Source organism: Rhamphochromis longiceps, linkage group LG16 (genome assembly GCF_057381845.1).
Source record: "Rhamphochromis longiceps isolate RC_006_pf linkage group LG16, R_longiceps_female_GT1.1, whole genome shotgun sequence".
NCBI lineage: Eukaryota > Metazoa > Chordata > Actinopteri > Cichliformes > Cichlidae > Rhamphochromis > Rhamphochromis longiceps.
The window spans coordinates 29766386-29910564 of record NC_140572.1 but is presented as its reverse complement, the minus strand read 5'-3'; the positions used below and the strand labels follow the sequence as shown (position 1 = coordinate 29910564).

General features: G+C 39.6%; 6 protein-coding genes and 2 long non-coding RNA genes across 10 annotated transcripts; 6 read left to right on the top strand and 2 right to left on the bottom strand.

The window, feature by feature from the left end:
• Positions 1-30591: 30591 nt before the first annotated feature.
• Positions 30592-32503, top strand: cxcr4b (chemokine (C-X-C motif), receptor 4b). The gene is made up of 2 exons (XM_085385056.1): positions 30592-30747; positions 31122-32503. The coding sequence occupies exons 1-2, from the start codon at positions 30730-30732 to the stop codon at positions 32250-32252; spliced, it is 1149 nt and encodes a 382-aa protein (XP_085241182.1). The 5' UTR covers positions 30592-30729; the 3' UTR covers positions 32253-32503.
• Positions 32504-35535: 3032 nt separating this feature from the next.
• On the top strand, positions 35536-66903 carry dars1 (aspartyl-tRNA synthetase 1). The gene is made up of 18 exons (XM_085383621.1): positions 35536-35693; positions 42360-42462; positions 45608-45637; positions 45992-46049; positions 47251-47343; positions 48559-48661; positions 53186-53288; positions 53975-54055; positions 55751-55810; positions 58473-58584; positions 60382-60516; positions 62085-62232; positions 64409-64555; positions 64872-64914; positions 65294-65374; positions 65797-65908; positions 66286-66357; positions 66448-66903. The coding sequence occupies exons 1-18, from the start codon at positions 35671-35673 to the stop codon at positions 66537-66539; spliced, it is 1596 nt and encodes a 531-aa protein (XP_085239747.1). The 5' UTR covers positions 35536-35670; the 3' UTR covers positions 66540-66903.
• LOC146651398 (protein lifeguard 3) lies at positions 66706-117633 on the bottom strand. Its single transcript, XM_085383622.1, has 13 exons — positions 117445-117633; positions 72854-73020; positions 70786-71055; positions 70615-70682; positions 70457-70521; positions 70301-70354; positions 70126-70176; positions 69976-70015; positions 69743-69780; positions 69541-69628; positions 69086-69181; positions 68898-68951; positions 66706-67495 (listed from the first exon to the last, which is right to left on the bottom strand). The coding sequence occupies exons 3-13, from the start codon at positions 71039-71041 to the stop codon at positions 67346-67348; spliced, it is 960 nt and encodes a 319-aa protein (XP_085239748.1). The 5' UTR covers positions 71042-71055; positions 72854-73020; positions 117445-117633; the 3' UTR covers positions 66706-67345.
• Positions 73617-81174, top strand: pnkd (PNKD metallo-beta-lactamase domain containing). Its single transcript, XM_085385106.1, has 9 exons — positions 73617-73809; positions 74189-74304; positions 74510-74622; positions 75401-75459; positions 76401-76493; positions 76888-77051; positions 78295-78381; positions 78613-78728; positions 80170-81174. Exons 1-9 carry the CDS (start codon positions 73655-73657, stop codon positions 80341-80343), a joined length of 1077 nt encoding a protein of 358 aa, XP_085241232.1. The 5' UTR covers positions 73617-73654; the 3' UTR covers positions 80344-81174.
• Positions 85294-95883, top strand: gmppaa (GDP-mannose pyrophosphorylase Aa). 2 transcript variants are annotated; one of them, XM_085384864.1, is made up of 13 exons: positions 85294-85448; positions 87420-87517; positions 87740-87843; positions 88128-88320; positions 88493-88552; positions 88639-88769; positions 88916-88930; positions 92039-92173; positions 92497-92594; positions 92687-92733; positions 92933-93025; positions 94772-94940; positions 95296-95883. In XM_085384864.1, the coding sequence occupies exons 1-13, from the start codon at positions 85382-85384 to the stop codon at positions 95394-95396; spliced, it is 1311 nt and encodes a 436-aa protein (XP_085240990.1). In that variant the 5' UTR covers positions 85294-85381; the 3' UTR covers positions 95397-95883. The 2 variants fall into 2 exon arrangements, with proteins under 2 accessions (XP_085240990.1, XP_085240991.1); XM_085384865.1 differs by lacking the exon at positions 88916-88930.
• A 10692-nt stretch (positions 117634-128325) lies between the features above and the next one.
• On the bottom strand, positions 128326-129960 carry LOC146651397 (uncharacterized). Its single transcript, XR_014907933.1, has 2 exons — positions 129485-129960; positions 128326-128857 (listed from the first exon to the last, which is right to left on the bottom strand). It is a non-coding gene; the product is annotated as an uncharacterized LOC146651397 (long non-coding RNA).
• A 219-nt stretch (positions 129961-130179) lies between these two features.
• On the top strand, positions 130180-133528 carry LOC146651396 (uncharacterized). 2 transcript variants are annotated; one of them, XR_014907935.1, is made up of 8 exons: positions 130180-130351; positions 130828-130867; positions 131013-131059; positions 131372-131416; positions 132269-132298; positions 132760-132828; positions 133035-133109; positions 133505-133528. It is a non-coding gene; the product is annotated as an uncharacterized LOC146651396 (long non-coding RNA). The 2 variants fall into 2 exon arrangements; XR_014907934.1 differs by lacking the exon at positions 133505-133528 and having other exon boundaries at positions 133035-133375.
• A 6598-nt stretch (positions 133529-140126) lies between these two features.
• Positions 140127-143204, top strand: LOC146651395 (serine/threonine-protein kinase pim-1-like). Its single transcript, XM_085384520.1, has 8 exons — positions 140127-140193; positions 140668-140853; positions 140975-141069; positions 141195-141242; positions 141346-141564; positions 142579-142759; positions 142846-143016; positions 143106-143204. The coding sequence occupies exons 1-8, from the start codon at positions 140127-140129 to the stop codon at positions 143195-143197; spliced, it is 1059 nt and encodes a 352-aa protein (XP_085240646.1). The 3' UTR covers positions 143198-143204.
• Positions 143205-144179: the final 975 nt, after the last annotated feature.

The following is a 144179-nucleotide window of genomic DNA, read 5'->3' as shown; positions in this document are numbered from 1 at the left end:
TGAGAAGGGGGGGGAAGAGAGAGAAAAAAAAAAAAAAAAGAACTCCTGGGTCACCTGTATGGAGAAAAAAAACAAACAAACAGAGGAGACAGCAAACAACAAAGAGCAACATAATAATAGAGAAAACAAAGCACCATCACAATAAACTAGCTAGCCATAGATATCAATATTTACTAAATAATAAACGATATTGTGCAGCACGCAAGATAGACAGCGCACAGTGTGCTTTGAGGTAGCAGCCAAGAAAGCTTTAGTCCGCGTCTGTGAATACCCATGTGTGCATACCTGTGTGGATCAGCATGCTTGCATTCCAAAGGTTTCTCCATGTAATGATCTGCTAGGGAGTGTGGGGGGGCCACAGCCCCGTCCTCCAGGGTGTGAAGCGGGTATGGAGGAGATCAAAACTCCAGATATCCAGAGGCCCCCAGAACACAAGAGACCATGGAAGACCAACAGAGGGGCAGCCGCGCCACTATTCCAGTAAGAGCTGAGGAGAGTCCCAGATGAGGGCTCGCCCAGCAGCCGCGGAGCAGAAGTCAGGGGGAGTTGCAGTGACGCGCCCGTGAGCTCCGCCGGCCCCCAGCTGCGCCTGAGTGACCGAGCCCCAGGCCGAGAGGCCGGGGGCACCCCACCTCCAAAGGGGGCCCGAGCGAGCCCCAGGCCCCAGGCCCCGACAAACGGCCGCCAAGGAGTGAGCCGGTGTGTACCCGGACGCCCACCCCCAGACACAAAGAACCACCAACACACCGACACCTGAGGGAGTCCGCCACCGGCAGGGGAAGTGGTGGTGGGTGGAGATAGGCCTCCAAACCTTGGAGGGCCTGAGGTGTCCCCAGAGAGGTGGCGTCTGATACCCAACCTGACATATAGACACAGACATACAGGCACACACAGACACAAACATCCATTCCCACCCTCATGCTCTCATATGCACTCACTCCACACTCAACCAACGTGGAGACAGACATAAAGAGACGCTGTACACACAATCACACTCCCCAAGCGTACTCTACAAACCGGGTCTAGGTACCCTTGCCCCTGGAGGGGGGAATTGCACCCAGACCCAGGTGGTGTTACCCTTTTCCCTGCGGTGGGGAGAGGCAGACCACCCCGACTCCGCAGCAGCAGGGAGGCCCCACACCCCAGACCGCAGTCGGACGGCCAACTCCTCCTACTAGCCCTCCCGCTCCAGCAGGCCGCAGAGAATGGGGGTGGGAGAAGACTCCAAACCTCCCTCCACCCGCTCATTGTAGTGTTGATGCATATGTGTTCTAAGGTGCAATTAAAACCCAGGAGGGCATGGAGCTACCTGCCATGGAGCAGCAGGTAAGCGCATAGTCCCTCCTGCTAGCCCTCAATGACTAAGTGTATTTAAAATTGAGAGGTGGGCAACGACGTCAGGGGTGAGGTATACACCCTGATGGTAAATTGGACTCCGTGATTGTGCCCACCCCCAAGATCCTATATGTATGTGTAATGAGAGTGTGAATAATGTGAATGTCTAAGTTGTGGGATAAAATTGAGACAGGGTGCAGCCTCCTCTGCACCCTGGTGACATACCCCCACTCCAAGGCCCTGCATGTGTGGGTGGTTGTGGAGGAGCGGGAAGAGGGAGGCAGCTGGAGATGGGGAGGGAAGGAAGGGAGGGGCAGGTAACCCCTCCCTGGGGCCAGCTCCCCCGCTGACCCCAGTAGGCACTCCCACCCTCCGCGACCCGCCAGGGAAGGGGGGCCCAGGCCCATCAGACCGGGGCCCAGTGCAGTAGCGCCCTCCGGCTCCACAGAGCCCTGGACAGTCCACCCAACCCCACCACAGAGAAAACTGCACCCACCCCACCATCCACACATCTTCCAGACTACATAAGACGGTAAACGCCCAGGCTGAGATCTTCCTCCACCTCTCCTGTATCTCCCCCTCCCGCAGAGAGTTCCTGAAGAGAAGAAAGCTCCTGCAAGATGTGACCATCCCCCCCACCAGATGAAGAGCCCCCCAGGCGGCTCGACGCACCGGCGGCACCCTGCTCCAGGGCCGGGCCCCCATGCACCCACCCGCCCACAACCCCGGCAACACACCAACCAGGACCCAAGCCCCCAAGGCCCGGCCCGGGCCCCAGCCCAGAGACGGAGCGCCCCCAGAACCTCACGCCCATCCCGGACCCACCCAGGGGCAGCCAGGCTGCCAGGTCAGTAACCCACGTCCGTCAGCACAGACCCTCCCCTAGCCCCGCTGCACGCAGCCGCGAGGAAACAGTCACCTGAGAGCCAACAGAGCCCCCAACCGGACGTGACCGCTACCCCGGGTTGAGCCCCCCAAGGAAGATGCCTCCGGGGAACCCCCCGACGCCCTAAGCCTGTCCCTACCCCCTCACCAATCACAACAGTGAAGGCGGGACCAAACTATGACCCCCCACCCCTACTAGGTGATGGAGCTGATAAAAGGGGCCCAGAGCAATTGATCTAATGTGGTGGCAGAGGCTGTGTCAAGACTAATGTAATCTAATAGATAATTTCTATATTGGTTAGAATTAAGATTATTTTTATTTTTCCAGTTCATGAGGACTGTTTTCTTGGCTATGCATAGGGCAGTGAAGATCATATGGGCTATATTCTTTTCTGAAGTGACATTATCTAAGCTGCCCAGTAGACACACTAAGGGGGAAGTTGGAATGTTACATTTCAGACACTTTGATAAGTCTTCACATATCTCGTGCCAAAACTTTTGCACTGGTGGACAGAACCAAAGAGCGTGGATGTAATTGTCTGGTGTATTGCCTTGACAGTGTGAGCAGTTGTTGGAAGATGTAAAGCCCATCTTGAACATCCGATGACCTGTATAGTGCACTCTATGAAGTATTTTGTATTGTATTAATTGCAGACTGGGATTTTTAATTAATTTGAAAGTTTTTAAGCAAATCTGAGACCAGAAGTTTTGGTCTAAGCTGACTGATAAATCTGCTTCCCACTTTGCAGTAGGAAGGGATATTGATTCATCTAATTTAGAAAGTGTTCTGTATATTTTAGATAATAATTTGGGGGATTTAAGAGTAAAAAAATGTGCCGCACTTAGTGGTGTTTGTAATTCAACTTGACTGAGGTTAAATTTCTTTTTTACTATGGATTTAATTTGTTGATATTCTAAAAACCTTGTCTTGTTGATCCCATATTGTTCAACTAGTCTGTCAAATGGAATAAATTCTGTTCCCTCTAATATATGTTCTAAGTATTTAATTCCTTTACAACTCCATTCTGGGAAATTAATCATATTATTGTTTTGTAATATGTCAGGGTTATTCCAGATAGGTGTACGTTTGCATGGGATTAATGAAGACTCCGTTATTTTTAGAAACTCCCACCATGCTGTTAGAGAAAAGCTGATGTTGATACTTTTAAAGCATTCATGTCTTTTGATGTTTGAGCTAATAAATGGTAGGTCTGAAATCTCTAGATCCTTGCATAGTGCCTGTTCAACATCTAGCCAGGGCTCAACTAAGAAGGTATGTTTTAACCATTCTGAGATGAACTGAAGCCTGTTGGCTAAGAAGTATTGGTGAAAATTAGGCAGATCTAATCCTCCTCTATCCTTGGTTCTTTGTAGCGTTTTTAAGCTAATACGCGGGGGTTTATCTTTCCAAAGGAATTTGGAAATATATGAATGCCCCCCTTTGTTTTAAAAAGGGGGGCACAAACACATCCTCCAACCACACACACACCCATATTTTGCTCCATTGCGTTTTTTTTCACACCTCAAACATTTAGTAAACAATTAAGCAAATACAAGTAATCTGCAATAAATTACAGGTAGTAAGAAAATAAACTACTAACTCTTTTACACTCCGTCCACACCTACACGGGTATTTTTGAAAACGCAGCAGTTTCGTCCACACGTAAACGGCGTTTCGAATCCCCGAAAACTGAGATTTTTTAAAACTCCTTTTTTGCGTTTACTGGTGGACGAGGAATACAGAGTTCGTCACGCAACGTCAAAGGTATGTGCCTTTTTTCACGTCATGCTGTGCGCCACGTTATTGTTTACATGAGATGAATTGCAGAATGGCAGATAGAGACAAAATACTGTTTCTGTTAATCTGACTATCTTCAGATTTTAAACGCTTACATACACACACGCAGTTACTGTCCCTCCATTTAGAAAGGCAGAGGTGTCACGGTGTGATTATTTTACATGTAGTTTTCTTTCCTGTGTAATAATATTCAACATTGCTATCAATACATTTTTCAAAAAATGCCTGTCTGTGCAAAATGGGTTTAAAAACATAAACAGCTGTGGGATACTGTTTGTCCGTGATTTAGACAGGGGAACAAATCGTGGCAGGATCAGCCTGATATTATTTGTATCCCACTGTAACTTTACTTTATAAAGAGCTAACATCTCCAAAATGTCAGGAGTAGTTAGTCATTACAACAAATGTTTGTGAACTAAAAATCAAGAATGTGGGATACTGTTTGTCCGTGATTTGGAGAGCCCAGCGTGTGCTCCCGACGCAGGGAAAACCAATTCTGGAGGGGAGACCTACCTTGGCACTTGTGCAGGTGAAACCAAAGGGAAGATATGCTTCACCATATTTTCTAGTCTTTGGCTTAGAATGAAGTTGGTTTGGAAACATATTCAGCTATGCTTCATCTCCTGCTTTGCGTTTGTGTGGGAGCCCCGTGCTAGCAGTGTCCAAGCATTTTTTCCCCCTTTTCATACCTGGCTTTTGCCTGTATGACAGGAAACATTGTATGACTGGACCTGTGGCTCTTTTGCCTTTTTTAACTTAGATGATACTCTGACTGAATGTTATTTGGCTTTTTTGCTTTTTCAAGCAGCGGCTTCCAGGGATGGAGATATTGGTCAGTCAGCAGCTTAATTTGTGTTGTAGTCCATTTCTCCATCCATCTAATAGATTTTGTTGTGATATTTTGATACCATGGTAGCATTTACAGGATATTGTTTTATTGTGATATTATACAGAAAACTGTTACTCAATAAGGCCCATTTAATAGTTGTTTTTCTCTTTCTCTGTGACCCAAGAATTAATGTGTAAGACTCACAGGCTGGTACCCCAAGGTCGAAAATACCACAGAGACGAGACCACTTCCTTACTCCCATCCTCCCTTTTTCTTTATCTCTTAGAAAAAGGCTCGTTAAAGGCCAGGTGGTTTGCTTCAGAATTCACTAATGAAAGAACTCTGTATTCTATGTCTAGGAGTGTATTTTGCTGGGATGATCATAAATTGTAGCTGAACTGATAAACTACACACAGGATACTTCTTTGCTCACAAGGCAGGAAGACGTTTCCTTATTTGGTCTGTACCGGTTTGAACTGAGAACTTGCTGACACACGAACCTTTTTTTCCTCTATATAAGCTGTTATGTACTAAATAAACCTTTGAGTCGATTTGGGAAGACAACCTGAAGCAGTCTGTGTTTCCTTGTTCTCCCAAGCTGCTCCCGACGTCGTAACTAACCCAGCTGAATGGCATACCTGAGTGTTACTTTAAATAATTAGGAATCTTAGAAGGAAAGGACAGAACTCTGCTTATCGCTCGTGCCTTGGAGGGAAAACCGGGATGGACATTTTTTCCTTCAGATTTGATCACAGAGACTCCATTGACTTTTCCTTTTTCTTTTCAGTTCCTAGCTAAAATGTTATATGTGTGCCACTTTCAGACTCTTAACAGGCCAATCAATTACATTTAAGCCAAAACACTGCTGACATTAAAGGCGTCGATTTACCTCTCCATTTTCTGCAATGCTTTCACACAAATAAAGAGAAATATTTTATCTTGAAGGAACTTTTTTTTCCTGAGCACTGCATCTTCCTACCTCTTCTGGAAATTGTTTAAACACGTCACATTTGTTTCACTTAGCAAGGTGTTGTGTATGCGGTGCACATTTGGCAAAGGTAATGAGGCTCACTATGTTTGAGTTCATTTAGCTGCACTGGAGTTTCTACATAAATTTTAGATGTGACTGAAAAGTTACATGGACCAGAAGGAGTCCCCGGTTGCCAGATATTTATAAGTGCTGGAAAAGAAAAGCAAAGAAAAAAAAACCCAACAGAAACAAAAGAGTCATTTTTAAGAATCATCCATCAGTGAGTCTGCAGTGCTTCATTCTGCCTACAGTGAGTTCATCCTCTAACTCCAAGTCCCACAGCAGCTCTTTTCAGCTACCTTCCTTCTATTCAGACAAGCAAGTATAGCTCTCTCTGTCGCTCTCTCTCTCTGTTAGTGCAGAGACAAATGGCTCCTGTAAATTACCTAAACACACACTGCCAATAATGGCAGTGTAAGCATTGCAAGAATGATTCACTGTGAGCTAAATCAATCTACACAACGCTGTTAGTGTGGAAAACTTTCCTGCAGTAAGCAGCATAAGTTCTGAAATCTATTGTTCCCTCAGTGCTTGTCATTCACTCCTGGATTTGACACACAGCAGCAGCACTAAGAGGCAAAAACATATCACAATCTAGTAATTTTTGTATTTCAACTTGCAAATCTACATATCCTGTGTTCAGATTTCTAGCAGTTACGTTCCACTAAATGTCAACAAATATTTTGTCTTGCATAAAAAGCAACATAAAAACTATAATTTAGTTGTCAGAAGCAGATACTGTAATTAAAGAATGCTATAAAAAAGGAAAAATCAAGCATCCCCTGCCTAACAAAATGTAGCATGCTATTTTATTTGCGTGTATTAAACTGTAATTTATAGGATACCGAGTCACAAAATGAACGATGGTGAACGGTAAAGGTAAAGCCATGAAAAAAAAGGGAAGGTTCTCTCATTACATCTCAGGATGTCCTCTGGAGTCGTTTCAACAGGAACCTCCCCCACACTCTCATCTTCTCCGAGATAAATTGGCTGCCAGCCAGCTGGTCTGGATCATTCTGGCCTAAATGAAGAGTGAGACAGAATAGACGGCCTTGTCAATTTGTTCCCAATATCCTGCCTCACAGTGCTCCCCGACCTGCCCACTTCAATCCTCAACGCGATCAAGAGAATCTCAATCCATGCAGAAAGGAGAGGAGCTATTAAAGCGATGTCCTGTCCCGACGTCCAGCTTTAATTATTAGCATATAAAAATTAAAACCCTCATATCTTGTACCAGTGATGTCAGGTAAGAGTCATTTATTAGATGCGAGAGAGTGACTTTATTATACAGCAAACGTTCATGCGTGGTTTACTACACAGTCGCATACCTGTCACTTTTCCATTTCATTCAAATAAATGCTGCTGGGGCTCCTCCAACACCGTGTCTTCATTGCTTTACGCTCCTTTAGGAGACTTTATGGGGGTTTAGCAAATAGTGGCAGTGCCCAGACAGCGTTTAGAGCAGAAGAAATGAGTGCTATTTCACCACCAACAGCTGTTATAAATGCTGACAATGTAATTTAAAGGCTTGTGTAACCTTTGACAAACCAGTTTGGTAAGACAACATCTTCCCCAATAGCTTTGCTGACATTAGGGGGAAAAAAACTATCTGCATTTACCTTGATTTGTGTAAAGCCATTTTTTGGACAAACTGCCTGTACCAAAAGATTAATGAGCTAATGCAAGCTGTTCTCTTGTCCTCTCAGTGAATAAAGCAAGTAAATAATCATGAATGTGGGGGTCATTATGTTCTTAGCGTCTTCAGTCCCGTAGATGCTGAGTTAAATGAGAGAATTTTATCTCAATTGCAGCTGATAAACATGAAGCTATTTGGGGAAACAGGAAAAAATACCTAAATGAATCAAAACAGAAAACCGTCTGGGATTACAGCAAGCATCAGCGCCATTTACAGTAGCCGCTTAGGGTTTGTTGATGTTTCCAGAGGAGTTGTGTAATGCTTCATCATCATGTGTTGTAAAGCTTGTCTGCTTTTATACCTTAGAAGGATTTCCCCTCACTGCCTTCATTGTCCAAGTGACAGATGTGATCTGCAGGACGAGTAATCTAAAAATGAAGATCAACAATTGCGTTTTGTTTTCATGTGCCCGCTAAGTGATATCTCATTATATAAAATGAAAACCATTTTCCCGTCATCGTTAATACAACCCAGCCAACAATATACCTCAATATTTTAGTTTATCATCCTAATTGCGCGTTAGTGTGATGAAAAGGAAATAGGAATTAAAATAGTCTGTTAACATCTGATTTGAATGCTCTTTGTTTCATAAGCTATTCAATAATCTAATTCAGCCTAATTTACATGATTACTTTTGCATGGCTTTCATCTTCCCAGCCAAAATTCAAATACAAAGAAACTCTTCCTTTGCATTTCCATTTTTAAACAGGCTTGTCAATCAAACTGTGTAGGCGGGGATGGTAAGAGACCCAGCGTTCAGTTCTTCTTTAAGCTGGTTAACTGAGCCTGGTAAGTAAGTGTTTTGATGCTGGATGCCAAAAAAAACCCGAAAGATCAGCCTGAGGGGAAAATACAAAAAAAAAGACGAGAACAGAGAGTAACAAGCGGTGTTAATTTTGGGATTTAAGGGTTTTTCTGCAACAAAGATGAAAAGACAAAATCTCTCATCACTGTTGTTTAGTCAGCGTATTTAGCCACAGCTTAAGTCCTCTCATAATTCACTGCACATTCACTAAACACACTGTACAGTTTGATGAACTAATCCTGCCGAGTGAAACAATTCAAAGACGAAACGAGAACTAAATCAGAAATTCACACTTCAACAATATGCTGTTATTTTGCAACAGTCAATGGCAAAAGAAAGAGTTTGATAATACAGTGCAGGGCATTGTGGGCTTGAGACAGTTGGTTACAGCTAACAGCTCGAAGGCTCTTGCTTCAAATCGCCCGTTCTGCGTGGACTTTGCAATGTTGTTCATGCGCCTGCAGAGGTTTCCACTGGGGGCTCTGGCTTCCTCGCACAGCTCAGAGACATGCGATGTAGCTTCATTGATAATTCAAAAATGGAGATCAGTGTTCATGCAAGTTAGATAAAGTGCTTAAGTGCTGTATGAGTATGTGTGAAAAAGGCTTGTAGCGGTAAAGTGACTTGACTGGCCAGTCAGACTAGATAAAATGCTATGCAAATCAAAGTCCATCCCAGGTGATAAAGCAGCTGTTATCTGTGATGTTATCTGCTTTCCAAAACGACTTTGCTATGTGAAAAATTGCAGCCAGTGTTGCTAGGAGATGTAGAACATCTGGCAATTTAAGCTAATGGTAATCACAGGAGGGCAATATGTTCCCTGAGCTCAGATTTATATGCTGAATTTTTCAGCATTTGGGGTTAGCGCTCCGACATTGGCGCTCACAGGTTTCCTCCATGAATCACTTCTGGTTTTAAAGAAGTGAGTTTCATTTAGCGCTGCGTTCGTCCTTCATGAATTTCTATCAATACAACTTAATGATAAAAACATTATTAATTTTTCAGAAAAGCAATGAATTAAAATGATTTCCTAATAATGCAAAAATGAACTCATTGTCATTCTCATAAACCAGCTGTAGACCGCAGGAGAGAGCTGTAGCTCGCAGAGAAGAATATTTTGATGCAGGTAGCATCGAGCCTGAGATCATCTCTTGTTAAAACCCACTTGTACTCTGATCTTTTATGCTAAAGGATAATTTCAGCCATACTAAAATAAAAAATATATGAACTTTCCCTCCTGCTATCCAGCTATGAATATGATTCTGCTCAGGTTCTAAGATATTACTCTCGGAGATTTGTTTTTACCCTACGGCAATAGAGGTAAATGAAATTTAATTTGTGGTGTTCCTGAATAATTAAACGGTTACTTTTCTTTGCAGAACCAGCATCCCGGTAAGGTTGGAGAATTCACAGAACACACAGTCAACAATTTTCATGGTAGAGTCTGTTTTGTGAATAATTTGGAGGAAACCATTAGAATATGCTTACTGCGTTTTTGTACAGCCCAACATTGAAGAAACAGTATTTCACTATAACTGCATAAACTTGGAATTGGCAATAGAGTTTCTGAACCTGAGCTGGAAATAAAGGTGAAAAATGCTTCTCAAAGTGAAATGATGGAAAATTAAAATACACTGTGTCTTGGATGAGTGACTCATTTGCTGAATCTTTTTTAAAACTGAACTTCACTGCATCATTTATAGTGAATTCATTTCATTTTAAAATACCTCCATCCACAAGCAGTCCAAACAATGAACACTTTTGTATTATTGAAAGGCAGTTTCTCCATCGGATACAATTCTCCATGCAGCCTGCACAGCACGTCACCGAGGTGTTTTTAGGTCTTTAGACGTTTTAGCCTTTCTAAAAAGAATCACAGCTCCTAAAAGTGGCACATATCCTTAACTGCACTGTGATTGTGTGTTTTAGACTGCGATCCCTTGTCCAACTGTGCGTTACAGTCAAACTGATTCATCCAAGAACAGCCAGATTTCCTCATTTACTTGCTTGCACTAGTTTCCCAAATTTTATTACTAACAGTTTGACATCATTTGTGTCTCCTAGTTCATGAGTCGCCTTCCTACAAAGGAGTGGAAATTATTGAACCCAACAGAAAACAGTGGACTCTATCACGATCCTCGGTGATAGTGACAGATGATCATAATAACTGCTTTACAAATGGCGTGCCATAATAAATGACTACATTTGAATGCTATCCACGTGGATCTGTGCATATAAATTTGAAACGCTTTGACTGTGATCAGTAATATGTGGGACAATCCATCTGTGTAATGGCATACATGTTTCCACTAGATGGCCCTTGCACCCAGCTGTGCTGCCTCTTTAGGATTCCTGTTCATTAGCGCTTGATCTCATTACTGCTCAATTCTTGCCTCAGTGAAGGAAAGCAACAGCCACTAACATGCAATGTTTCTACAGAGTTCATATTTGAACTCAAAGGCTGATGGCCAATTAGAAAATTAATTAGAAAATTAATTAGAAACCCCAGAACTTAGAGCCCAATTGTTAGTTTTGTTAAAAAATTAATTTATTGGATTTTTTTTCTTCTGCAGTGTTTTTTCATGACTTGTGTGCACTGTAATGTACTCATTGGATTGTCCCTTCAAAGGCATTGATTAATTATTCAGTTTAAATTATTTAATTTATGTAAAATTATCCACGAGTAAAATGTTTGGAGGGGAAAAAAAGTTCAAAATGTGCCCCCATAAACACCACAAAGACGTAGTAAGTCAAAAATAGCCTCCCTCATTGAAAACAACAAGTGATATGCAGAGTACAGTGTGTTCTCCTCATTTGAGGAAGTGGTTTGCTCACCAGACTGTGTCACACGCAATTCTATATTGAAATCATTTTGCTTAGCAACGTGAAGCAAAACAAACTGCTGTAGTTTTCTGCCCGAATGACCGTTGGCTTGTGCAGTGGACGACGAATTTGACGCACCAAAATCTAAGAAGAACTATGCGTGATGGGAGATGTCAGTCCCTTTCTTGTGCTGGATAGAAACTGTTCTCTCTGCAATGATGGATTCCCCTCCCAAGGCCTTTCATAAACATCTCAGAGCTAAATGCCTTTTTTTCCACCTCGCATGACACCCCAGCTCCTGCTCACAATATTACAAGGTTTCTTTCCTTTCTTCTGGAAGCATGGTACTCTGAGATTCTTCCACACTGGCCCACAAGGGGATACTGGGTGTCAGAGGACTGCTCAGCCTTGACATGGCTTCAAGGCACAAGCTAAGCAGCACTGGTAGAGCTGGTACCATTTCTCTTAGTGATTTATGGTCCAGAAACAATGAAAAACATAACAAAAAAATAAGATAAAGGCTGAATGCTCTTCAAAAGGAAACAGTAGACAGCTCAGTGACTGAGAGGAGGAGGATAGTTGGGTGGGGGTAATTTGTCCAAAGCCAAAAAGTCACTGACCAGAGGGCAGGGTGGGAACGGGAGTGTCTGCAGGTGGTATGTGTAGGCTGTCCGGCCTTCATCTTTGCTGGGTCAGTTTACCTCTCAGTCCCCACACGCTGACCCTTTAATATGGGCTGTATCTCCTCTCCTTTCACCCTGGCTTTTATGGCCCCATGTAAATCTCTCTGCGGTAACACAAGCTTGTCAGGCCTCCTCTAGCCCCTTTCTTTTCAACACATTTATCCTCATGGAGAATTCAAAGAGGCACTGCAGCAGGGAGCTGGTATGTGGGCCTATTTGACTTGAAATAGATTGAAAAAGACTGGGGGATGATCAAAAAGGAGAAAGTCCGAAGCGAAACCTTAGACATGGGAACGGCTGGACACTCAAGTGGGCAAGAAAGCCCCGCTCAGATGAAAGGCAGTCGTCCATCAATAAGTCATTAAAGCAGACATGTACACCCATAAAAAAAGAACACTGACAATCACAGTCGTCTCCGACTCGAGTGCGAGTGCACACGGATGGGGATTGGAAGGTGAGCCTGATGTTTGCATTAAAATTCATAAAGGATTAGATGAAAATTGAGGAAAAAGTCAAATGAGGAAGTAGTGAGCACCATCTGGTGGATTTTGTTTTGATGGCCCTGGCTGCTCTTAATTCACTCTGCGTGCGATGAGGAAAACACCTAACAACTTGTGGACTTTCTATTTGTAATAAGGCTCTGTTGCAGCAGGGGAAAGTAGGTGCACAGAGGTCACTAACTGCTGAGGCAGGATTCTCTTTTACAACATAATGTTTGGCTGTAAAGTACCACCCAGGGCGGTCTGTCGACTTTATGTCTTTAGAGCTGTTTATGCTCTATTTATAGAAAAAAAAGAAGAACATGGATGAATTAACAAACAAAACTCACTGAAATTGTGACATTTTTCTCCAGCTGCTCTATGTGTGTGTCTTTGAGCATGACCCTCTGAGGGAAAAGTGAGGCAGCCACCTTTAAAGGCCTATAATTTTATCACTTGTGGTCCAAACAGGCGTCTGTGACCGTGATCTGTCTTAGTTAACCAATAAGAGATATAATAGCCTGACAGGGGTCACACCAGCACTCACTCATGTTGCTAATGTCACACGTTGAAACCAGGAAGCTTCTGGGGGCGAAGCATATAACAAAATTTACTGGGCAATAAATTCTGCTGCTTTGGAGAGTATAGTGGCAGCACCGTGTTACGTTTTATGTCATAAAATCTGTGCGCTGGGAGAGTAAAACCCGCTGCAAAGGTTAGGAGGTTGCAACCATAAAAACACATTTCCCGATGTTTCATACCTGATATAATTGCATTTTTGCAGCTATTTCAGTAATAATGTGCGATATCAACCTCGGGACGCCTTAATAATTTAAATAGGGCTGTAGCTGCGGAGCTGTTGTTCGTATCACCTTTCCAAATTGCTTTGTATTTTCCCAGTGCAACTGCCACAAGGTGTTATGCATCACCTCAAAATTACAGAGGAATAAGTACTCAATAAGTCTGTGGATTGAATCCTAATCATCTAGACTTTAGCTCTAAGCCAAGTAACGATTTGGAAATAGCTTTGTTGCAATTATTGTGTGAAATACTCAGCCCCAAACAAAGTCATTTACAAAGGCTTTCCCCTTTAAGCCATTAGGTGCGGGTCACTTTAACTGCATACTCTGAGGTCTTCGTGGATCTGTGCTTGTTAGGGCTTTGATTAGTTGGAATTCCCTGAACAAACACTGGGAAGAGCTCTCCTTTCCGTCTTTCACCGCGGGGTCAGTTTTCTTTGTTTGTTTGAAGGGTCCTTAACACAAAATTTGACACAGCAGCCTAATTCTAATTTAGGGGTCTCAATTAACCCAAAGGCCCCAAAATGTATTGCTATTACTTTTAAAGCTTCGAAAGTCTCTATTGTCAACTGTGTTTTGGAAAAAAGTGGAACAGTTAATACAAAAACCAGCTTACAGAATGTGATCAATAACAGTGTGACTGTGCAAAACTATATGAATGTATTGCTTTTAACACTAATCTGTTCATTAAAGGTGTTTTAACTTAGTTTGAGGGTTATGCATCTTACTGAAAGTGCATTCAAATTTATTCGACATATAGTCAGTGTTTGCAAATGCACCAGCTAGCCAAATGTGCAGCATCTTTGATTCGGCAGCATCTTTGATTCGAGACAACGTGACTCTGTTCAGTATTATCGAATGTGGTGTACTGGAAGGACACTAATGAAAGTATCTGAAGTGAGGCAGGGAGACATTAGAGTTGGTTGCAGTCTGGATGGTAAAAGAAGCATTTTGTTGTTGTTGTTGTTGAATTTGGGCTGCATATCACTCTTCTCTGCTCTCTGGGGTTGTGATTATCTAATTACAGTTTCTGTTTAGGCGATAACTGTTTCACGTGACTGCCTCAGCTCGAGCTTCTGTACGCATGCACAATTTGATCTCTGATCTCAGGGTTTTTGGTCTAAATAAAACTGAACTAAAATAGAAGTGCTCTTGAAGAACAGGTGGAACATGCAGCTCCTTCAGGAGGCAGAGTGGGAATTTCTGTGGTTTTGACATTTTCACTGCTATCAGCTGCGAGAATGAAATGCTAACTCTGGATACATGAATGCAGAAGGATGGGCACAGCTCTAGTGTGAGCATGGGATGAGTGTGTTAAGTGAATGCATCGTGGATGAGTGACAGTAGTAGAGCACATGTAGCTGGTCTTTTCCTGCCTTGCGAGCATCTAATGGTGCGGAGAGCATATCCCGGTGGGGGAGACAAACACTATGGCTCTGCTGCCAGGTGTGCTGTCAGGTCTGTATTGTCAGCAGCAACAAAGCACACACCAGGCTCAATGGTCGTAGGGTATTCACATTCAGAGTGAGATGTGCTACCATTTACATTTATGCTGCTTGCGCCTGCCTGCCCACGCTGAGCAATATAACAGGGCCGTTTGTTCTCATATTCAGTATTTAAGATGTATTTTTCTCAAAACAAGAAAGCTTTTTCTCGTACACTTCCCCTCATTTGAGAAATTTATAAGAAAATGGTATAACAGCCTCGATAGAATTCAGCAAAAGGCTGCATGAGAAGCTAGAAAATTACTTTTAATTTTCTCAGATAAGTTAATTTGTACATGAACTGGTAGAAAGAGCCCTCTACACTGGTTTCATTTTTGCTGTGAAATGCAATTACCCACCCAGAAATAACAAGAATGAATTGAGACGTGTTCTACAACATACAGCCAGAGAAACGTGAACACACCATATACACACAGACATGACACGCCCAAGGGCACGTTCATAGACAGGCACACAAAGAAACATAAATACTAACACACACACACTCTGCCCCATTACTGCAGAAGGATCGGCCATCTGCCCCCAGCAGCAGCAACACAATGACCAGATCAGTGGAGTCCACTAATGAGCAAGCCTTTTCTGCTGTTAAAAATTCATTCACTGCCTCTTGCTGTCAAACAGCCAACAGGCTCTACAACCAGAAGCCAGAGTTCATCTGAGGAGGCTGCTCTGCCTGTTTCCAAAGCAGCAGCTCAGTTGCTTTAGTGCTGATGACTTAATCACCTGTGGCGGGGGTTGTTGTTTTTTGTTGTTGTTTTTGAGCAACACATCCAAAAGTTTGACTTTTCTCTGACTAAGATATAAAACCGTTTATTGCGTAAAGATTCATGGCACAATGCTCTGCACCCGTGTCAACAAGACGGAGCTGGTGTTTTGACACAGTCTGACGCCAGAATAGCAGAGCGAAGAGGCGAAAACAAGACTCACTCATATTTTCAAACCTCTCACGCAATCTGAGATGAGGGAAGTGCGACTCTAGCAGACTGGGGCTACTGCAGTGTCTCGTGATCTGTGGCGGTGTAGGGGTGGGAGGTGCGGGGAGGTTATTGATCTCTCTGTGGACATCTGTGGCATCTATCAGGAGAACTGTCAGTGTGAGAGAGAGGAAGTGAGGGCACAGTGGAGTGGTTTTATGTGTGTACGTGTGATACAGCGGGCAGGCAAACAATAGCAAGACAAACAGGTTCACTAAAAGTTCGCCCTGTTTCTCTGCATGTCTCACATAAGCAACTTGTTTTTGTTTCGCTTGGTCCTCTTTCTGTTTATTTCTCTTTCTCTCCCTATGGAGCCCTGCCTTGCTTCCTCCCACTCGCTGCACAGAACACTGAAAGTTAAAGGGTTTACTTACGCACGAGGTGCTCTGAAAAAAAGAAAAAGAAAAAGCAGCAAAAGAGATAAGCTGTGCATCTGTAGCTATCATTTAATTATCAAGGCAGTGAAAAATGGCCATGCACTGGCCACAAATAATAAATGATGCTGAGAAAACTGGCTTCAAATTCTTTTGCAAGCTAAGCTGCTGGCTGGCAAAAACATTTTATCCAGACGTTTGCTTGAAGCTTCAAGATAATCTGTTGCAGGAGAAAAAGCAACATGAGTAAACTGCGATACTGACTTTCTCACCACACATCAGTTCGATAAGTTTCCTCTGTGGATGAGTTTGGGTTGGATATACAATTTCACAGGACAGAAGAGAGACAAGTCGAAGATGGATCAGAGGAGCCGTGAGAATTATGCATTACATAAGCAAACATAAAATAGATTCTTTAAAAAACTTGATTTATGACATCTTGTTGCCTGAAGTGTTACAAAGCTGATGTACTATCATTATCTATGTAGGAGAAATAGAAAAGCCCGGCAGAGGATTTAGAAGCCTGATGATGGAAAAAAAGAAAAGAAAAGATCTTTCTTAGTGTATTATGAAAGTCTGCCGCCGGGCTTTAAAACGCAGTAAATGTTATGAATCATGGGGAATGAGAAATAAGAAAAAGTTGGTGTGCTCGGCATGCCAGGAAGGGAAAAAAGGTTAAAAAAAAATAAAAAATAAAAAACAGTAGGTGTTGCATGAGTCACCATTACTGGAGCGCTGTTGGAGGCCTCATACATGGTGAGTAAGACTAATAATAAGTCTGAAGAAGGGAAAGATGAGTAAGATCAACTTACAGGTGCAAGAGAAAGTCTGATTACCTTTGCATTTCACACCATCAGAGGCAGGGATTATAACACAACATAAGCCCCTTTAAGAGATCAATGGGTTACATGTTAACGTTGGATTAAATTCCAATGCTGACCTGAATAAAGCCAGCTAATAATCCTCAGATGTAACCAAAACACCAGCTTAATAACAGTGAAATAGCAAATATATCAGCGTTATATATTGGGGACACCCTAACTCCACAAAAAGAGGGTTCGAACCCTCTGTGTGGTGTTTGCATCTTCTCCCTTTACCTGCATGGGTTGTAGCGTCCTCCCTTGTCTTGTGCATGTCTGTGGACAGGCTGGGTCTGTCCACAAACATGCATGTTAGGTTTACTGGGGTGGATATGATTTTGTGATGGTCTGTCTGTCAGTCTAGGTTGGCCCTGCGACAGCCGGTGACCCACACAATGACAGCTAGAACGAGCTCCATCACTACTTCCACCATGAACTTGATAAGCGATTAAGGAACTAAATGGATGGCTGGGTTGACACATGGTAGAACGACAGGACGGACAGACGAATGTTAAGGTTGTTTCCACATATGATAGCAGTAAAGACGGAACTACTGATACGATTACTACAAGAAATGAAGAAGTCATTTGGTTACCAAACAGCCGTAAATAGACATCCACACAACACCCACTCCGAATTCACAGATCAGAGTAATATCAGTCTGGTTTTCTTAATATCAACAACACTTTGAAGTTGTGTCAGTCTAAGTGTAAATTCTGTGTCATTTGCTGCATGAAACCTGTGATGTGAGCTCTTTATTGTGTTGTCAGATAACTCAGCGGTGTCAGTTAACACATGTCCGATGTCGGCACAACTTACTACCTTTCAGGCAGCTTTTTCAGGCAGCTGACGGTTATTCAACCTGAAAATGTTTGCTGGGTTAATTACATAGCTGCACCTAAAGGGCAATTAGCTTAGGTTAGCCTGACTACTGGAGGCAGTGGGAAAAGTCTAGCCAGGCTCTGTGCAGTGATTAGAATAAATAAAAACCTACCACTACCATTAAAGCTGAATCACTGACACATCAAACACCGTTAGAGTGAAACAACTGTGGGGCAGGCAACTCGTTATAAAGGTCAGTTAGCTGAGGGGGGCTGAAGATTGAGGTGATTATTCTCTATAGGTCACTAAGAGCAATCCTTTTCACATGGATTCCATTCAGTTCTTACTTCCAGCTGTATATTTAAAATGCGTGCACCAATACTTAACGCTTCAGGGATTTGTCAAGATTTTGCTTTTGCTCTGCGAACAAATTTAAAGCTGTCATGTCGGTGGTTTAACCCCATTTCTTGGCAGTTTGGTATAAAAGAGCAGCTCCCTGTCCCCCCACCTGCTTTTGTATTTGTCTTTTACTCTGTAATCGCTTCTGTTAGTGTGTTTGTTTTGCGTCATTTTAATGTGATACTTTTATCTTGAACCACAGGACATAAAACTCACTGTCTTGTTTATTAAAAGCCAAGCTTTATTACACTTTTATGCCATCGCCATGGAAGGAAGCACTTCAGAAAAACATGATTCTGGCTTCCAAATCAGACACGTTTATGAACTTCAACTTTTAGGGTTTGGTCCACAAAGCAAAAAAATATTATTAAAAAAGTCCCATTGTCGTCACGCTGTCATATGTACCCGTTTGACACATGGTTGCCACAAAAAACAATATCTATTTTAACCACTTGAGTATGTGAAAGCAGACAGAAAATATTTCTGTCTGCTTTGTGACTGGGTGATTGTCAGTCGTGTGAGCTGTGCGGCTAGTCAAAAGGAGAAGTCCCAAATAAACACGCCCTCTCTTTCTATCTCCTTTAACCAGACAACATAAAACATCCTTTAAGGTGAGAAATGGAAGGATATTGCCCTCCCAAAATTTGATGGTACATCATCAGCTTTGTCAAACGAGTTTTGTGTCACTCTCATGTGTAAACCTATAAATTGTTTAAACAAAATGTGTTTCTTTAAAATTTCCATGTCTTGTGTGGTAGGTTTAAAAATCCAAAATGCATTATCTTTATGGTTCTTGATAGAACGTCTTTCATATTTTTTTGTAATGACTGTCACATGTAATCTTATCTTGTGACATTTTCCGAAATTGGACATGGAAAAGTTTTTTTTAAAGAAAAAGGAAGTGATGTTTTTGTTTATCCACATCAAATGCTTGAGACTTGGGTGAAATTGAAATGTCACTTCTGCAGTTTTGTTTTTTGTTTTTTCCCAATAAATTTAAGCCGAAAACCCAGAGTCATATACATGAGGCATATTTCAAATAAATGATATACTCATCTCTGGTTTAGAAGTAACTCCTCAGTGTGAAACCTCACAGCTATACTCAAAAGCACCTTCTTTTCTCCAGCACGTTGTCTCAACATCTGCTAATATATGTGTCAAAGTCACCTAATTTTGTCAGATAACATATAGAACCAGATGGAAGGCTCCCTAGAGGGAGAGGGGCCCTCATTAATTCTATTTTGCTGTGTACACACACACACACATGCATCAGCCTAAGACATAAGCAGCTTGTTGATACCACAGAGAGTAGTTCTTACAGATCCAAAGCTGCCCTGAAGGAAAGAGGCCCATGATGGATCACGCATTGATTTGATTTAAAGTGAGGGTGAAAGCCGACGTCCATGCCCTCTGCCAGAGAGGTGAACCGTGATTGAGCAATGGCTGTCCAGAGGGTTCACTCAGGAAACTGTAAGTGGACAGGCTGGACCTGCTGCTAACAATCACCTTTTGTACAAATCAGCTGGAAATGAATTGTTGATTCACAGAGTGGAACAATAAGAGAATTCCAGCTGCAAGCTATTTCACCACACCATGTCTGAGCTGTCGCGTCTTGGAGACAAACACAGAAATTATTTGATTTTTTTCAATTGGCAGTCATTAAATATTCAATGTTTCGCATGCAATGAACGTGCCCAAGCCTTACCTGAGATTCTTCTGTTTACACATAATAATATTTCTGGTGCCGGCTGGGTTACTTGTCTCACGTCTTCCCCACCTACACACATGGTTTTGAAATCCAAATCGGAGTCCTTATCAGCACCGAGGAGCAAAAAGAAAGTGCCCGCCACACAGAGAGATGTTTTTTTGTTCTTTTTTTATTATTATTTTTTTCATAAAATAGATAAGATGTATTGTTTACACTGTTGGAAGAAGAATTCAAATAATTCACTTAAACACTTAACATATTATTTGATATTAATACACTGGTTATAACAGTGTGCCAAATTAACAAATGCTGTAAATATGGGAAGGTTTGCAGAGTTTGTGCATGCATTAGGTGTTTATGTGACTGTAAAATGAGCAATTTAATGCTTTAATGCTATAGGGACAATACATGTTGGTGTTTCAGTACGAGTAGCTATAACTCATGAGTACTACAGGTACAGATACGCTTGCCAGCCTTGACTACAGTTCTGTTTGCATAACAGAATTTAAAATCCTAAAAGTAAAGAAATGTGGTGGCTACAAAGCACAAAAATTCCCCCTCTCTTTGTAGTGACGTAGACGTATACAGCAAAACATCAGTAAATGGAAATGATGTAGTTCCTTAGAAATGTATGAGACATTATCGTAGCTGAGCATATTTTCATTTTACCGCTGGCTGTTTGTATGCGTTTCATTTCTGAAAATCACTATGTTGCTACTCTCGTTTCTACCGCTTGTAAAAGCCTTTACTGTGTGATACACGTCAGGAAAACCCCTGTGATACACAGGAACTGATGTGATTTGCAGCTGCAACGTGTCTAAAACAAACAGAAAATAAAACAAGCGCTAGAAGAAAACAAAACAAAAAAATTGTCAGTACTTTCCATACAGTTTGACTGAAAGATGAGCCACTAAAGGGTTCTTTAGCAGTCTAATCTAATAGACTAGCACATGGTCCAGTGTGAAGGTTGCCAGTAGTGTCCAATAAACACTTCAAAACACACAAGGTTTATCTAAGATACAAGACCAAAGTAAACAGTGAATCACAGCAAGACATGATACCAACCGAAACACACATCCTGCTCTTACTGTCATACAGATGTTATTGATGATAACCCAGAAGCTTTGTTGACACTCCTGATAATGACACATTCTGCCACCTGCCTAGGGGCAGTCCTTTCTGGCCACCACAGCTCAAAGCAAATATCTAAGTGTCTCACTGCTTGACAGATAATAATCAGTCTAAACAATATGAGTTCAGAGGAACTTGCTTCCACCTGGGGCCTGAAAAACCTCTGTCTGTCTCCAGAAAAGCAACATTTTATCACACCCTGCTCTTCAAACTCATGTGCGGTGTTGACCTGCTGCTAATAATTCATGGTTTGTCAGAAGGGAATGTACTTTGAGCAAATGGACCCTCGAATGCTGAGGGGATACCGGATTATCATTTTCAGAAGAACAAAGAGAACAAGCGCTAAAACAAACAGCATCTGTCGTATCCTGATCAATGCCCTTCCTGTGGGAATGCCGTGCTATTGGTATGCTGATAGAGTGACCAGTGCCCATCCTATATCCTGTCATAAACAAGTCTGAAGCATGCTCCAGCTAAATAATCAAAATCCGAAGACCGGATGCTGATCTAGGCACAGCAAACCCACATGTATTATTTACTCCTTACTTTTGTTTACACAAAAACACAATAATCCTCATAGATTTGGGGCACTAGGGGGTAGGGAAGGCCCAGTATCAGCGGCGGGATCTATGGTCTTTGCAGTTTTTAGAAAAGAAAAGAATTCAATTGTGCTGAGAAAATAAACCCAAAGGCAGCTGAGTACAAAGGGCCTTGACTCCCAAGCGAGCACCTTCAGGAATCAACCAAAGAGTTGGTTTGAGGGGGAAACTCTATCATAAGGCCGAGGGAGTACTGACGGTCAGTTTGTTTAGCTCTAAATCCTCCTATTTTTTATTCACAAGGGGCGCTCCTGGTCTGCCTTGATACAAACATGAGTAGAAACAGTGTTGTGACTCCCTCCAGTAGCATTAGGATGCTTCTTTCTTAAATAATGCACATTTCAGTATAAGTGCTTCCTTTGTTTCCGTATCAGAAGCTTTGACATTGCCAGAGCGAAGAAAACACTCAGCAAGTTCACCTGTGTTTATTCCAGGTGAAATAGAAAATTGGCACATGGTTGGAATTGCTTCACAAGAGGCTCCAGTGTAATCGGTAGACGATGATTAACTCATGTGACTCATAAAGTGAGAACCATAGCAGAAAAACAAAAATTTTGTTGTTTTACAACCCGCTGCCCTTTCCTGGAGACGGTAGGAAAAAGAACATAAAACAATTATTTGCTTTGTGTTCGCTTCAGGCAGTTAGTGTAGACAGTGTCATTTTTAAGACAGGACGGCACCACGTGGGCGGTGAAGCATCCCTCTGGCCGAGGCTGATATATATATATATTCCTCCTGTGGTGCTTTGTTCTGGTCTGGTGCTGGACACTCGCTCTGGATCGGAGAGTAATGTCACTCATCACAGGAACCTCTGTCCATCGATACACAAATCCACCTTGTCAGTTTTCCATCAGTGGGTTTAAATAATGAATGAAGCCTGTCTCCTTGTGCTGAGTGGAGCTATAAATCAGCACTAAAAGCAAACTGCCCAAGGCAATACAATAGCTTTTACAAAGACACGCACACTCCCTCTATGGAAAGCTTAAAATGCTATGTTTTTGCAGAATAATCTGACGCTTGGTAATGCTTATACCTCGCTATGTTTGGTCTGGTGCTGACCGGCAAAATAAAATAACATCACTTACGCTTCATTTTGCAAATGCACTTTTTGTGCTCCAGTTTTTTTCTGAAATATTTCAGCATGTTGACTAAAAGCCAGCAATTCCCAGAAAAATATGCCATCAAGTATTTGTTTGTTTTTTACAGCTACAAATTTGGTTTAAAACTATAAATTAGAAAATTTGTTATGTTGTGTGGCCTAATTAGTTGCAAATTGAAATAAACAGTTTAAAAATGCATTTGTGTGCTGGTTAGTTTTTTCTGAGAAAAACTGCTGCTAAAAAAAATCCTGCAAAACTTTTGAAGTTAGGAGCAGCGGTTGAAAAGACAGCATGGCATCAGGTTTATTCCCTCTGTCCCTTCTGTGGTTACTCGACCCTGGAAAGCTTATCTACTGTCATCTGGTCTATTGTTTCTGCTATCTGAGGTGATCAGTGCTGAGCTGAGCCTCTGTTCACATTTGAGTCCCCCCCTCCTCCACATCCACACGGGCCAGATGGAGGACCTTCACCTGCGGGGACCCTGAAAGAACACTCGCTGTGATCTTCTGTCGTATACAAATGCAGGAGAGGGATCTCCCTCAGTGTCTGTAAAAAAAGTAACTCAGGGAACTCTTTCAGAAAATGATTTACATTCCTTCTACGGCAGGTCTCTGATGTGCAGAGGCAGTGGAAGTTATATAACCTTGTTTCTTTGAGAAAACTTGAAAAGAAAAGATTTTCAAATAAACATCTAAACTGCCATGCAAATGAACCTGGTTTAATCATCCACACAAGCAAATGTGTGCTTGTTTTTTGGGGGTTTTTCCATAACGTACTTCCACTCATGACTGATAAACTCCACTAGGCACTGGAGGCTGTTTTGATAGTATTTTAACACTGTTGCAAGGCAAAACCACAGTGGAGACGTTGCTGAAAAAGGAAAAGGAACCCTGGTTGCATTTATCATGGACTCATAGAAAACACCCTTCCTATGTAAAAACTGGCTGCATTTCTCAAGCGGCTGTAACTTGCCTTGGATCTGCGCCATGTGTGGATAAATTTCTCTCCTAACTGCTTGAGGGCAGTGTCAACCATTTCACTTTTTATTGGTTCATGCCCTTGTGTCTAATTCTGCAGGGACTCCATGTCAGGACAGGCAGCAGCAGGATTCGGGGTAATCAGCGTGAAAATGTGCTGGAGTAAAAATTGCCTGCTTCCAGTTGTCGCCCACCAACGTTGTCAGACCAGTGGCTGAGGAGTAAGCTTGTTAGTATCATGTAGGAAATACGAAAATAAATCACTTGGGCCTCATGTTGAAGGCATAACGCGTGTGTGTTGCTGTCCTACTGTGACCCCAAATTGACTTCATCGCTGCAGTCAGAATGATTAACATATTTTAAACTCACTTTAACCCCTCAGAAACGGATACTTAAAGGTTCGTTTCAAACCCACTGGGCTAAATGTTGCAAACTCTTTCTCTAATTGCACACAGACACTCAAACACATCATTGTGCAGATAAGATTTGGGGGCACAAAGCGATGAAAAAGACAGAAGTCAAAAGACCGCAGATTAGAAGTTAATTTCTCTCCAGAGTATCAAACTCACGCTTCCTTCCAATTAATCAACATGGACATGAATTTGCAGTGTAAAGACTCCCTGCACAGCCTTGCATTTAACACTGATTTCACCAAGTTATCGTGACCTTGACTGAGGTCGAGTTCTTTAAAAGGGTCGGCAACACATGCAACCCAAGAGCAAAGTAGGAAGTTTAAGAGGGTGCTTTCCAAAGATAAGGAGCAAGCTTTGTCTTTAAAGTGGCTCTATTGTTCAAACTCGATCCCTTTCCTCAAATACAAACACAGATACCAAGCAAGCCGGATACTTTTACAACATTTTTGAGGAAATATAATCATTAATAAGTCTTTGTGCCAACCAAACTATATTCCTCTGACAATGACAGCCACTGCGTACCATTCAAATAACGGAGAAAAAAAGGAGTGGGGTTATGGTCGTTTCTGTAAAATACCCGCTTTTATAATTAAAGTCATGTGATAAGTTTTAAGAGTATCAGTTCCCCGCTGTCATGTTTTACACACTGAGGCTTGATGCGTCTTGTCTCGACACAAGACAAAACCCAAACAAAGGCGCAGAGAGAAAGAAGGATGAGTCTCTGGCGTTGGACAAGAGCCTCCAACCACCCAACCCCGACAAGCAACCTTGTCCCTTGTACAAACCTTCACGATTAAGAAAACAAAGCGTACCCTTACGGAGCACTGACTGATAGACAGATAAAGACGTTTTGCATTCCAGGGTACATAATGCATTGAAATATGTGCAAACATGAGGGAATGAATTCAGATGATATTAAGTCATTTAAAAACACAAAGCTTTAGTCCTTGTACATTACAGAGCCCCCCATGACCTGCTTTCCACAAAACAGATGTAATACTTACTATACATGATTCATATGGCTCTGACAGTGTGAATAAGGTCAGGGTAAAAATATCTGATCCAGCAAAAGCACTGTAATAACTCAAGGATGTTTCTGAAGCACCAAATTCAACTGCCAGTGAAACCCTGCTAGTACATTTGTAAGCACACACAGTTCTTTGCATGTACAGGGAGACTCTACACACACACCACATTTAATTCCTCAGACAAGAGATTAAAGGTATTTGAGTTACCAAAACCTTTGGTATATTTACAGGCAACACCCAAAGTCAGCTTCAATAACAAAGGGTGGATGTTATTTTCTATGTGGTGATTTTAAAAAACGTGCGGGAGATATTTGAGCAGAGCTATCATTATGAAAAATTATCCCATGTCGACTTGCCGAGGGGGGCCGGGATGAGTTGGAACTGGAGGGCTGGCGTTGACTGAATCGCACCGCTCATTCTTTTCTTTATCTCACTGGCATTCTTCTGCCTCATTTCAATAGCCATTCTTTACTGAAGAGCCCCCTTTGCTGCTGTTCACACTTCTAGTGATTTGTATTCTAAGTAGCTCAGAGATCTTTTGTATTCTGGGCCGATAGCAATCTGAATCCTCATGCTGACATGGGAGGCTGGAGATATCCTCCTGGAGCCAGAAAGGGTCTTATTTATTTTGAGTAGTGAGATCTGTTTTGTTTAAATCCTAAAAAAAAAAAAAAGCACTGTGTGCACACATTCTAAAAATGATGAGAAGGGTGAGCTCTAAAACAGGATAGATTGCTCTGAATGGTTAATGCCTAGGAATTTAATTTTCTTATTTACATTTTATAAAAGAGATATGAATAAAAATTAATTAAAAACCCAAAAGCACCCAACTAAATGCCAACTAACAAAGAAGACAAGCAAAAAGTTTTGTGTCGTCCACCGAATATAAAAGATGGATGAGGACGAGGAGGTAAGCCAGCATCAGCTCGTATTACCTTCTCAGCTTAGCTAGAAGACGCATCTGTTATTAACTGTGACGTTGGTCATATTAACTGGGAAGCTAATAGAAAATAGGTGCCTGCTCCACAGACCTGTGCAGATGTTTTGAGCCACCACTTATTTCTTTATATTTTCCTAGGTAAATGAGAAATAGGTGCAAATACTCGATATAAGCCAAAGTTTGGACTATTTTAACATGCTTGAAAATTAACATTTGGTGAGACCCTTTTCTTCCTGTTTCCCTTGCTTAAAAATGGCTTCTTCACAGCCACCAGGTGGTAACCTCATGCATCTCTCAGGTTCTGTGTCAGGTCCTTGCTGGATTTTCTTTATATTTCTTAAGAACACAACTTCCACATACTGTTTATCTGCTGGAGATATTTTTTAGGCCTTTGACTTCTTCATTTATTTTCTACAGTGCTTTTTCAGTTTCCTCTATTTGTAAAGGACTGCCAAGTTAATACATTTTTGGGAATCACCTACTGCTGCATAAACACTTTTTAACGTCAAACTGAGTCATCTTTGGCATTTTCACAGATAATACAAAAGAAATACGCACAGATTACATGTTTTGTGACAGGCTGCTAGCAACAAAGTACCTGAAGATACAATAATGTTTGGGGGTTTTTATTTTTCTTCTTGTTAAGTTGATGATTACATGTAGAAATAACACTGGTTCATGTCTTGATTTAGGTTCTTTTTCTTTTGCGTGAATGATTTATAGGTCACTGTTGGGTGGCTAGACTAAAAAAATTCCTCTGAAGATGGTCAGTCAAAAGGACTCGACTGAAAATGAGCGAAAAGGCAACTAATTCCTATAGAAAAGGGCCGTGGCTCAAGACTTGATGCAGAATATTCGGCAGTTAAGAAAATGAATGGAACTGATGAATGAAAGTTTAAAGCAAACTTTGCTTAACACTTATCTTTTATTTTGACAGGGCCACACTGTTTAATTGAGCTAAGAGGATTTGAAAGTAGAAACTGAGACGTAAACCTTTTAATGAGGTCACAGATCAAGGGAATATTTTCTATTCCCTTCTAAACAATGTGACTTATTTTTGGAATTCAAGGAGTCACACTTCCCACATTGGTCATTAGAAAAAAAAATGTATGCATTTCCACAAGCCTCACTTTTTCAGCAAGATTTTCAAAACGTGAGAGTTATGAGAGAAGCTACGTCACCTGGCTTCCCTCATGACCACACCACAATGGTTTATGCCAGTCAGCACTCATCACCCATTTCATCATTGAATGGTTGTTATCAGTTGAAAGAACTCCTGTAGATGTCATTAGTGCCTGCCTATTGAGCCACCTAGCAGGCTCAATAGGCAGGTATCACCTAATTTGATGGTGGTTGTTCTGCCTTGCTGCACAACAATAACGGGTTGGGTATTGCCACTTTCAAGCAGTATAGTGCTTAAAACTAAACTCTTCATGAGGGTGGAGGAGGGGTGGGTGTGCCATAATTAATGACACTTACATGCGAGACTTCAGTTTGAGACAACAGATATAAAACACAGGGATTTTGACTGTGGTGTTGCTCATTTTTTTTAGGCTCCACATTTTGAAGCCTCATTCTTAGCATCTTGGCCTCCATCGCATTTGGTTTGTACTAGTCAGATAAATCTACAAAAATGCAAAGACCACAAACATGATAAAGTCGGACAGTTCAATGTGTCAAATTAGCAGAAGTGAGGGCAAACAGAAAGCTATCTGCTACACTCCTTGTGTAAGGACATTTTGCAATCAAAGCAACTATGTCTTTAACTTCAATGTCAAGTTTGAAATCCACCCACTGTATAGTTGTTTTTGAAAAGGTACTAGGCTGTAAACTTGGGCTTTAATGCTGCTAATTGGGTATTTTAACATAGTCGTCTATAGGGTGGTTGGAGAAAACCTCACATGGCCGTTAGAGGAACTGCAGTTCTTTGTTTTTCTGCTTTGGCTTAATTTTTCAGCACCAAAAAAGAAGATTAAGACTCATTATTTGATTATATTTAGGCACCAAAAACTACTCAGTGGTGAGAGTTTACAAGGAATGCCACTCTAGGTCTCCTACATGATCTGGGTTGTTTTCTGCTTATCACCTATTAGAACATAATAAGGCACTTTCTGGACTACAAGGCCAAGCCTATAAGAGTGATTACTATTTATAAAGACCTTTCAAGTGTGGGGTGACATTTGAAACCAGCATGGGCAAGACTTACATCAGACGCTGTATGAGCTACTACAACACAAGTATTTCTTAATTTTTGCTCCACTTTCAGCTGGTTTCATTAATAATTGGATTTGCCAACTTGCTCCCTCCACTGACCTGACTGAAAATAGCCCGTAACAGATTATAATAGCTTGATGCTTTATCCAATAGCCTGCTAAGTCTTTTTTTTAAGTGTCCCTCAAAAAGCATAGTTTAGACTGCTGCAGCTGTATGTTTCTCAGCTGTGTAATTTCAAAAACCTTTAAATCCACAACACAAAACCTTGGAATTGAAAACAGGCCTTGGGAATATAAGCAAAATGTTTGGTTTTCAACCTACAAAAGCTTGAGAAAGAAAAATAGTTCTGAAAATATCTTCAAAAAGTGAGTCATTAGAATTCCCCTCTGTGGCCAAAATGATTTATGGAATGTAGAAAATTAAATGCTCTGTGTTATTCAGCACTGAGATGAAATCCAGCAGTTCTGCTCGTGGACTGATAACAGAACAACTGTCTCCGTCTGAACGGCATTGATAACAGCATCATACCAATACAGTGGCCTTTCTCTGAGCTGCAGGTTCCCCTTGTTTCCTCCCCTCAGGAGTCCAGCTGCATGGGGATCTGAGAACAACAAACAGGATTAATCTACAGCAGAGTTTCAACGCGTAACCGTTTCAATCGCTTTAATTCATATGATGCGTGATTAATATCTCTGAGAATATTGATCTGTGCTATTTACTACAGTTGTTTCATTTTTACTTTTACACGTACAGCAAGCTGCACACGCCACAACTACAGAAAGTGAAAACGTAAAATGCACATCTCTGTCTCAGCCGCACTGCCGGGGATTTTACAAATACATCAAGGACAGAAAGATGCACACGCCTTGACTGAACGGCTAATATCAATTCATTACATCAGTTTGAGTGACAAGCAGGACTGACTCTCCTTAGGTCACCTATATTCGTTTTTTACATTCGACATTTTATTGTAGTAGAAACATAATGCCACAGCCACAAAACAAATAAATGGCAGTTTCGGTCCATCTTCTTATATTAGCAGGAATTTCATGAGTAAGGCATGACTATGGTATTTTCCAAAAAAAACTTCCTCATTTTGAGCACCAGGATGTTCTCTTAAACCTTTGTTAGATCTCACTGCCAATTTTATTTAATTAAATTGTGAACTGTGGAGACTTTTTCAAGGCTGTTAATGTTTTTAAACGGTATGTGTCTCTAACAGAGTGCTTTCAGCTTTTAAACTTTAATGATGCCTACTTTTGATATACCGCTTTATAAATGTGCTCAGAGTTGATATAGACAAGGGGGGGAAACACGTGTCTCCCATAATTCAAAACGAATGCGTCTAGAAAGCCAAGATCAGCCCTTATCATAGGGAGGAGATCAGTGATGAAGATGGGACTCACAAAATCTATCACTGCTCTCATATATCAAAGACAAGAAGTGGTATTTGCGTGCCACATGGAGCATATTTAGTTTCAAACTACCGTCAGTTCCGTCTCAGAGGAGGGCGGGGAGTTTTGTGTGGCCCGGTCGCGTTGTCATTACCCAACTGAAATCAGAGTGGTTTGGTGGAGCCGTGGGAGAATGAATGCTTTGCACACTGAGGCTTGAAAGCCGTTTGGAAAAAAAAAAGTTATAGGGTGTGTGGTTCTCTTTTAGATCCGCTGGGGGTCATTTAGCACTTAAGAGCGCAGACATAACAGCGCTTGAAAAGTGACAGGTTGTGTATAAAGGTGAGGAGAAACTCAGTCCTCTACTGATGAAATCTGTCATCGGAAACGGTTATTAAGTGATTTGTTAGGAGAAATATAAGACAGCGAGGGTGTGGGGGCTTAATGACCAGCTTAAATGTCAGACCTCACTTTACGCAGCCTGAGGAGTGAAGCGCTAAATGTGAGCCAGATTACGTGTAACGTGAAAAAACCCGTGTAATCCTAAAATTGCCCTAATTTCCATATAACTCAACTGTTGGGACTTTTGTAGGGACCCTTTTTCCTCTTTTAGTGTCTGTAATCGCGTGTGATGGTATTTATATGTTCTCCAAAACGTCATTGAGTGAGCACATTTCACTGCAGCGCTCTTAACTTTTTACATTTAAAAAACACAAATCTATCGAGATTTAATGAAAAGGGGACAAAACATCAAGAAAAATGTTTATTCTTGAACCTAATCCGAGATTTCATTAATTTCACATTTTTCACAGTTGCCAAATTGGTTTTATACACCGTTTCCAGACGCGTACTTCAGCTCCTCGCTTTTTTTTAAATGTAGCAGGTAAAACCAAACGTTTTTCAAACACATACTTTCACAAACGCCCTTACCACAAGTACAGAAGTTTGATTTATAGCGAACCTTTTTGGAGACTTTGCGTGCATCCTGCTGCTGCCCCTCCCTCCCTTTCGGGGGAGGAGTTAATGGCACGGAATAGTATTTATTGGCAGGCGCTGAAACAAACAACTATCGTCGTGCGTCTCATGCCAACCTTTACTCACTAGTCCCAAAGTTGGATTGTTATCACCATGGATGAAAGCGTGGAGGTGAGTGTTTTTCTGTTGTTCCCCCAACCTGTGTGTGGGATTGTTTTTTCTTGTTGTATGTGTGACTTTTTTCTTTCTTTTTTGCGTGAATAAAGTTTATATTTTTCCACGTGTTTGCAGTCGAGTAATTCACTGGTCTTAAACTTAGTGTCTCCTTCCATATAAAAGTAATTTGAAGATAGAAAGTAATTTGAAGAAGAGGACTTTCTCATTGTCACTTCCAACTTAAGACAAAAGTTATCATAAAATATTATAATGTATTTATAGGAGATGTATAATAAATTTTTAGGTAATCTGCCGCTCTTAAGTAATTAAATGATCCTCTTAGATCTCTTCTGTTTTCTAACTTTTGAATCTTTTTTTCTCTTTTCCAGTTCAACTATGATTATAGTTTTACCAGCAACACTTCTGACAACATATCAGAAGGGTCTGGATTTGATTTTACAGACCTGAATATACCGGAGATCTGTGGCCAGACATTCAGCAATGACTTCAACAAAATCTTCCTACCTACAGTGTACGGAATAATATCCATTCTTGGGATAGTTGGTAATGGATTAGTTGTACTAGTCATGGGTTACCAGAAAAAGGTCAAAACAATGACAGACAAGTACCGGCTCCATCTGTCTGTCGCTGACCTCCTGTTTGTCCTCACTCTGCCCTTTTGGGCTGTGGATGTAGCCAAAAACTGGTACTTTGGAGGTTTCCTCTGCGTGTCTGTGCACATGATCTACACCATCAACCTGTACAGTAGCGTGCTGATTCTGGCCTTCATCAGTCTGGACAGATACTTGGCAGTTGTACGGGCTACCAACAGCCAAGCCACGAGGAAGCTTCTTGCAAATAGAGTGATCTACGTGGGTGTGTGGCTGCCGGCAACCATTCTGACCATACCTGACATGGTCTTTGCAAGAGTGCAGAGCGTGAGCTCTTCAAATATCAACTTGAAAGAAGAAAGCAAGGAAACGGCAGACTCCAGGACTATCTGCCAGCGCATGTATCCAGTGGAAAGTGACGTCATATGGATAGTTGTTTTCCGCTTCCAGCACATCCTGGTGGGCTTCATTCTGCCAGGCTTGGTTATCCTCATCTGCTACTGCATTATCATAACAAAGCTGGCACAAGGCGCAAAGGGCCAGACACTGAAGAAAAAGGCATTGAAGACCACAGTCATTCTTATCTTTTGCTTTTTTTGTTGCTGGCTCCCCTACTGTGTTGGCATCTTTTTGGACAACCTCGTGATGCTGAATGTGCTCACCCCCTCATGTGAACTGCAGCAAGCGCTGGGCAAGTGGATTTCTGTCACTGAGGCGCTAGCCTATTTTCACTGCTGCCTAAACCCCATCCTCTATGCTTTCTTGGGAGTTAAGTTTAAGAAATCAGCTAAGAGTGCACTGACAGCGAGCAGCAGATCAAGTCAGAAAGTGACTCTCATGACAAAAAAGCGAGGGCCAATTTCATCTGTGTCAACCGAGTCGGAGTCCTCGAGTGTTTTGTCAAGTTAACTGTCAGCCTCGGAGTCTGTGACTTGATACTCTCAGGAGTGAAAAAGCTAAGCTGTAATTTCAAAGAACTACAATCTGTACAATTGTAAATGAAAGAGTTTTTATACGTGAAAATTTTTTGTGTGTGTGTGTGCCTTTGTACTTCAGTCGTGTGGCTTTTGTGGTTCTTATTTTCTGTATTTTATTTTCTGTTCCTCAAAGCAGATCGTGTCCTCAGGCAGTGCCTCATTTCCATTCATTCAGTTTTACAATCAATACCCATTGTCCTAGTTTTTATCCTATAGTCTTTGATGCTGTATCAAAGCTCGGACACACAATGTCCTTTCTGGGGGTTTTTAGGACTGGTAGCTGCTTTTTGAAACATGTACATAGTTTGTAGCATATCTATGTTCGCACCTAAGCTGTGCGATTATCTGAAAGCTATAATTTATTGCTGTCATCCACACTGGAGTTTTGTAAAATAACTTTTGTAAAAGTCCTTCAAAATGATTTTTTGTACTGTTTTTTATGTGTTTGTATTGAAAATAAAAGAAACTCAAACATATTTTGTGGTGCGCCTTTTCACTGGCTTCTACTCCCGTGTGTGCATGTGTATTATCAAGGGGGTTGGGGGAGTGTCACACAAATGTCACCACCTGAACTGGCTGAAAAGCAGGAGGAATGAACAGACAGGCCCTTTAATTGCAAGAACATCTGTGCACTTTTACATCTTAAGCAGCTGTGACACAAAAGCTAAAGTCTTCAATTTTAATTAGTGACCATATGGGTCTTAAGAAAGATTAAGGTCCCCTTTGACTTATTGACTTTTATCATTCTCTGTCATTCAGAAGTTCAATGACTCAACTTGGTCATTCTTTGACTCACAGAATGGAAATAATCATTCAGAACTGAAGCAAAATAAGAAGGATTAAATCTGATATTATACAGTGATAACATAAAATATATTTCTTTGAACAGACGCACCAGTCTTTCTGTTCTGAATCTTCTATCTTCTTTCATCACTTTAAACATTTAATGTGCAAAGAACAAAGACAGACAGATGCTCGGGCTAGGAAGGACAACAATAGCTTTCAAGTAGAATAAAGCCATCAAATGGCTGCAGTACAATGCAGCCCTGGCATTTATTCAGTGGATTTCCATGTCTACATGTAGAAGAGGTGAGAAGTCCTTGCATCAAGCTGCTGTGCCATGCAGTGCAGTCATTCATTCATTCAAAGCTCCAACTGAGATACATTTCCATGTCTTTACATATAGAAAAGGTGAGAAGTGCTTCCATCCACCCACAAAGTTAGTGGGTATTTTCCTCTCACAGTAAAGCAGAATTAAACATGAGGCGCTTTTTGGATTTGGAAATGGACCCAAACGATCCAAAATTAGCACAACAGTTTGCTTTCATCACAAAGTGCAGGAAAATACCCTTTACTGTACTCACATAACTCACATAATTGTTCTTGATCTGCATTCCTTTTTGCTGGATGGTGATCATCACAACTATCGTGTGCAAGATTGCACTCAGATTACACATATCAGGGTTATGCACTACTCGAATGAATTGATATCAGGTATTGAACACAGAAATATCTGTATCATCTGTTAATGGACTTGACAGATTATATGTTTTGATAATTTCCTTTTCAGAAACACAGAGCATCGGTATAATAAATTGGATACGCAGATGCCGTTTTCCTTGAGACTGACTAAAGTGCCCATTTAAGTGCATAAATTTTAAGTGGTCAGCCCCCCGAGGGAATCCATCCTTGGCTGCAAGAAGGTGCCCTTTCATCCATTATTAAAGCCATTATTCTCTCTGTTTGGTCAAAATATACCGTTGAACAACTCAAGTCTACACTGCTGCCCTACTGCACTGTCAGTGTTGTGTTTTTTGTTGCAAAACATCAATATCCTCTCTTGCAAAAATGCAAACTTTCTGACATGTGATGTAGCAGGCAAAACAAACCCGTGCAGAGAAGTGTTTCTTGTTTGGCTTTCTGGGTTAAAGGCCAAAGCTGTTGAAGTAGGGAGGAAATTGTTTCAATTGGTCATTCATTATCTCTATGGATTCTGGTGCAAAGTTTCAGACTGGGACTTCAGCCTATTGTTCAGTGTGCGCAGGGGCTCATTTAACTGTTCCTGTCGAGAGATGTATATTAAAATTATGAGTGACATGTCCGGTAAGCGCAGAGATGATTTTAAAGGACTAATGCGAGCTAAGCAGGAAAGAAACACAAATGCCACAGGGCGGTTACATGCTCCACTAAAGGTTATGTTGTTTTGGTTGAAAAGTGAGCAGCAGGAAGGCTGCTTCCTCTATCAGGAGCTCCTGTGGGTAAGAGCCTGAGAAAAGCTTTGATGACACCCCCACTGTATTCAAACCACCATCACTCGCTGTGCACGTCATTCCTCCAAAGGTCACTGGATACCTGGATGCACTTAGTGCACTCAACCAAAGGCGTGAAAGTAATTTCATGGAGTGTCACTTTTAGTGTTCATGTGGATGTGTAAAACAGCCCACACATGTGGTCCCTTTTGTTGTTTTCCTTGTGTGTATGTTGCCATTGGTGGGCTGAGTTCATTAGTTCAGATGTTACTTTCTTAAATGTAATTGTTTTGTAACCCATCAGTGAAATAAGAGTGATGAGCATACAATACATTTTTTTTCTGGAAATAAAGTGCCATCAGTGGAAGTCACTTAAGACCACAGTCTGCAAATAGTCAGTTTTTTGCCACCAAAAATAATTTCTGTTATTAATAATAGTAACTCTTTTAAAAAAAAACAAAAACAAAACATTAATATGTTCTGTTTAATCTGCAGAGTCCCACTTTAATTCATGATAACAAAGAAAAGTATGTGCATTGTAACTGCTTACTGGAAAATTCTTTGAACTTGGTATTTTAAATCAGCTGCCAATATTAAGTTTTATATTGGGGAACATACATTTTCTTTAATTTCTATTGTATAATATTATAAGAGACTTTGGGCTTAGACATGATGTCGTTTTGGATCTAGGACTTACATCTGTTATCTCAACCTGTTTTTAGAGAATACTCTTTTATCGTCTCAGTCTGAACATTGATTTTAAAAAAACAGGAGAAAAACAAAGGGCTTGAACGTGCTTCCTTGATTGTTTTGCACCTTTTCAACAGATTACTCTTGATTTCTATAAATTTCCTTCATTTGTTTGCAATAGGGCTGTTTTGTCTGCTCTGTCAACCTGCCGGATAAACCTCAGTCAGTCGGAACTGCGTAGTGCAATTTAGTTTCTAGCCGGGATCTCGAACATCCGGTATTCTGTGCGCCGTCAAAACAGGTCCCTTGTTCCCGTGCCCGTGCATGCTGCGAACAGCTGATGTCGTGCTCCTCACTGTCACACAGTCGTGAAACATTTTCTCCCAAGTTTTTACAAGCGAATAAGTCGACATGACGAAAGAAGAATTGCAGGGGTAAGAATATGAATATGAATAAAGTGTTAAGAGCCTCAGATCTCAGAGCGCAAAATGATCTTACTGCGGTATGCTAACTCGGAGAGCAGGCGGCTAGCATTACCTTAATATGACAGATGATTGCATCAGACACTTTAAAGTTCTGCTGCTGCAAAATTAAAAGCTTAAAGGTGTAAGAAGTGTGAGACAAAAAACAAAACGAAGCCATGACTAGCTTAACCTGCTCACATTGCCGTAAAATTTGACTTCATACTGGCTTCACTCGATTTTCTGGTGAGAAGTTTTAAGAAGATAATACGACCTCTTAGAAGTGGTACAGGTGTTCTGATGGTTTTATAAGTGGGTTAAAATTGTTTTAAAATATTATACTTTACTTGTGTGTCTTTGCAGCTGAGTCAAACCTGGAATCTGAATTAAATAATGTCACATTTAAGCAGATCTTTCACACATTAGCTGCACTATATATACTCTCAATGCGTCATGTACAGCTGTGATCAGAAGTTTGCATAGTCTCATTACAGGCATGAATGTTATGGTAATTTTTAATTGGAATGATTTCTTTGAACTGTTTTTTTAATTCCAGGGTGGAATGATTGTACAGTATAAATCTTTAATGAATTAACAAAGAAAACGGGACAAAGGGGGAAAAATAGCTGTGCTTTTCTTTAGTCTAATGTTTAAATCCAAGGTATACATACAGGTTTAACTGTATACATACACTCACTAATTTTAATAGTGCTAAATGTTCTAGGTCTTTTTTTCTTCTTCTTGAAAGCCCCATTGTTAAGTCCTCAGTAGTGATCACGATTGGCAACAACTGGTAGTTTCTCTTTCGAGCACGTAGCTGATCAAAATGCCAAGATTGTCAGCTCTAACAATTGTACACAAATAGTGTTCAGATGTGTCACCACTTCGCCAAAGTTTGGAAGATGTTCATAAACAAAACAGGAACCACCAGTGCTCAAGCCTGTCATGAACTGGAAACTACTGTATCACCATCGTCACTGTCCACTGCAGAGTTTTATATCCGGTCTTTAAGTGATGACGTGATGAACCCTGCTTCCAGGCCCAAACCACTCTGCGCTTATTAAGGCTGCTGTGTTTTTAATGTGTTTTAATGCTTTGTATCTTGTTCTGTTTATTCTCAACAAGCCCCTAAAAACAGTCAGTGACCACTGTCGGCCTCTCTCGGCTTTTATTACCACTATTCATTTCAAAGTTCAGTTTTTAAAACCTTACGATGTAACTACAGCCCAGCCGATGCAGCAGTATAGTAATGACTAACCTCATATTGCAGTTGTTCTCCTGACTGAAGTTCGGTCCATTTACAGCATCCTGCCATGTGATTGCATTTTTCCCTAACCATTGGGAATCCTCACATTAACACATTGGGGAAAAAAAAGTTAGCACTCATCCTCCAGCTTCACTGTGTTTATATTATGCTAACATAACTGTGTTGCTAGCGATCACGTAGCACATCATTATGTACCAGCGAGCCAAACCTGAGTAACCCTACAAAACATCACTGCTGTTTACTTTCCTGTCTTCATTTATGTCGGAAATGATAGCAGAGCTGTAGGTCTTAATTTGTTTCAGAACTCTCTCAGTCTGAACCTGGTATATTTTATTTAGCTGGAAACTAACGAGCTAACTCCCGGCTAACTTCTAACTCCGTTAAATTTCATAAATTCTGTTTTCATGGATGCCTGCATGTTAAACTGGTCCAGCAGCCACACTGATCATTTTATTACAGATGAAAGAATTTAGACAGTTTTTCAACTCTGAATGATGCCGCAGTGATAGTTTGACTTAGGGACCTGCAGCAGAGTTTGGGCCCAGGCATGGCTAATGACATCAGACTTAAAGAGCAGATTGCCATGGACTAAGAGGCTGCTCACCAAGAAAGAATCCCATGCTCTAAAGTCAATGCTTCCAACTTTGACTGTAATTTGCAGTTGCCCACATTTACAAGCCAAATGCCTTCTAGAGAAAAGCTTTGAGGTCAAATGAGGCAGAGATTGCTAATAGGAGGAGTAAAAGTCAGGCTTTTAGACTTAAGACCACTGGGGCATCTGTCAAGCATGGTGGTGGTAGCATCATGTTCTGGGGCTTAGTTGCTGCCAGTGATACTGGTATAGTGCACAGAGTGAACTGAATAAGTAAGGAGGACTACATTTAAATTCTTCACTGCACCTAAAATCAATAGACAGTTGAATTCAATTAAACTTTGATTTAATTGAATGTTCAAACAGGAAAAAGATGTCAAACACAAATCAAAACTGGTTTTGGAATGGATAAAACAGGCTAACATTAAACTACTGGAGTGGCCAGGTCTTCAGAAACTTGTTGAAGGCTACGAAAAATGTCTGGTCGAGGTGTGACTTACTGAGGGACATTAAACCAAATGCTAGTGTATACTTTTGACCACAAGTGTAATTGCGAGAGGTCAGCTATTCCAATTATCCTTTCACTTTAAAATATGATAAACTGATTCTATTACTTGCAAAGTTGAAAATAACTTTTACTATCATCTGTTCTCCTTTAAATGATAGCTGTGGTTATCTTGGGTTTTTGGAGGTCTGTATTCATTTTAAAGAAAATAATCTGGTGAGCAGAATGTTTGTCCTTTTCATACATGATTAATAACTTAAGAAGGCTAACAGCCCAGAGGATTTTAAAGAATAACTTTACTGGACAAAGGTAGTTTAAAAGTCACGTTTGCAGATGTCAGACTTGATGGTTTTTGTTCATGCTCATTCTAGAGTCTGCTTTACTCGTGCCATTTCCATTTATGGGCCACATCAAAACTTTAAAGTGGATGGTTAAGTCATTCAAAACTACAATAGACCGTGAGTGAGTCACCATAAAAATAAAAAATCAGCACGTGTAAAGCAGAAAAAAAGTCCAAAGTAAATATCACGGTACTTACAATGTTTGTGTTGAGACTGCCAGCTTAGTTATTTGCAGACAAGCTGCTGTAAAGCTTTAGATTAACATCTCACCAGCCAGTTTGAATGAGTGGAGTCACCAGCTTGGTAGCATGAAATAGAAGATTAATAACACATCAGTTCCCTTGTGTGTGCTGTCATTTTGCGTAGTGTTTCTCTCATTTCATGTTATTTGATATCAGCCACTGACATTATAGCTATAATCCTTAATCCCTACAGCTCCATGAGTCTATTATTGCCATTAAATGACTTTTGAAAGTTGATAGGTGCAAACGCAAAACATGTTTGAAGTGGCATGCGTTTTATTGGCTATTCTGGTAAGAGTCAGTAGTTTATGACTGCTTGGAAGGAGTCATAAAGGAGGAGGAGGAAGAAACAGGGAAACTGGGAGAGCCAGTGAAGTCAATGACTTTTAGCAACTTTAGGCAACTACAGGGGAAGAAACTGCTGAAGACACCAAGGAGAATGTCCCTAGATAGCCTAATGTATTTGTTGCTAGGTCAAGTCAGTCAACGCTATCCCAACCTCTATTTGTTGCTAGTATTTTTTTAGCCTGCAGTGTCATGAAGTTGCTCAATATCGCTGATGTTCAGTAGTCTCTGGTTGGTGTGACGTAGCTAGACACATCTCGTGTAGACAGTAGAAATGGCACAATACCACTTTTTTATATCTGATATCATAAATTTAGATTTCTGCCGATACCGATATGAATCCGATATAATCTATTTTATAATCAGTAAAACTGTTTTTTAATGCATATATATCTTGCTGCATTTTGTATAAGTTCATACTCAAATTTAAAAAGACAAAACACTAAAGCTATTCTATTATACCTGTATGCAAAATTACACTGCACCCAAAATATTTTGCAGTTCAGTAATACTGATCTTTTCATTTAAACTTCTAGCAGAACTTTAAATCTAAGTATTTAAAGTAATATTTCAAAAAGTAATTTAAAATTAAATTTGATGCAGATTTCAAAAACTCTTTCTTTCTGAAAAAAAGAAGCACATCAGCACAAAATAATGTTTATGTTGAACAACTAAAAACATCAGGTTGTAGAATGGACCCCTTTATACTTAAAGCTTAACATAAATAGACATCCAGAGTGGAAAGCAGTGCAAATAAATGCAAACACGGCTTCATGACACTCACCTTTTGTCAAGATGGATGTAAGTGTAAGCTGTTTCTATCACATTTAACCTGAGAGTGGATTTTGTGTAATTTCTGTGCAAAACTTAACACAAGTATGAATAAAAGTGTCTTTCATAGGGTTTTTCTGAACCACAGAACTGTTTAGGCTGCAACACTGTTTTTTTTTTTGTTTTTGTTTTTTTTTCCAAAGTAAAACTTGAGTCCATCCATTGTACAGTCAGACTTAGCTATGACAACGCACAAACATCTGAGCTCCATGTATCGGTTGTTAAGCTTAACGTAGGAATGCTTTACAAACGTTCAGAGATGAACTTACACGCTTGCTTTACTTCTCTGGGAATGCTTGCTTGGAGATGAAATGCCGGTTTGGCAGCACGTAGCGAGGCTCCAGATGCTTTCGGTGTGAAGTAACTCCAGACCACTAACGGGTCTCGCACACAACAGCCGCTCTGTCACGTGATGCACACTGCTCCAACGTGCTAAGGTCACTACCTGGGTTAGTTTTGTGAGGTGCTTTTGTGAAATGTAATAGATGGAGTTAAATTTTTATTTCTCCCCGATATCCATTCCAGTAATTTAGGTCTGAATCGGACTGATACTGTATATCGGATCGGTCCATCCCTAGTACGCAGGGCTATTATGTGAGTATAAGAGCTTTCTGCTGCTCTGGTGACATCCTTTACACTGCTGAGTCTCAGCCAATGACTGAGACAATGACTGGTACCACTTTGTTTCATATTAAACTATTATTAACTGTTTGTCTTTTATGATATGGTAATATTAGAAATGTTGTTACAATAATATGTTGTGTTAGGACTTTGTAACTGTTGGGCACACGCCCATGTGATCTATACTATGCATGTGTTAACTGACAACTGCAAAAAAAAAGCTGACTGTGCAACATATGGCAGTATGTCTGTCATTAAATGATGTGTTTTTTAACAAATACAAAGGCTTAGAGTTTGTTGACTATAAATGCATGTGGACATCTGCACCACAGGCTGATCTCACTTGCCTGGGGGGGAAGGCTGTTGATCCAGTTTAACGAATTCAGCCGGTTGGCAGAACACATGAATAATACAACCTGAGTGCATTTTAATTGGTCTGCTTCGTGCCGTTTTCATCCAGGTTCCAAACACGCTTATAGCACAAGGTAGCAACAGACCAACCAATAGGCTGCCTCAAACTGTCTTTTAAAACAGGATAATGTGGCAAAGAGTTTTAGGTGTAGGTGAGAAACATTTGAATTTCATGTGTGCTGAATTAGAATGAGGCAGCACGGTGGCACGGTGGTTAGCACTGTTGCCGCACAGCAAGAAGGTCCTGAGTTCAATTCCACCATCAGGGCGGGGTCTTTCTATGTGGAGTTTGCATGTTCTCCCTGTGTTTGCGTGGGTTCCCTCCGGGTACTCCGGCTTCCTCCCACCGTCCAAAGACATGCAGCTTGTGGGGATAGGTTAATTGGATAATCCAAATTGCCACTAGGTGTGAATGTGAGTGCGAATGGTTGTCTGTCCCTGTGTGTTGGCCCTGCGACAGACTGGCGACCTGTCCAGGGTGTACCCCGCCTCTCGCCCTATGACAGCTGGGATAGGCTCCAGCACCCCCCGCGACCCTGAAAAGGATAAGCGGAAGCGAATGGATGGATGAATTAGAATGAGCCTCACCACCTGAATCGTGGTGTATTTTTTGTCATTTCAATGGGAAAATATATGGTGTGGTTCTAAATCATAAAAGATCTCAGTGGTGGTTGTTGGGACACTATTAAATTTGGATCCTTGGGGGAAGTACGAGTTTGGTCTGAAGTCAAAATATGTTGTGATTTCTGTGTCTTGTTTAGGTTTTATTGCTATTCATAGTCGGCCTTTGATCCGTGTTATTTCCTGTGACTAAATAGGAGCGGGTCCTTTATAGCTTGCGTGCTTCCTTCAGGATTAGACACCTGGTCTCATTCATACACCTGTCATCTTAGCACACGTTTACAACAGCTGACGGAAAAGCAAAAAGTCCCAATATTTTATATGATTGTTTTATCTCTGCTTATCTTTTTTACCGTTATGTTCTTTTGTGACTTACATGTTCACCTACATATGAGAGTGTCTGTTGACCTGTTGCTTGCATAAACCAAATTTTTCTACAAGAAAAAGTTGAATACTTATCAGCTCCTGCGTTATGTTGTGCTGTGTAGTATGGTGGTTGTTGTGCAAATACAGACATCTTTTACTTTCTGATAAGGCACGGTGTTATCACAGTGTTATCATAATTGAATGAGCTCCATTTTTCTATGTTAGATTTTCAGGCTAACATCTTCTTAAAGCTGCACTGTTTATCCAGGCGATCTTAGTTCAGATTTTTCTCTGCCGTGCCTCTGTTCACACAGGCTCCAGCAGTTTTTGTTTGGAACAACAATGGGAATAAAAGTAGTGCATACTTAAAGGCTGGAGGTGGTGATGGTTCAGAATTAATTTTCCCAGGCGGTCAATAACTTCCTCGTGGGATGCACAAGAAATAGGAGGTGGAAGTCGAAGGAAATGTTTATGTTGTGCATTTCTTCCTGTTTCAGGGCAACAGAGGAGGAGCAGCAGGCTCAGTCAAAGAAAGCCCTGAAGAAACAGCAGAAGGAAGCGGAGAAAGCTGCAAAGAAGGCTGAGAAACAGGCCAAAATGGTCAGATGTTTTGTTTTCTTCTGTTTTGTTGTTTTGCATCCGCCACCCTTGTACAGCTGGTAAGGGTGTGACGTGCTGTTGTGTGGGCATTTGGGGTTCAGCTGGGTTGGAGACTCCATTGTTTAAGTATTCCTGTCATTTTGGCTGTGTTTATATCCACCCAAACAAAGTGCTATTTTCTTCTACACCAAGTGAAAAGTTCCTTCCTAGTATGCCATTTGAACCATTTTGCCACTTATTGTAATACTGTGCTTTTGCCCACCATAAATGAAGCTGACAGGTGTGCTGTGTTGTGTTGGGTCGCCAACCTTCTGTCCCCTTCACCATGTTTCATTAAAAAAATGGACAGATAAGTCACACCTGATTTGAATTTGGCCAGTCTTCATCCAATTCCAGCAACTCTGTTATGTTTTCTCTTCACCCCCTGAGTCCTGTTCTGATCACTTGTACAGCACACTCCATGTTTCATATTAACAATAATTTAGTCCATTATTTGCTAACATTTTATTCTGTCTTAAATGTTACTAGTACTAGCTGTTGTTGTTATTACTACTAGTGGAAAGCCCACAGGAAGGTGGGTTTCTTCAGGCTGTGCCCAACTGTGCCCTTGGGCTAAAGCCCCGTCACCACAGACTCTTCTTTAAGCACCCTTCTCAGGCTTGGCTCTAGGGTGAGGCCTCAGTAACTTTGGTTCCCAGACAGGGTGAACTGGTGCCTTGAATTCTTTTCTTTGGTTTTCTGAATCACTTTTGTCTGGCCCCTCACGCATTATTGGGATATGCAAACCCCTCCACTACAATAATGTAGAGATGGCCAGGAGGAGATCCTGGTGCAGACTGGATGAGCTAGAGAAAGTGGTTGGAGAGAGGGAGGTCAAGACTTCTCCGTCTACACTGCTGACCCAACGACCCAGACATGAATGAGAGACAGAAAAGTAGGGCTGGATGATAGAAAGATAAAGATAAAGATGGGTCAATATAAAGGCGATAACTGATTCTTTCTGTATTTTATGTTTGAAGATAGTGCCGCATCATACCAATCATGTCGAAACAGAGTTGAAGCCGCATCATGTTGGGCTGACGCACAGAGTGTAGGAGGAGCAGCTGGCAGCAGCACATGTGCTAATCTCTGGGCTGCTGCAGCCTTACACGCTAGTATTTCAGTTTGAGCAAGATAAATGGCAACAACAACAGAACATGTTAATGTCAACTTGAGCAACAGCATTACAAAACACAACAACCCAGCAGACGCAGCCTGAGGCTTAAACACAAGGACATTGTATAAGAGAAGGGTCCAAGGAATTTGGCTCCATGGAGACATTCCTACATGGAGCCGCATGCACTGCAAACTGTGTCGAAAGCATGTTTCTGCAAAAGTAAGCACTTACAAATTGCAAAATTAAACGTATATCTTTGTTTAGGAGTAAAAAGGAGCATTTAAGCTTGGCAGAAGTTATTATTTCATCTATATTGTGAAACATGTATGGGTATCGATTGATATAACCTAAACTGAGATATCACCCAGCCCTACACAAAATGAACAATGGATAGATGGGATACTAGATCTTTCAGCTGCAAAGACTTATCTCCCCATCACACCAAGTGAAATGAACACATTTTCCACCAACGTGCAGATTGAGTAATATGTTTCTTGATGTCCAGTGACGCAGATGGATTAGTTGTTAGCGGGCTTCTGTAATGTCACAGTAACTAGTGAAGTCACATATTTATTCATATTACACAAACTTTGACATTTTGCTGAACTTCTGCTGTTGCCCAAACTTAGGCTGATGATCTGATAATAGTGGTGTTTTTTTGTACTAAACACAGCGAACAGCAGCTCCACCCACTAAATGGTGTGCAGATATGATGCTGCACATCCTATCCTGTGTTATCAGAGAACTGAAAGAGAAGCTGTTTGCTTGTTTAAACACGTGATTCAGCAAGCCTGCTAACCACTTAGACTTTTGATGCAATTTTGGCTTCCAGACAAGGTCCTGACAATGTTCAGGTCACATTTGCTAATCGTAGTTTCAGATTAATACGCTTCTTTCCCCTTTGAGCTGTATTTGCTATGAAGGCCATATAGAAACGGAAAAAAAGTAGCAGAAAGTTTGAAAATTGTGAATTGGTAACATTTCTCCAATAATGAAATGCACAGATATTAATACTGATGTGATCTTACATATTTTTCTTTCCCGTAGGCGTACCTTTAGAGCAGAATCTGCAGGATATAAATAAGGGAATCTTTAGAAAATGTGCCATCTAGTTTGACACCCTTTGCATAGTCGTGTCATGACTGAAGTGCCTGTGATAGTGAAAACAGCAAAGAATCCTTTCTTCCAGCTGAATTCATCCAGTCAGCATGTTTCATGGAAGAAGCAGGTGCTGTCACTGTTTAATCCACTGGATATTGCTGCCTCTATCGCGCTGGAATAGCAAGCATTGCCTAGGGGAAGAGCTCAAAGCTGAACCGAATGTTTATTGGGCCTTAGCTGCGTTATTTTCTGCTTTGCGCTTTTTTGCAAGGGTTTTCTGCCAGCACTTGTCGTTTCTGTGGGACCGATGGGGCTCGGCTTGCTTCGTGGCCGTAGCCTGTTTGCATGCACTTGATCACAAGCTGTAATATCATCCATCGACGGGATTCATGTGACGGGATTTTCACAGCAAGAATGGGCGATTCCAATTCACTCAACTGCCACTAGATATTTCTGTACACCAATGTCAATTTGCATAGAAAATGGAACTGTAACTTTTCCAAGACTCGATCTCATCGCGCTCTGAGAGTTATTTGCCCAGAAGTCAGCGCGGAGATAAAGAATATCTGTTCACTTACACTGTTTCTATTACAAAGCAATACCTGCTGCCATTACTCATTGTCTTTGATGGGCTGGAGCAGTGTGTGGATAAGCTGTGCATTCTAAGCATCTAAGTCTTGGCTCTGGGATTGAATTGCAGTCTATTATTTGTATTTAAATCCCTGGTAGCGTGAGATGAAAAATCGATTTACATGCCTGGTGTAAAAAAAAACAACAACAACAACATTTTAAGTTGGATGTTTTAAACTTTTAATTAATTGATAGTCCTCTTGTTGCGATTTCTTAGTTATTTGTCCTTTAAATCCCTTTCTCCTCTTTGTGTTTCAGGCTTCTGAACAACAAAGCGCAGAGGAAGATGTAAGTGCTTCGTAGAGATCACAGCACTCGTCCTCCGATACAAGTTCTCTGCTTTTATGACTGACTTTGATTTTGGCGCCTGTGCATTCACACCGTGGCAACAACTTGTATGCAAATACCTGCACGCAAACCTCTCCCTGCCTGTTTTCTGTTCAGTTTTTTTTTTTATGATAAGCCCCATTATCTGTTGTGTCTGTCTAAGATGTAGTAGACAGACAGACGTCAGAAGCTTATGAAGTCAAAGTGGCAGAACTGTCTCGGAGAACAAAAAAGTCCACGTGCATGCGTCAGTACTGTTTTCATTTAATGGTTAAATGAAATGCTGCTAAAGATTTCACCCTTTTGATTTTTAAGGACTTTGCCAAGGACCGATATGGTGTGTCAGCTATGGTCCAGTCCCAACAAAAGCTGGGTTAGTATGGGAGCTACTTTCTTCACTCATCGGCATTTCATATCTGAAAGCGGAAATTGATTTGTATTGAAAAAGAAGACAAAACTTCAGTAGCATTATTAATAACATGGTGAGGGAATAACATTTTAGGTCTCCATCATAATGTAACAAATATATTTCTGATAATGAAATTAAAAACAAGGACAGACTGAAATGAGTCAACTCAGTGCTGGAAACAGGAACTAGTGTAAGACTACAGTTAAAAGTTAAAAGGTGACAGAAAAACAGGCTCGAGTGCAAAAACAAACAGAAAAAAGGCTAATCAAGATCATTGCCGGTGGCCCGGCTACTAAGCTGCTGTCAAAAACAAAAGATTCCAAGTCGGTTATACAACAGTGACGTAGGTCGGACACTTTTTGTGGAAAACAGGTTGAGCATTGGTGCAGTGGTACAAAGTGTAAACTCTGCTGCATGTTTGTGTACACGATGACTTCCCAATCCAGAACTTCACAGTTGAGCTTTTGTCTGGCTGTCAGTCATACTGATTTAACACGATAACATCATGAAAAATCCTTTTGGTGTCATCTCTGGTCGCCATTTAAGCGATGCTAGTGATAATAGCGTTAACGTATAAAGTTTGATAAACGAGGCAGCAGGCGGACCTGTTGATGTCGTCCATCTGTCTGGATGCACTTTCAGCTCCACTGGCAGCAAACAAAGTGGTGCCTCCCTCACCTGCATAGCAAGCTCAGCCACGAGGATGGAGCTGGAGCAGAGGTGGGGGCTGAAACCCGAGGGCTTTCATGTGGGTTGACAGAGTTCTCAGCCAACAGGGCGGCTCTGTTTTCTCTGGTGTAGCCTCAGTGTCTGCCTTCTCTGCTCACTGATAATGAAGAGTAAGCATGCCTCTGAGTAATACAGGTGAAACTAGAGTCAATTTGTCATAGAGCACAAAGAGAGCAGACGAGTTAGACAGCTTTTGGCAAGTCTCCTAGTGTTTCTTATTTATTAGGCATGCCTGTAATTTGAGCATTTTATTGTCTGCACTTTTACACGTGCACAAGCATGCTCATTGGCTTTTCTTTCTGCCTTTGGGAGTATGTAGGGAAGAGAGGGGAGGGATTCTTTGCACGCAGGTGGGGAAATGGAGGAAGCGAAGTCCTTTGAAGTAATAAAATATTTTGCGTGTGTGTTTGTGTGTGTGCGTGCGTGTGCGAGCCAGACAGGGAGTTGGTCCGGGTCCAAGACCTTACTCCTGAGAAAGCTGACCAGCTGATCTGGCTGCGCGCCCGAGTCCACACCAGCCGAGCCAAAGGTGAGATCACCTCCCCCTTTGTTCACCTTTTGTTTTTCTTTTGTTTTTTTGGTTCTGCAGCTTTCTTTGTGTGAAAGACACAAACGGCCATGATTAGATGCCCCCTGAGCTAATCCGCCGTGAACTATACTGAAAAGTTTATAACATCTGCCCTGGGGTCATTTTTATTCACAGCAGCACTTTCTCTTCAAGATCAAACAGCAGTGCCGTTTGGCTTTCACTTGGTGTTCCATTTCAAATGATGTAAATGACAGACATCACTGTCTTTAGGTTCAACACTGGAGGCCCTGTGCTAGAAGAGAAGCATAAAGCTTTTATTGCAACTTTATGCACCAAACACTCCCAGAGTAAAATCAGAATTTTAAAAGACTTTTTGCTCCTGTTTGTGAAATAATTTTTTTTAAGATTGTGAGGCGTTACAAAGCCGATTTGTTTTTCCACTCTTTCCTTGTTAAGCAGATTGACAACCTGAAGGTGTTTTTGATATCACCGTCAGGCTAGCTTGTCACTGCCAACTGGAAGATCAGATAACCTGCCCCCCCTCAGTTCCAGTTGCTGGCAGTCACGAAGCTTCACTGTTTGAATACAATAACCCTCTGAGCTTTGCCTGGTTATTGCTCCTCTCCATAAACAGTGAGCCTTTTGCAAATAAACTATAGTCTCTGTGATGTTTTTTTTTTTTTTAACCATTTCCTTTAAAGATAACTTCCAGAATCAAGAGTCACTTCCTCTCCACTTGTGTCTTCATTCTCTGCTCGCTGTAGGATGTCTGTGTGAGCAGAATAACATCCTGAATTGTGTGAGATGAGGTACATCTGTTGGTGGGATTTTGGCATCACTATTATTTCCACCACCCGCCCTGTTCTCACAGGCAACAAACATCAAAGTAACTGGGTGGTCTGATTATCTCCTGCCCTCAGTCTTTGTGGCTAACGTGTTTACACTCTTCCTAGGTCCCTGTATATGTTTGATAGGAAGGTAGCAATCAGCCTTTCTCCACACAGTGCTCTTCAAAGACAAGGCTCTGTTTGCAAATGTTTGACACTTCATCTGATCCCTACAGCTGTGAGACACTCATCTCAAGTCACACACACAGCCCTTTTGACTGAACAAACCTACTTAGCTTCAGACAGAGTGCCCAAGGTATTATTCTGACAAGGCTGTTATGCTTGTATTGTAAAAAGCGAGCTCTATCTATTGTTGTTTTGCTTTCAGGGAAGCAATGCTTCTTGGTCTTGCGTCAGCAGCAGTTTAACGTGCAGGCACTGGTCGCAGTGGGGGATCGTGCCAGCAAGCAGATGGTCAAGTTTGCCGCAAAGTAAGTACCGAGACTGTTCTTCCTGTCAGAGAGGGCAGAAACAATGGTGGGAAAAAAAACCTTGGCCATAACGGTCCACTGATCCATTTTCACACGTCTGACCGAGGTGGAGGGCGGGGAAATCAATCATTTTTTCACTTGGCAGTAAAAGCTGGCTTTCAACAGGGCGGAATACAGCAGTGGCCTAATGGGGCAGTTCCTGTCAAGATGGCAGATACAGCTCCTTGGATCAGAGGAGGGAGAAATAATTAAGAGCCAAGAATCATTAGTCATGTTAGCAGCCAAACTATAGCCCATTACTGGTAGTCGATGAATGGACATAACCATCCACGGATGTGCACTTTATTAAAGAAACAAAAGGGGTGTTGCTGATAATGATGTTAGATTAGGCTCGCGTTAGAGGTTTGCAGCAGGGCTTATTTGTTTAAAAAGAAACCCTATTGGGATTTTAAATTGACACAAAAAATGATGCATGATGATTTATGATGCACCTGATGTAATTTACTGAAATATGCAGTTTATTCATTAAAAAACCCAAACAGTTATTTTGAAGTACGCCCAGTATTTAGTGAATTTAAGAGGGAAGAACTTAATTATCACATAATACATCTTCTTAGACATTGCTAAATTAAGCAAAAGGTAACACCCCGACTGTAATCTGCAAGACTGAAATGACAGTTAAGACATGGGATAACACTGATCTTAAGCAATGCAGGGATTGCAGTAATGAATGTGTGTGTGTGTGTGTGTGTTTTTTTTTTCTTTTAAAGTGTAGCTACTATTTAGTTGCACAAGTGTGATGTTCTGATAGGCTTAAAACATTTTTAAACATTTGAGGCTTATAAGTTGGCATGAGACGATTTGATTGAAAACTGCCAAACATCTTTGGAGTGTCGTCAACCTCCGTAACGGGACGTTCGAGACGTTGACCTCATTGGCAGCAGGCGCTGCTCACGCTGCATTTCCCCAGAGTTTTTCCTACCTTGATCCTTGATCCACCCTGAATACATTCAAAACAGTCTGTTGTATTAGACTACACAAAACTACACAACTAACCGCTGAACAAATATTAATTTCATGTAATGCTTGTGATAACATTGGCTTTCTTTTGCTACGGTTTGTTGAAAACACGAGACTTGATGAAAGATGTAAGTAATGAACGTTGGTTTTAATGTACACAGCTGTCTGAGCCGTATGTAAACAAGTCGGCGCTGCTAAATGTTTGATGACGGGCAGCATGTGCCTAAATTACCATTTGACACGCAACGCATTATGTTCATGTTTTCAGAAATGAGGCCCTGAGATCTCGGTGTAAGTTTGTTGCGGTATCATGAGGTTCATGGGAAATTTAACCCAGACACAGGCAAATTTTTCTAATGAGGTCAAGGTCACTGCTGCTCAGACCAGAGTTTTGACCATAACTTTGTAACAAGTATCACCAGCTGCTGACACAGCCATAGTTCCTCTTTATAGTCACTGAGCTGGCCTTTTTCTTGCCGCTGTTGTAATATGGCATCGGGGCTTTCAAAATAGCTCCAAAGACGGGCAGAGAGGGGTCTGCAGCTCCAAACTGTAATTTCCTTTAAGCCTCAACATTTGAACCCCTAACAGATGAAATGAATAACACCAACCATGTATTTAAAATTCGATTGCTGTGGTAATCCCCGGTGTACAACATCCACACCGACACTCCCTGACAGCAGCAGCCTCCTTCATTAGGACGGTGTGCTCTGTCTGTGCACTGAAACTGCCCCAGAACAGCCCGAGCGACACTACGAAAAAGCCAAGGGTTTAGCCTGACCAGGAAAAAAGCTCAACAGGATGCTCTGAAAAATGCTTGAGCTACAGAGTCGCCACAGAACCGAACATCCAGGTCCCAAAAACCACACGAGCTCCTGTGGAGTGTTCATGTTCCTCAGTGGGACTGGGCTGTGTGGGCAGCTTATAGAGGCCCTGCACGATACTTGGCAATTTTTGGGTTTTTTTTTTTTATGTTTTGAAAATGAGGGTACGTCAAAAGATGGTGCCTTTTACTATATATAAATTTATATATAAATAGTGTTCTCCTTGCACTTTAACATATTTTTGTAACCAGTGATTTCTTTTATGTGCAGCACTTCCTCAGTCTTGTTCTGCAATGTTGTGGTCGGACAGTTGGATTGTTTTGCAATCTTATGCCACCTGACAGCCTAACACCACAGCAAGTGAAAGTGATGACATGGTTGTCAAGACAACACCATCTTGCATCAGAACTAAACAACAGCAAAGTCATACCACTTTGCAGTTGCTTACCAAGCAGGTTTCCAAAACAACATTGTTGCTGTGCTTCTGTTTGTAGTTGTATCTCTAAGAACAGGTGGCACTATCACTCCTGTAGCTTTGTGGCGCACATTTAGTGTCAGACAATGTGGTCTGATGATTGACAAGCTGATTGAGACCCTGGATTACAAGTAAATCCCCTCATAACTGCTCTAAGGACGGAGATTGCATTGCTGAGAATCCCCTTACTTGTATTGCATGTCCAAGTGATCATCCGTCCATTCTCACAGTTTAATTAAGTGATCTTCTGCCTGTGCTCAACCTTTACTCTCAAGTACCTCTCAAGTGCTGAATGTAGAGCAGCGAAGAAATTGTGGCTGAGCTCTGAAAAGGAACAACATGTCAGTTGTTTGCTATGGAGTTGGTCGGTTTAATTCAGAGCGCTTTTTAAAACTGTTGGTTGTTTTTTTTTGTGAACAGCACTACTTTGTGATGCTGTACTGTACCTGGATGTACACAGATTTGGATTTTAAAACTGACAGGAGGCAGAGTAAGGAACAGTTATGTTAAAAACTAGTTATTTTTCATAATTGTTGTGTGGCCGAGGAAGAGTACGTGTCATCACCTGATGGGGGTTATTTATTTATTACTTTATTTAACAAGGAAAAACCCATTGAGATTTAAAATCTCATTTACCTGTAAATGAGATTCACTGTCCTCTGAGGTCATCGACAGGAGGCAAGAATCCTTCTTTTTAATGCTGATATGAGGCCATTTAGAGTGATATGCTGATTTTACTGTTGGTTCTTGGGGTTCAAAGTGGTATTATAAGATGATACATGTTATAACTTCGAAGCTGAAGAAATCTGAAAGCGACTACAGCCAGGAATTTATGTTGTAACACTTGTTCAGTCAGCTAAAGTTAGAGGCAGTTTGGAGTCAGGCTTGCCGAACCAGTCAGCTTGTCCTTCCTGGATCACTGATTCGAGCGCTCGCTCCCTTTTCTCTTTCCTTCTTGTGTTGAATGAATCTGTTTCTGTTGGTGTGCACTCAGTGTGTTGTCATTAGACTTTTGTCCTGCAGAGGAGGTTATTAATGTGGGGATTTATTTATCTAGCTGATCTCCGACTGGAGGGGATTGGGTCTGGTGGCAGCTGTCGTGGGGCTGAAGGGACGGCGGTACCCCAGCGTTCGGTCCCTCATTACTGCTTTGTAATGAGGACGAGTGGTGGATTACAGCGGGTTTCCCATCTGGCCGTTTGCTGTGAGACAGTGGGCGTTGTACCTCAGATGTTACTTTGGGTTTCAGTGAGGAGCCTGTGCAGGGGGATGCTGCACTGTTGTTTAAAACTGATTATAAGGAAATTAGAAAGGGTTCCCCTGGTATGCTGTGGCTCACAAGAGGGAAATTCTTACCCCAGCTCTCAAAGTCAAAGAGTTTTTGTAGTAGAGCTGGGTACTTTCCAGGAGCTGTAGTATGAGGCAAGTTTTATCAAAGCTTACAAATCCCCCCTCGAGCCCCAGTGCTCGTGTTTGTTTATTTTTCCTTTGTGACTGAAATTACTGTTTCAATAAGAAAGTTAAGATTGTGCACATTGCTATAATTTATCGTTCCAGCTGAGTTAAAAACTGTTGTTGAATTGCTTAGCTGTTTGATATGGCCCGAGTCTCACCCAGGTCTTTAAATAAACACCTTTTGACAAATAATGTGGTGATAGAAATTTCACCACATGGGGCCTAAAATAAATTTTAGTGGGTAAAATGGTTTTGCAGGTGTTTTTTGTTTTGTTTTCTTCCCATGTGAGATAAACAATCACCAACAGACACCCATTTGTTTAAAAAATACATGAAAATGATGAAAATGATAGCATATTCTGCCTTGTTGCAACCTGTTAATTTGAATCTAATGTAGTCTCACGTTCACGATTATTATGAACAGGGCAATGTGGTTTCGTACGCCACAAGCTCTTGCGGTATGTCAATTAGCCCATATGCAAATATCAGTGCTGTTTTTATTTTAAAACACATGAGGGGGAAAAAAACCCTTAAAAAAACCTACCGCCCAGTCAAAAATCACCCACCCATATACCCCGCACTATCCTCTGTGCATAAAAGCATGACAAATGTAAAAACTTGTCTACAAGCATTGTACATACTTTAACGGATATGTGGTTTTCACAGTTGCTCGTCTTTCCAAACAGATAAATCTGTTTTGTAACTAGCGTGCATCACTTACACTTTCCTCCCCCTGAATGTTTCCACCAGCATCACCAAGGAGAGCATCGTCGATGTGGAGGCGACAGTGAGGAAAGTGGAGCAGAAGATCGAGAGCTGTTCCCAGCAGGACGTCGAGCTCCACGTTGAAAGGGTTGGCACTTTCACTGCAGTCCTTAATGGGCACTTCTTAGCAGACAGACATGTAAACATAGAGAAGATAATACAGTTGCTTTTAAAGCCGCAGATGTCTCCTACACATATAAATAAAAATACCAGAGGGTGTATATTTTGCCTCCCAGCATATGCAGTGCGTACGCACCCAGACAATGAAGCATCCATAATTCATGTTATTCAAGCAGGTACCAAAGAGGTTTTCACTGTAGCGCATTGACCATTTAACTCTTCCTTTTAAACTCTTGATTTAACGCAGTATCTGAGCTTTAAGTAACATCCATTTTATTTATATGCCAAGAAAATGAAACAAAAGTCACCTCAAGGCTCCTTTTTACTCTTACGTACTGTACTGCAAAAGAATTTGATGTAGTGAATGCATCAAATTTTGGTGAATGGGATGAGATTTTCTCTGCTATGATGCCCAATGTAAATGAAAAACATAAAAACACAAAGCAGCACGTAGGTGATTTTCTCACACATTGATGAGGTTTTAACAGATGCAGCTTTTAGCCTCTTTCATTTTCACCTTCTTCACCTGTTTCTGGAGTCCCGGGACTTTCCATTGTCTCAGCATCGAATAAAAACATCGGTGGTTTGTCACACTTTTAATTTTTTGTGATTTTTTTTTTTTTTTTTTTTTTTTTTTATCGTTTCCCTTCTCAGATTTTTGTCATCAGCCAGGCTGAGCCTCGTCTCCCATTGCAGCTGGAGGACGCTGTCAGGCCTGATGGAGAGGGTGAAGAGGTGAGGATGAATGGGGGGATGGATGAGGGGAGTCAAAGTGCAGTTAGAGTATTAGCTGAGTAATTATTATTCATTTGGACATCATTGGCAGCATTTTAGGTATCTTAAAAACTTCTAAAAGCAGACTCTCAGTGTAAAAAGAACAAGGCCTGATAGTTACTGTGTGTGTGCGAGTCCATTCACTGTCATGGAGTGCACAGATGGGTTTAGTCTGACTACACAATGAATATAAGTCCGTTTTTATCTGAATACTTTATATAAAAAGCAAAATGGAAACGCATTCTGTGCATGCTGAGCTCTAACGGCGCTCTTTCAGTGAGATTGTTTTCAGTGAGGAGAATGGAGATTTGTGTTTTTGGCAGAGTCAAGGATTGGCTGATTAAACCTAATCACCTTGTTTGAATCACCCTCCTCATGCAAATGGTGATTTCATCGCACAGTGTTTATAAGAGCCGGCTGCCAGTGTTGAGGGAGTTCTCTGAATTGCAATTAAGGAATTGTGCAGTGATGCAGAATCATTCAAGAAAATCATGAAGCATTTAAAAAGCCATTCTTTTTCCTAGCTGCAGTATAGGTGGTTAGAAATACATGTAAAGAAAAACAAAGAAAAAAAAAGAAAGAAAAAAAAAGAAATACATGTAAACCTTTGAGGCTGCTGGTTTAGCAGCACCAAAAAACGATGGCTAAGCGGAATTCCAGCTCAAAGCAGTTGGCTCTGTTTCCTGATTCAAACCAAAAAATGATTATTCTAGTATAGAGGATCAGCTACAGCTCCCAGATTTGCAAAGTGGAAACATTGAATTTTCCAATAATAACATTCCTGATGTAGCCGTTGAATCGGCTTAACACATAAAACGGCAGGATGTCATTTTTTTCGTAGCTTTAGATCCATCGTATCTGCTGTGGAATTATACATCGCACTGTACATGCGTGCACATTAATATGAGTCTCATCAATACCAAAGACAGCTGAGGGCCCATCATTGTTTATCCAGTAAGCTAATATCTGCAGCTGTAGCAGCGTCTCAGGTGTTTTCTGTTGGGATTCAGCATGTCAGTCACAGACTTGTAGCAACACCTGCTTTCCCCAGAGACACTAGCCTCAACAGCCCTGTCTGTCTAACTGTCTGCCCATCTAACAGTTTGTCCCTCTGCGTGTGGCTGTTTGGAGCAGGATGTGGCTACACAGGCTATTAGCTCAAACCCCTGTGGGTCTTCTCAGGAAGCCTGACATCCACGACCCTGGAAGGAGCGGCTCTTCCTGTGATGAAACATTTACTTTTCAGTTGTTACCTTTTTCCTTTTCTTTATATTCTTTTTGTCCTGTTGTCCCACATTGCAGGTGTCTTTTATTGCACTTGACTCTGTTATACTCACTGAGCTAAGTAGGTAGATGTGGTAAAGCTGCAGGAGAATGGTAGTTTTGCATTGTTCCCAGGAAGGTTTTTGCAGGCTGATTGCATTGTTTTAGGTTTGCAAGCTGCCAATAGCTTTAAAGCTAAAAATGATTTGTATTTCTTTCTTTTTTTTGTTATAGTTTTTCCCTGTGAGTTGTGAAAAGCCCCTAAAATGCTTCCATAACACTGACGGCAAACACTCCTGTGTGAATAGGAGGAGATGAATAGTAATGATTTTTAATATTTCATAGGCTGAGGAGGTTTTGGTAGGATGACTGTGTTTTTGTGTTTGTATTCAGGAAGGCAGAGCCACAGTTAACCAGGACACCCGGCTGGACAACAGAGTGATTGATCTCAGGGTAAGTTTCTATCATCTGTGACCATGTGAGTCTGTGAAAATTTGCATTTGGTTTGATACATGTAATATTTTAGTTGATTAATGATGAATTTTTAGCTGTTTTAAACTAAGGTGTTCATAAAGATTATAAATTTGATGCTTTATGGGTGCTTCCTTTGTGAGGATGTCCTACCCGAAGTCTTGGGGTTGCCTCAATGTCTCCCTGGAAGAGTTGGCTGAAATACATGGATTTGAAAAACAAAAAAATGATTGCCATTATAACAACAATAATTTTACAGCTTACATCCTGTCTCCGAGCACAGAAAACTTCTACCACAAATGTAGGCTGTTGGAGAGTGAATGTAAAATATTTGTGAAGGAATGCAAACAACAAACCAGCGCACCTCTAAAAGTAAAGAGAAAAGGCTGTGATTTAGTGGGCTGGTGATATGAATCTTATACAGTGCTGAGAGATGTGCTAAACTTATGCGAGCAGCAGAAGACACTAAGCCGCAAAGTGTCTCATTGTTTTGATATGTTCCTCCCACATGGAAGATACGACTGGCAGGAAGGCAGCAACACCACAGCACAGAGCCACTTTGTTCACAAGCTTCACAACAACACCTGCTTCTGCAGCACTGTGCACTTTGAGCTCATGGACTTGGGTCTGTCATCAGTTTTGCTCTTAAGAGCCCGCTGAAGCTATAAAGTGCTTCCCACACTGCCAAACTCTTCAGAAGGGAACCATAAAATGCCTTTGATAATTATGTAGTTCACATGAAACTCCATTTCTAACTTGAACATTTTTAAAGTTCAAAAGTTTAGTTTTAAAAGACGGCTGGACTTGCAGACAGTTTCTGGACTGTCATCCGGACATGCTGGAGTCCAAACAAATCCTCTAACACTAGTGCTCCCATTACCTCAGCCTTCAAGATGTAAGAAATGTGATTGATTATGAGACCTACGTCATGCTATTTTGTGATTAATCATAATATTTGGTCCATAAAAACTGCATCCAGCTTCCTTAGATCAAATAAAAAAGGTGATAAATCTGTGTTACCTATGTCGCTGGCTTTACAAACGCAGACAAGCGCGACACCCAACAACAAATTTTATCATAAACCAGAAGGAAAGAAGAAAACTCTGAGAACTCATTTTCTACAAAGACCGATTCCCCGTCCTGTCATTTTTAAAGAAAGATTCAGATCCACATCAAACACACCATTCTCCCTTTGCTTCATGCTCCGGCTCTTCGTGAAGTTTCACATGTAAGCATCGGAGATGGAAAGTAAAGCCAGTTGCGTTTTATCAGAACAGGTCTAAAAGTTTTGAAGAGAAGAGAGCTGTGATTTCGATACAAGCGCAAAAGCAAAATGTCCTAATGCAGATTTGTGTATTTCAGGTTGCTTTAGGAAGGGTTAGGGTGTATGCTGACTACCACACATACTGTACACATACAGGCTGTATGAACAATGATGCCAGCACTAGACTGTGGTCAACCTCCAAGTACACATATCGACGGCCTCTTGAGTACGATGATGAGCCCGTAATTGGATGCTGGCAAATGTTTAAATTTTTTGAGCTTTGAAACCTCTGTGTGGTATGTGTTCACCGCAGCTGGGTTTCAAGGAGGTATGAACTATTGAGAGGTATACCAGAGTAAGGTATATTTCATGAGGCCCCTCACCATCAGAAGAACTGCCAGTTTCAGGATAGTAACTGCCACCCACCAACCCACTCTCTATTACACCTACTCGCTGCAGACTTGCTGTAAACAGGAAGCGCTTTCGAATTTTTAAATTAGGTCTTACACAGTCTGGTTTTTAGGTCGGTTTCCCCACGTTTAACGCTGGGCACAGCCCCATGTGTGATAGGTGGTGTGATAGTAGAATGAATGATTTGCTTCAGTGCCTTTTTAAAGAGGTTTGTAAAAGTGTTTTAAGCAGGGACGTTTTATATTTTTCTGCACTTCTACTTTCTGTCAAGCACCCAGATTGTAAATGATGGAAAAGTTTTAGCCAGACAACCCTGAAGCATTGTCTGCAGATTAATGAGCTTTCCAGGATTTAGACACGATCATATTTCGAGTCAGCCGGCTGTTAGTCAGACGAAGACTATTCAGGACCGGACAGGCACTAGAAATGGGATGTGAAGCACTTTAATTAACGCAGAACTGTGCATTTATGTATTGAAAAGACCCAGGTCTGACTTCATGATGATGTACGGTAACTAGACTTGAAAACCAGACAAGATCAGTTGTAGAAATCTTGTGGTCATTTGAAATGAGTCAGTCGATTTCTGGGAGTGTTCACTGGCATTTTGACATGCTTTGTCACCCAACTGTTGACTCTTGGGGGCTTTTGTGCATGAGGTTTTTACAGTAACCTCTTCACAGCAGTTTTATGCCTCACCTTGGTTTCGGTATTTATATTGATAATCTAAATACTGAAACACAATTTAAAAAAAAACAATAAATAAAGGTATTTCTAAGTTTCTGCGGCTCTTCCAGGATTTGAACACGTTGCCGTTGCCAACAAATAATTGTCACACCCTTCACATAGACAGGAGGTCCTTGAAGAAACTGGCAGTCTTGTTTTCACACATTTGTCATGGTTGTGTAATAACGTAGATGAATCACTGCAACCGTCTTGATGGTGTTTATTTTTGTGTATCCTCCTGAAAAGACGACCACCAGCCAGGCCGTGTTCCGCCTGCAGTCAGGTGTGTGCCAGCTCTTCAGGGACACCCTCACCAAAAAGGGCTTTGTGGAGATCCAGACGCCGAAAATTATATCGGGTAAAAACAAAAAAAAACACCCTCTGCCACATTGACACGTGGGAAAACTGAGACTAGCATGCATTGAATCATTTTTGATTAGATGTTTCAGTAGAGGCACACTTGTTTTCACGTCACTGCCCACAGGTGTTTCGTGAGTCATTGTGTAACAGTTGTAAGTTGACTTCCTCATCAGGCTGATCTAGGCTCCACTTCAAATCAAGAGCAAAATAAAAAGTTCAGCTAAAGCTTTTGAAACACACACATGCGCAGTCATGCACATCTATGCTAAAGGAGACAACAGACAGTAAGGTATTAGAGAGAATTTCATCGTTTCAGACCTATGAGGGTTTTAATCCAGACCGCTGGGAATTTCGATGCATCGACCAGCTCTCACGTCAGCCTCTCTGCTTTCACATTTCCACACAGCGCCCTTCTAATTTGACAGGAGAGGCTTTCCTTAAGATCAATCCCAAAGGATCTCATCTCACTTTATTGAAGAAAAGGAGGACTGAAAGGGAGAAACTTAGAACTCAGACAAAAATCTTCTCACCAATATTCAGGAGAAAGAGTTATTGGAGCTTTCACCATTTAATGGCATATCTCTTATGCTGGCTTTATTTTTTCCAGCATTAACTCAATTTGGAGGCTCCAGATGCTTTTTGAACTATTCAAACCTTTACTTGGTTAATATGTAATGTACTGTTTGAAGCTTTAATAATCTAAAATAATCCGTTTGGAGTCTTTATGATAAAAAAAGATAAATTCTTAAAAGAAGCAGAAGCACAGTAGTCTTATGTCAATAGTTCGCAGCCCCCACATTCCTCCCATATTTTGAATTAACTGTGGTGAAACCTCCACACTCTCACTTCCTCTTTTCTTAAAGAGCCAATGATGGTGGCTGTGACTCGAACGCTAAATTCAAAAGTGGCGCTCTTTTATTTTGGCGGCACCTGTGAAAAAATACACACAAAACCACATCTTCCTGCGTGGCACCACCCATGGTGCAAGCGTGAACAGTTTGTCCTATATGTACAGCCCCACCCACCTTTTGAGAGTGTGAAAATATCAGTTGATGCCCTCTGATGTTTTTGTCACATAAAAGGTGACACGTGTTATTAGAGTCTGGGACATGATGTCCTGAGAACTGACTTTGTTTTGAAAAATTTGCCCAGTGGTTACATATTCATGTAAAAAAGAAATGGGTTGTTCTGGTGAATAAGTCAAAAAGTTGGGCCATCATTCCTTTATTGACCTCAGCTCTGTATCTGAGGAAGGAAAGTATCGTTTTTGAAGTAGTATATAATGACTGTCTTTTCTGAGCCTTTCCTGGTTGTCCTACTAAAGTTCCTGATGGAGATCACAGGAATCACTTGAGTTTTTAAGTACAAGTCTTTGTCTGGAATGAGCAGACAATCTGTCAGCATCTCCCCGAACGCACCGTTCTTTGCTAGCGATGGTCATAAAACGCACTCGTCGTGTAATAGCGTCACTAATCTACAAATCCTGTAGATGTTTCAAATTAAAAGCCTGAGTGTTTCAGTGGACAACAGTTATGTCATAAGACTTTTACTTTGAAACTTTTTCCACCACAGTTTTTTTTACTCTGGACTCTCTCCAACCATTATCAGAGGCCTGGCCTTTAAAAAAAATGATGGTATTTATTTGTGTGTATGCTAGCCAATTATAGTCCCTACTGAAACATCTAATAAATTCACAGTATATATCATTAGGTGGGATGGGTGAGGTTTTGACTGTAATAGCTGTTTTTCCTCATGTTTTTCTCTTTGTCATTAAATTTTCTTTGTCCTTTTTTAGCTGCCAGTGAAGGTGGCGCAAATGTTTTCACAGTGTCGTACTTTAAAACCAGCGCCTTCCTGGCTCAGTCGCCTCAGCTCTACAAGCAGATGTGCATCTGTGCTGACTTTGACAAGGTCTTCTGTGTAGGTCCAGGTAAGCCCCTCCCCCCAGTATGTCACCTTATACACTGGCAAACAGGAAAAAGAGACGCGAGAGGATAATGAAAAATTTAGACCCTATTAAGTGAAAACGGTTTTAAAATGTCACTAAATGCATTTAGACTGTTAAAGTTTAACAGACCTCCCTGTGATGCTTTTACTGTGTCAAAGCTGCTGTAGAGCTGTGTGATAGTGACACAGTGGGACTTGTAAAAGACTTTATAGAGCCGAGTTTAGGGGAAATCCAAGCAAACACTGCCACCATCTGATTATCTAAGCAAACTCTGCCTTCATCTGTGTGCATAAAGTATTTATTCTATACATAGTCGTGAATTTTTTTATGTTTTTTTTAGATTGCTACTCGTATCTGATTTTCATTCGATACAGGATTCTCGCCCAAGATCAAATAAAACATCTGGGACAAGGATCCACATTCGGTATTCCACTGACTGGACTGAAGTTTTTGTTTTGTTGTGTGTAACACCACAGAGAAATCAAAGGGCTTAAGGTCATTACTGCTTCTGAGGCAACAATGTCCTCACCACGGTTGCCTTACTTACAGACTCACTGATACAGCATGTAAGGAGAAGTGGGATCAACACTCCTCTAAATCCCAGTGGCAAAGTACAACATGTACTTAGTTGTAGGTTCTACAACTATATCGCCACTGTCTGAAATCAACTAAAAAAGGTTCACCAGGGAAGAAGCGGAAGTAAATGTGAAGCATATCTTCTTGCGGAGAAGCATACATCTCCATATTTATGCTTGGAATCATTTTAGTTTTCCAGTTTGTTGAAATATATGCAGGGTCAGACGCATAATACTTTCCAGGTTCTAGACAAACACTGTGTGAATACAAAAGCAGGAATGAACATTTACACTTTGTTTCAGACACAATTGAATAAAACTTTGTATGCATGGTTGTATTTTCTGAATCTCAGTCATTGTGAAACTGTGTGCATGTACACATGCGTGGTTTCCAGGTAATCCAGCCACAGTATGTAGATACAGAAACACATTTAATCAGATGTGTCCGTGCCTTTTTAAGAACACTTTTGACAGTCTGTAAACCTGTAAAAACAGCAATCGAGCAGCCGTCCTCGAGTATGACCGTTAACTCCCACTAAATGAAAGTAGAAGCCATGATGTTATTAATTCACCATACAAGTACTTGTAAAGTACTCTGCTTTAGAATAACACAGTAGTCAGGAATTATTTATTGGCAGCCGCGTTCATACAGAGTTTCTAAAGTACCTCTCAATCAGCCATAGTGCAAGCACCTACATTTCACAGTGCGTTTTGATTATCGTCAACTTTCAATGCCGCTCATCTACACATCGTCATTGTTTCACAAACCTTTACGTGGCGGTGATTCAGAAGCCAGGTTGTAAGCTTGATGATCCTTTATATGGGCTTCTGTTTTGTGAGCCGTCCAAATTTAGGAATTTCGAGTACAATGGAAATGACACTTTATTCCCGGAGATGAGCAGAAACCTTTCGTTGCTTCCACGCCACCGCAGTTTGCTTTGTTTTGGCACTCGTATTAAATCAGCGTCATTTCAGTTTTCAGGGCGGAAGACTCTAACACGCACCGTCACCTGACCGAGTTTGTGGGTCTGGATATTGAGATGGCCTTCAACTACCATTACCACGAAGTGATCGACTCTATCACTGACACCATGGTGCAGATCTTCAAGGGCTTGAGAGACAAGTAAGATACACATTTATTGAGTTAAGGTAAAAGATGAACCTAAAACTGTTGGTGTGTTGCAGACCAACTTCTGCAACACACTCAGCTGAATTATTTAGTTTTACAGCCAGCAAAATGTCAAAGTGTGTACGTCTAAGTAAAACTATGTAACTGCTAAATCTAGATTAATTAAATGTCATCACATATGGCTGTCTGCTTAGATGAATGTCAGCAATTTCCACTCCAACTGTTTAGTGAACTGCCAGCAAGATGACGATAGGATGTGGTTTTATTGCCTCCGTGTGGTGGAACTCGGTACAGTAGGCATTAAGAGCTTCAACATCAAAGGTTAAAATAAAAGAGGAATACTGGGCGAAACTCTTTCTGTGTGGAAACTGTAACGTTTCTGACGACATACGTCTGTGAATGTCAGTGGTTTTTGGACGTATTTATTACAGTGAAAACTCAGAAGGGGGTTTGCAGTGCTTCATGCTTTATTCTGTGATTACAAGTCTTTTATTATAAAGTAAATCCCCAGAGGAACCATGTTAAATCAGTGGAACACTGAGTAAGGTGTCAACTAGCTTAATTTGAATTCCCTTTTTAATGTCTGTGACGTTAGTTAGTTTCAGGTTGTGACCACTGTTCCTCTTTCTCAGGCCCATTTGACTTTTTGCCCTTTGTTCTCATGACTTTCCAGACTGTTTCTCTTGACGTGTGAAAGTGTTTTGCATGCGTTTTGTACTTCTGTTTTAACACATGAAGCACAGATGACTTTATCCTTTCCATGCTCTGTTTGGCATCTCCTTTTAATTTCACAGTAAATACAAGTGAAATTTGTTAGGTGTCTTTAAAAAATATAATTTAGTTGTTAAAAATCTCTTTTTGGTGTCATAATGTTTCTAATTGTGATATAAAAGAATCAGAAATTAGTGAAAGGCATTAGGACAGCTTGGCCAAGAAAATAGAGTCAAATGTGGGTTGTGACCATTATGTGAACAATTAGTCTGGTATTTGTCTCTATCTGGACAGAATTGTGAGTCCTTCGATGGTAGATTGTAGTTTTTGTTTGTGTACCGGTACGTGCAGTACTGTGCAGAAGTCTTGCATCACCCCTCATTTCTTTTTTTGTTTTTAGAAAAAGGGGCATCTCTTGTGACATCCACCATGTGTACTGACAATAATTTGAGCCACGAATTTCAAATTTATGTATTCATCAGTCCATCGGACCTGTAGCCGATGAGTTTCAGTTCATTCCTTGTGTAGTTTGGCCTTTTATCACAAATTCCCCTCCTTTAAAATGGCTTCTTGAGATCTTTTCTGATGAGGCTCCAGAAAAATGCACTTCTCAGGCCCTGTTTCACTTCTTAGCTGAATTGTTTATTAAGGGTATGACTTTCAGATGCTTTTCATGTAGAATTTTAGGCCTGCTACTTCTTCATTTGTCCTCCACTTGTCTATTTTACTGCATTTTTTTTTAGGTGCGTACTCCACACCGTGCCAAGTTATGCCAAGTTTTTTGGCTAATAGCCTTTTGGGAATCACCTTTTTAGTGCAAAATTATCCTTTTTATGCCCATCAAACTGTGTTATCATTGTCATTTTTTGTAGATTAAACTAAAGACAGTGGAAAAAATGGGGGGTTGCATCAGGCTAACAAAGTGCACAAAGATACAATTTAGATTGGTTCTTTGCTAAGTTGTCTGTTATGTTTAGACACAACACTGGTTTGCCCTTTGAGTTGGGAGGCTTTTTGTGCATTAATTATTTATGGGTCAGTGTTTTATTCACGGGTCAGTCATTTTAAGTCCAGATACAACCACTGGACATAAAATGAGAGAACAAACCATCAATGTCCACAGAAAAACTTTGAAAGTGGTTCAGAAAACCGGAGAACTATTACCCAATACCACTTTAAAGCTTTTTAAGACAGCATGTCTCCTTGGAAGCAAAATATGAAGAAATCAGGGGCGACATGACCCTTTTTCACAGTAACACGTGTAACAAGTATTTTTACATAGATATAAATCACCATTACATACTCCAATCATGATTGGGAAAACTATTGGTGTATGTGAAGTTTTATGTTTGGGTTAAAAAAATTAGTGGTTTGGGGAAATTTCCCAGGAAAATGAATTAAAGTCAGCGTCATGTCCTCTCAACACTCTGGAAACTCAATGCATGTGCCTCTGCGTCAGCTTCCAGACAGAGATCCAGACGGTGAATAAGCAGTTCCCAAGTGAGCCTTTCAAATTCCTGGAGCCGACTCTTAGACTGGAGTACACCGAGGCTGTGGCCATGCTGCGTGAGGCCGGGGTCGAAATGGGTGACGAGGATGACCTCAGGTTAGAATACATCACACAGCCTTTCCCCCACAGCCAACTCATCTTGTCAGATGATTTCTTTTGATAAAAGCAGAAGTAAATTGTAACATGTGCTTAAAGTGAGGATGTGAAAGATCACATCAGTAACTCAGCATTTAAGTAATCCTTGTGATCAAAGCTGTAATCTGCAGTACAGTTGGAGCAGTGACGTTAAAAAAACAGTCTGAGAAATAATAACTGTAGATGATTCACTGATTACAATCAGTTTAAGTAATATTTTAACAATGTGAGATGTGTCTGTCTTTATTAAACTCAATGTATTTTTGCTGTTTTGTAGTACACCCAATGAGAAGCTGCTTGGCCGCCTCGTCAAGGAAAAGGTTTGTTTTCAAATGTGATTTACTCATTGAATGTCAAAATTATGAATGTGACATGATCCAACAATGGATCACGTAGCCTTTATGTATGAAGGTCAGATAAAAACACGAGTGATTTTTAAAAGTAGTAAAAAGCCATTTTGGATATTAGAACTCCAGAATTTGTATATATGAGCCGTTAGTCTTCTTCAGACGACCTCCTTCAGTAAAAGCTGCTTTATGCTGTAAGATAAAGACTCTACAGTATCCTGGAGAAGTATTTTAATATTCAAGCTCACAGTTGCATCACATAAATAAAGAAAAGGATACGTGTATGTCTCTATTAATCCTTTTGTATGCAGTTATTGACTCTCACTCCTCTTTTTTCCCCCCCTCTCCACAGTATGATACTGACTTCTATGTGCTTGATAAGTACCCGCTGGCTGTTAGACCGTTTTACACAATGCCTGATCCAAGCAACCCTGTAAGTCTTTCACTCACACATCAAACATACCAAACACACCAGCCTCTCAAATTTGCACTGTGGCTCCTGTGGGCAACGTAATGCTTTTTTTTTTTTTTTTTTTTTTTTATTGTCCCGACAAGTCAAGAAAAAACATCAGCATCCATGAGCGATGCCACAAAATTGCCAGTTTACTACATTCTTTATGCTACCTGTGTGAATTTCAATTGCCAGACTGATATTTCTGTTAATATTTGGCTTTAAAAAATGAATACGGTTTCATTTCATTCTCTTCCTGTCATAATCATTGTTGTTACCCAAGTTTTGTGCCAGCGTTACCTTGTCTGGTTGACTTTAATTTTCTTTTCTTTTTTTTAACCCCCTCCTGTCATCATCACATGTGAGAAAAACCTGATTTCTGAGTTTGTTTTATTTTTGTCTAGAAATACTCCAATTCTTATGACATGTTCATGAGAGGAGAAGAGATTCTCTCCGGAGCTCAGAGAGTCCACGATGCTCAGCTGCTGACAGAAAGAGCCATCCACCATCAGATCGGTAAGAAAAAGAGATGTGGGGGCAGGGATAGCTCAGTAGGTAAAGTGGTCGCCCCATGATCGGAAGGTCGGCGGTTCGAATCCACTTAACGGCTACCCTGAGGTACCCCTGAGCAAGGTACCGTCCCTACACACTGCTCCCCGGGCGCCTGCTTAGTGGGCTGCCCACTGCTTCACAGAGTGAATGGGTCAAATGCAGAGAAAAACAAGTAATTTCCCCATGGGGATCAATAAAGTATCCATTATTATTATTATTATTATGTTTCCATTTCTTTTTGAGGAGCATTGAGTGAAATTCAAATGATTTGTCTCCCTCTGTTGGCAATCAGCGGAACAACACTAGAAAATTTTTGTGCCTCTCCTTTGTTTGTTGTACAGATCTGGAGAAGATCAAGGCATACATCGACTCCTTCCGGTATGGAGCTCCCCCACATGGCGGCGGAGGCATTGGTAAGAAATATGTTTTGTCGGGGGAACTACAGGAATGGTTTTTGTTTTTTTGTAAGAATAAAAAACTGATAAAGATGTCATCCTTCACAGGCCTGGAGAGAGTCTGCATGCTCTACCTGGGTCTCCACAACGTTCGGCAGACCTCCATGTTCCCACGTGACCCCAAGCGCCTGACACCTTAAACCTTCTGGTGTGGACGACACATAAATACTGGTGACGGGAAACAATACTAATCCACAATCAAGGAAGGGAGAACATTTATAGGAGCTAATGCCACCCTAGAACTCTTAACGTGTTACTGTAATTAACCACCGACATGAAGGAAGCAGTTATAACAGTAACGTATGATTTATTGATCGGTGTGCATCGTTTTCTAACAACAACAAATAACAGAAACATTAAAGAGAACAAAGGAAATGGCCAGTGATTCAAGAAGACAACTCTTTTTTTTTTTTTTTTAATCGGTGAGTCAGTGTTCTCTGGGTTTTCTCTTTGGAAAAATACATAACATAAAAGTACATAACAAACAGATCTTAGACCGTCTTACTACCAGCACAGATGTTTGACTAATGATTGTGGTGTCCAGCAGTATGCCTCCAACTACACATGTTTTGTAAGTCTAAGCACTGACAATAATAAAAACAAATGTGTTGATCTATAAATGGCTTTGTTCCCTTTTTTGGAGGCAGAAACACTTTGTTAATGAGGAGGTTTGATCGAAGTAATAGTTGAGAGTACTACACTCCTTAACGTGCACATAAATATTAAAATGCAGCTATACAAATGTGCAAAGCTTAAGCAGCTCTCTTCCTTTACACGGGCTAAGTGTAAGCTTTGCGGCTGCAGTCCTGCTACATACAGCCCAACAAACAAAGTGCTCGAGTGTTACTGATGTAGAAAAAATAATAATAATAATAAAGTAATAATCTTTCTGACAGTTTGCTGTGTGTCTGCCAGCAAATACAATATACAAACTCCAACCGCTGGCTCATTCAGTCGCAGCTCCGCTGACTTGAAGGATGAAGAGGAAGATGTGAACAATATCAACATAAAGAGAAAGCGCTCCATAGACGTACTCCTCTGGGCTGATGGCCAACTCCCGATTTCCGATAAGAAGTTGGGTGTTGTACACTAAAAACTAATATAAGGAAGAAAAGGAAAGAGGAAATTGACATAAAAACATGAATACAAGGAAAAATGCTGCAACATTTCTAGCCTTTTGTCATGTTTGTGACCATTAATTAAAACTTTTGGTTTTTGGACTGTTACGTGTCACTCACTATGACCAACAAGAAAATTTACATCCTGTATCATGTGAGGCTACAACTGTACTAATAGCTTTGTGATTCTGTCCTTACCATGTGGTGGTGCGTTTAGTTTAACCCTTTTCGTGTGTTGCTGTGTTAATATTTACTCATTAACACAAAATTTCAACTATAGCTGAGACTGACAGGAATGGTAAGCAAAGGCTAAGGTAAAAAGTTTGGGTAAATTATATTTTGAATATAATGGTACAAAAGCAAAGGTCAGACAATCCCCAGCATTATGGGAAAACCACATTAAACAGTGCTATAACATGTATACAGTGAGATTACCTGTTTAAAAGACCTATTGGGACAATGAATGTGGAAATCATGTTTGTAACAGGAAATGATAAAATGTCCCAAAAAAAAAGCCCAATTCACTTTATACACTGCGCAAAAAATTAAAGGAACACTTGAACATCATAGTTGGAACTTCAGGAATATCCGTCTGTTCGATTAGGGAAAACTGTGATTTTACCTCCTTTACTAAAGAAAGCATGTGACAGAGGTGAAATGGAGAGGAGACACCGTAATAAATGTTAGCTTCTTGCAACATCATCCGTGAAAAGAACACTGCCAGCTGAGTTACACAATGCTGGTTTCTGACCACAGAACCCACCTAGGAACACTGAGCCTTCATGTCATGCTCAAGGAGTCTCTTGATGACATTTTGGTTGTAAACATGCACAAATAACCTGATTGACGTCACTTTTTAGGGCTCTGGCAGTGCTGCTCGTGTAACGGGCCTGTCGACATGGCAAATCTGTGCCTTACTGATGGAGCTGAGCAACCTGTGGAGGCTGCAGGTGCTGTCTCATGCTACCAAGTAGCAAAAAGGACCCAGCAAAAAGCAAAACTAGAGAAAAATCCATCAAAAAACCTTCCCTTTCTGGAGGTTGTCTTGTTGTTGCCTTTCCAGTGCAACTGTTATCACTTTTTTATTGGATTCACAATAGTTTATGCTTTCTATCTGGACATCCTGATATCTCTGAAGTTAACAGACTTTGTGTTAAACTGAAGATTGAGTGTTCCCTTCTTGTTTTTTTATTTGATAGACCAATCAAAATCAAGACAAATACGATGATGAATAGTAGATTATCACCACATTATTTAGGGCTCCTAAATAGCTATGTATTGGGGGTGTAAGGACTGCTAATGTCTCGCTTGCTTTTCAACAACAGACTCATAATACCAAGAAGAAATACTCGGTCTAATTTTGTGTGAGTGTGGACTCACCAGAGTGTAAACGATGGCTCCAATTGCAGCGTAGAGCATATGCAGCCAGGGGACCTGTTGAGTGACATAAGAAAGGCTCCTGAATGTGAAATCAGTCACACAGATGCACCCTTGGGAGCTGCTGTTCCTCACGCAGAGAAACACGAGTAGACAGAATAAATTAAATGACTTGACCAGAGCAGGCTCACATATTGGAAGGAGAGGACGATGGCTGTAACAATCCCAATGATCATGAGCAGAACGGCCGCAATGCAGAGGAATCCCCCGCAGGAGGTGAAGTCCACCTGTGATGAGAAACAAGTCATTAAGGGGATGAAAGTGAAGCTGATATGCTTCAAGCTACATGAAAGAGCAGTGAGACTATTGTGAAAGAGGATCAGAATAAGGTGAAAGAGAAATATATGTGTGTGCGTGTGTGAAACGTGTCTTGTAGAAGCCAAAAATGTAACTTGTGTATCTCGAGTTGCATCAGACAGAGAAGTTGGATTCGCATCTTATCCCAAAATGTTATAAATATTTAAAGGATTTCAGTGCCCCCATTGTAATGCAAGACAAAGGAGTTCTTTTACACCGACAACAAAGACATCCTCTGACAAGCCACAGGCTACTGAGCTACAGCGAGACAGTTTACATCTCCGTGTACCTTAGTTTGGAAGCAGAAGACTGTCACAGCTATACAGACTAATGCTGTTACTCCCATGGCGATAAACACTGCTTTGGTTCCATAATAGCTGTAAAGGATACATGTAGCAATTAAAACGAAACAAAAAAAAAGGCACATATATACCATCAGGATCAAAATGTGCTGTTTTGAGCTGTTGCCTGAATAAAGCCAATAAACAAACCTTGAAACTGCTCCGGCCATGTAAGACAAGGCAAGAGTCTGCAAGATCAAACATGAATACAATGCGTCTTAAATGTCAGAGTGAGTTTTAGCACTTTTTAGAGATGTCTTTTTTCTACTGACTTTACTTTTTCAGTCTTCAGCACCTCACACTATGTTAGTTCTGCACATATATATCTGCTGTGGCATTACTAGTGTCAATGTCTGACCCTTAGTCTAATAAACAACACTTACAAATACTCCAAGCAGCACAAGATTCCATGGAAAACGCCTCCTAAAAAGTACAGAAACCACAAACATCACTGTTTATGAAAATTTTAATACACCATAATAATAGCAATAATAAAACAACTTAATTTTTCCAACTTATTTGGCCTTGCTTACCTCGGCTCTTTGCAGCAGATGAGAATGCAGTAAACCACAAAGTAAACCACACTACGGAGAGATTCACCACTGTGATTATTATTACATACATCATATTCTTCACATGTGTGTTTTTTTTTTATCAATTGATGTAATTGCACTAAAACTGTGCGGCTGTTTCTTAAAAGTAACTCACAATGATGCCCAGTAGATGCCAGGGTAACTGATGACAAACATCCTCACTGGGTCACTGTGAAAGCAGATACATGGCATCACCAAAGGGCAGACTGTGTTTCTTACCCTTCACCAGATACATTCATCAGTGGATGGATGTACAAATGGGGAAACTTACACAAACGTAAAGACAGCAACAACTGAGAAGGTGACAGCAAGCTGTGCTGATAAAATTAAGTAAACCTGTCGAAAAAAAAAGAAAAAAAGAAAGATCAGAGCAGCAGGATTGTCACTGGCACAAAGAGCAAGTTAAAACACACAGTTACAAACTCTTACTTTTCTGATGAAGGCGTGCCGAACAGATGTGCTTTCCCACTGGGTGCTGAGAAAATCCTCCATCTCTCCTGCAGAATTTGGAAGAGCCAAGTGGTAATTTATCCTTGTTACACCTAATCTAAATATATTGCAGGGTGTGATTACTTCAAGACTGTGCCACTCGCTAAGAACCTGGGTTGGAGGCAGGCAGTCCAGCAGACAGAGTCGGTATTGTGGTGGGCATCCCAGATGGAGGAAGGCCAGGGCCTTGACACATGCTGATCGGCGGGTAGACACCCCCTTGGCCCCAGTAGCCAGGACTGGGACTGTAAGATGGAGGTGGGGGAAGAGGAGAGCCATGCTGTGGCTGGTAGGGGAAGTTATCACACTTAGGATGATGCAGTGCTTCCTCGTAGGGGGGAGGACTGTCAATTTTAGATGTCATCATTTTTCTGGACTACCCTAAAGACAGGATGAGTGGTACAAAGCTATGTCAGACTTACATCTTTTCACTATCCACTAGTTATTGCTGACTTTCCATTTTCACAATTACAAAATAAAATCTTCCTACTATATTACATCGTAAATCACAGTATGTTGCATTGCTTAATTCTGTGGTATTATTTCCTGGAAACTATGTGGTCACCCTAGTTTCAGAAAGGGTGATCACAAGTCCCTCCTTGTGCACAACATTATTATCTGTTTTTCTGTGTTTCACATGTGATTCTCAGAAATCAGCACCGAATAACAGAATTCTAAAGTCTGGCTCGTTTCCAGTGGCTGTAAAGAAAATAAGGAAGGCTGTCTCTACAGGACGTCCTGGTGGCCTCGGGGACGTTTTGGCTTGCTGTGAACTTTCAGCTGGTTCAAGCACCACGCAGGAACCACGCAAATCTACCACATCAAAGACATGCAAAACTGTGCGCATGTCGCTCTGTCTGTCTCTTTCAGCAAGGCAGGCGACACGAACCAGGTAACGTTAGACACGCTGAACAGATGAAAAGGAACGATGGAGAAAAGAGGGAGGGAATAAAAAAGAGAAGGCAGGTAAATGCTGAAAAATAAGTGGCAGTCAGGAGCAGGAACGTGTGCATATGTGTTATTTTGATACTTTTGCACAGTTCTTGAGTACAAAAGCCTCTCACTGTGCATAAAGCTCACTGTTTTTCCCTCTTTGGTTTAAAAACTGTATTAGATAAAGGTATTATTCAATATTTCTGGCTTTGTACATGTGTATGTGGGGTATGTGTGGAAGATTTTCCCTGCTACAGCGACAGCCATGTCATATTTTTGAAAACTTGGAACTCACAATAATAAATTACATTGAAATTTAACATTAAAAATGTAATTTTGTTATCATGCTGTATATCTGTATGTACTGTAACACCGCAGACACCCTTGGTCTCCTTACACTTGTACTTTAAGTGTGAGTCACTTGCTAATTAAAAATTAATTTGACTACTATAAATATTTTAAATTAAAGTGCGCACGTTTGTTCGGGATAATTGGGCCACATGTAATGAAACTGCAATATTTTGAAGGGCTGAAAAAAGGTCTAGCAGTCTGGTGCTGTTGCAATAACAAAGATGAGATAATGTCCCAGCTTGAATTATAGTTTCACTCAGCTCTTGGTTGTAATTCAACATATAGTTTCACAAGACACATTGAAACAACTTAAACATTATTGTGTCTGGAAGGCACAGTCATGCCATGTGTTCACATTTATTGCTTGATAAAATATACGAAGGGTCACGCAAAGTATGAGAGTAGAAACCAATGACTGTAATTCTGTTTAATTTAAGAATGAAGTATATGTGGACACTTGGAGGCCAAGGAAAGTTCCCCCATCTAAAGTTATGATTTTTCTTCTTTCAATATGCAATCCTGAGCTCACCTTCAGTTTCATTTATTCTATTAAAGCACCTGTAAGAGCAGTCGAATCCCTCTACAGCACCTCACCGGTCTGAAAAGGCCAGACTGCATACATTTTTCTTTTTGTATGTAGTCTAGTCAGATTACTTGTGAAAATTAGTACTGTACTTAAGAATTTTTAAGATAGGAAAAGAGAAAAAAGCAAGCATACTGCCGATTGTGAACAGGAAATTAAGCCTGTGTTATTTTTAAAACCCAGCCATACATTATATACAAATTTTAAAACACTACAACACTGCACTCAAGTAATCTCTTTGACCCACTTTTGGTTTGTTATGATCTGATCACCCAGAAAACAAATGAAAACAAAGCAGAAAAGGTTACTTACCTTGTGGCTTGCGCCTGAGTTGGGTTCACTGTCCTTCAGTCCTGCCTTGGAGATTTGCAGCCGTGCACAACAGGAGGATGTCATCCTTTGTAACTGGATATGCTGGCTGAAACTCACACTGTTACTGCTACTCTCAGAAAGATGAGACTGGTTACTCATGTCGCCTCCTGTTAAAAAGTACCAATATTACCAAAACACAAACTACTGGTTGTACCTCCCTCTACAATTAGTTAAATGCCAGTGCTTCCTTGATACCTAGTCAGCTTTGGCATTTTGTCTAAGGGTAATTGTAAGTCATAATTATATGTCAATGTATTTTTTCTTGTACTACAAAAATCATTACAATTAACCTACAATACGGTTATAACAACAGACAGATAATTATTCAACATTTACACCAGAAAGAAATGTGATTCTAAAAACAGAAATTCCCATTTTATGTGTTTCTTGAAGCAAAGTGGATTTGGATATAAAACAGGCAAAATCACACAGTATTTTTGCTAGTTCATATGCATGTTAAAGTTTGCCTGACAGACTGTCAAAACCCTTTTTTTAAATTTCATTTAATTTACTACTACTACTTCCCAAGTGGTTCTGCTGCCTAAACCTAAGCAAAATGTGATGGGAAAAATGTATAATGAAAATATACAGAAAAAATTATAATATACTCTGTTTTAATACATAAAAGAAAACGTAAACATGAGAAATCAGGTGAGCACAACACCGGTAGTGAGCCTAAAAGTCACCAGGGGACTGTTGTGACGTGTCGCTGTATACGTCATTACGTTCCGCTCAGAGGCTATGGCGCTTCCTGACTGGATAATAACACTGGTAGCCACTTCATCCTTCATCTGTTTTTGTTTGTGCCTTCGCTACAGACGGACAGGACAGGTGTTTTGGAGAAAACTGTTCAGCAAGATAATGGCCCGAACGGAGAAGCCCTTGTTCCGAATAGCGTGAGTATGGCGCCACTTTCCTTGGCGACAGAGATTTCTGTCGTTTCCTTGGCGATTCTCTTGGCGTAGCTTAGCAACATCTAGCCATTTTTATGTGCTATAGATTTATCCCACGTAATTTAATTTAGTCAAGACCATTTGAAAAGTACAGCTGTTGGTATTCTGCTGTGAGGCTCTTCTCGCGATAATGCCATTTTTTTCATCAGCATATGCTGCAGTGGCTTCAACTTTATTTTAAGAGACGTTTGCATACCAACCATTGAAGTTACGTCAATTGTGCTCATTCAACAAACCAAAGAAATGACAGTAACTGCATGGCGAGGTTAATAATGTTAACAGCTTTTACTATTGGGACATAACATTTCCAATTGTCTCCCAGGTACACACTCTACACTAAGACCAGACTTGGCTACATGTACTACAAACGGCAAATGCGGAAAGCTCGTGAAAATTACCCTGGAGGGCATTCAGCTACAGATCCCGTGGAGTTCAATGGTATATGCAACAATTACTGGTTTAACTTGGTGACACTGGGCCAAACAATGCCTTGCTGTCACACGCTGTACATACCATAGAACCAATTGTTATTACTATCAGTACAAAATTCTAGCATTTGTTTCATTAAAGATGGATATTTTTATTAGTGCATGTTTAATGTTGTCCCGAATAATTATTATGTCATTTCTTTCTCTGCCCACAGGTGTTAAAATAATTCCTATCTCTGTGCTCTCTGACAACTACAGCTACCTTATCATCGACAGAGCCTCGAGCATCGCAGTCGTTGTAGACCCTGCAGACCCTCAGATAGTTCAGGTGAGTGCCTCTGATGTCACTTATGTGTCTTTGAATGGGTTAATAGATTTAGGCTATTGCGCTGAAAACAGCAATCAGTAACTGTGTAGTTAGTTCCAAGGGAAAAGTTGTTTTTTCTTCAGAACATGTTGCTGCAGAGAAGTCAGGACAGATATCGCCTGATATTAGTGAGAAATGATTGCTTTGCTTCTAGTTCAGCTTTATTTTGTATATGTACCACAACTCTGATCCTTAAAGCTATTATATGAAATGTATAATATCTAGTATTAAGATCTTTAAGAAAACGAAATATTTTTTAGGGGAGTTGGAATAATACTATTAAAGTGTGATGATTGTCATTCAGTTCAAAGCCAGTTTAGTAACACATACAGGACATAGATGGGGTTAAAATGTATAAATAGTGTGAGTTACAAACAATATATGAAAGCCTGTATAGAATTATTGCTGTATTTATAAAAGTACGAGGTGTGTAAACAAAAAAATTGAGTTGTATTGAAAGCTTGATTGTAATTGTAGGGCTCATTGACAATGGAGCCTCTCTCTCTTACAGCTGGTATCTCTGCACTGTCATTTTTCCTTACAACCATGTGTTTTACTTCAGCTGCAGCTGTTGACTGTCCGTAGCCAGCTGTTGTGAATGAGTGTGTTTTGTATCCATGGTATCTTGCCTTATTAAATACACAAGTATAATAACGCTGTGATGTGTCATGAATCTGAAGTGTTGACTGAAGGTTTTACCAACACCCGATTTATTTGTATTTTCTTTTATTCATTTCAGGCAGTCCTCGAGGCAGAAGGAGTAATGTTAGAAGCAATACTATGTACACACAAGCACTGGTGAGTTTCATGTAATTTGTATGTATAAAAAAGGAGTAGGGGGGAAAGACAGCATAGTATTGTGATATTTAGCATAGCAATGTTATATTGATACAGGGACACCAATTATCGATATTTTATTTTGGAAATACTGTGAACAAGAGGGCTTATCTCACCTGATAAGAGGCAACCTTTCTGCAAACAGATGCAGTCTGGCTTGGATTGACTGGAATTACTATGAGACAGATTGTAAATGTATAAATGCAGAGAGATTGCCAACATCTTGCCATCAGTCTGAACGAGTCTTTATTAATGATTACAACTTGAAGGGACTTCATGGGCTGCCAGCTCATTGTATTCTGGTTATATTCCTATAAAACAGGAAGGTTGATCAGTGCAAATATAATAGTTTAATGTGGCTGTTGAATATTTATAACAGTAAATTGCTGCAATATTAGGAACAGATTGGATGTCATTGCCAACTTGACCCCATTCAATATGACACTGGTAACATTTATAGTAGGTCTTGGTGACAGTTTTGATGTACTTTACCATCTCCTTTTGTAGCTAAAAAAATTCCTGAGGTAACTTTATCTTATTGGATAAGACAGATATTGAAAATGTTTAACTTCGAGGACATAATTTACAGTTGAAGGCAAAAAAAATCTAAAGATATGTTAATGTGATAATCATACAAGACTCAGCATGTCACAAAAGGTTAAAAAATCATATAATAATAGGTATAGTAAAATAAAAATGTTAGACTTATTATTGCCGTACTGCAGATTAAAAGAATGCCATGCATTTGTATGTATAGATGTTTTCCCCACATTTTGAAAGTCCTGCGTTCAGGTTGATTAAAATAAGCACAGTGTTTTTTAAAAAAAATAGGTGCTTTGTATCTGTAATGTGTGGATATTGTCTAAATTGCTGCGTGAACCTTCTTTGTGATCCGTGTACAGGGACCACAGTGGGGGAAACAAAGGGTTGAAACGGCTGCACAGCTCATGCCGAGTTTATGGAAATGCGGCTGATAACATTCCTGGCCTCACGCAGTAAGTCCCAGCTTGCACAGTATAGCACACTGGCTCACTTTGAATCATTCTTACTGTACTTAGTCCTGTTTTGTTCCCACTGTCAGTAGTGGTGGCAGCTGACTTCACACTAAATTATCGTGGCATGAGTGACTATTCTGTTATGTCTGAGGGGATGGAGGGTTATCTTAGGACTTCCAAACCACCACACTAAAGATTTTGTTTTTCACATTTTTTTTTTCTAATAATGTAAAAATAATATGGGAAGGTAGTCGTTTTTGATACCTTTGCTCAACTGGTACATGTCAGAAATGGAAGTCTATTTCAGTTATTTTTAATCTTTTAATTTTCACTAAAAATCAGTAACTCCACACTTCTTGGTTTAGGTTTTTTCATTACTTATTTTTCTTTCCAGCCCTCTCTCACACAATGACTCGGTAACAGTTGGGCGTATGCGCTTTAAGGCCCTCTTTACCCCTGGACACACGGTAGGCCACATGATCTACCTCTTGGATGGTCAAACGGTCGGTGCCCCCTCCAGCCTCTTCTCTGGTGACCTGGTGTTTCTCTCAGGATGTGGTAAGTTATGCAGAAAACCAGATCAAGAGGAATTATTCTAGCTGTTTGCTTCTTTTTGTTTTTTTCAGAGTTACTGAAAATGCAGGATGAAATAGTTTGTTTGATGTGGAATCATTCTACACAGGTTCTCTGGGTTTTACTGGCTCAAAATTGTTCTCTACAGGGAGTGACTATGCATGCAAGCACAATTTGTCTGCACGTAGTTATAGTTGTGTTACCTTAACAGAAGTCTACGCATTGCCCTCTTATTCCTGGCAATTTGATCAAAATATATGTTATGCTTGAGTAAAAGCAACTTAAAAAAAACAAAACTGGTGTGACGTTTTTAGAGTTTTTGTGGGCTTTTTTTTTTTCTATACTGTAAAACTGCTGAAGTCTGAGAACCTGATGATTGCACAGTCTAAAAGTCAGCTAAAATGCATAAGTGTGATACCAAGGAAGCGTGATTTTGACTTAATTGTACTATGTGATATATACGAGAAACCTATCTGTCATCAGTGTTTCAATCAGTGCAATTTTAAAAAGGATCTTTGACCTGATGCCTTTTCTGCATTCACATCTGTCATTTTTGGTTCACAACCCGATTACCTCATTCAAAAGCAAGTTTAACATTGCTAATGCAAGTCAGCACCATCTTAACTGAATACTGTTGCATGCAAATTACACCTTTTCATATTTCATCGGAAATGCTGATTAGATTTCCTTTGCATAACTTAATGTAACATAGTTTTTTTTATAAGACTTGAAATAATTGAATCAGTTGCGTCAAAAAGCACTTAAAATATATACTTAATTATAGTATTGTATATTTAGTGGCCTGTTTTGGTTACCTTGTAATGCCAATGACATGTTCTTTAATATACAATAGATTTTATATAGCAATTTAGTGGTTAATACATTTTCATTATGCACAAAATATTGAGATCAGCAGGAGACACAAACCCAGCCTTGGGTAAAATCTATGTGTGGATCCATCTGATGTGATGACCCCTTTGAGAAGTAAGAGAGAAGCTGAAAGTATTATACAGAGTTTGTACAGTAGATAGTGTCTTAATAGCTAGTGGTTATCCGCATGACCTTTGAGAAATTGGACATTTTTATCTTCCAATTAACCAATTTGACAATCTAACTATAGCAGTAATGAAAATATCCTGGTAATACTAAAGATTAGACCATATGAATGCTTCAGGAACCCTGTTTGGAAATTGGAATCTCTTTGTTAACCTGTCTTTATTGTTTCTAGGGAGAATGTTTGAAGGCAGTGCAACAACAATGCTGTCATCTCTGGACACAGTTGGCTCCTTGACTGATGATACTCTATTATGGCCTGGTAGGAGAATCCTTTCAGTTGTCTGATTCAGTGTCAAAAAATTATGTTTGTGTGCTGCGGATGAAGTTGTGGTTTTAATATGTCTTTGCTTTTAAAAAAGTGTTTTATATATATACAGCCAAACCATAAGAACGGGTTGCATAGGGAATTCTTTGGTTTTTTTAGGCTTTTAAGTATGGTTATACATGTGGCTGTGATATTTTTCTTGTGTGTCCACTGGCTGTCCCGCAGGTCATGAGTATGCAGAGGACAACCTGCTGTTTGCTGCTGAGGTTGAGCCGCACAACACAGCCAGGGAAAACAAATATCAGTGGGTGCTGCAGCAGCGAGGCCAGAAGCTGTGCACGGTGAGAATGATGTATCACCATTGTTATGCCTCTCAAGCGAGCCATCCCAGGATTCATGTTGTCCAACACCTGAAATAAGGGCTTATCAGTTGCGTACAGCGTTCGTGCTGACAGCACTCTTGAGTGCATGCCGCCCTCTCGCTTTCCCTTCTTCCAGGCTCAGTCGAGTCCATCTGTGATATAGTCTGCAGCAGAGCAAAGGTTTGCTGTTCAGTGAAGTGCCCATCCTGAATTTAGATTAGTTTTTTATCTGTTATCAATACATGCCTCTAAAGGCAGTTTCACAAGATTGGAGCTTCCAGTTGATGATTTCCACCTCCAAAACTTATTGAATGACCATAACATTTCCTCTGCAGTCTGCATGTTTTCACGTTTCACACGTAGTCTTTTTCTTATTTATATCAGTCACCTGAGTTTGATCTTTGAGTATTATTTATTAAAAAGATCAGATATATAGTACACCAAAAAAACATGTATGAAAACTGTAAAGTTTTCCTTGTAGCAGAGCTGCCTGAAGGTGATGACTTAAACTTCTGAAACACTGCATTTGTATTTGACCAAATGTATCAGAAACTGTAGCACTGCTGTGACTCACTCGGTTAAGCAGGTCCTTTGAATAAAAACTAAATGCCATGCGGCGTGGACACCCAAGATTGCGAATGCGAGAACTTAACAAGTAAAGTAGGATTTTAAAATCGATACCACAGTTGCATCTACTCAAAGTCTCTAACAAGTTTGAACATCATTTACCTCGACCTCAAGGTCAGAGGTCAGAGGTCAAGTTTTCTAAAAATCTTGTGAGCGCATTAACTCAAGAAGGAAGTCACCTAGGATTCTCAACTTCATGCCATGCAATTACTAAAACTCTTGGACAGGTTTAAATCCTGGAGACCTTGACCTCAAAGTCAAAGGTGACCTTTCCTGAAAAGCATCTAGGATTTTCAAATTAAGGTTGATGCATTTGCTAATTCTAGATCTCATTGGCGGATTTTAAACTGTTATTGGTAAGGGATAGAAAGTCTGACTTAACAGATTGTTTTCGGCTTGTCACAGTAGGAACAGACCAAGCATTATTAACAATTAACCGAGTTTTATTCAAGCATCCCTTTGTGCTGTGATGCTGGAAAGAGGAAGCAGATGTCTAGGAATCCAGGTTGAGCTTTTCCTGTTGTGATATGTCTCTGTTTTGTTTAGGTTTATTGCCAAATTAACGTCAGTGTATCCTGGTAACAAATTAGCTGCTGTGTTTTCTTAATACTCACGGTGATGCCATCTGCAGAAATGCATTGTCTGTTTTGTGATGGGGAAGGGAGTAACAGAAATCACTTATTTTATCTTCTATGATAGATTTATTTATTTTTAATCTTTCTGCAAATGATTGACACTGTTCAATCAAGAGCCTTTGAGGTGGGCTGCGTTTTGACGTGCTCTTTATTTCCAGTGTCCCTCCACGATTGGAGAAGAGAAGCAGTACAATCCTTTCCTGCGCAGCCACTCTGCAGAGCTCCACCTGGCTCTGGGTGTCCAGCAATTCCAGGAAGAAGACTGGACCCAGTTTAGGGCAAGGGTGCTGGAGGAACTGCGAAAACGCAAAGACCTCTACAACAGGAGATAGTACTACCAAGACGTCCTAAACTTTAGGGAACAGCAGAGCTCAGCTGCACCAGGCATTGGTACAAAAGCAGCTATTTGCAGGTGAAAGCTAATAATAAATTGATCTCTAAAGGTACTGTAGAAACGGTTTGATCTATTATCTCAGTGTTAAGGGGCATTAAGTAGTTTCTGACCTGTAGACCTGTAGCTAGGATGGTAACCACAACTTCGTTATTACATAATACTCATTAATAGTTCTATTACCTCTCCAAATGCTGTAAACTACAGTCATTTTTTGTTCATGAGAAGAGCAGTGCTGATTTTGTTTTTACTTTTTACATAGGATGTAAATATTATTGTTTTGCATTACTAGAGCATAGACATTTTTTTCTTATTGAGGGTTTTTTTTGAAACACACGGTGATAACAATGCACTACACTGAACCGTTAACATGTTAGGTACTGATTTGTTTACTCAACAGTAGTTTTTAGAACAAGTAATAAATTGTATTTAAAAGGTTTCTGAGACAATCTTTGGTACACACGCTGTATTTGTTACCCCGGTTTCAGACTTACAGTGATGCTGAAGGGTAATTATCTTTTCCCCAAAGACTGACAGTTTGGGATTTGAGTATTTGATTGTGAATATTTGATATTGTGATATCAACATATTCACCAAATTAATGCTAGGATTCATTTAATAAATCGCAAAGGCACTTTGCTGTTGGTACCTTGTGTGAAAGTGAGCACAATGTGACAAAAAAAAGTCTGTACATTATTTTTTTTTTTTATAATAAGTCAGTTTATTAATGCAGATTATTTTTTTTATTTTTTTTTATTTTTTTTTTTATTTTGACTTAAAAAAGTAACACAAACATTCATTCTTTGCAATGGTTGTGTTTGGGCTACTTGTAGGGCTGTGCCATATGACCAAAATCTCATATCCCGATATAAGACATCTATCGTCCGATAACGATATAAATCACAAAAATGTAACATTTTCTGTAAATTCTGTGAATCTCGGGCTGCTCGTCTTGCGTGAAGTGTTTCCAGCTGGGCGTCATGTACCTGGAGTCGAATGTTTTAACCGATGCATAAAACTACACATTTTTAGACATAAGTTGTAACGGCCGCCGTTTTCTTTGTGAATATTTATTACACGGCGTGCTGCGGGGAAAAGCCTGTTCTAACGTTTGAGTCCAAGGTTTATTTTTTAGCACCTGGCGGCTCTTTTTTACTTCTCATCCGTAAATAATCTGCTCTTTCACGTGATTCAGTTTATTTTGAAAAGTCTCAACAGGATTTTGAGCTTTATTGTGAAAGGTTTATGTGGAACATAAACAAGCGGACACGCGATGGTGTTACCGTCGTTGTTGCTAACCACAACGCATAAAAACAGTCGCTTGTCCATCCGTAGTGTGGTTATATTAAATATAAGAGAAAGAGAGAACTTTAATAAATTAATATAGCCACTGCAGTGACCATCAAAACGATGAAAAAATATTGCTGTAAACAGCTTATTTTGCAACACCACGAAACAAACAATAGCGTAAAATGAAACGATAGAGGTTTTTATATCGTCATCTGATATATATCGTTATATCGAACAGCCCTAGCTACTTGTACTGTTAGTTTTTTATTTTTTATTTTTTTTGGTTTGTTTTCCTTAAGAATTCGTACATTATAGTTCATGTTATAGTTGATGTAAAGAACGTAAACAAGTGGGCCAAACACAAAAATGTATATTTTCTTGAACAGATCTCTTTTGTGCCTGTGAGCAAATAATTTTTTGTGAACTTCTTGTTATCATTTTAAATTTGTTCACTCCCTGAATGTGAACTACAAAATATGTGAAGGATCTAACTGGTACTTAACTGTAGTGAGACATGACTGAATTCATGTTGAAGGGACGATTGAATTAAGACTGCATTTATAATGTGACTGTGGCAAAAGAAATATTTTTTTTTTTGTTTTGGTGTATTTGACCAATTAAAACCTTTGGAATGCAAAATTTATCTTTTCTTTTCTTGTTTGTTCGTTCGTTCGTTTTAACTGTATCGGATGATTTTCATGATGTGACTACTCTCAGCTTCTGTTAAATTGTTGCTTTTTTGGATTGCTTCCTGTTCAGAAAACAGACCCAAACTTATTAAGCTTCCACTTTATCGCGTCTCTCTCGTATTCAAACTGTCATCGCTCTGCTATTAGCTCATCTTGCCAATGGACTGTCCTTCCACAAGTCACAATAATTACTACTTCTATAGTATTGATCAGAATTTAATCAAACTTACCCACAATAATCATCTAATGGGTCTTTACCAAAATTGTGCTCAAGGACACTTTTTTGTCATTTTTATAGGCACTTGTCCATGTTCACAGTATAACCTTCATGCATACTTCTTCCAGTCTCATAATATGTTTGCCTCTGATGTCTTGAACAGTAATCAATTTAAATCATATTTATCAGTCTTTAACATGTTCATGAACTTCATGAAGTGCCAAATGATGTGAAAGTTTGAAAGTATTGCTTTGCCTTTATGTGTTGCATACCACTTGTATCCCATTAGACTGCAATGATCCTTATTGGTCATGATCATGGCAGGAATCGTCCCATTGTTTTACTCCCATATTCATAGATATTTCATGTTAATACTTGAGCAGCTACACCCACAGTCTGGTCACATGCTCACTCCTCACAGTCTTTGGCATTTTAAAGTCTGCCAACGACTGAGTGGAAAGTCACGTGACTGTGCCCATCGATAAAGTGAGTTTTTTCCAGTTCTGCCAGCTCTTCTCCATAGATTCAGTATTTTCATGCCACTGAAGTTCACATTTAAATAGTGAATCGGGTCTAAGACATTAATCATTGCAAGGATTGCAAAGCATCTTTGCAATGCATGCTCATGTTGTTTGTAACAACAAATTAGCCTAAAACTGATGTTAATTCGGACTTATTTTAAAAACGTCTACAAAAACAGACGCGTTACAGCAGCTGAGCTAAAAAGAATCTTTGACGTACAGTTTTTATGATCTAATCTTGCTGGAATTTAACTAGATTAGGATTTTATAAGAACATTTGATAGCATAAAATGTGTGACAATACAGTGGAGAAAAGTCCTCTTTTGCACATTTTGTTTTCCTTCTTTGTGTCTTTTTTTTATACAAAGGAAGTATAACGCTGTTTCTGTCTATGTGCAGAGGGCCAAAATGAAAAAGAAATAAATCTTTAAACTTTTGAGGGGGTTTGAAAGCGCTTCAGATTTCTGTGTTGCTCCTCCAGAAAAGCCTGTACCAGAGCACCTTGTCCCTTGGTGATTGTTGACTAAAATGTTATTCTGTTTGTTTGATGCAGACTCGCACCTTATTTGCATATGTTTGAGTTATGAATACTACCACATGGGAGACTGTTTTACTTCAGGTTATGTTTTAATGAGTAAGTATGAAAGTAAACTCTTCTATTAGAGCTGTGTAAGTGTTGTCTTTGCAAGCATTCAAAACTGACAGCTGAGATATTTTCCCCACTGCTAGAACTTCCCTCAGCTGAAATAAGGGAATAACCTACTTTGTGTGGATGCAAGAGATGTTCTAAAAAAGGAATAGATGATCAGTAAGAATATATTACAGCAAGCTGTAGGATTACAATCCTGTTTTTTGTAATAATCAGATTTTATACCCTGTTTGTTTTTGTTTGTTTGTTTTTTACAAAGGTAGAACTGGATTTATTAGAACTAAAATAAGCGCTATAATACAGTGCAAGTGAGAAATGGCAAACTGTGGCACATTACAGGTTTAGGATTAAGTATAATCAGTTAATATTGTGGTAGTCTAGTCTAGTCTAGATATGCTTGGGCTGTCTACTGCAGTAATCAAAGATATGTCAGACCCAGGTCTTCATACTCTTATTTTCTCACTAAAAAAAAGGTCATTTAGAATGTTTTCACAACACTGTTGCAAAGTCTTTCAAGACTAAATTTTGTATAATGTGGTATGGGGTTTAGCTCAGGACGTAGAACATGTTATCTACTAATCAGGAGGTTGGTAGTTCAATGACTTGATCAAAGGGTGGCTGCTTGAAGGGTGGCTGATCCAGTCTGCATGCCAAAGTATCCATGGGCAAGATACTGAATACCAAGTTGGAATGTGAAAGTTAGATCGAAAGCACTTAGGTGTATATATAAAAAAATTAAAAAATGTTATCATGTTTGGCTTGACAAGAGGTGGAACTGAAGGTGGAACACTTACAGATGCAATGTTTTCACTGGGAGTGACCACAATGAAATACATTAGACATGAACACATCAGAGAGACAGCTTGGGCTGAGTGGTCTGGAGACAAAGTTAAGAGACACAAGACTGAAGTGGTTTGGACATGGGTAGAGGAGGGACAGGGGATATATATTGGACAATGAGTGTTTTAAATTGTGCTGCCAGGCAGGAGGAAAAAAGGAAGACCATAGAAAAGGTTCATGGATGTACTGAAGGACATGCAAAGATTTGGTGTGATAAAACTGAATGCTCGAGATAAAGTGAGATGGAGGAAGATCCACTGTGACTACCTCTAAAGGAAGCACCTAGAAGAAGTATGCTACATAAAATAAATATACAAACAAACAAACAAATAATGCAACAATATTAAAGCACAAAGAAGGAGTTTTAAGGAAAAAAAAAAAGTTCAGATGTTTAGTTTGATGTATAGGAGACACATAAGGTACACAAGGTTTACTGAGCCTGGATATAATTTATATAAGAGTTTGCAGTGATATTATAATTGATATATTTTTAGTATTTATAATATTTAGCATACTATAAATTAATAACATCATAATTGATGCAGTTAAACATAATCTTGAAATATTGTCGCACGTACACAAAGGCATATTCTGGTGATTTCAAAAAGAGCATTTGTAGTCCAAAGCTTTCAGGCGCTTGACTCCGTTTCACTCCGAACACTCTGGTCCGTGATTTCACGATAATCTCGTTAACGTCACAATCAGGAAGTGAGTGCGGAAATGCTCTCACAGCTGTTGCTTACTGCTGCAGATAGTTTCCAGCCAGGTCTTGCATGTCACCAAGCAGCGTTTCTGTCAAGATGTTGAAGTCGGTCATTTTAATCGGAGGCCCCCAGAAAGGTAACTCTTTTCCTTGGCGTGTTTTCAAAGTCATTAACGTGTGTTTAAAGCAAGGCTAGGCTGCTAATGCTAACAGGCTGGCTGAAGTTGTTTTTATCACTGACGTGTCACAACGTGTCCCACGAACAAGAAGTAAAATCTTACCCATATAGCTTTTATACCCTAATATTTTATCACCACGTCTTGTAAACTATAGTCCAACCTGAGCACAGATTTTTTTTGGAAAACCCCCCAAAACTTTAGCTTGCCTTCCACTACTGATGCATTAATGTCATTCCCTCTCAGCAAGCGTGACAGTTATTTATAGAAAAGTATTTTAGATTACTTATTCTATTTTTTTATTTTTTTTTAAGTAAAGTTTAATAATAAAGTTAATGGGTGTGTAATGAAAGGCTCTATAGCTCGGCAAGATCGTCTGTCTTTTATTTTATACTTAGGAGAAACCAGCTACATACATACAGTACCCTTTACTGTGTCTGCTTTGTATTCTTATCTTTTTAACGACTGAGCCCTCGTGATATGATTTGCTCAGATTTTTCCATTTTCAAACAGAAGATGGCATGCTTTGGAGGAACAGCCCAAAACAAATAATAAAATAAATAAAATAATACATAAAAAAAATAAATCATGAAAGATTGAAAGACAAAATTATAGAAGAGGACTGATATGTAAAGCACACAGAACAGAAGCTCGCAGAAGGCAGGCAAGAACAGAGTGATGATGACAGAATTGAGTGTGAGAGCATGGTGAAGGTGAAAGTGATGTAAAGAATCGACTACCAACCCAAGCACTCAGAACTGTAGGCAGATTAGTAAATGCAGATCTTCTCATGCATAAACTCCTTGTTATATAGTGATGACACAAGTGAGACCCTGAGCATTAAAACAGCAAGTGTCTTTCCGCTGCTGAAAAAATATCCTTAGATCCCACTGTTTCATATAATTACAAGCCAATTTCCAAACTCCTGTTTATTTCTAAAAGCCTTGAGGAAGTTCTTGCTCGTTAGTGTCTTTAGATTGTTGAAGGAAGAACATCTTAAAATAAGTTAAATAAATTCCAGTCGGGTTACCAACAAAACCACAGCTCTGAAACAGCTTTATTGGAGATTGCCAATGGCATTCTTATGCACTAAGAGAAGGGTGAACATTCTATTTTAGTCTTGCTTGACTTATCTGCAGCCTTTGTTCGTGCTACTCTTATTAATAGACTACAAAACAGGCTGGCATCACTGGTACTGCTTTCAAATGGTTTTCTTCATACTTATTGAACAGATACCTCAGAATTCATATTAGTCAATGTATGTCCACCTCTGAACCCCTCAGGGCTCAGTTCTTGGACAATTTCTGTTTTCTGTCTATATGTTACATGTGCTTCTGCTTAATAGTTTAAATGGATTCTCCTATCATTTTTTATGCAGATGACACATAATTGTACTTTTCTGTCAAGCCCAACAACCTCAAGAGCCCCTCCTACCTCAGTGAATGCTTGCATCTCAAAAGACACTTGTTTGTCTTTTTAATTCACTTCAGAACTGGTACAAAAATGAAACCTGCTATTCAGTCGGCGTTAGAAAACCTGTCCGCCACTCTGACTTTAAAACTAGAGGTGACTGTGCTTTTGAGGTTGTTTTGCCTAAACTGTGCAACTGCCTTCCTCAGTCAATCAGGTTTGCTGACTCTATGACTCTAAAATTAGCTTAAAAGTAATTTTTAAAGGTTACCTTTCCCTTAATCTTTTCCTCTTTATTTTCAACTATAGTAAAATTGTGTGTATGTGTGTATGTTTGAATGAATGTCTAATCATGTTAGGTTGATTGTGTCTGTTTGTCTTAATGTTAACTTGTATATCTATCTGCTATGTGCGAGTTTAATTTGAACTGTTACGCACATGTAATCCTTTGTTTTGAAAAGTGCTATACAAATAAAGTTGTTATTATTATTTTTCTTAAAATATTCAAACACTGTTTTTCAGGCACAAGATTCAGGCCACTGTCATTTGAAGTGCCCAAACCCCTGTTTCCAGTAGCTGGTGTTCCCATGCTTCAGCACCACATTGAAGCATGTGCCAAGGTAAGTTTCATTTTAAAGTATCGGATTGTCACTAGTTTTGAAATGTTGGCTCTTGTTTGTTTTTTTTCTTTTTTGTAAGAGCTTAGTAATTCTTAAAATACTAAAGCAACTGTCGCCTCATTAGTAGTTGGTGTTGGGAATTTCTTGGCCTGTGTTTTGTGACAGACAGCACCCACAATCACTCTAATGCTGATCCTTTTTGTTTTCTTTTTTTATATATAGGTTCCAAACATGAAGGAGATTTTGCTCATTGGTTTTTATCAGCCAAATGAAGAACTGAATAGATTTCTGTTAAATGCACAGCAGGAGTTCAAAATTTCAATCAGGTAAACAGTGGAGCTGTTGGCTTTGCTTTTTTATAGAAAAATGTTTACATTTCCTGGGTATATCGATAGCAGCGACACGAGCTTGTGAGAATTAGGAGGATGTGATAGTTCAGTGTCAAGATTTAGAAATACATTTTGTATACGACACAAACCAGAACACCATTTTGATTCTGTTTGTCTTTAGTTATTCTTTTTTGTGGCAAATGTAATGCTTTACTTGCTACTGTGCACGCCCATTGCTAAATACCTGTAGATATTTCACTCTTCTTAACTCCTCACCACAGGTACTTGCAGGAGTATGCAGCCCTGGGCACTGGAGGGGGCATCTATCACTTCAGAGATCAGATTGTCTCTGGCAGTCCAGAGGCTTTCTTTGTACTGAATGCTGATGTTTGTTCAGCATTTCCTCTTACAGAGATGCTCAGCTTTCAGAAAGAACACGGAGAACCAAACAGCTTTGTTATCCTTGGGACAACGGTAAAACATTATAATTAGTTTCTGGAACGTGAACTGTCGTGAAAGTAAAACTAGATTTACTTGGTTGGTTTTTCTTTGACTTTTTGACTACAATTAAAATGGTTATATTAGATCTTTTCTCTTTATAGAATTTGAGATTATGCTAAATTATATTGACATTTTCTCTAATTAGGCAAACAGAAAGCAATCCATGAATTATGGCTGTATTGTGGAAAACGAAGAATCGAACGAGGTATTTAACCATTTGGTCTTCCTAGACAGTTACTCTGTACTGCTGAAACTTAAAATTATGATTAATCTTTCTTTTTTGATATGTAGGTCTTGCATTATGTGGAAAAGCCAAGCACATTTGTGAGTGACATCATCAACTGTGGTATATACCTCTTTAACCCAGACATCTTCCAACATATTGGCGCAGTCTTCCAGAAGAACCAGCAGGACATGTTACTGTGAGTTGTAGCTGTCCCACTTGTTGGTATGTGCGTGGGAATGTGTGTGAATACCATTTACTCCATTTCTTTGTTTCTCTTCATTTGTCTTTTTTCCTTCCTTTCTCCTCCCTGCCATGTTTTCTGTCTCTTCATACAATCATCAGATATCCCTATGATGGGTAAGTGGGTATGATTAGGTTGCATGGTGTGGTTTTAGAGCACTTAGTGTATGGGGTGAGAATTCCTTGTGAATGCTACTTGTATCACTTTTCTGTGCACAGTGACATGGAAACAATATTTTTTTGTTTCTTAGATTTCATGGTCTGACATTTTGAGCACTGTTTACATTCAGTTCAGTTTTGTTTAGCTTAACACAAAGACTGGAAACTGGTAAAACAGCTCTTTGGATTTCTAGGTGAAAAAATGTCACTTAGTACTTTTCAGTCTGTACACAAGCCATAATTTAAACTCAGTTTACCATTGTTCTGTTGGTGTACCCAGGTTTTACTAATGACGTCCTAGCTGGACTATTTTAAGAAATAAATAAAATTATGCTTTGTGAAACAGCTCAAGATGTTGAAAATTAACTAAACGTATCAACAGCTATAATGTTATGTCAAAGATGTCTCTGCATTGTATTTAAAAGACATCTAGTAATGTTAGAATGCCAACCAGATTATTGTTTGCTTATCGTCGTTGCAGTCGTTTTGTCACATGACAACTGTAACGTCACCACAGCGCCATCCCCACCTTGAGTATACTTTCCACTTCTGCAAGTCTGCTAGGGCATGCTCAGGTCAGAGTCGTGCAGATTTTGTCATTAGACAGTGAGCACGATGGGTCTGTGCGGCCTTCTGTGTGTCTGCCTGTTGTTCACGACCATGCCAAGTCATCCACAGAGATTTTACATTATAGTACGCCAACTACTCATGCGCTGCAGGCTTCAAAGAGGTATAACAGGAATCACTGCTCAGCTGTCAGATCTCCTGCTGTCCATGTCGGTGTCTGCAGCGGAGTATAAACGAGCCTTTATACTGACACTGAGCGCATGCCAGACTTGCTGCATTCTTCTGCTGAAATATGCGTGTCACCACTCAGATAAAACCTCTGCATCAGCACTGCTATAAGAGTAGAAAAAATTGAAACCAGAAAAAAAAGCAACACAAAGTTTTCTTCATAAAGTCTTATCTCCTTTTGCAGCATCTCCCCTTGTATAATCTGGGAATCCCTGAGCACCTGATATATACTGATACATCACTGATCGAACACTGGTGTCTTCAATCCAACTGTGCCAGAGTTACAAAAAGTCAAAAGGGGCACAAAAAACTGAAATGACTCAGGCCGGCAGTTGTGATGTCGCTTTTCAGGATGGTGACAAGGGCAGGTATAAATAGGCTTTTAGTCTGGCCTGTGTAATACCACATTTCGCCTCTAGATAGGATAGTAAATTCATCTAGCTTCTGTTCTGCCCATATTTTTCCCTACTGTCTTTGACCTCTAGTCAGTCATGTTGAAGGACTAGCAGGCAGTGAATGAACCAGTAAACACAGTAAACTGAAGCTCTTGGCAAGAGCAAGATTAACAGGAGCCAAGATTTTGCTGCTGCTGACTTCAGTATGTCCTAGAGATTAAAGAAGCTTAACTAGCCTCAGATCAAGAGGTACCATTGCCTGCTTTTATGAAACATCGCTAACCCCTATAGTGTAGAGCACTACATAAAGCATCTGTAATGGAGGATAATGTTCATATTTAATAAGAATGGTTATTCAGTCCTCTTACCTTTTCCAGGAGTAGTTGCAAATTTATAGAGTATAGACAAAATGCAATTCACATCCATATGCGTAGGTTTAAAGAAACATCTACGCTATTGTAACCTGCTCTTCTGAGGAACTGCATTTTGAAATGATCGGTTTATTTATTTATTTTTTTAAAGAGGCTCAACACATTTAGTTGTCTCTATAGTTTCTGCTGAATAAGCTAGAAAAAAACTATAATCGAGATAGTGAAGCTTCATGTCAAACTGATACAGATGTCTCGCTTTGCTCATCGCTTCACTAGAAGACTTGCTTTTTATAATATAATAATATGCATGTGGACTGAGTGTACCCTGCTATTTCACAGAAGCTACAATAAAACATGGGATCAATATATGTTTTTTTTTTTTTTTTTAATACAATCTTTGATACTTTTTCAGTTTGTTTTCACTGTACAGTAGCTGACCTAACAAATACCACACCAAGGACACTTGAAATATATTACAACAGGTCAAACCGCGCTTTGCATAATTCACCTGCTAACATCAATAGCACTTAAATCAAGCTGGGCACTGAATCAGCAAAATTGTTGAACACATCAGAGATACTTGATAGAAATAAGAAGGCTTTTACTGCAGTCTCTTGGGGACCGCTTCGCCTCTAACCACACCCCCTCCTTCTTGGTAAAACTTCAATTATGGGTGCAATCCTTTAAAATATTCTTTTCATCAATATTTAACACTCTGTTTCATCTCAGGGCTCTCACAATACACTATGCCAGAGACCCTGATTAGTATGGAACACATAGTCTCTTCTACTTAAGTTTTGGATCACAACTAGGTAATCAGCTTTGGTTTCAGCCCAGCACTGACACCATCAAAGATAACAGTGATGCATTTTAACTCGGTGTTCTCATTTGACTCTGCAGGCTGGATAGTAGGGCAATAAATTCATGTTTTCTTAAGAGACTTTAGAGGTAATGGGAACCGCTGGGTTGTTGTTGTTTTTTTCTTTGGTTTTTTTTGTACACAACTAAATATTTGAAGAATCTCAATAGCTACTCAAGAACAGGAGGAGTGAAAGGGGAAAACGGGATGTAATTCTCATTTCTTTATTCACCTTTGGCAAGAAAAAGGAACGTGATAAAACTTCACATTTTGTATATGTGAATTGTTTATTTGATGTTTGGAGAGAAAGCTGAACCTGATCATTAACGACCAACTCTGGTTATAAATAGGTGTGCTTGGTCTGCGCTGCAACATTGGCATGCAAGTCATCAGTTTTCGTCTTGGTGAGCAGGCAAGGCTTGGCCACAGCTTTAGGTTATGAATTCTGGAAAACTTGTCACCTCATTTTTTCCAAAATTCAGAAAATATACGGTTTCAGCTGACACTCGAAAAATAAAGTTTCGTTCAGTTGAGGGTAGTTTATGCCGATTCTGTCTTGAATTTAATTCCAGCCTCAAGCTTTGTGCACAATATTTTAAAAAATGGGATTTGTAACTCTGTGCGACTGATGATCTATTTCTGGCAGAGAGGAGCCAACCAACGGCTGGCACCGAGCTGAGGCCATCAGGCTGGAGCAGGACATTTTCACTGCCCTGGCAGGACAGGGAAAACTCTACGTATATAAAACCCTCAGCTTCTGGAGCCAGATTAAATCTGCAGGGTGAGTGAATGTGTCATAAATGGTGTCGCATTCAAGAGAGCATAAATTTGATACTGCAACCCTGAATGTCAAAGAATATGGGAGACACTGGACTTGCATGCATATAGGCTCCAAACCTTGTTGAAGTACAACTTATTTCTTTGACACAGAGAGTGAGTTTTTATAGTTGTTTATACAGTCCATGTAGACTCACCAAGGAAGTCTTTGTGCAGTGTGATTATGCTATAAGCTGTACAAAAATGTAAATTACCACCTTAAATGAAGAGACTCTTGATTTATACTCATTTATTTATTTTATTTCTTTGACTTTTTTCCCCCCTCAGGTCTGCAATTTATGCCAGTCGATTGTACCTCAACCAGTATCACACAACTCATCCTGAAAGACTGGCGTCAAATAAGGAGGGAGGCCCCAAAATAACTGGTACAATTTATTAACTTCCTGTATCTTTTTTTTCCTTCCTCATAATAACACAAACAAATCTATTTAGACTTGCTTTCTTTTCCTTTCTCCAGGTAATGTCTATATTCATCCTACAGCTAATATTGATCCCACAGCTGTGGTAAGGGTTTTCCTTATACGCTTTAAATAGAAATGGCATGTCCTGTTAACAGCAGAGCCTCATATTAAAAATTTTGTACTGCATTTAACTCTAAAAAAGAGAAGAATGTGCTTTTAGATGGTCTGATAAGTTAATTTGGTGTTATTAGTTGAAATGGTACAGATATTATCTCACGCAGTAATTTATTTTCTCTTTGCAGTTGGGTCCCAACGTTTCCATCGGCACTGGAGTGACTATCGGCGCTGGTGTCAGAGTTCGAGAATCTATCATCCTCCATGGTGCAAATTTACAGGTGACTGCCTCTGAATATAAAGTACACTGTTAGAAAAAAATCATGCGTGATATCGATACTGATATGGACTGGGTAACGTGTTAGGAATGAAAGGATGACAGGTTGGAAATGAAAGTGATCAACTTACAGAGGGTTGTATTCAAAGACACCTGAAAGTCAGAAGTGGAAAAAATGACGTGACAGTCTATTTTGCCAAAATTTAATTGCAACTCAAAATGGTACTCAGTAGTTTATGTGGCCCCTGCGTGCTTGTATGCATGTCTGGCAATATGGGCGCATGTTCCTGATGATGAGGCAGATGGTGTCCAGGGGGATATCCTCCCACATCTGGACCTCAGCGTCACTGAGCTCCGGGACAGTCTGAGGTGCAATGCGGCATCGAATGGACCGAAACATGATTGGATTTAGGTTGGGCGATCATGGGGGCCAGTCGGTGGTATGACCTCCTTCATTCTTTAGGAATTGCCTGCATACAAACTGCCACATGAGGCCATGCATTGTTGTGCACCTTCTCCTCTTTGCACAAAGGAGCAGATGCCGGTGCTGCTGATGGATTAGGAAGCTTCTACGACCCTGTTCAGCTCTCCTAGAGTAACTGTCTATCTCCTCCATGCTCTTGAGGCCCTGCTCATAGACAAAGCAAACCTTTTAGTAATTGCATGTCTTCATGTGACTTCCTGGGGGAGTTGGACTACCTATGCAGCCCCTGTAGGGTCCAGGTATCAGTGCTACCAGTGGTGACACTGACCCTACCTGAATACAAAACTACAGTGAAAAAATAGGAAGTAAGGATGTTGTTTCATCACTGCTTCTTTTCTAGTGCACCTGTTGTTAATTTCATTAAGACGAAAGCACCTGAAACTGATTAACAACCCTCTCTGCTACTTAACTGACCAGATCAATATTCCAGAAGTTTAACTGACTTGATACTCTGATTTAAAAGCGTTCCTTTAAAGTTAAGCAATGTAATTTCCAATTCCCTGCTCAACTTGCTTCACTTCATCAGACATGTCTTGCTTGGCATTATACTAAACATCAAACTAATTGACATGGAGGTGAATTTATCTGAAGTGATCAGCTTTACATTTTATCCACACTTCAGCTGTGACCTCTCTGAAATTTATCTTTACTCATCTGTCACACTAGAAATATCGTCGCATGCACCTCACACAAAGATGTCATTTTTAACGATTTTGAGGCCGGAATAATTGAATCCCACACCTCCAGCGATGACTGGCAGCCTTTTAAAATGAATTTATACTGCTGGTGACTTATTGGTTTTCATTGTGCATTGCCTAGAAGAACAATTTGTAATTTAAGCAATACTTACAAATCATCACTACCTGTTGTAATACTCACTGCTTTTTTCCTCTCTTCATGTTTGAACAATCTCTAATGGAGGAGTGATGCTTAAAGTGGAGTTTCAGGGCTTCCAGGGACTAATGACCTATAGCCAAGGGTTCCGCAAAATAATCAAGTGTAAGATGGGGACCACATAGGAAAAGAAAAAGAGCATATTCCACCCTCTATTCTTATCTATATTATCTCTGAGAGCCAATAGAATCACTGAATTGATTGTTACACACTATGGTCAGGTATCCTTGGAATACGTGACCTCATATCCCCCCGTCTCCCCCAGAATTTGGAACACCTGTATTAAAGCAGATGTGGAGACTTGAAACACAACAATTACCTGCTGAAGGCTTCCCGATTTTTCACTAACTTCCGTTCCCCCTCTTCCACAAGGATCACTGCTGTGTTTTGAACAGCATTGTGGGATGGGATAGTACCATTGGCAAGTGGGCAAGAGTAGAGGGAACCCCAAGTGACCCAAATCCAAATGATCCCTATGCAAAGATCGACAGCGAGACACTCTTCAGAGAAGGAAAACTCACCCCCTCAATTACAATTCTAGGTAAGCCTGCTCTGACTTGAAATTATATATCTGTTCAAATATTGTGTTCGGTATATTGTTCTGAGAAATGAAGTTATTGGAAAGAAAGCAATACCTAAGGCCCAGTTCCTGCATGTATTTGAATAGTTATTTAAGATATTTGTGAATAAGCTTGTAAATCACAGGTAAGGCACTTTGAATGAGGTGGTATGCAAATTAAAATTCTCTAATTGTCACACTTGTTTTTACATTTCAGTAAACTGTGGCTAAAAAGAGCTACACAAATGATGTTAGGGAGTGATGTGAGAGTCAGCACAGCAATAAACTGTCTTTGTCCTTTGCAGAGACTTAATACTGCCTTGCTTTGTCTCCTCAGGTTGTAACGTGACGATCCCCTCTGAGGTGATTATACTGAACTCAATTGTCCTCCCACATAAAGACCTCAACCGCGGCTTCAAAAACCAAATTATTCTCTAGTTAATCTTCCTCACGCTTCTGTCCACTTATTGTCACTGATGAAGGATGCTGCTGCCCAACTGCTGGCTCTGTCTCTGAGTTACTGTATATAAGATGTCAGAAATGAATATATGGAAGATTCATTTCATAGTTTTGAAAGATAGATTTTTTTTTATATATATATTTGTCCTCGAGCCTTTATGCAACATTGAGTGTCAGCAACATTAGAGAGAGGCTAATCATGCATGTTGATTCACCTTGAAAGGTTCCGTCATGCCAGAGGTTTTATATTGTTTTTACTTATTAAATTTACCGAACTGTAAAATTACCGCAGACACTAATGTAATGTATGTAGTTGGATTTAATATGATGTAAAAAATTAAATAATAAAAAAAAGAGTTTATAGATAACACATATTCTGTTTCTCAAGGGCATCCTTGACAAACGTGAACTGTTACTTCAACATGAGACGGGGAATTATTGGAAAATAAAAATCACTGGCTACCAACTGTGGTTAATTTTAAGAAGTGATTATTTTTCCGGAGCGCTGATTAAAACCTTTTAGCAGCTTCATTGTTAGTCTAAAGAATTGTCTGCCATCAAAATAAATCAGCAGACTTGAGATTTACATTGCAATCAAGCAATGTTGCCTTTGGAAATGTGAATTTTGTGGGAGTGGGGTGCTTTTCCCAGCAACACGAGATACTTAAATTGTGCAATCACTGAAGAAACTCTTCCAGTTTATGTATACAGCACATTAACATTTACTTATTAGGCACCCATGATCACTTCGGTACTTTTGCTTTAATTATTACAATGAGAGTGTCTATCGAGAAAGTCTAAACTCTGATACTGGAAGTTCTTTATAATATATTTTAATCAAATCTGTTTTGCACATTTGAGCATACTTTTTCTTTTTTTAGTCATGGTGGGTTGGTGTCAGGTTTTACATGCTTTTCACTGTTAATTCAGGTGCCTTAGAGCTTCAAAAGACTCAGCCCAGTTGATGATTATCCCACCAAGAGGATAAAAACACTATAATGAGGCAAATCTCCATGTTCCCCAGATGAAAGGCAGTCCTAAAATTCATTAGATCAAATAGGTTTTCCACTCCCATAACAGTAAAAATTTACAATTTATTTATGCAGAGAAGTACTAGCAGTTATAGAAGTAGTAGAACTTGTATGGCTAAACTGCAGTATTACTTACCAAACATCTAACAGCATGCTTGTCCAGCTTTTCTTTTCTTTTTTCATTCTGCCTTTGGGGAGAAATGGTTTGTGTGTGAGCAGGGAAACCGTGTTAAAACATGTCTAAAATATACAGGACAGAGTGACAGAAACCATCAGGTGGGAAAGGCAGCAGAGGTGACATGTGACAAATCCTCCCTGCTCGGGCTAAATGAAGAGCATTTCAGTGTGGTGAGTCAGAGAGCATAGTGTGTGTGCTCACCTTTTTCAGTCAACATAGATTTTTAGAAGTGGGTATTTAAACTCCTCTGCTCTTATGTCTTTGTTCCCTGTATGTTATAATTATTGTCATCACCACTGTAACCTCCACTTGGAAATGAATACTGATTCAAAGACTGTCCTTCTATCAATATAAATAGATAGAGATAGATAAATATATAGATAGATAGATGAATATTTCATTATCAGGAGAACAATAATGTTTGCTGAGGAGCTGCTGTATATACCGTACTTGGTCATCCTCTTCATTTTCATGCCAGCCCTTGTTACTAGCTGCTTCCACAATCTGACCAGCCACTCTCGTGCTACATGTTGTGGTTAACAGTTGGGTAGTACAGTGTGTCTTTAGTAAATAAAGCATGAGGAAAGCTTAAGTGTCTCTATTAGCCTTTAGAAAGTCTCCACTGGATGGATCCAATCTGTATTGTACTGGTGGGTTAAAATGCAGAATTTGATTCATGAATCACGACTTGTGTCTATTACAGACATGTGAGGTATTCATATAAGGTGATACTCTGATCTAAACAGATGACACTAAGTAGATCAATTACAATTAACTAGATGCTTACACATCAATTTTAAACAAATAGATTTTTTTTTTTAAAATAATACATTTTTGGAGCTAATGACTTTGAGTGTACAACTTCCACAGTTCTGACTGTTTCTATTAGAGGCCAGGTTAGTGAAGCGCTTGTCTCCTTGTCAAGATCCATTGAGCAGCCATTGATCTGCTGGCTGGTGACATCCAATTCCAGTGCCTCACTTCCTGCCAGTTTGAGACTAGACTCGCGTGTGTCCTGCGTGTGCTTCAGTGCTTACGATGCTGAATGTTTCTCGCTGCTGAGCTCTTTGAACCATATTTAATTTCCGGTGACCCCTTCAAAAAGTGAGAGTCGAATCTTCGAGTTTTTCAGGGCAGCCCTTCCTTGAAAGACCATGATCTGCTGTATTCAGTAAAGGTTTGCAGGAATTTAATTATTATAATATGACTTAAATTAACTTGGGTGAGTGATGAAACGTTTCTCCCACTGAAAATGCTACGTCCAGATGAACAGAATCAACTTTTTGGGACTTAAATTAATGTTTATTTGTGTCTTAAGCAAACTCTTTGCAGCTTTAGATCAGGACTCACTGAAATTGCTCATACATGTCTTTGTGGACCTTACTTTGTGCACTGATATGCAGACATGTTGGAACAGCAAGTGGTCATCTCCAAACTTCAACAAAGTTGGGAGCATGAAATTGTCTAAACAACAACAAACACCTTGATGTGCTGAAGCATTAAAGAGTTTCCTTTTAGTGGAACTAGAGGGCCCAGGGATGCAAAATGTAGCTCAGCCTCTATTAATGTAACAAGCCCAAGTTTCAGATGCAATTAAAATGGATAGCATAAGCCCCAGGTTTTAATAATATGTAATATGTGATGATGTATGACAGTAATAATAGCCAAAATAATAAAAAGATAATTCCCACAAGCTGTAGTATTTTTCCAATCTTGGTAGCAAGGAGGCATGCAAAGACAATGGCAACGATGCATGTCAAATTCTGCACGTTTCTTCACGTACACATCAATATTAACATCAACATACACATTACAAAGGTTTGATTTTGAAAAAACAAAACTACCAACTGAGATGATGGCCCGTAACCTTAGTGGACAAACTTAATGTCCACTGATATGAAAGAATAAACAATGAAATCAGCTTCACTGGTCATTGTTTGCTTTCAGATACTCTGAATGTGTGTAGGGGGTCTAACAGTGGGAGCTAGACCAACTTTGGGCAAAGGTCCAGGGATGTTTCCACTTGAGAGGACAGGTGAAGGGTTTGCATGTCAGTACACTGAAAGGAAGATGCCTAACAGAAGCCTAAAGGATTGACAAATGAGCTGTCAAATAGAAACTGACATCTCACGGTGCTCAAATTCATACGGTAAAGAAAAAAAGGATTTGGCTGTCATGCATCGCCGGTGAATGCTAATGTTTTGCTAAACTGTGCTCTGAGAACATCCAAGCCCACCAGTTCCCCGAAGAGGTGTAAAGAGGGCATTTTTGTTCTTACTCAGCAGACGTGCTGTGTTGTAGAAATCTTTCGTTTTTGACTTTGAAAAATGCATTGTAAAACAAACCAAAACATAACAGAAAGTCAGACAATAAACTTGTCTCAAACCTCAAGATTTAAAGTTACATTTGTTACAAATTTTACAGCATTTGTTTTCAACCCCTTGCGGAAACTGATTTGATATCTTTTTTTCCCTCTTATAAATAAAATGCTGCTTCTCCTGTTGAACAACCAGACATATACTATAAATCCTCTCTTATCTTTTATGTGTTAGGCATAGTTTCCCTTTTGCACTTTAGGAGGACAGCTTGTTTAATGCAGAAAAACTAATAAAATACCTTACACTGCAAAAACAAAAATGAATGTGGACATGAAAATATAAAAATATTATACCATATGCATGACATCCAACTTACAGAGTCTTGAACAAGTGAAATGATCATTTCATATTCTTACTTTATTTTTTCAGAATGATTTTTCAAGATGTGTCCTTGAAGGTGCCTTAACAAATACACACAAGCTGCTCATTTCAGCCTCTGCAGGGCACACTGAGTCAGGATTTAGCAAGATAAATACAGCCTCTATAGATTTTTGCTCAAATGTTGACAGTCTGACTAATACGGCTGTGATTCATACCTTTGTGGCACCACATAACAGTATTTTTCTTTTAAAATCTGCCTGGTTGTCACAGTGATTCCACTCCACCAGTTGACAGCTTTAACTGGACTTTAAATGTAGCTTTTAGATACTGCTCTGAAAACATAAATTCAGCAAAGTTGCTCTGCAGTTCGATGATGTTTATAGTTCCATTTGTGTTTTTCTTTTCTCTGTATGCTTTGTGAAGTTTAATACAGAGAGGTTGAGCCAAGTCTGAATCCCTACATTGAAACAGTCTTAGTTCCACTTCTCTCACCAGGCTGAACTTTCATAAACTTGGCTGCTGTCTCTCCAGCAAAGGATTTACCACAATGTCTATTCCACAATATTCTAATTTTTGCCTCATAACTTTTGCACTGTCCACTTCCTGCTGTGACAAAACAAATTTCCCACCTGTGGGACTAATAAAGGTTATCTTATCTTATCTTATCTTATCTTATCTTATCTTATCTTATGAAATAAAATTGCAATTGCATAAACTCCCCACCCCCCCTTTTTTTTTAACTTGTAGAGTACAGTTTTGTGAAACGCTTTTATTGCAATGCACAGACACTGCATTAGTTAACCTTTCTTCAAAGTACTGTTGAGGATCTCTTTATAATTGAATAAAAGAAATTCTGAGATATTGACAACAGCAAATCAAATGCAAAACCACAATGATACTCATTTGACAAGTGGAAGTAGACAATAGACTGTACATAAAAGATGGACATAGCTTCTGGTTGTCAAGCAACTTAAATTAAACAATCCTTTCATTGGCCGACAGAGGGCAAGAGCTGTGGTTGATTAAACATGTCTAGTTGTGGAAAATAAACAGTGATTGCTCCCCTGCTGTTAATACCGACTTTCAGGTTTCAGCCATTATGTTAATTATAGAGTGAAAAAGAAGGATAAAGTATGGTATTCATTACTTTGTGATTAAGAAGTTGACAGTCTATGAACATGCATTATATATATATATATATATCAGCCTTGAGACGGCTGCTTTTATGCAGGGTGACATTAATATTGCCCAAATGAGCTGTTGGAGTCCGTTGTAGACCTGCATTTAGAGCTGCTGGGACAACCAGAAGGGTACTAATGTCCTGGAATAGCACTAAAGTAACAAATACTGATCAGGTTTGCAGACCACAGATAGTAAAAAAAACAATGTTTACTTTTAAGAGAATAGTGTATTTAGTGTATATAATTATTTTGTTTTCTTTGTTCTTTTTAAATGCACTGTTTGCTTTTTGTCAATTTTTACCAGTGAATCATTAAGATGACCTTCAAGAATGTGGTGGATGTAAGCCACATTTTAATCGTGTTTACAGACAAAATGATACACAAACACACATGCAAGCAAACACTATCATAACCACAACTTCGCAAGCATTCAAATGTTTCAAAATACATGAACTGAATAGAAAATAATAAGGTAGAATAACAGAGAAGGAACAAAGAAGTACAATTTGTATTTAAGGAATCTTACCAGTACCTTGCTGAAACTATACCACGAAGATTTCTCAAGACAAAAGGGGGTCCAACCTCGTTCTAGTAAGACACACCTAACAAACTGGCTGCTGAGTACAGCTACTGATCACATGACTAAGTTGCAACACACATAAACTAAACTAAACAGGTAAAAAGATTGAGCCCTCTGGGACCCCCGAATGCCATGATAGCAGCTAATGAAGTAAAATTGTTAATAGTAACTGTAAATACTCTGTTTGATATGTAGGATGAGAACAATTTCAGCACCTTTCCACTAACATCAGCCTCATTTCTAAGTCTTTTGAGGAGAATTGTATGGTCAGCTGTGTCAGATGCTGCAGTCAGCTCTAGTAAAATAAGAACAGTAAAACTACCTGAGTCTGCACTCTTTAAAATGCCACAACCCTAAGTAAAAAGGGGTGTTTTTTTCTAAAGTGTCCACGTCGTTGGCTTCGATTATCTCTAAAAGGTAAAAGAGATAATTGGTAAAAAAAAAGAATTTTTGAAAGTAGAGGTAATTTGGAGATTGGACAGTAGTTATGAGAAAGAGTTGGGTCTAAATCTGTTTCCTTTCAAAGAAGCTGAATACTGTTTAAAATAGTCTGGGACATACCTGTATAAAATAGACTCCTTTATAATGTTGTGATGCCCAATTTGCATGTTGTTAATTATGCTGGACTGAGTGTCCTTCAGTAGGGATAGAAATGAGCCATTGGGACCCAGTGATACCTTAAAGCTTTCCAGCAAAACCTTTCCGAGTCTGCAGTGAAGGTGCCACAGACAGCAGGACTGAAAATAAGAAGACCCTCATATAAAGTCAGTGGACTCTCTCCACCTCCACTTGCTCTTACATTCTCCATGATGACAGCTGCTGCAACCCTTTTGCCCAAATCTTGTTTAAATTCACTTACTCTCAAGAAAAAACCAACATCTTTCCTTTTTTTCTCTATTTTTACTCATGTTCTCTTATCCGTTTGATAGAAAATAATAAACTGTAATATAATGTCACAGAATTTGTGTGTATACCACAACTTCCAGCTATTTTGGCAGCGTACCTATAACAGGCTGCCTGCCTCAGTTCTGAAGGAATATCCACATCTACATGTGGCCAAGTTTCAGTTTCAACTTTACAACAGCTTTGGCAGTGACTGATTTCATCAGCAGCCATTTGTGCTTCCTGAGCTCCAGCTCAGCATTAAGCTTCTGGGTTTCTTTAAAAAAAGAAACCCAAACAAACCCACACCTCTGAGCTCTTAGCAGAGAGAAAAAAGTCACTAAATACAGTAAAGGTAAAATGGATGAGTTCAGTGAAATAGTTGTTTTTCTTAGAAGCAGTGAAGTAAGTGAGGCACCTTGTCCCACAGCAGTGGTCTTCTGTTTGACTTTGCTGGAAGGTGTACTGTTAATTAGTCCGCCCTCCCTTATTTTGTTCCTTTAAGCAGAAGTTTGCTAATATTACATCATTTAATTACTGGAAAAGGTTTCTGGTAGAATGTCCTTATGTGTCCCTATGAACTGTGCTGCCCTATATCAATGGATTTCTAATACACTGAGCTGTTCTTACTGATGTTGTGAATTTTCCCTTAATTAACATAAATTTTAGGTCAGGCAAGCTTGGACTAATATATTTCAAGCAAGGCGGCAACAAAATCATTATCTAGTCATGCTATCTATTCATGCTCAAAAAATATCTTGAATTTTTATTATTTTTTCTATTTATTATCTATTTTATGTAGCATACTGATGTGATGTGGCGTCAAACAAACATAAAAACAATCTTGCAAATAGCTTATGCAGTAGATCTACATACAGACAAAGGCCAAAGCCTCTTCCTGAAGATATTTTCTCTCACTTTATAAGTTCTGTAGAGGTAACAATCACTAACACATTTTCCTCTTGTTTGATATTATGGCCCTAGCAGACCTGCAGTGGTTTCACTTGTGTGGGTGTGTGGTTTTGCTCTCTCCTTCTTGTCACAGACACCAGCCTCTTTCTTGTGGAGCTGAAATGTGCACACCTGAAGCTTCACTCAGCAATCAGCTCTTGTAGCTAAGCAGAGGAAGAGGAGACGGTAAAAAAGTATTTTCTCTGTCTGTGTTGAGTGCTCTTTTTTCCCTCCCTCTTCTTTAAACTTATTGACTTGTTCCCAGCTTCTGAGTTTTATTGTACCATTTCTTTCTGTTCTTGGTTGTAATATTGACTTGGCTTTCATTATTAATGATAATCCTCTGTTTTGTTCCCAGTTCTAGCTCCCTGCCTCTTTCTCCTGGACACTTATACTGTTACTTCCCCACAACCCCTAGACTGAGGAAGGTAACACTACACTATAGCAGGAAAGAAGGAAGGAAGAAGAACGTTTGACCACAAAAAAGTGACTGACTGACTTTTCTTTAATCCAAGTGTAAAATCCCATTCCCTAACATTGGAATGTTTATATCCCACCAGCCGGCTAGCTGCAGTGTTCCTGATTCAGTCTCTGCTTTGCTTCGTTATGTTTGCACTTATATACAAATCTGCATTACTGCACACTAAGGACTTTTCAAAAGCCACGGTCACACGAGGTAATGTGCTCGCCCACTCGTCATGTTCACTGAAGACAAATAAATGGCTACTTGAGTATCAGCTGGAAGGCTCCCAAACACCAGCCTTTCTGTTTATGCCCTTTAAAAAATTTTTGCAGCATAATGTACACTATAAAATTTAATAATTAACAGTATAAAATGACATTTTCTTCCAATTGTGAACTCAAAGTCACAAAAGGACTTTGAGGGTAAAGATGATAAATCTGGGTTGTCATCTTAAAAAGTGGAATTTTGGTACCTCAGAGATGTGCCTGAGGATGTGGATTAGTGGCACACAAGCTGCAAATCTCACAGGACCCTGACCTGCCATATCCCTAAAACCTTCGCCCTTTCTCACTGAAAGTGATTTCAATACCTGCTGTCGTTGCTTCCCATATTAAAAAGCTGCCAAACCAGCCCAGTTTTTCTAAGAAACAGGGCGTAGTAAACCTTTATCCCACACTGATAAATGAAGGTCTTACCTGGCAGGTGTTATTTGGTATAAACTGCTAGCCCCGTTCTACTCAGTTCAGTACTAATTAACTGTACACGGTTTATGTGAAGTTAAAGGACTACATGTGTAGTCTTGCTGAGAAACTAATCCAAGTGCAGGCAAACATGAAAGCATAGATACATACATGCTTATGAGTAACCACTGACAGTTGCTGGAGAGTAGAAGGGCCAAGCAGCTATGCAGCCAAGAGAAGGCTTTATAATGTGGGGCTGGAAAGCTTCTTGATTTATGCAGTTTGGTAGATGGTCCAAATGTATCCTCCTGCAATATTTATTAGACATGCACACCATCACTCTACATTCTGACTGCAATAGTGGTGGGTGGACAGAACACTATGCATAACATTGCATAATGTAAGGCTGTCACATACTAATGGAGGATGGCAGTGTGATTATTTGCATCATTTCCATAAAATCATAATTTTGCACATTCTGTACATCTAAGATTAAAGCATCTGAGAAACACCCTGTCCTGGGGGTGGGGTATTTGCTTCTGCTGTGCTGGCAGCAGCTGTCAGACAGCTCCTGCATTAAAATAGACTTATGTATATTGATGCCTTGTCAAAGTATAGTTATGTTCAGTAACACATCAGCTTCCCTTCATCTGAGTTAGCTGGTTACCAAACTAGAGCGAAACACATGTTGTGCAGTTGGAATAATGTGTTCCATGCAGTTGTCTACTGGTAGAAGTGAGCGATTAAACAAAAGATGTTATCTTTGATCTTCCATTATGTTCAAAATAAGCTGAAAATGAACCTATAAGTGGTTATAGAATAAGATATGACTACCTCTGAGACTAGAAAGAGATTTGAAAAACGTTTTTTGCACTAAAATATGCTAAAACAATGCTATATCTACATTCACTTTTAAGTTGTCTCTGTAGAAATTATACTATTTGAAAACTGTAAAATAGTTTTCCCCCCCAACAGCTCTCCAGAACTCAAGTTCTTGAAATGTGGCTGAGGCAACGATCAGTGCACACACACAAACACATGTACACACAATAAAAGTAGTAACAAAATGTCCTTCCTGTCATTGATGTGAACACCTGTTCCCTAAACTGGGATTTCTGTTCAAAATTAATCTTCTCAAAGATGAAGTTAAAGGGTGCGTTTCTTTGTCCCCAGTAGAGGGCACTGTGGATATTCATTAAGGCCGGGCATGTCTCTCGTGTGTGTGTCTGTGTGTGACCACCCAATGATTACAGTGTTTGAGCAAAGCTGTGTAGACTTTGGTTGACTTTGTGAGACCAAGTAAGCAAGGTGGAGGGTTGCATTTACTTTTAGTGTTCTCCCTACACCTGTAAGTCCAGGAAAAACATATAAAATAATAAAGATCATATTTTTTTAAAGATCACAAAACCAATCTATGAAACCTTTGTCTCAAATCAAAGCTGCGATCCCACCACTGGATTTAGATACATGAATGAACCTAAAAGTAGGTGTTAATATGGTCCAAATGTCTAAGAATCTCCTGGAACATTTAAATGCATTAATATAAATCTACCTACTGTGATGCAAATGAGAAACGATACCTAAGAGAAGAAGAATGACTTTAAATCTTGCAGGTGAGGCTCCTTGGCCACTTTCATCAACGAGTCTCTATAATGTTATCCTTTTGAATGAAGTAATGGACAGAATTATATTAACGAATGCTTTTATCCTTTGTGTAAAGTCATTTCTCATTCATCTTTCTTTTTACCCATCTTTTCCTGACTCTTTTCTATTGTATATGAACGTAGAAATATAGATTTACTACTGGCCTTCCCTCCAGTCTCTTCATCTGTCTCTTCCTGTTTATGAAATCCTTTTGTTATTATAGAAATAGAGGTTTGCTCACTAAATTAAATGCAGAGGCTTAATGATTTTTTTTAAGTGTCATTCTGATGGGGAGAGTCATGCAGAATCTGTTCTGCTCCTGGCTTTACAAAACATTGTTTATAAAACACTCAAAATTATCAGCAGACAATAATAAGACAGTGGATTAACTTGGCACATTCATTTAAATGAAATGGGGTTTATCTATGGAAGACATTATTTGTGGCAAAGCTGACATTGCTATTAATTGTTCTCTTTACTACAATTACTGTCAGTTTTGAGAGAGAAAAATATTTATGTTGTAGGAGAAAATTGTAAACTGGATATCAGAAAATTGGCAATGGAAGGGCAAATAATGTTGGCATTATATTACTAAGATTAATCTGAATTTGTTTTTCTATTAACTCTTGTATGCAGAATCCTTAAAGTGGAAGAAATATAACCTATCTAATATACACATGGCACAAACTAAATGTATTTGGATTCACTGGATTCCAAACATTACATTATACTGCATTATGTTTAATTGAACTTTTTTCCCTTTTCTGCAACTGGACCTTTTGTGGGTTGTGCTTATAGCTGTCTACTGATGGGGCAGAAGGTGGTCACCATCACGCTTACTGGTGTGATTCTATGGAATGGGTCCACCAGCAAGTCCTGTATAATAAGAACTTAACCTGTTTAACATGTTTAATTAAACATACTCTTTATATATGGGTCCCTAATGAGTAACGCCTCAACCAGAAGATCCTTGGGCAAGGGTTGCCTATAGGTAACTATTCCACTTTTTTTTTTTTTTTTTACCTGATTTGGTCTTTTAAGTCTCTCGCCCTCAGCACTGGAACTCCTAGCTGGACTTTCTCAGGGTAGTTAACTCTGTAGGTTCTTTAAAATTACCAAACAGCATTTGCTGGATCAGCTATACACAGCCAGGAATCAAACCCTGGATGCATGCTGCCTACATCCCTTCACCACTGCTGTTCTTTAACTTGTAAAACATACTGAAAAATTCTTAGAATTAGAGAATTAGAGAAATCTTTTTCTAATCTAAGTCAGGCTGGCAGCCTTGTAATTATCCATACTGGTAATGTTTTTTCTTTTTAAGAGGTTCATTGATTCAAAAGCACTAAGGTGTACAGAGCAGTCAGGACACTGACTGCACACAGCAACATTCAGCTCTGTTAGTATCATAAAGAACAGATTATAAAAGCTGTAAGTAGCAGATTGTGATAAAATGTTGTTCAGCTTGGCAGCCCAGCAGCCGCTCTGGTGAGTCATTCTTTTACCTGAAAACATTTTCTATTAATTCCCGACTAACACATTGCTGCAGGTGACAGTTGATGACAGCCTACACTTGTAGTATTTGCCATAATTCTAAAAAAACAACAAAGGTTTTTTTGGCCTGTCTCTTCCATCATTTATCATCATATATGTAAGGATGAGGAAATAGCTGATAAAACCGATCAGGGTTTTTTGTTTGTTCATGTCTTAAGGTTAATCTAAGCCTGTTATTCCAACAGTGGCTACAATAGATGGCATGTGTAACAAATGAACAGAACTAATTCAAATATTGTGGTGATGCTTGTTAAGCAAATAGTGGGATGTAAAACAATATCGTATGCATTTCTTTGGTATTGCCTGCAGCTGCTCAGGCTTTGACTATTTCTGCTTGTGATCTTTAATATTATGCACAGCCAAAGTGCAGCTATGCACACACTAGCCACTTTTTTAGGTACTTTTTAGGTAGGAACTGTTCAACTACTAGTTAACACAAAGATCCAGTGAAGAGCAGTTCTGTGAATCTGTGTGGTCCTCTCCATCATTCTCCCTTTCAGACTTTCATTCATGCAACCCACCTCCTCCCAGTCTCCTTGTCATCAGAGTCACTCAGCGCTCCATCCAAGCCTCACTCTTCATCTTCACCACCACCAGCACTTAGACTCTGGGGGTGTCCCGTCCTAAATCCTATAACCACTTAGTCCTGCCATGATGGGTCATCAGAGTCTAATTGCCAAATAAATTCATTAATTTTTCTATCTCAATAAACCATATGCAGTTCTTCCAAATGTTCTCTGCTTATTGAAATGACACTGCTCATTTTTCATCACATGGTTTATGTATAACATGAACCATGATTGTTTCCTAACCAAGTAGCTGTAAGTGTTTACACCTAACCAGGCCCATGCTAACCGGGTCTTCTGGATGAGGAACTTGCCTCATGCCTCCTTATTTAAACTCTGTATAGAGATATTAACTCTTGGTGGTCAGCATTTTTTCATCTGGACGTTTTTTTCCTTCAGTCAAAAACTATTCTGGAAGTGAAGTCTGTGCAGTTGGACATTTTTAGAAGAAATGATTGTAGTTTATTTTGTCCACTGGCCTCAAAGTTTAAATGGCTCTCTGAGTGGTAATTTGGGGGACATTGTTCATTAAAGGCACAAAACATTCCTTAGTTTGAGACAACATATCTTGATAATACTTTTAGGGGGTTCCTTTCTGGTGTCTTCAGATTATATTGGTACATGTACTAAAATGCTTTTTTCTTTTTTTTGTCCCTGTAACTCATCTCCTCTAATCTAATATAATCTGAAGAGTTGTCCTGCTTATCACGGTTATATGGCTTTTTTGTGCAGTGGGCTTATTTCAGAAAAAGTTGTTTTTTTTTTTGCAAACTTGAGTTTAAGGTTTGTTAAACTGAACATGATTTACCATGACATAACACCAGAACAGATAAGAGGTTTAATCAGCCATCTTTTAAATGAGAGAAGCAGATTTTTAAAAAGTTGCGAAGAAGAAAAGCCACGGTCCCTTCTTTTAAATATGACACATCACATCCTGTTCAAAACACCTTGTGTCTGGTCATTTATTTCTAACACCTTTAATTAAAAATTCCAATCGCTCCGTTTCATAAAGACCATGCAAAGTTCACCGCAGGCTTCGAAGCACATATGTCCCCAATATTTCTAACTAATCTAAACGAATCAACGGGAGAATCATTTATGTCACGACTAGAGCCCGTTTGGAGATTATCTTCATTATTTCTCCATGGAAATGCGGTTTTATAAATAACTACTCCCACATTTCTCTTCACATTTATTTATTATATGTAACATGTCTGTGTGTTTATGTAATACTTGAGATTAACATCAATTACCAGGCAGATGAAACAGCTGGTCCTCTGTGTCCACTTTAGCCACTGTTAGCTTTGATTAAATATACCTTTACAAGAAAAATAAAGTCATTAACTTTGTATTTCTTTAATAATACAATAGGGCTCTGAACAAAGAGTGGGACTTGGAAGGCATTTCAGACTTCTGCTACAATAGCATGATGAGTCACACAAAACTCAATTTACACTCTATTTAAGTTCACCTAAACTATTCAGCTGCATTGTAGCTGGTATTACATCTTTGAAACAGCTTCAGCGGAATAGAGGATACTGGAAAAAAAAAACTTGCACTTTAACAAGAACAGAGATTCACTTAGTACTTTGTTAAACACTGCAAGTCCTTGAAACATCGATTTTTGTGTGCTTGTGTGTGTGTGTGTGTGTGTGTGTGTGTGTGTGTGTGTGTGTGTGTGTGTGTGTGTTGAATTTGTTTGCAGCCCTATTATGAAGGCACTTTCTTATAAGCAGAGGAGGTGAAAGTATGGCACTCCAGAATCCTCTGGGAGCCATTACTGGCATCGCTGATGCAGGAAATAGATTCACTGTAGAAAATAATACCCTTGAATAATTAATTAGACGAGTTTTAAATCAACAGCAAACGCACTGACTGCACAAATAAGAGCAGGTAAAATTCCAAGAATGCTGTTAGTTGCTTTCGAAACTTAAAGATGATCAATAATAAGATGAGAGTGTGCAGTTAAACTTAATAATATGCTTTTTAAGTCCATAATTCATGTTTGTTTCACAGTAAAGGCCTTAGTCATATCAAAGAAGTGGAAATGTACTTAGATATTGGTCAGAACTCTGAGCTATAAAATTTTATTCAGTTAAAACTTTCTAAATAAGAAACAAAATCAATTGCGCATTTAAGTTTTTGACAACAGAAACAATTATGTCTTCCAGTGGATTGGATTCGGGTCATTGCTAAGGTTATTTTCTAGAGAACTGTGATCGTCTGTTGATGGACGTCGTTTAAGGATAGAATAGAAACGATTTTTTTTCTTTAAAGAATATTGGTGCATAATTATAGCTTCTGTTTAATTCCTTTTGATGAGGAATAGTCACCTTTAGTTTGACTGTTTTTGAGAAGTAAAGACATAAATACAGTTTAAATGAAGTGAATTGAATGACGGCATGATTACTGTATCATTAAAAAAGGAACATCTGATAAAGCAAGCTCAGGCAAATACATCAGTTCTGTGAAGAATCATGAAAAACACTCAGCACTGAGTAAACTAAATACATCACTATATAGCTATACATAGCCATACATTTTGCAATGCCGAGAAACCGCTGCTGGCTTTCAAGGTCAATGAAGAAAATCACCACAGCCTTCTCTTACCACCACAGTTCTGATATTTGCATGTCGTCTTTGTTGAATATTGAATAGTGAGTCAGTACTGGCACGTATATTAATGACTTTTGAGAACAGTCAGTTTGACGGTGTCCTGAGGGGCAAACGCATCTACTCAAAAGCTGACAATTAGCACTAAACAATGCTGGGGAAATTGAATACATCTGTCAGTCAGTACAAGTAAAATCTATCCACACAAGTTTGTTTCCAAATGAAAAAAAATGTTCTCGCACAACGAAACCACGTTTTTTTAAATCATGTTTGAATGGAAATGTATTTCCTCTCGGGTTACGATCCTTTGTGACATTTCAGTTACATTTGTAATGAACATCTCTTTGCCATTTGTATTCCTGCCTCCTCCTTTTATGTTTTGCTCACTCTTATTCAGGTAAATAATCACAGCTCATTCAGGACCACTTTATTCAAAGAAATGATTATTTCCAGTTGCAAAAGCTTAATTATATTTGACAGCATGAGTCTGTTTTGAGAACTCCCAATCCTTCCACACGCATGTGTGGAAAGCCTAAAGCAGAGAGATAAGTAGCATGAACCCATCACTAGGGATGGGTATCGTTTAGGTTTTATCCGATACCAGTACCAAACTGGTACTTTTGAAACGGTGCTTAAAGAATGGAGAACACAACCCACCCGCAGTAGATGTGCCCGGTGTGAGGTCTCGCAGCAAGCTATCAAATACGGCGCATTTCTCGACTTTTAACAAAATGCTGTACGTCGCCAGGTGTTTCATCAGATTCGAGGAGTTACCTCCTTTGCACAGTATCACCTTAAAGCACTTGTTGCAGGCTGCTGAGTTTGCATCTTTTGCTGTGAAGTACAGCCAGACTTTGACCGCTTTGCCTTGGGCATTTTCAATCTGTAGCTCTGCTCTAAAAGAACGTATGTACCTGGGCCCGCCTACTATCCTTGCAAAGGTAAAATGATTGGCTAGAATCCAAAGTGTATGACATTTCAGGAAAAAAAAAAAAGCACGGAAATGAGCGCTGCTTTTCGGTCTGGTTACTACTGTTTATGTCAGATACTGGTACCCATCCCTACCCATCACTAGGGAACAGAACAAACCAGACATCAATTACAACAAAAATGACACTGACCCAGCCAGCATAAGATAAGATAACCTTTATTAGTCCCACACGTGGGAAATTTGTTTTGTCACAGCAGGAAGTGGACAGTGCAAAAGTTATGACGCAAAAATTAGAATACAATAAGAATACAGTACACAGCTGTACAGAATAGAATAAAATAATATACTATATACAGTAGAATAAAATAGAATAAAAATATACAATAAGATAAAAATAGAATACGAATGCTATATACAACTGAGTAAAAATACAACGATGCCAGAAAGGATTATTGCACTTAGTGTTATTGCACATGTGTGGATGTGTGTGTTTGTTCAGTTAAAGTCTTTGTTGTGGAGTCTGACAGCAGTGGGGAGGAAAGACCTGCGAAATCTCTCCGTCCCACACCGTGGGTGCCACAGTCTCCCACTGAAGGAGCTGCTCAGTGCTGTCACAGTCTGCTGCATGGGGTGGGAGACGTTGTCCAACAGGGATGACAGCTTAGCTGCCATTCTCCTGTCACTCACCACCTCCACTGGGTCCAGAGGGCATCCTAGAACAGAGCTGGCCCTTCGGATCACCCTGTTCAGTCTCTTCCTGTCCCCAGCAGAGATGCTGCCGCCCCAGCAGACCACACCATAAAAGATAGCAGAAGCCACCACAGAGTCATAGAAGGTCTTCAGGAGTGGGCCCTCCACCCCAAACGACCTGAGTCTCCGCAGCAGGTACAACCTGCTCTGCCCTTTCCTGTAGAGGGCGTCTGAGTTATGAGTCCAGTCCAGTCTGTTGTTCAGATGAACACCAAGGTACCTGTAGCTGTCCACAGCCTCAATGTCCATACCTTGGATGTTCAGTGGTTGCAGTGGAGAATGCTTGTGCCTGCGGAAGTCTACCACCAGCTCCTTGGTTTTACTGGCGTTGATCTGGAGGTAGTTCAGCTGGCACCAGTCCACAAAGTCTTGAGTCAGTCCTCTGTACTCCTTGTCGTCCCCATCAGTGATGAGGCCGACTATTGCAGAGTCATCAGAGAACTTCTGCAGGAAGCACTGGGTGGAATTGTGGGAGAAGTCTGCAGTGTAGATGGTGAAGAGGAACGGAGCCAGAACCGTTCCCTGTGGGGCCCCCGTACTGCAGACGACCCTGTCCGACACACAGCCCTGAGTCCTCACATACTGTGGTCGGTCGGTGAGGTAGTCCAAAATCCAGGTAGTGAGGTGATGGTCCACTCCAGAGTTCTCCAGCTTGTCCTTCAGAACCGAGGGAAGAATAGTGTTGAAGGCACTGGAGAAATCAAAGAACATGATTCTCACAGTGCTTCCAGCGGTCTCCAGGTGAGCGAGGGAACGATGTAGGAGGTGAATGACGGCATCATCCGCTCCAATGCCAGGCTGGTAGGCAAACTGAAGTGGGTCCAGTGATGAGCTTGTTAGGCGCCGAAGCTGAGCCAGGACCAACCGCTCCAGGGTCTTCATCAGGTGGGATGTCAGAGCCACCGGCCTGTAGCTGTTGAGGTCCTTGGGGCGTGAAGTCTTTGGCACTGGTACAACACAGGAGGTTTTCCAGAGCTGTGGGACTCTTCCCAACCTCAGGCTCAGGTTGAAGAGGTGCTCCATCACCCCACACAGTTGGTCCGCGCAGGACCTGACGACCCTCGAGCTGATGCCATCTGGGCCCGCTGCCTTCTTGCCATTAATCCTCCTCAGTTCCCTCCTAACCTGGGTGGTTGAGAGAGACAGGCTGGAGCCTTGTGTTGAGTGTGTATTGGATGCTGTTGTTGGGGGTGGGGAGGAGTGAGCAGGAGTGTCTTGTCTGCCTTAAGAAATGTTTAGGAATATTACAAATTGGGTGATATGCCTAATAGCTTCTCATGTGTTCAGCATTGTCAAAGGTTACATTTTAATTAAAACCACAATCTAGTAATGTTCTGTCTTTAACCTTCCTAATTTGTTTTTTGTCCTAACCTAACACTAAATTGCCAGTGAAAACAAAAATTACATAAATAAAGAAAAGTAAAGAAAATTACGGTCTCACGCAGGAGTCAAACCCTAGTTTCTAAATGATGTCAGTAATAGGAAATTCACCACTTTGTCAGCCTCGCTGGCGTCAAGAATCATTAGTATTACTCCTATGCTAAAGCTTTAGTAGAAGTTGCACATCAGTTGGTGTCCCTGCCCCTTATCCCCCTTAAAATCCTAACTTGAAGATGCAGAATTTGCTTCCTATTAATATGGATGTCATTCATGAAGGTAATACCCAAGCAAATAGCAATTTTATTATGATCTGTGCTGCAGTTGTAAGACCGGCACTCGAATCCTTCCTAAAACCCTCTCCCCAGTCCCTACTGACATTGTCGTGATGTTACTGCTTTCTCACTGCAGTCATGCAATTTATTCTGTAAAAAGCTCTTAATGTTTTGCTTTTATTCCCCTTGTTTTTTAGTGTATTGCATTTATAAAATGAGGTTGCTGTTGTAAAATGTGTGACTTTGGGATATCCTTTAAGTGTGTGAGCTCTCATAAAAAGAAAAAAGAGATTTGTGGGATTAAAATATAATTACATTTTATCATAAGAATCAAGAATCGCACTAACTGTACCATAACATAAAACATGTGGCATTTTACCCAGCTAACTATTTTAATTGGAATTATGTTTTGTAAAGTATATTTTTTGTTTTTATTTTTTTGTTTTTGAAGGCTCTGATAGGATGAATTTCTTAGACAACCAAGAAATTGAGGCACTAGTAGCTAACACTGTATTTTAAGCGAAAGCATAATTCTGGCAACCACTACCAATCAGCAATCAGAAAACAAAAATAAAAATAATGATGAGGAAAATGCAAATAGTTCATCCAATCTGGGAATCACATCAGCTTTAAGTAAATCATGCTAGCTCACTGCATGTGACAATCCCACCACCTCCTAACAACAGTATGTTGCTGTCATTAGAAGGACTACATTGTGTGATTATTTCAACAAGTGTCTGAATAAAATTTGACCAACTAATTTAGTTTGTGTGGCTATTTCTGTGTGTATAGATTAATAAAATGATTAGGTTCCATTCAGTAATCCAAATCAAGTGAGTAAACTTTGGAAATAAATCAAGAGAGGATACATACACGTAATTCGGTAGTAGAACGACTTTTAGCAGCTATATCTTGAAGTAATCATTTTCTGTATGGCTTTATCATCTCACATAACTGTGGAGGACATTAGGCCCCTCTTTTAACAAAAGAAACTGTTTATTGGGCTTGATTGCTATTTAAAAGTCGGTGCTATAGTTCGGATATTTTTTTTTTTTTTTTTTTTTTTTTTTTTTTTTTTTTTTTTTTACACAGCCCATTTTTTGTGCTTGTTGCATTACAGTTTTACTAAAGTAAATGACTCATTGTCTTGATACATGCTCAATCATCCAGGTAAGTACATCCCCAAAAGTGGATTTTGTTCATCTGGACATAGCGTTTTCAGTGGGAAGAACCTTTTTGTCACTCAGCCAAGTGACTCCTGCAGTGCAAAAAACCGACTCATTAAAATATACTAATTACAACAGCTAATATTCATGCTTTAACATTCCCACATCTTAACATACCTATCTTAAAATATAAGTAAAGTTATTTTTATTTATAGCATTAAACATAACTGACATTTTGGTGCATAGCAAAACTGTCAGTCATACAGTCATAGAGTCATAGAGCATGGTTAGCACCCTCATGACTTACCATATTTGCAATGGGCAATTAAAATTGGTACACTCATACTTTTTTGAGGTATAGTAAATATGTTTCAATTGATAGTCATTAATTAAGTATGAGATTTCTGATTATTTGGCAGTCATTGAACGTGCCACAATGCCGTGAGCATAGCAGCCACCCAGCCCAGCTCTAGAATTTTCTTTTCCTCCCTTGATCTGATGAGGAGTGTTGTTCTTGTGCCCACTGCCAGCTGGAAACTTGGGTACATTTAATATGAGTCGCTGTAGATAAGTTTATGAAACATTTGTACTTGAAACTGATGTTTTAATGTGTTGTTAGACAGAGAAGTCATGAGCCGAATCCGACAGGCATTGGCCATTGCATGAACTCCTCTGGGGAGTTAGCTTGCAGCACATGTTCAAATTGAATGTTCTGGGTCTTATTATGCTGCAGCGAGATTCAAATCCACAACTGCGATGTTTTTGTTAAGGAAGAAAGCTAAATGTTGTAAAAAATGTTAATGAAGTTATTACCGGGCTGGATAGCAGACTGTTAGCAAGCTAGCAACTAAGGAAACCTGGCTACCTTTCCAATATGGCGGCTGATACAAGGTCAAATATCAAGATTATGTGTTTTTGCCTAAGAAAATTTGGTTAACAGCATTTATTTTTTCTGTTAATATTTTTTATATGGACCAGCCTGTATCCTTATGATGTTAAGACTGCTAGATGAGCTGTTAGTGACACTGAGTTAGTCATGACTATGCTTTGTGTTTTTTCTCTCCCCTTTTGGTATCCTGTTCCTGCTGGATGAACCACTTCATCTGATGACTCCGCTGTGCTATCCTGCCTGGTAGATTCTCCTTGCTGCAGGTGTATGCTTCTGCCAGCTGGATGCTGTTACTGGATAGTACACCGTTCCAATGGCGCGGTAGGAACAAATTGAAACACACTAAAAGAAAAGGGTTATTGCTTAAAATTGTGTTTTAATAAATGTGTTAATGTTAATTAAGTGTTCATTGTGTGCTGGAGGTCCTACTGGTCCTATGGTGGAGCAGCTACTACCTCTCCTTTAGGAAACTTGCCTCTGATGGGATACAGATATTTGGGACACATTTCAATTCTTGTAAGGGTTTAAAAAATACACAAACTTGGAAGAGTTGGCTGGATTTGTACAAAATGAGATGGCTGGCAATGGAAAGATGCGATTCGATTGTTACATGTTTAACCCTTTAAAGCCGGTCGGAGCAGGCACGCTCTGTTTTGCGTAACTATTTTTAAATCCCTGTAGAACCGGGAACCGCGTAAGCTAGCGCAATAATTTTTTTTGCATATGAAACCAGAGTTGTACGTACATCTTATGCCATCAGCTTGTCCTAAGTCATGGTTTCCTTCCACATAAAGCTTTGCAAAAATTGCATGAAAAGAGCTTGCGGGAACAAAAACATAATATTCTAGAAACACGCTTTGCCGATCTGATCAGCTGTTCGTAACACTTCCCACATTGAAACAGACGTCAGTGCGAACGATTGCATGTCCACCATTTTCTGCCCGAAACCGGAAGTGATGTCATTTTCGTGGAAAATGTAGTTTTTTTACTTGTAGGCCTTAAGAGCCTATACTGGTGTTTTTATAAGTCATGTTTGACTTTATGCTTTTCTGAATAGTTGCTGGGATGCTTAGAACTCGAATTGCACTGCTTAAAATAATTTTGATGCACATGCTGTTTTCTTTGCAAATTTGCATCATAGGATTGTTTGTCGTTTTTCCTACAGTATATAAAAATTGGTGTATCTCAAAAATAAAACTATGAAGACACTCAAAATAAATTTCCTGTTGTTGTAAACTATTTTTTGCAACTTTTTTGTATTTAAAGTTTTGAGGGATAAGCCTCTTAAATTTCTCCAAGTAGAAATATATTTTAAAAAAAAAAAAAACCAAAAACGATTTTCAATTTTTTTTGTAGTTTGTTGCACTTTTTTGCAATTAATGTAGTTACTATGGACTTAATGCATACATATTATTAAAATATGGGCGTCCTGTTGTCGTGCTCGACACTCCTGGACACTCCTGGACTCTTTGACTCGACTTTTGCTGGATACTGATCTGAAACGCTTTTTTTGCTGCGTCACGACTGACTTTTTAGCTAACGTAGGCTAAAGTGGCAGTTTCTATTTTTGTTTTTGACGCTGTCGCCGGTACGAGATTCCGGAATGGCACCACTTACCTCAACATCCAGCTGTGAAAGCTGCATCAACCTGAGCCAAAAAGTGATCGAGCTGGAACAAAGGATATCCACGCTATACCAAATCCAGGGGGCTGAATGCGAACTTGACACGATCCTCCTTGGCAAAGCTCAAACCACCGCTACTAGCGCTGAGCTAGCCGACACAGTGCACCATCCAGCTGCTGTGTCCCAAGAGCCTGCCAACAGTCAACACAGGCTCTCAACTTGCGTCGCTGGTGCTTCTGCCAAGGACGAGAACTCCTGGTTTCAGCTAGGGGCCAGACACAAGGCTCTGGTCAGCTCCACTCCACTCCAACCAGCGCCATGGACCGTGGCTGAGACGCGTGGTGGCTGCAGAGGGGGCAGGAGGATCCGTCTCTCGCACCCTCACCCCTCCGGCGCGGTAGTACTGGAGAATAAATTCAATGTCCTGGATCCTGTGGACTTTCCTCCTCTGACCGCTAGCCCTCGCCATCCCGCTGTGTCGCTGAGGTCTGCGCCATCTCCACCACTACGCCCCCGGAGTCGCGGCGGGCAACCCGACGCTGTGGTGCAAACTCACCGCGGAGAGCTGTGCTTTACCCCGGCTCCTCGGAGAAGAGGACCCACGGCGCGGCTACCTGGGAGTCACTCACGCAGTCCGGCTGGCGCATTTCCATCTGAACACCCCCGGTGTCGCGGCGCGGGCGTCTCAGATGGCCAACAGCCCCCGGTGGCACCTCCTCTCTCCACGCTGGTCCTCGGGGATTCCATCGTCAGGAACGTGCGGATGAGGGGGGCGCTCACGCTGTCGTTCCCGGGAGCCACTGTTGTTGACATAGTGGACAGAATTCCCAACATTCTGGCATCCCACCCACAGGTTAACCGGCTCATCAGCCACATCGGCACCAATGACATCCCCAAACAGCAATCTGAGCTGCTGAAGTTGGACTTCCTCCAACTCTTCAGCCTCCTTGGTCAGTTGCAGGTGAGTGCTTTTATCTCCGGGCCCACCCCCACCTGTGGCAGAGGGATAGGCCGTTTCAGCCGGCTGCTCAGCCTTAACACCTGGCTTTCCTCCGCCTGTGTCTCCCACGGCGTGGGTTTTATTAACAACTTTGATGCCTTCTGGGAGAGGAGGCATCTTTTTGGGGCAGACGGGCTCCACCTCAACGCCTGGGGACGCCGTTTGCTGTCCGCCAATTTGGCATTTGGCGTACAGCACTCCCGCACATTGCCCTGTCACTACCCCAAACTGACATTACCTGCTGATCCGTCTGCCACTGACTGATGTCCCCTTGGTCCCAGCTCCTATATTTGTTCCACTTTTAACAGTAATACACAAAACTCTGGACTAGGACCTCTCTCTCTCCCACAGTCAACACAATACCCGTCATAATCACAAACAGAGAGCAACAGAATTATCATAAATCCAGTAACTCCAAAAACATTAATAACCTCCGGCCTCTTCAAAAATATCAACATCCATCCAACTCTATTGTCAAAAATCCACCAGTCTCAATCAGCATGGCACTTTTAAATGTACGCTCTCTGTCGAACAAGTCTTTTATTATTAATGATTTAATTTTAGATAATAAACTTGACTGTTTATTTTTAACTGAAACATGGCTGGGCTCGGATGCACCAGTTGTTCTCACTGAGGCCTCCCCACCAAATTTTAATTTCTCTTTTTCTATTAGAAGTGGTAAGAGAGGTGGTGAGACTGCATCTTTAACCAACAACACACTCACCTCCAAACAAATTTTATTTGATCATTTTACCACTTTTGAATTCCATGCTATTGTTTTCAGCAGCCCTCCAGTTTTATCTGTCACAATTTATAGACCACCTAAAGACAGCGCTGCTTTTATCAAGGAATTCTCAGAATTTTTAACAAACATACATTCAAACTATAATATGATAATTTTAACCGGTGATTTTAACCTGCACATAGATAATCCTTCTGACCCTGCAGCAAAAGAATTCTTAAACATTCTTCACTGTTTGGATTTTACCCAGCACGTCACGCAGCCGACTCACAACAGAGGACACACTCTGGACCTGGTCATCACCCATGGGCTGTCCACCAGCGTGTCCTCTGTTGTTGACTTGGCTGTCTCTGACCACTACTGTGTGTTTTTTAACATCACCGGTTTTATTCAGCGGGAGACCTCGGTGCGAACTGTGAGGAGGCGCTATCTAACCTCTGAAGTGGCTGCAAATTTTACCAGGGTTTTAGATGAATGCCCCCCTGTGATTTTACCTGCACCCTGCGATCTGATTTTTAATCATTTCAACAGCAAACTGAAGAAAAGCCTTGACTCCGTTGCTCCACTCACCACCAAAAAGATTAACGTAAAACACGTATCACCCTGGAGAAACGAAGAAGTCAAAAAACTCAAAAGAAATTGCAGGGCAGCAGAAAGGAGGTGGAGGAAAAATAAAAATACTATCAACCATCAAATATTTTGCGAGCAACTTAAAATGTACAATAATACATTAAGGAACTCAAGAAATTCATACTTCGCCAAAATAATCAGTAATAACAAAAATAATCCCAAGGTCCTCTTTTCCACCATAGATCATTTATTTAACCCTGATTTTAACAGCTCCTAAAGAACCCCCACAGACTCACTCTGTGAGCAGTTTGCAGACCACTTCAGGGGAAAAAAATCAGCGCCATCAGATCTGATATTTTATCTAATCGCGATATGTTTGTAAACACATCTGATGGCTCGATTGTACCTGAGGAGACACTGGACAGCTTTGTCCTGGTTAATGCTGAGAACCTTCAGAAAGTTTTCTCCACAGTGAGACCCACCACATGTCTTTTAGATCCAATCCCTTCTTCACTCTTTAAAACACTTTATGGATTTTTTGAGGCTGAGCTTTTATACATGATGAATTGCTCTCTTCAGTTGGGTGTCTTCCCTGCTGCCTTTAAAACGGCGGTGGTGAGGCCCCTTCTGAAGAAGAGAAATTTGGATTGTAATGATTTTAATAACTACAGACCTGTATCCAACTTACCATTTTTAAGTAAAATCTTAGAAAAACTTGTTTTTACTCAGATTACTGATTTTCTCAATGATAGACAGATCCTGGAGATATTCCAGTCTGGATTTAGGGTGAACCACAGCACAGAGATGGCTTTCCTAAAGGTTTTAAATGATCTTAGATGTAACTGGGACTCCCAAAAGCTCTCAGTCCTGGTGCTACTGGATCTAAGCGCAGCCTTTGATACAGTAGACCACGCTATTCTTTTAAACAGACTGAAACACATGGTGGGCCTCTCTGGTGCTGTACATAACTGGTTCACTTCCTATCTCTCTAACAGAACTTTTATGGTGAGTATGGCTACATGCTCCTCTAAGATCCATAGAATGACATGTGGTGTGCCTCGAGGGTCGGTTTTAGGCCCTGTACTTTTTAATTTGTATATGCTCCCTCTCGGCAGTGTCATCAGGAGGCATGGAGTGAACTTCCACAGTTACGCTGATGACACGCAGCTGTACATCTCCGTGTCTCCTGATGACACCAGACCAATGGATGCCCTTTTTAACTGTATCTTAGATATACGATCTTGGATGGCAGAAAACTTTTTACAGCTTAACCAGGACAAAACTGAAGTTTTAATCGTCGGTCCCGAGGCTCAGAGAGAGAAACTCTTGTCTAAATTACAGGCATTTTCACTATGTCCTTCGCTACAAGTGAAAAACCTGGGTGTTATTTTTGACTGAGCTTGGTTTTATCCCACATGTTAAACATGTAACCAAAATTGGATTTTATCATCTAAAAAAAAAAAAAAAAAAAAAAAAAAAAAAATATAGCCAGAGTCCGCCCTATTCTCTCTCGGGCCAACACGGAGATGCTGATGCATGCTTTTATTACCAGTCGCATTGATTACTGTAATGCCCTGCTCTCTGGTCTTCCTAAGAAGAATATTTCAACTTTACAACTTTTGCAAAACTCGGCAGCTCGTGTGCTGACGAAGACCAGAGGGCGGGCCCACATTACACCGGTTTTAGAATCGCTGCATTGGCTCCCCGTGTGTTTCAGGATCGATTTTAAAGTTCTTTTATTGGTTTTTAAATGTCTTAATGGTCTTGGGCCTTCTTATCTCTCAGATCTGCTTTTACCATACGAACCCTCGCGGACCCTGAGGTCCTCTGGTGCTGGCCTTTTGATAGTCCCTAAAGTCAGGACACATACTCACGGAGAGGCAGCTTTTCAGTGGTATGGTCCTCGTCTGTGGAACAGCCTGCCGGAGGAGCTCAGGGCCGCAGAGAACGTACATGTTTTTAAGAACAGGCTCAAGACCCACCTTTTTAATTTAGCTTTTACTTAGCGTTTATTTATTCTATCCTGTTATTCTATTATTAATTTAGACTTTACCTAATATTTATTGATTTTATTCTTATTCATTTTTTTAACCTTCTTACTCTATTTATATTTATATTGTATCCTGTTCTTATTTTATCATTTTACCCTGTATATATCCTATTGTGTCATATCTCCAGTGTTTCCTCAGAGGGCGCTCTCTGCACCGGGGCTGTGATCGACTGTGGCTGCTGGGTCTCTGGGGGTCCTCTCAGCCTGGCTGGGGGGCTCCTTGGCCTCCCTCCTGCTGTGTGCCCAGCCTGGAGGTGTCACAGTCCGCTGTGACGGACCGAGTGGAGAATGCGTGTAATGGACCCAGGTGCGTACACAAGTGAACAGACGGGAGTGAGCTTTAACAGAAGGCGAGCCTTTAATATGGCTGAAAACAAGGTGTGCAAATACAGCAGGGATGGCGTGGCTAAACAAAAACCTAAACTGGGAACAAACTATGGTGAGGCTATTGATTGATTGATAGGTAATTTATTTCAACATGTGAACAATATACAAGTACATTTAGAAAAGAAATGAGAGAAAAAAATATATACTATACAAATTACATACAAAAAAACATTCTGATTAATTTACATGTTGAAAGGGAGTGGGAAGAAGTATACACTTATTTAATCCCACCCCTGTCCCATAAATTATCAGTGAATATTTAGTCAGCTTCCTTACTGATATAATTTGTAATAAAAATAGTGAACAGATTTCTGATATACTATAATATCACATCATGAATTTTTTGTTTGTTTGTTTTTAAATAGAGACATTCACTTAATTTAAATATTTTCCTTTTCTTTATAGATCGAGAAGATCATATTTTTATAACTCTTTTTGAACAGTTTTATGTTTGGACATTGCTTTAATTCCATATTCAGTTTGTTCCATAGTTTCACTCCTTGAACAGAAACACAAAAGCCTTTTCTTGTAGTACGTACCTTCATTGTTTTGAAGTTACAAAAACCCCTTAAATTATAACTTCCTTCTTTCAAAAAAAAAAAACAAAACAAAAAAAAACAAAAAAAAAAACCACACACTCTGAATATTACCTGGCAGTTCTTTATTTTTTGCTTTGAATAGAATTTGTGCTGTTTGGAATTTCACTATATCGTCAATTTTCAATATTTCAGACTGCAAAAATAGTGAGTTTGTATGTTCCCTATAACCTGCATTGTGGATGATTCGAATTGCTTTCTTTTGAAGAGTAAAAAGTGAATGTAATGTGGTTTTATAGTTATTGCCCCAGACCTCTGCACAATAGCTTAAGTATGGTGAAACCAGTGAACAGTAGAGAATATGAAGTGATGTTCTGTCGAATACCTGTTTTGCCTTGTTTAGTACTGCAATGCTTCGTGATACTTTGGAATGAATATATCTTACGTGAGCTCTCCAGTTAAGTTTTTCATCTATTATTACCCCCAGAAATTTATTTTCACTGACTCTTTCAATATCAACACCATTTATTTGAATCTTTGCATTTGTATTTAAACTACTATTTCCAAATAACATAAGTTTATCATTAAATTTGAATAAATCTAATGATAATTTGTTTTTATCAAGCCAGAACTTCACTTTACTTATTTCATTAGTCATATCCTCCAATAAATTCTGCAGATCATCACCAGAGCAAAAAATGTTTGTATCGTCAGCAAAGAGAACCATTTTTAATACTTTGGACACTTTACAGATGTCGTTAATGTACAAGTTGAAGAATTTTGGACCCAAAACTGACCCTTGGGGTACACCACAAGCAATGTCCATACATAAGGAGCAACCACCATTTATTTTCACAAACTGCTTTCTGTCACTTAAATAACTCCGGACCCAATCTAAAACTACCCCTCTGACACCATAACGTTCCAGTTTTCTTATTAATATATCATGATCTATAGAGTCAAATGCCTTTGTCAAGTCTATGAATAACCCAGCCACATATTGCTTTTTGTCTATGGAATTTGTGATGTATTCTATTGAATCTAATAGTGCCGATGATGTTGATCTGCTTGATCTGAATCCGTACTGACTCTCAGTGAGTAGTTTATGTTTATCTATAAATTTTTCCAGTCTGTTTTTAAACAGTTTTTCAAGAACTTTTGAGAATTGAGGTAGTAAAGAGACAGGCCTGTAGTTTGTGAAACGGTGTTTGTTTCCAGATTTGTATAGAGGTATAACTTTTGCTATTTTCATTCTGTCTGGAAATCGACCAGTTTGAAATGATAAATTACAGATGTAAGTAAATGGTTTTATAATAGCCTCAATGACTCTTTTAACCACTATCACATCAATATCATTACAATCCAAAGATTTGTGATTTTTACATTTGACAATTTCAAGAACTTCATTTTCATCAACGGCTGTGAGAAACATAGAATATGGATTTCTGTCAATCAGTGTATCGGGTTTTTCCTGTGCTTTCCCAGGATGAGTGATTGTTCTTGCTAAATTTGGTCCAGCAGTTACAAAGAATTCATTGAGACTATTTGCCACAACATCCATATTGTATTCTTCATGGTCATTACAAATGAAATACTTGGGATAGTTCTTTTGTCCAGTCCCACATTTTATAACACTGTTCAGGATTTCCCATAATCTTTTATTATTATTTCTATTTATATCTAATTGCTTCTTATAGTATTCCTTTTTACTAAATCTAAGTATATTAGTTAACCTATTTTTATATCTTTTGTATCTGATTTCAGCATCTTTAGTTCTCGTTCTTAAGAACTCTCTGTATAGAGCATTTTTCTTTATACATGCATTTTGCAGACCTTTTGTTATCCATGGACAGTCCATATATTTCTGTTTCCTACTATATTGCTTTATTGGACAGTTGGTATTGTACAGCAATGTAAATATTCTAAGGAATTTATTATAAGCACTATTAACGTCCTGTTCCTGATATACTTCACCCCAGTTTTCCTTCAATAAATCTTTTTTAAATGCATTCATTCTTTCTTCTGTTCTTACTCGTCTGTACTCTTTTTTACTGTCCATTTTATTGATCTTGTAATTCCTATCATAGATTGTAAAAATTGGAAGATGGTCACTTATGTCGTTAATCAGGAGTCCACTTACAGTCTTATTTTCAATGTCATTTGCAAAAATGTTGTCTATGAGAGTTGCACAATGTGATGTAATCCTGGTAGGTCTAGTAATTTTAGGGAATAGATTCATACAGTGCATTGTGTTTATAAATTCCTCAGTGGTTTTATGTTTATTTGGGTTTAGCAAATCAATATTGAAGTCTCCACAAATGAAAACTTTTTTGCGAGCTATTTCAATAAATGTTTCTTCTATCCAGTCTTTGAATGTCTCAATACTACTACCTGGAGCTCTGTATATACAGCTAATGATTACATTTTTACTTTTTTCTTTACAAATTTCAACTGTAATACATTCTAGTACATTATCAATCACCATCGTCATCTTTTCCACCACATTAAATTTCAAGGATTTGTCCACATACAAGGCCACTCCTCCTCCTCCTTTGTTTCACCTAGTTATAAATGTGAATTCATAACCCTCCAGTTCAAAGTCTGTTCCTTTTTCCATATTGATCCAAGTTTCTGATAAGGCAATGACACTAAATGGATGTGAAAACTGGTTAAGATATTCTTTGATATGACTAAAATTAGCATAGAGACTTCTACAGTTAAAGTGGATAATTGATAATTTATTCTCAGTTTTAATCCTCTGATTGTAGTCTTTATTTGTATAGTAGCAGCAATTGTTAGATGAGAAAAAGTTGTCTGGATCTATTTCATATTCCAAGTCGTGTGTATTGTGATCCATATAGTTAAATGTTTTCAGTTCCAATTGATCATATTCTGCAACTGTCTGACTGATGCAGCTGATTCTTCCAGATGTATCTGAGTTCTTCCTTCCAGTGTGTGTCATAAGTGAGTGTGTGGTTGTCTGTTACCTTGTTTGCCGTCCAGATCGTGTTGCTCACTGATATTTTTCGAGATCCGCCATATTTTTAATGGTCAGAACTTTGGCTTCCTCTGGTGATCCGTTTAGTTTAATGAATATTTTGCAGTTCGTCGTCCAAGTGCCTTGGATTTTTCCCAGCTTCTTAAGGTGTCGCGCTTTTTTGGCTATTTCAGCGTTGTGTTTGGTTAGATGTTCATTGATAAAGACATTAGATCCTTTTAATTTTCTTCCTTGTTTCAGCAGCGTAATCTTGTGCTTTCGATTTACAAACCTTAATATAATAGCCGGTATGTTGCCGTTCCTCCTGGGAAGAGGGTGGCATGCTTCGACAGAGTTACAGTCCAGGGCAATCCCTTTGGACCGCAGGAAAGCAGCCACCTGTTGTTCCGTGGAGCTAATGTCAAGCTCTCCAGGTTCCTCGTTGCTGTCAGCGGTCACCGCCTGAGCGTATGACCGGGGTTTAATATGGAGCCCAGTGATGATGACGTCGTTTATCCTGGAGTATTGTTCCAGGTCAGCGACCTTACTTTCCAGGTATGCAATCTTTATCTTTTTCGGCATTTTGGATGCGGAGGAGCTTTACCTCCTCCACAATTTCAATGATATTTTTCTGCTGCAACCTGATAGTAGAAATTTCCTCCATTATGAAGTCAAGGGACTTTTTAATGTCCTCGACTTCCTCAGCTGTCGGTGTCCTCTTCGGCCCCATTTTATCTGGTTACCCTGGTAGCAGGTTCAGTCAGCTGATTCCTCAGTCAGCTGTTAGCCTGGTAACGCGTTGGCTAGCCTGCAATTACCTCGTTAACTCCGTTAGTCCAGTCCAATATCCTGTATCAAAGTCGTAATCCAGACAGGGTTGTACCAAAAGTTCCAACAATGTGAGTAGTCTTTGCTCCAGAAATTGATGGCCAAATTTCAAAAATCCACAGGACACGATCAAAACACAACTTCCAAACAAATGGCAATGGCTTGGAAGACAACAGACCAGGCATGGAAACACGGAGGGTGGGAACACAGACGACGCGACACAGACTGTAAGAAACACAGAGACTAAATACACATGAGGGATGATCAGGGGAAGTGGCCACACATGGGAACGCAGCTGACACACATGAACCCCATACGGTAAAAAAATACATTTTTCCTGGCCAAAATATATTTCAAATATATGGTAAATATATTTTGTATTTGTGATGCTCCAAAAAAATATATTTTTGAAATTGAAAATATATTTCTTTCAAACCAAAATACATTTCAAAACATATTTTAGGGTGAAGAAAATACATTTCCAACCTTACAGTAGAATGTATATCAAAGTATCCTTTATTTAAAATATATTTAGTGCAATAATGATGATAATGATAACAATACTAAAAGTAACATGTTTTATGCACATCTGCAAAAAACAGTTGGATTCAAACAAAACAGAGTCAAAGGTCTATCACGAATTAGGTTGTTTATTCATTTGCTTACAGTATTTCACATTACACAATATCTCACTATAATGTAGCGTTCATTGACTTTGAAATTATCTGTCAGTGATACAGTAAACAAGATACAACAACTGCTATGTACACTTTAGTTTTTGACAATATATACAATTTAGTACTTAAAGGAACACACTCCACTGTTTTGGAAATAGGCTCATTCTCCATCTCCCTCAGAGTTAAAAATGCAGCGTCTTCTTTCTAGATCCGTACGTTAATAGGGCTCTGGAGCGTGATCTTACGGGATGGGGCGTAGCCAGGATTTTTGGTCAAGGCGCCATATTAGCAGGCCAAACAAATGCTTGCTGTGTGGTCGGTTGTAATGTTAGATTGCACTACCGACAAAGGAATAAGCTTGAAAACAGGCTCTCTTTTCATTGTTTCCTCACCTGGAAGCATCATGAGGGAGCTTATGTGTTGGATGTTACCAAAAGAAGGCGTCTAGCCTGGATAGCAGCTGCGAGACGAGCTGATATTCAGTTCTCTACCAGCCACAGATATCTGTTGGTGTGCTCCAGTATTTTCATTCAGGTAAGTTCTAAATAAGTTCATATTATTATTTATAGCCTGTTAATTTTATTTTCAATAGCACAAACTTAGAACAAACATGCAGAACTACCTTCTATTTATAGAGTTGCTAATTATTTGGCATTATTGCAACAAACCAGCCTATGAAATGAATGAAACAAATCCTGACTGGGTTCCAACACTACACATGGGGCACTACGAAATCCCTGCTTCAAACTACATGCTACATACCACCATGCCAATCAGATTACTTCTTCCATGTGAGGGTAAAAAGGTGACCTTCCTGGATAAGATGGCAAAGGTTTGCTGCGTTTTGGTGAACATGTGCCCCAGTGTGGTAGTAAAACCAGGGAAAAATGCTCTTGTTAAATACTTTTAAGTCTTGTGCTGTTTATGTAGTGATAAGTTTTCAAAGGTGACAGTAAATTACAGAATGCTAGTAGTGGGTGATATTATACAAATGCTGTCATGATTTTATGTGAACATTTTGTCATTTGTAAACTATACATAACATTTTTTCTACATTGTAACTGATGTGATGTTCGACAAAGTGCTTTTAATTAAAAATAGGCAAACATTTCTTTGTTTTTTTATTCAACTTTTGAACAGTGGTATTTAGTAAGTACATATTCAGTAAATGCAAAGTATTTACATGGCCCCTAAATTAAAACATTATGGGTTATTCAGAACAGAACTATGCTTGGAAAAATATTGTCCCATCAGTTGATCCAACTCCTCCACAGTAGCAGGTGGAACTTTTCTTTTTTGAGGATGGCTTCTTTTACCTGTCACAACGAATGGTCTGTTTATGTTTTGATCAAGAACCTTTTTTTTGGGCAGCTGAAGAGGAGAAGTCTATCTTATGGCCAACCTCTGGCTGTATCTTGGTCATATTACCCAGCAAAACCCAGTATGCAGGTTCATCTGTAACAGTCCTTGTGCCACAGATCCTCACTGTTGCTTCTACATTAAACAGAAGAGCAGTGACATGGCTGCAAGTCTCCACGACTCTAGCCATACAGCTGCAGTGGGCGGCTTCAACCTTCCCTGTGATGCTCACAATGACCTGTGGCTGCAATGCTGCAATTCAGTCTTTAAGAGTGCAGGACCTAAAACACACACAGACAAAGTTCATTTAAAGACAAGAACTTTAATAAGCCAAGTCCGACACAAATGTGTTTTATTTACTTTCAAATCCATTTATCATAAATGTAACAAATAAAGTGTTTTTATGTATCCATCTATAGAACGCTGCATGTTATATTCTAAATCTGCATGTTTCTTTTTAGAAACCTATCAGCAAAAAATGAACCTAAAGTATGTAATGCAAGGATGTAATCACTTTCAAGAGGGAGAAAACATAAAGTTCGACTTTAAGTGACAACTATGGACACCTAATATGACAAGCAGATTCTGCAGGTCATTAATCAATGTATAAAACTAAAACAGAATGTATTTTTAGTGACACAGGACACAAACAAGGAAGCAAGATGTGTAATTAGGATTATTTATAATAAATATGAATTAATTAGGGCAATTTCTTTAACCATAAAGAATAACTAAATCCTTCAGGACAATGTCACATCAATGCACTGAACTCACTATGTTATCCCTCTAACAGAGCCTCTACATGTTCTCACTGTAATTTCCCCCTCACGAATGAATTTTTGCTAGCACTAATTTGAATGCTGGGGGGAATCAAACGCATTTTACTCGCAGTACTCAAGCTGACTTACCTTTGCTTGAATGACGGCGTACTCACAACGTGGAGGCTTAAAAATAGCCAAATCTTGTACCCAGTCCTTGGTGAATTGGATGTGCGCCTCCAGAGATTTATAATTGCGAAATTGGTGCGCCGTGTATGCTCTGACTCCACAGACAAGGTATGAGAGTAGATCATGCTAAGTCAATAGCGGTTTGGTCTTCAGGGTTTCTACTCCACGGCTATATTTCATACGGGTCCACATTTCAACAATCAAGTACCGTCTCTTTGCATCTGGACAGAATCTGTCTCTATACCGTCATTTTCTTTTGAGCTACGTTTCAGAATGGTTCGTAGCAATCTTGTTTTGATTCGTGACCTGCCAAGATGGTGCTGCGCTCCCACAATGCATTGCGACATTACGTCAACTCCAAAGCCCTTTGCGTGCAGGAGTGTATGCGCATGCGCATTGCCACGGTGGTTTAAAAAATAAAGATATAATGAAAAGTAATTAATAAAAATTAAATATTTAAACATTCCCACAAATGTGCAATGAACGTGCAAAAACTCTCTTTAGTAGTTGTTGCTGTTTCTTTCTTTCTTTCTTTCTTTCTTCTTTTTTTTTTTTTTTGAAAAATAACGACGTCTCTGAGGCGCGAAATCTGACAGCGAGAGGAACGGCCGGATACAGGAGACGGGAAGAAACAAGCCGATTATGTTCGCGTTAATTAAGTGGTTGGAAGATGTAAAATTCTCAATTCTGCCAACTGAACATATACGAGATTTTAATGAGGATGAATAATTAGCCGGCATGGAGGAAACGGACCTTTATTTCGTGGAGTGGCGACAAGAAGCCAAGGCGGGTGGCCAGTCTAAGAAGCCTCCATCATCAAGCTAGCAGGTGCCTTTTCCCATATAATATTACTTTATTCTCGTGTATTTGGAACGGAAGCGTAGAGCTGCCACCCAGGCAAAAGAGAAATATAAGTATATCACGTTATAACGTGAAAAGTTTATCGTTCTAACAATATACTATCATGTTTGAACAACATGTTTGAACAACATTGTACGAAAAATGTACATAATTATCACGTCCGTACAATATTGTGCGAACGTGACAATTATGTATATTATAATAACGTGATATTATATTATACAAACATGAAAAGCATAATGTTAGAACAATAAACATTTCACGTCATAACGTGATACAGCTCTATTTTTCTTTTGCCTGGGTGGCAGCTCCACGCTTCCATAATTTGGTAATCAAAATATGTAACTTAATTAATTATATTGTGACGTACTTTTGCCTTTTCTTATTATTCTGCCTTCTCAATAACTATCAAAGCCTATTCACATTTAATTTGGCTTTCACAGAAATCCTACCTCTCCTTCTGGCTACAGAGTACTTACCAAGGTTAGAAACAAAGAACAGTTATGCTTTATTAATGTTCGCTAATTACAATGTTCCACATTTCCTTGCTTTTTAAGTCATTTTTAGGCTTTTTAGAGTTTTTGTTTTTTATTTTTTTAGCAGTAATGTTTCTGCCTATTTATTTCAGCCCATGAAATCGAATGCAGATCTTCCTAATGTGAGATTTACATAAATGTAAGTAATTTTGTTTGTCATTGTCATTAATGTTGTTGCTGTTGTTGTTTTTGTGCAGTTTGCAATCATATAAACCTAGCAAGCATCAGTCAGCACAGTGACTAACCTAAACAGATTCTTGCTTTATTCACATATATTATATGTAATTATATATACCTGCACATTGTACCTAGGGTTGCAGCCACTTGGCCCCACCCCATTGTTGTGACAGCCCTGATTGTACTTATACACTGCATCTGAACAGGGAACAGTCTGCCACATTAATGTATTTTTAAGTGACTTGTTTGTAATACATGAATTTGTTTTTTACAGATGTCAAAGTCTCAACCTCATGCTGCCCTCCCCCATCCTCCTAAAGTAAGTATTTGTTGTTGTAGTTTTTTATGCGGTGTCTGTGTCACATGCTAATCATAATTATTGAAATAACTGTTTTCTAACAGATTTTCCAAAACACTAGTTATGTTTGTTGTCATTCAGACCAATACTACTGCTTAGACATTGTTTAGTGGTCATGCATGTTTGACAAGCTCGTTATGATACCAAAACAGTAGGCCTATCACAATAATCGATATATCGACTTAACACACAATACATGTACATGACCTCAATAATTGTTGATGATGTAATTTATCCGCCATTATATTTACAAAAATAAAATATAATGATAACAAAACAATAACATTAAATAACATTGTTTTCTATTTGTTAGAAAATTTACTATTTATTCAAGTTTTTAAGGTATCTAATATTTTGATTCCTAATTTCAATGATCTAAATACTTTAAGAATTAGATGTTGGTTTGTCAATTGAAAGTGTGTAGATCTTGCATTATTATGGTGTTATATTATGATTATACATTCAAAGACATAAAATGGTCTTAAAATGACAATGACATAACTTGTCGCAATTGTTTATGGGGCAATATACCGACCAACAAAAAGTCGCTATCGTAACAGGCCTTCAAAACAGACGGTTTTATGATTGATAAATTCAAAAAATAAATACATTTAATTTCTCTGAGATTCTCTAATATTCAGTTACAGTTCACAACACAGTTACCCGTACATGCAGTATTATACTGTAAATATAAATCTCTGCATTTAGCATCCCACTAGAAGCGTCACAGTTACTGCCTCTTTTTTTTTTTTTTTTTTTTTTTTTTTACAAATACCTGTACTATCACTAACACATTTACTGTTTTACTTTTAGCCTGTGGATACAAATGCAGATTTCCTTAATGTAAGTTGTGCATTTTAATTACATCATGTTATTTTTATTATTATTTATTTATTTATTTTATTTTACATTCAAATATTTCAAGCTTCTTGGTTAAAGAAGCTTGATTGCTAGTAGGTAAAGAATAGTTCACCTATAATTCATATTCCCAATTAATTTCTCACCTCTGATTGAATGCCTTTGTTTGTTTTCCTTTTGACTATAACAAAACATTTTTGCTGGATATATATGGTGAATTTATATGCATAGATACAGTCGTAGTGCTTGACACATGCAAACAGCAGTAGATGTACTAAAAAGGAAATAATTACAATCATGATGTTGATTGCTGATGTCAGTATATATATTTTAGAGGAATGTTTTGTTTTTCACCCAAAATGAACTATATTGCTTCAGAAGAGATTTATTACCCTACCGGACTCTTATATATTGTTCTGTTTTTTGTTTGTTTTTGTTATTTTCAGGTTCAATGGTGCGTGTTCTTCTAATGGCCGCCTTCCCACTGGAGGTTTTGATCCACAGCAATTTAAAAGGTAATCAGCTTTGAAAGTCAGTTCAAATGGTTAGCTAATAGTACTTTAAAAAGCCTACAACTCTGTCACCAGTTTCTTTACCAAAAATTACCCATAAAAGTATCGCTCAATAGCATATATTGTAGTTCAAATGTTTAGTTGTACAAATATCAAATTTTTGGAAATCTAAAACTAGTCAAACACTCAAATGTTCATGCTTTTTATAGGAGGACAGAGCAAAACGGACATCGGCGCAGAGTGAAGAACTGCCCTTGATAAGGACACTATGACAGCCATATATAGTAAGTGAAGACTTTCTGTGTATCTAAAATTGCATACAGCACAAGTAACTTACTTTGCAACCATTAAAATAGGTTGTAAAGTAAGTTACCAATACAAATAGGTGATGATGCATTGTAGTGGTTGGTCTCAGACAAAGAAGGTCAACAGATTTATGAATGCTGGAAGGTAAGGAGAGACGACCAAAAGGGGTGTTAGCATTACTGTAATGTGAACTGGATAGACTTCCCATCTAGGAAAAAAAAGAGGTAAAATTATGCGTAAAATATATCTGTATTAATATCTGTATCTATATAAACAGAAATATCTGTTTGCTAAATGAAGCCAGCTAACATAAATCACATTTTTATTTTAACTCTGATAAAAGTAATAGAACTGTGACTTTTGTTTGTTACAGTGGCGGTAAGGAAGGGGTTTCCCAGCATGTCCAGAAGGGCTTTGAGGATTGCCGTGAAAGCTGGGGGAACTGAGACTGCTGGAAAAGGAAAAGAAATTACATTTTAAGTATGCTGACTTATGTTCATACAATCACACACACATATACACATACACACACATATGTGTGTGTGTGTATATATATATATATATATATACACACACACACATATATGTATATGTGTGTGTGTTTCTTTTAGAATGTTTGAGTATGTAATGAGAATAAACTTATAAAATGAATATTCCTTGCTTGATTGATATGCTATATGTATGTTTTAAACATCAAATAAAGATTTCTTTCAGATGTTACATGTGAATGTGTTTTCTTAGAAATATATGAAGGGTTAAATTTATATTTTTTTGAATGATTTTAAATAAATTTAAATTGTATTTTGAAATATATTTTATTAATATATTTCAAAATATACAAAAAATGGCCAAAAAATATATGTGCTAAAAAACATTTCAAAATACATAAACATATTTCAAAATGTATTTTAAAATACATTTTGAAATACATTTCAAAATATACAAAAAATGGCCAAAAAATATATGTGCTAAAATACATTTTAAATATATAAATATATTTTAAAATGTATTTTAGCACATATATTTTTTGGCCATTTTTTGTATATTTTGAAATATATTTCAAAATGTATTTTAAAATATATTTTTTTACCGTATGGGACTTAACGACAGGACAGGAGGAGTGAGCTGAATACACAGACAGTGAATGCAGGCCTTCAAAGTAAAACAGGAAACATGAGACATGAACCGGGGAGACGTAGTACAGGGGGAGGTGACATAACTGACAGCATGAACTTGACAGTACAAGACACACAGACATAACCACACGAAGGGCAAGGGAGACGTAATGCAAGGGTAACATAATTACAAAAAGGACTGGACTACCTTAAAGAACCTAAGCAAACAATAAACATCAAAATAGGTTAAGCATAACACACTGGGTCACACGACCCAGGACCATGACAGGAGGCTGCGGTCTGTGACCGGCTCCCGGTGCAGACGGCTCCCTGTTATAATGTTTCCTCACTTGGCTCATGCGAGCCCAGCCCAATTTTTACTCTTTAAGTGTGCGCGTGTGTGTATGTGTGTGTGTGTGTGTGTGGGGGGGGGGGGGGAGATATGTGTGTATTCACATCATATATGTTAATGAGAGTGCGGGGAGTGAGTTGGAGGGTGGGGTGGGCTGCTTTTAACTATGTAAAGCACTTTGTGCTACATTTTTTTTTTGTATGAAAAGTGCTTTATAAATAAAGATTGATTGATTGATTGATTGATTGATAACAGTTGTATTGATGTATAGCAACTTGAAATGCTCCCAAAAATGGCACTACAGCATGTAAAAATATAAAGTAAGCTCTGGCGAACTTGGTTCTATGGTAGGTCTTAAAGGGTTAAACAAATAATGAAAGGATAATGAAAGAAAGTTTAATGTGAAATTACTGAATTATATGAAATATGGCTTTGTCTGCCAGAGTGTTTTTCTTTAAACTACTTGGGACACTGCCTTTTAGTGATGTCACTAAAAGGCAAGGTTCTAATGTTGTGTTGCCATAGTCTCCGGAGTTTACTTTTAAAGCTCACTTACAGAACTGACTTATACAGCTTAGTTAGAAAAGTCAAGCATCCAGACATTTGAAGGACTATTCACTCATTAAGGTGACATTTTCTATTTTAAAAGTTCTCAAAAAATTCAGATGAAAAAGGAAACAAGAAAAGTTACGACTGAGGCAGATAAGAAAGATCCAGGAGATCAAAGTAAGTAAAAAAAAAAATCCCCCAAATAACAGAATCTACATTTCTAACAATGTTGAGGCTCTGTGTATAAAACGATTCATTTTTAGAGGATTTAAATCCTGGTTTTGATTGAAACTAACCTAAGTGCAACATGTCTAATCAAAGAAAGGTTACTGGGGCACTTTGTCTTTTGGTAAAATAATGTGACAAGTTTATTCTTGGACTGAGCAGTGAAAACAGAGCAACAAGTGTCATCAGTATCTAGACTTAGTAGATGGACTCGTGTTGGTGTGTTTTTTATCAAAAGGATAAACTTGTTATTATATTGTAAGCAATACTAATTTAAAATTCAGTGACATCAAAATCCTTCTAGTCCTGATGTCGAGCGCTCTTTTTCACTAATGTGTTGTTGTTGTTTATAGATTGTAAGAGCAGGATGGCTAAAAGAAAGGCCAGTCCTGAAAAAACGACCCCCATAAAAAGAAGGAGGGTCACTGAGCAGGCTGGTCCTTCCACCAGCTCAGATGCTCATGTGGTCAGGGGAGTCAAGCGAAAGGTCCAACAAGATGAAGCGGGGACAGCCAACACAGCAAAGAAGCGTAAACTTCTTGACCATGTGAGCGGTGACAAGGGGCAGGCATCTTCCTGGTTGGACACTGGTAAAGGTAGGCTAATTAGTTGAGCGAGGGGTAGATTAAAACCCCTGGAGGGTCTTAGAAAAATGCATACACTACACTGTAAACCCGAATAAGTTACCAGAACTCAAAAAAATTGAGGCAATCGATTGCCTCAATTTTTTTGAGTTGATCAACTCAAAAGTCAAATTTTTCCAGAACATAAAAGTTTGGATTACATGGTACTTGTATCTTTTGAGAACGGTCAACTCAAATATTTGCAGTTAATATGACTTAAAGTTTCAAGTTTACAAATTCAAAGAAATAAGTTCACAGAACTTATAAAAAATAAGTACACAACCACAACATTTTTATGTTAACAAAACTCAAATGTTTATTAGTTTGTGTTGTCATTATTTTAAGTACACGTTAGTCAAATATGTTGACTACTTGATACTTAAAAACATGTGACCCAAAACATAAAATTTTTGAGGCAATTGATTGCCTCAATTACACTGAGTATCGGTAACTTAATATGCAAAAGTCATAAACATCTGCCATTGAACAGTATCTTGCCTGCTCCCTTTTAGCACTATGTTGAAATTAAATACATTTTTTTAAAAAAATAAATAAATTGATTAAAAATAATTAACAAAAACATTTATAAATTAAAATAAGTAGACCAAAAATTGTTTAGTCAGGAAAACTGTCAGAGTAATGAAAAATAATGCCAAATAATAATAAATAATATCAAAATGTGCTTTTGGCTCTCTGGCTCTCTGGCTTTTGGCTCTCTGGCTAATATCTGAATAATATCTGAATATCTGAATAAGGCAACAGGGCAGCAATTTGAGTGAATTACAATGCTATTTGTTTTACATTAACCAGTATCAAACAGTGAAATTTAGGTCATCTTGCGCAGCCCACAATGTTTTGGAAATAGTATTACGAAAAACATTAAAACACACAAAACATTAGTGTTGCTTTGCATTATGTTAATGAGAACAAAGGCACGTTGTATAGTTTGGACCTATTGGCTGAATGCAATAACGTTTTGAGGCATTATTTAGATAAAAGGAGAGAACTTTGAACTAGCCTTTTATAATGCTTCACCCTGCATCCTTCTTTCAGATGAGTTCCTACATAACCAAGTCATTCTTGAGGGTCTGTAACCTGGGTGACAGTTTACCACTTTCTAGACCAAGTAAAATCTTTTGAGTAAATTCTAAAGTGTTGGTCAGGGCTTTGGGGTAGCTGAGGTGCATAGATCAGTCCAAACATTACCAGGAAGGCTTCACCAAATCTGGGGAGACTGAACACGGCATCACTTTCAATGACGACAGAGATTTTCACAGGTTGGTAGTGAACTGGACTTGTCGTGTCATGGTCACTAATGACAGTGAAGAGGGCCACTTCAACACCATCAAGCTCCAACTCATCAGATTCGTCCTGAATTAATGAAAAAGAGATACTAATCACAATCTAACCCAAGAAATACAACAGACGACATATAATTTCTCATTTTACCAACTCCAATTGAGATCCAATACCTCTTTTACAAGGGAGACCTGAGTCTCACTGTAAGAGGTGAAAAACAGAAGATCCATGTTCTGCACACATAAATCAGCTAATTCACCAGAGAATCAAGTGGTGTGAGATAGACTGAAACTAAGCTAAAGGAAATACACAGGAAAAGGTTTTACTAAACATCTTATCACTTTCAACAAAACACCAATTCAGTTCATTCGTAGTGAGGAGACAGAAAAGACCATACATGGAAACCGTATGGGTAGACTAAACAAAGGTAAGTCCAAACAGTGCATCAAAATACATGTTTGTACTTTGATGCACTGTTTATATACACAGTAGTATCTGTTAGATACTTAAGGACACTCACAGTGCAGGTTCTGAAAAATCCAGAGACATCCTCACGCAGATAGACAGGAAGGGCGTGGAGAACGGTAGTGCGCTTGGTGTGGATATCATGGATTTCCTATTTCCAGATTAAAAACAGAATTGTATATACTGGTGAGTTTACTGAACAACAACAACAACAACAGTCAAATCAGAACATATGTCCACAAATAACCTGTTCACATCTTTAATACAGTCAGACAAATAGCAAACACAAAGTGGAGTAATAGCAAAATTCAAAAAGCTCATTTAAATCATTGAACCTGTCCAATGTTCCACTGGTTCAACCTATGAAATGTGTAACAATCTATTATTACCTGTTCATTGTGAATTCTTAGAATTTCAGCCAGGGCATCAGCTGTCTTCCCAGTTTTTGATGCCTTCTGTCTGAATAAGGTCATCAGTCGAGGAAGATGGCGGTCAAGTTCAGCGTAGAATGTATTGGGCAGGTTCTGATTTGTAATCCGCTGAAACTCTGCATACAACTACAGCAGAAGGACAATACAGTTCAATTTGAAGAATCTCGCACATCTTTATAAAGCAGCAAAAAGCTGCCACATGAGTAAGAATTACAATTTTCATTTTAAAGAGAGCTGATCCATATTACCTCAGACTCCATTTTTAGAGCAGGCCAGAGGTCCAAGAGCTCCTTCACTCCTTCACAACCCTAACCCTGCACATATAGTTTAAAATATAGTGTTTCTAACAAGAAAACTGCTTGAAAGCACTCTCACTGCAGACAGGCATCTCCGTTGTGTAACTGCAGGGACAACGGGCTTGTTTGGACCCAACTATTCTGAGTCATGAGAGGGGGTTTAAAAATTTAGAGAGATTAAAACACTTTGTTTCATACAAGGCGACCGGGCGCCACCTCTAGAACAAGTAGTATCTAACTTTTTAAACAGCCTGCGACCCTCATTACAACAACTTAATGCTAGCTCTGCAAGCGCAAAGTTTCCTTCGGGGAGAGCAGCAAAGCACATAAAAAACACGGACCCGACATTTCTGCTATTCTTTTCGACACGCACCCAAAATACAACTAAATATTCGTATTTTAACAATAAACTAATATCAACATTGAAAACTTACTGTAAGTCCAGTGATGCTAGTTGCTGCAGTTAGGTCCAACTTTCTCCAGTCGTCCGTGTCCGTGCCTCTTTGGTGCTGTTCCCGCCCATATACCTTTACTTCTTCTGTGTTTCGTATTAATGCTCATTAGCGCCGCCTTCCGCTTCGGAGGGTGAATCAGAGATTAACTCGGAATAAAAATTGATTCCTGCAGCTGCTCAACACTTGCGGAAAAAATTAAAAATATATATGTAGGATACATTGATAAAATAATGAATATTAAAATAAATACATTTTGTCTTCCACTAATGCATTTAAGACAATTTGATTTCACTTATTTGGTGAAACACTTTGAGATTTTATTGTATTTTAGCATGTGCTACATAAATTAAGTTTATTATTAAATCCTATACTTGAAACAACAAAAATAACAGGACTTTACCATTCTTATATGTCCTAACTTAACTGTGTTACGTTGTGCTTAAGTTATGATTTTAAGTGATGCTTACTTAATATAGAAATAGTTCAATTCAATCAAATATTATTAGTTTCATTTACTCAAAAAGAAGAACATGTTACACGAACTTGACATATTTAAGTTAACAGAACTTTTTAAAGACTTTGAGTATACACTACTTAATCTATTTAATTACTTTGAACATTCGGGTTTACAGTGTATCGGTCTTAGAGCCACAAATCGACCACGCCCAAAAAAGTGCTATAAAAAATTTATATATTAATATTTTATTCCACTTTAAATTAGCCAATCTTTTAGACCTACTTCTCCTTGAAATATTCATGTCAAGTTTTAATTACATTTCGCGGATTTTAACCCTTTATATCCCGGTTTCGTCACATGAGCGCACTGCTTTTTTGCCCCAAAAAACATAAAACTTGAATATTTTCCAAAAAAAACATTTGAGGTAATATTCAATTGTTATTATAATTAGGCCTTTAGATGGACTAAAGATTGGCACCAACAGTCATTTCGATCGCCTTTTATTTATTTTTTTCAGGACCAGAAAATGGTCTCCAGGCGGCAAATGCTCCTCCTCTAGGCCGAAATAAGTGCATGTTGCCGGGGTAAGTCGCGACGATCACCGGGGCACGATCACCGGGGACTGCTTTTTCCAGCCCACACGTCCGATACCACGTGACAACAAATACGTCATTTCCTGTTGACTAAAAAAAAAAAAAGCACCCTCTAACGGTCCTAGGGACTGAAAAATGGTCCCGCCCGATCAGCGGGCGAAGCCGCTGCTGCACGCCGGAAATGAGGCTTCGTTTCCCGCAGGTCTATCCAAGCAGCCCGCTGTTTTCCAGCAGGGATCAAATGTGGAGCAAGGGCGCCACCCGGTGGACAAATAAAAAAATTACAACTCTAAGGCCAGTACTGCAAGCGGAAACGGAAACATAACCGATCACGATCGATTTGACCGTAATTTTTTTGCCGTGAAAAATAGCGTTTATAATGGGTTTCAATGGGGCACAAATCGACCACTAGGACCGATAGTGTAAGTTTATCGCTAGCTTAGCCACTGAAGCTAATTTCCGGAAGTCATACTGAAATTTTAACAGTAAATGTGACCGAACTTTTTTTTGCAGACTTTCGCTATATTCCATTCAACACTGTGCAAATGGCATGTAATCGAAATTTGAAAATAGCCACAAATCGACCCAAGACTCTCCAGGGGTTTTAAGTGTACATCTGGTTGCTAGTTTGAAGATATTAGTGTTTGGGAGATATTTGTGTCTATTATCTAATAAGCTGACGTGCTTTTGGTGTTTTCCACATCTGCAGACTGCAGCATAGAGATTTCAGAGAGCTGCAGTAAAAACAAAAAGGCTGGCAAAAGGAAAGCTGCGGGAGACACCAGGGACCCACCTAAGAAAAAGAAAGTGGACCAGGACAAAACCAAAACTGTTGCCAAAAAGTCAGTGGCTGAACAGAAACGTAAGTAGCAAGCAGCTTGGCTTTTATATTCAGGTGAAGAGCAAAATGAACATTTAGGGTACAGCAGAGAGTAATTTGTGTGACAGCTGTAGTAAAACCCAATTTGTGTTTGTCTGTTTAGGTGACTTCCAAGCGAGATACATGGAGGAGCACCGGCTTGGAGAAGGAGGATGCGGAGCAGTGTTTGCTGGCTACCGCATAAAGGATCATTTACCAGTAAGTGTTCAGATGGTGGTAGTAAGACAGGCAGTAACGCAGATAAGGGATAATATCGTAAGCTGTTTTACACCTTTAATTATGTCATACTGAGGAAATGCTCATCAATGCCCTGTGTCTTTTAGGTGGCCATCAAACACATCCCAAAGGGGAACGTGTACTGCAAAGTGAAGGTAAATATGCAAGACTTGAATTGCTTTTACATTAGTGGATTGCATGCAGCGTTCACCTGTGGAACGTCTGTGCCTCATCATCCACTTTGTTGAAATATTTCAGGATGATAACGGGAAGAATGTGTCAGTGGAAGTTGCCATCATGCTGAAGCTTGCAGCTGAAGCAGATGGATCAGTGGAAACATCAGCCCCAGTGTCTCTGTTGGAGTGGTTTGACTTTGGCAGAGAGCTGATCCTGGTGATGGAGAGACCTGTCCCCGCTGTGGACCTGGATAAATATATAGAAGAAAATGGAGGATTTTTGCCAGAGGACAAGGCCAAGGCAAGTTGACTTGCTTTAGAAGAGTCTTAGACTGTACATCATTCAATCAAAGCACAGAGTGTTAGAGAAACATTAACCCATTGATTGATTATTGTCTTTTTCATCGTTTCCAGGTAGGGCTGGGCTATATCATACCATTCACGGTAATACCGGTGTAATTTTGGGCAACGATAGGAAAATGAAATATCGCGATAGAATATGGGTAAAACGCGCATGCGCAGTGCCTTTGTTTACATACGCACATGGGGCGGTGACGCAGAAAGAGAAGAGCGAAAGTGGATCGTTGAATGAAACGGATGAACCAGAACTGGTTTGTAAAAATGCTGCAACTTTAGTGGTGTGGAACTGGTTTAGCTTTCGTCCGTCAGATACACAACAAAGCACAATTTTTGGGAGCGAATGCTAGCGGGGCGTCGTTATTACCGTGTTGTTTGGAAAATACGGCACACTTCAAATCAATCCTTTGATTTTTCTGAAACTCGACAGTGCCCCTTATAATCCCGTGTGCCTTATGTATGAATTCTGGTTGTGTTTACTGACCTCAAAACGATTTTATGTACACGGCGACTTTGCTAAGCTACAAAGCCGCACCGCTCGATGGATTGTCGGAGCATTACGGCTATCGTAGGCAGGCGCCTTGCGGAGTGATACGTACTGCACCTCAACATTATATTACCGTATTGTGTGTGTATAACCTCTTTTTAAGTTTTGTGGATATTATACATGGTTATGCTGAGGATATGTCGGCCAATTTCCACTGGAAATGCCTTTTGGTTAAACTGTCAGCAAGGAATTTGCACTGTTACATTTTTATATAACTTTAATGGACATAAAAAAAACAGCTGCTTGTTTAAGTGAAAATACATTGATGGGGTTTTTTGCACTAATAAAGTTGTGGAGTTGTAAAGTATTTTGTCTAGTGTCAATTATATCGTCAGTTATATCGTTATCGCAACTTTTCAAATGTATATCGTGATAAATATTTTTGGTCATATCGCCCTGCTCTATTTCCAGGTCATTCTGAAGCAGCTGGTTGATGCTGCGAAGCACCTGGAGGATAAACACATCTTTCACCGGGACATCAAGAGTGAGAACATTCTAATTGAGACCGGCTCAGATGTACCGCGTGTTCGTATCATCGACTTTGGACTGAGCTGCTTTGTTAAGGAGCAGTCGCAGTACCGCGTCTTCTATGGTAACATATTCTGCTCTTGCTCTTCACAGATGTCACAATTTTCGCCTTTTGTTTTAGAAGAAATTGCAATTGTCTCTGTTTATTAGGTACAGAAATTTACTCCCCTCCCGAGTGGTACGGGCGCAGTTGCTACAGGTGTGGACCCACCACGGTATGGCAAATGGGAGTGGTTCTGTACGAAGCGCTTCATGCGGGAGACTTTAACACCACGAGCTTCCTCAAAAAGCGCCTGAAATTCAAAAGACGTCTGTCCAAAAGTAAGAAAACGTCACACTTCAAGACTGACTGATGGCTTGGACCACTGGAACTATCATCTTCATGTTTTTTCTCTTTCCTTTCTTTCCAGACTGCCGGGATTTCTTGGACGCGTGTTTAACCAAAGTCCCGGAGATGCGGCCGACGCTGGAGGAGCTACAGCATCACACGTGGCTGAGATAAGCATATCACACACACACACAATTCAGACGTTATCATTTATGTGTGATGTATGAATTACCTTGCTTTTTTTCAGGAAATAATTTTTTTAATTGGCCCACTTTAAATTTCAGTGTTTTGGAATTCCTGTAACCCCCCCAGCCATCCCAGGAAAGGGGATCTCTCTTTGAATGGGCTTTCCCGAGGTTTCTTCCCGTCAATCTGGCCCCCCCAGGGGAGTTTTTCCTCGTCTTCATAGAGAGCTTGGGCTGGGTCAGGAGCTCCATCAAAACTGTCTTTATTTAATTACTCTAATGTAATCATATACTTTAAAGTAATCAAATAAAAGACAGTAAAAATCTGAAGACTTGAAGTAAACTTCCATTAAAATAAAACTTGTTTAATTCATCTTTGCTGAGGATACTGTGTTATTACTATTTCAAGGATTGTATTTTACCTACGATGTATTTTGAAAAGTAAGAAAATTAAAAGGTAAATCAGGTTCAGGTATATACAAAGAAAGTCACGCTACCACTGCTCTGGAGACTTCCATCTGTTGCCCTAACCCCCAACCAGTATTGACAGATTTCCTGGTTCTAGCAGAGGTTGCAGCAGTTTTTCCTTCCCACTGTTGCTGATTGTTTGCTCATAGTGGGCTGTCTGATTGGTGGGATTCTTTCTCTAATATGGTGGGTTCTCTACCTTACGATGTAAAGTGACGGATGTGATTTGATGCTATAGTTACGATTGAATTTATTTGTTAATGTCCGTTCAAGAAAGTTTGATATTTCTTAATATCCGTCTATGCTCAGTGTGAACTGTGAGCTGTTTGACTGATCACCTAATGTGTGACAAAAGAATGCGCTGTGATGCTAATGACAGTCTGCGCTCTCTTACCTGTCTGCAAAGGTTGGCCATAAAATTACTGCTGCAATTTATCGGAGATGTGCAGAAGCAGAGGGAATTTACCGGATTTAAAAATGATGTAATTCATGCAATATTGGTT

What these genes read in the sequence shown, in the direction of transcription:
- LOC146651395 (XM_085384520.1), top strand. Translation starts at nt 140,127, where the DNA reads ATGGTCCCGCCCGATCAGCGGGCGAAGCCGCTGCTGCACGCCGGAAAT. An exon ending in TGAGGCTTCGTTTCCCGCAG is followed by an intron (nt 140,194 to 140,667) that starts GTCTATCCAAGC and finishes TTATCTAATAAG; the next exon opens with CTGACGTGCTTTTGGTGTTT. An exon ending in GCATAAAGGATCATTTACCA is followed by an intron (nt 141,070 to 141,194) that starts GTAAGTGTTCAG and finishes TGTGTCTTTTAG; the next exon opens with GTGGCCATCAAACACATCCC.
- dars1 (XM_085383621.1), top strand. Translation starts at nt 35,671, where the DNA reads ATGACGAAAGAAGAATTGCAGGG. An exon ending in CCACACCAGCCGAGCCAAAG is followed by an intron (nt 47,344 to 48,558) that starts GTGAGATCACCT and finishes TTTTGCTTTCAG; the next exon opens with GGAAGCAATGCTTCTTGGTC. An exon ending in CTGATGGAGAGGGTGAAGAG is followed by an intron (nt 54,056 to 55,750) that starts GTGAGGATGAAT and finishes GTTTGTATTCAG; the next exon opens with GAAGGCAGAGCCACAGTTAA.
- LOC146651398 (XM_085383622.1), bottom strand. Translation starts at nt 71,041, where the DNA reads ATGATGACATCTAAAATTGACAGTCCTCCCCCCTACGAGGAAGCACTG. An exon ending in TCGTCCTCTCCTTCCAATAT is followed by an intron (nt 68,952 to 69,085) that starts GTGAGCCTGCTC and finishes GTCACTCAACAG; the next exon opens with GTCCCCTGGCTGCATATGCT. An exon ending in GAGCCATCGTTTACACTCTG is followed by an intron (nt 67,496 to 68,897) that starts GTGAGTCCACAC and finishes TCCTTATATTAG; the next exon opens with TTTTTAGTGTACAACACCCA.
- gmppaa (XM_085384864.1), top strand. Translation starts at nt 85,382, where the DNA reads ATGTCACCAAGCAGCGTTTCTGTCAAGATGTTGAAGTCGGTCATTTTA. An exon ending in AATCGGAGGCCCCCAGAAAG is followed by an intron (nt 85,449 to 87,419) that starts GTAACTCTTTTC and finishes ACTGTTTTTCAG; the next exon opens with GCACAAGATTCAGGCCACTG. An exon ending in CCCCTCAATTACAATTCTAG is followed by an intron (nt 94,941 to 95,295) that starts GTAAGCCTGCTC and finishes TTGTCTCCTCAG; the next exon opens with GTTGTAACGTGACGATCCCC.
- pnkd (XM_085385106.1), top strand. Translation starts at nt 73,655, where the DNA reads ATGGCGCTTCCTGACTGGATAATAACACTGGTAGCCACTTCATCCTTC. An exon ending in CTATGTACACACAAGCACTG is followed by an intron (nt 75,460 to 76,400) that starts GTGAGTTTCATG and finishes ATCCGTGTACAG; the next exon opens with GGACCACAGTGGGGGAAACA. An exon ending in GAGGCCAGAAGCTGTGCACG is followed by an intron (nt 78,729 to 80,169) that starts GTGAGAATGATG and finishes CTTTATTTCCAG; the next exon opens with TGTCCCTCCACGATTGGAGA.